The sequence below is a fragment of the Labrus bergylta genome, chromosome 2 (genome assembly GCF_963930695.1).
Source record: "Labrus bergylta chromosome 2, fLabBer1.1, whole genome shotgun sequence".
NCBI lineage: Eukaryota > Metazoa > Chordata > Actinopteri > Labriformes > Labridae > Labrus > Labrus bergylta.
In genome coordinates this window covers 12,507,952-12,622,522 of record NC_089196.1, presented here as the reverse complement: position 1 = coordinate 12,622,522, position 114,571 = coordinate 12,507,952, and the positions used below count along the sequence as shown (strand labels likewise).

At 39.2% G+C, this 114,571-nt stretch overlaps 10 protein-coding genes across 12 annotated transcripts in view; 5 read left to right on the top strand and 5 right to left on the bottom strand.

Annotated features, from left to right (window-relative positions):
• Positions 1 to 2,581: 2,581 nt before the first annotated feature.
• On the bottom strand, positions 2,582 to 27,365 carry cemip2 (cell migration inducing hyaluronidase 2). 2 transcript variants are annotated; one of them, XM_029281952.2, is made up of 25 exons: positions 27,127 to 27,365; positions 26,285 to 26,329; positions 24,426 to 24,777; positions 24,180 to 24,320; positions 23,471 to 24,038; positions 19,715 to 19,884; positions 18,825 to 19,016; positions 17,447 to 17,616; positions 15,891 to 16,103; positions 14,661 to 14,866; positions 13,642 to 13,711; positions 12,867 to 12,995; positions 11,994 to 12,082; positions 10,795 to 10,926; positions 10,499 to 10,534; positions 10,075 to 10,230; positions 7,796 to 7,973; positions 6,442 to 6,657; positions 6,145 to 6,356; positions 5,782 to 5,964; positions 5,445 to 5,664; positions 5,248 to 5,349; positions 4,993 to 5,138; positions 4,741 to 4,847; positions 2,582 to 4,647 (listed from the first exon to the last, which is right to left on the bottom strand). In XM_029281952.2, the coding sequence occupies exons 3-25, from the start codon at positions 24,757 to 24,759 to the stop codon at positions 4,448 to 4,450; spliced, it is 4,170 nt and encodes a 1,389-aa protein (XP_029137785.2). In that variant the 5' UTR covers positions 24,760 to 24,777; positions 26,285 to 26,329; positions 27,127 to 27,365; the 3' UTR covers positions 2,582 to 4,447. The 2 variants fall into 2 exon arrangements, with proteins under 2 accessions (XP_029137785.2, XP_065821164.1); XM_065965092.1 differs by lacking the exon at positions 26,285 to 26,329.
• A 1,664-nt stretch (positions 27,366 to 29,029) lies between these two features.
• On the bottom strand, positions 29,030 to 44,196 carry abhd17b (abhydrolase domain containing 17B, depalmitoylase). Its single transcript, XM_020657917.3, has 4 exons — positions 43,727 to 44,196; positions 41,433 to 41,909; positions 31,850 to 32,029; positions 29,030 to 31,492 (listed from the first exon to the last, which is right to left on the bottom strand). Exons 2-4 carry the CDS (start codon positions 41,897 to 41,899, stop codon positions 31,273 to 31,275), a joined length of 867 nt encoding a protein of 288 aa, XP_020513573.1. The 5' UTR covers positions 41,900 to 41,909; positions 43,727 to 44,196; the 3' UTR covers positions 29,030 to 31,272.
• A 422-nt stretch (positions 44,197 to 44,618) lies between these two features.
• c2h9orf85 (chromosome 2 C9orf85 homolog) lies at positions 44,619 to 48,139 on the top strand. Its single transcript, XM_020657814.3, has 4 exons — positions 44,619 to 44,807; positions 44,945 to 45,051; positions 45,640 to 45,753; positions 46,960 to 48,139. Exons 1-4 carry the CDS (start codon positions 44,706 to 44,708, stop codon positions 47,213 to 47,215), a joined length of 579 nt encoding a protein of 192 aa, XP_020513470.2. The 5' UTR covers positions 44,619 to 44,705; the 3' UTR covers positions 47,216 to 48,139.
• A 2,960-nt stretch (positions 48,140 to 51,099) lies between these two features.
• Positions 51,100 to 60,884, top strand: gda (guanine deaminase). The gene is made up of 14 exons (XM_020657975.2): positions 51,100 to 51,337; positions 51,973 to 52,061; positions 52,153 to 52,324; positions 52,555 to 52,642; positions 56,004 to 56,109; positions 56,473 to 56,500; positions 56,591 to 56,698; positions 57,774 to 57,881; positions 57,971 to 58,068; positions 58,369 to 58,436; positions 58,760 to 58,906; positions 59,215 to 59,333; positions 59,422 to 59,449; positions 59,539 to 60,884. The coding sequence occupies exons 1-14, from the start codon at positions 51,209 to 51,211 to the stop codon at positions 59,610 to 59,612; spliced, it is 1,362 nt and encodes a 453-aa protein (XP_020513631.2). The 5' UTR covers positions 51,100 to 51,208; the 3' UTR covers positions 59,613 to 60,884.
• Positions 60,885 to 62,396: 1,512 nt separating this feature from the next.
• si:ch211-214j8.12 (uncharacterized protein LOC100000539 homolog) lies at positions 62,397 to 66,993 on the top strand. Its single transcript, XM_020657169.3, has 5 exons — positions 62,397 to 62,634; positions 63,181 to 63,449; positions 63,567 to 63,733; positions 64,141 to 65,351; positions 66,001 to 66,993. The coding sequence occupies exons 2-5, from the start codon at positions 63,227 to 63,229 to the stop codon at positions 66,392 to 66,394; spliced, it is 1,995 nt and encodes a 664-aa protein (XP_020512825.2). The 5' UTR covers positions 62,397 to 62,634; positions 63,181 to 63,226; the 3' UTR covers positions 66,395 to 66,993.
• Positions 66,994 to 68,152: 1,159 nt separating this feature from the next.
• On the top strand, positions 68,153 to 75,295 carry entpd4 (ectonucleoside triphosphate diphosphohydrolase 4). 2 transcript variants are annotated; one of them, XM_020657955.3, is made up of 13 exons: positions 68,153 to 68,306; positions 68,684 to 68,803; positions 69,235 to 69,432; positions 69,514 to 69,719; positions 69,900 to 70,050; positions 70,259 to 70,362; positions 70,641 to 70,700; positions 70,859 to 70,989; positions 71,560 to 71,726; positions 71,812 to 72,136; positions 73,014 to 73,099; positions 73,238 to 73,399; positions 74,071 to 75,295. In XM_020657955.3, exons 2-13 carry the CDS (start codon positions 68,796 to 68,798, stop codon positions 74,303 to 74,305), a joined length of 1,833 nt encoding a protein of 610 aa, XP_020513611.1. In that variant the 5' UTR covers positions 68,153 to 68,306; positions 68,684 to 68,795; the 3' UTR covers positions 74,306 to 75,295. The 2 variants fall into 2 exon arrangements, with proteins under 2 accessions (XP_020513611.1, XP_020513606.1); XM_020657950.3 differs by having other exon boundaries at positions 70,859 to 71,013.
• A 2,064-nt stretch (positions 75,296 to 77,359) lies between these two features.
• On the top strand, positions 77,360 to 85,308 carry slc25a37 (solute carrier family 25 member 37). The gene is made up of 4 exons (XM_020656988.3): positions 77,360 to 77,682; positions 81,154 to 81,382; positions 81,716 to 81,772; positions 82,359 to 85,308. The coding sequence occupies exons 1-4, from the start codon at positions 77,482 to 77,484 to the stop codon at positions 82,886 to 82,888; spliced, it is 1,017 nt and encodes a 338-aa protein (XP_020512644.1). The 5' UTR covers positions 77,360 to 77,481; the 3' UTR covers positions 82,889 to 85,308.
• A 4,305-nt stretch (positions 85,309 to 89,613) lies between these two features.
• Positions 89,614 to 92,110, bottom strand: nkx3-1 (NK3 homeobox 1). Its single transcript, XM_020657147.2, has 2 exons — positions 91,875 to 92,110; positions 89,614 to 91,604 (listed from the first exon to the last, which is right to left on the bottom strand). Exons 1-2 carry the CDS (start codon positions 92,050 to 92,052, stop codon positions 91,207 to 91,209), a joined length of 576 nt encoding a protein of 191 aa, XP_020512803.1. The 5' UTR covers positions 92,053 to 92,110; the 3' UTR covers positions 89,614 to 91,206.
• A 6,686-nt stretch (positions 92,111 to 98,796) lies between these two features.
• On the bottom strand, positions 98,797 to 100,968 carry nkx2.7 (NK2 transcription factor related 7). The gene is made up of 2 exons (XM_020657079.2): positions 100,630 to 100,968; positions 98,797 to 99,698 (listed from the first exon to the last, which is right to left on the bottom strand). The coding sequence occupies exons 1-2, from the start codon at positions 100,943 to 100,945 to the stop codon at positions 99,166 to 99,168; spliced, it is 849 nt and encodes a 282-aa protein (XP_020512735.2). The 5' UTR covers positions 100,946 to 100,968; the 3' UTR covers positions 98,797 to 99,165.
• Positions 100,969 to 111,645: 10,677 nt separating this feature from the next.
• Positions 111,646 to 114,571, bottom strand: part of stc1 (stanniocalcin 1) — a 7,741-nt gene continuing 4,815 nt past the window's right edge. Inside the window, exon 4 of the mRNA XM_020658017.3 lies at positions 111,646 to 114,571. This exon is cut by the window's right edge and continues 1,676 nt beyond it. The gene's annotated coding sequence lies outside the window, so the exon portion shown is untranslated.

The window sequence follows — 114,571 nt, the reverse complement described above, 5'->3', positions numbered from 1 at the left end:
TTCTGTTGTTACTGTGGCATTAAGAAGACAGATTTACATTACTCCTCAGGAAAACAGGGACACCAGGAGAGGGGTTGTCATGGAAACGGACCCCTACAAGGCTGTCAGAATTGTTTAATTATTCAGGACCACCATCACTGAGCATCAGCGGGAAATCAACTGGAGCCGCTGAACCGACTGAATGGTGAGATTAAAAAATTATAAGATGTAGCGAGTTGGGGAATCCAGATAAAACTTAGCTTGAATACACTGAACTGTCAGGCTATAAAGCTCCAGGGTGGACTCAGCTAATGAGTGTTTGCTGCTCTGCACTCACTCTTCATTTCCATCCAAACAAGCACATGCTCACAACAGTTATACAGTCATTTAAGGCAGGCAGAAAGCTTTTCTTACTGTGCCAGTGTTCAGGTCCTTTTATATTAGTATAACTAAAATATTGCAACGCAAAGAGATGTTATAGGCTACATGTGGGGAAGATGTGCCCTGACTGAACAGACACAGGCTGTAATAACAAAAAAAAAGTAAGTTAACTGCATCTATTTGATTAAACTTATAGAAATGTACAATTAAAAATACATCACAATTTAACAATCACCACAAACAGCTAGAAACCACATCCAATCTTCAAAGTAAGCAGGCCAAACAATGTAATGAGTTTTTTTTCCCCCAACACAAAATAGCCTACAGTAAATCAAAGACGACATTAACTGTTGGTAGCGTTGTTTCTTGTCCAACATACATAAGGTAGTAACCAGTCATAGCAGATAAAAACAATAGGCAATGCTATGGCTTGGTACAAAGGTATTAAGAGCCATCTCAGCCTTTGTTTCTAAGGGCATTTACTCTTCAGAGCGGGTAAGCTCCAAATGTTATTATCAATAAATCAATAAACAAGTTAAATGGCTATTAGGGAAGATTTCTATGAATACTAATTGCGAGCTAAAGAACACATCGTTTAGTTTTCATTGTGAATGCCCTCCATATGAAGTTCCTCCCAAGGCAGAGTGCAGTTTTAGGTCTGATCATTTCTCTGCTTAGTTTTTCAGACACCAAATATACATCTTACCCATGTGTTACAGAGTTTACTTAACACTGTCAAAGTGAAAACTGAAAACCCGTAATTATCCAGCTTCTCTGTCCTCATGCATGCTCTCTTGCCTCTGAAGGGCAGATTTGTCTCCATTAGCCCCCCTTTTTCTGCAATTTATTTTCTTTCAACTCATTTAACCTTTAGAAGAAGAGTAAGAGCTGGGGGAAAGAAAATCAAGGAATGGTTGCCAGGCAGTGTTAAATACTATAAAAACACAAAAAATGAAAATATAGTCACTGATAATGTCACAGTGTAGCGTGCGTGTTGCTATGGCTATATACCATACCGCCCACACTCCAGCACACACTCAGGAGCCTCTACAGTGTCATATTTTTAGCGGTGGCATTTCTCTAATTGTATTTGCACAGTTCAAAAGCCTGAGTGTCACATCATTAAAACTCATCTGTAAAGAACACTCTGTACAGCGATGCATTATGATATCATTGCGATAACAGAGGCTTCTACAGTAACGGACAATTAGTGACTGAAATGAGTAATCTGTTGTTTTTTTTTTCTTTTGTTATGGCAGATGCCTGGGTGTCACAGAGAGAGAGAGAGATGCTGTCCTCATGTGCATCGTTTTGACTGCAAACTGTGTCACCCCAATCTGTCCTCTCTCATTTATAGTAGTAGAGTACTGTAGAGACTGTGGAGTGTGTGGGAGCACACAGTCTTTGTGGTCAGACCATTTTATGGACCAGTTAATTTACTTTCTGATCCATATGGTTGGATGTGGCCCGTTTGAACTGTATTTCTTTTGGCACCGACAATTTTAATTTTATGTCAAGGATCTTCACACACTAACACAACACAAGTTGGTCCAGCTTGATGAGGTAGGTCCCCTTATGAACCTATAAACCCATATTTACCTGCTGACCTTGTTCATTTGTAGAGTTAGACTTCTGACTTTAGAAAATGTTACTTCTTGTGGATTATGAAATTCTTATTTTCTTACTGTAGCTTGTTCTTCAGTTTTAATTTATAGTGGTGAGAGTAAATTTGAGCTCTGCCATGTCTCAGTACAACTGAGTTCCATGTGTTTGTATCAGGTTTGAATGTCCATCTTAAAAGGCACATCAAAAAACATACAATATTCCTCTGTTCACTTCCCTTAGTGTTCTAAACCAGTGTTGTGAAATAAGAGCTACAGTTTGAAGATGATTAAAAGCTTCCTCAGCTGGAGAGCAGACAGTTATATTACTTCTCCAGAAACTACACTAAGCTAATATTGAGTCTTACACTTTTTTCTCAAGCACTGGGATACATTTTAGTGGCATGGCTTCATCTTAGAATCTAAAGTGTGAAATGCAGGTTTTGTGCTAAGATGCATTTCAAAGTAGCAGGTAGAAATTCATCAAATACTAGGCTGCCCCCAAGTGGTTGACGTGTATAATTTAAGCAAGATACGCTGAGTAAAAAGACGCATTAGCAGATTTCAGACGAGAGGCCACTCTCTTCCAGCTGCAGCAGTGAGTCAATTATAAAATAAGATTTAATCACAAAGCAAACACAGTTTATTCAATTGGCAATTTCATATCAAATGCTGAGTTTCATGTTTATAGAATCAGCCTTTTTTTCAATTGACAAAAACAAACAGTATATAAACACTAACGACAACATTTTTGACATTTCCATTACAGGTACTGTTTGAGTTATTACATAAAAGACTTTATTTACAAAGCTCACTCCAATTTAGAAAAATGACAAACTCTGGTTGTGCATCTTGGAAGCGTCTTTTTTTTTTTTTGCTCTTTTTAACAGTAGAGTGGTTAAAAGGCATCAGGGTTATTGTCCTCCAGAGGATCTTTCTCCTATCTCACACGGTCACTCATATATTCACACTCACACACAGTCGCAAAAAGGTACTTATTACCGCACAGTGGGGGAGCCCTGCTCACAACCAAACACCCTTTAAAAGATAACGTAGTGTAAGTCTCCACATAGAGCCTTACAAACTACAGCTGGTATATAATCCTTGTGAAAAATGCTGCTCACTACTGTGCAGTCAGCGTGTCAGCTCTAAATAGACAGCCTGCACAACAGCTACACACGTTTTGGCAATAATGCACATGAAAAGATCATGAATGAGGCAGATAAAAGGTAAAAACATTCAGTTCTGTTTTTGAAAACAAAAGATATATATACATATATGCATTTTACTGCTGCACATGTGGCTAGCACTTGAGACATCATCACTGGAAAGAGACATAAATATGAGATATAAAAAAAGGTCCAGTAAGCCCAGGGAGGAATCCTTAAAAAGGTGCTTAAAGTCTGTAGTCGAACAGCTGCACAATTAACACAGGAGGTTTTCCAGTCAAAGATTCAGTTATTGCAGAACATCATCTAAATATCTTTCAAATGTATGTGAGCTTTGGTGAAGGTTAATAGTCTATATAATTGTAACTGTTCTATAAAACAGATTTTTTTTTTTCTTTTTTTACAAAAGCAACATTTTAGATTTTACTAGTTACTATTATTTGTGAGTCTAACCATTGAAAAGTCATGATGAATATGGCTTTTTATGACTGTTTAAACACATCTTTGTACCAATGAATCTCACTAGCAAACACTGATAACCCACTGGCTCTGTCTTTACACTATGATGTTCATTTATGGCATTACATTACCGTTTAATTATCAGATACCATGGCCTTTATTTTCCTTATTTCCCTTTGACTTGAGCAGAACTAATCAATTTTATTTCAGGTTCAAACATGGTCTCATGTCAGGGACAATGCCATTCATTCTCTTCATTTCCTCAAGGCCTTTGTGTATCTAATGCATTGTGCTCTGTAATCACACTCAATCCATTTCATTCTGTTTTGATTTGCTACATAATAAATAATAAGACTAGAAGGAAGAAGCTAACGGATGCTTTGGGTTTGTTTTTTTCTGTTGTCAAAGATGAACAACTGAGTTTTTTTGTAAAGCTCCATTAGATCACTTTGGCGGAAAAAGGCAAGTCGTGTCTGTAAAAGAAAAGTGCATTGACTCAACAGCCCCAAGACACACACACACACACACACACACACACACACACACACACACACACACACACACACACACACACACACACACACACACACACACACACACACACACACACACACACACACACACACACACACACACACACACACACACACACACACACACACACACACACACACACACACACACACACACACACACACACACACACAAATATACCTTCTCTCCACGTGAAATTGGTAAACATCTTTGCCATTGTTAATAAATTAAAAGGTTCAGCAGTTCACATTCATCAGCTGGTTGTGTGTTTGTGTATCTGTGTGCAAGAGTGTTTGGGTAGTTCAGTTGTATAGTTCACATTGGTCATTGTAGTCCTGTGGCTTTTTGGAGTAGCTCCAGATCTTTTCGCTTTTGAGCTGCAGGTGGCGTACAGCCGTAAGCCTCCAAACCCAGGGGCATGTACCGCTCCTGCAGCCCAAGGACCTCATCCCCCTGCCCGGCTTGTAGCGAGACCCATGGAGGGACCGAAGAACCACCTTGGAACCCCCAAAGTGCCAGACTCTCTGTGACGAGAGGTTGCAATAAGAGTGTGTGAGATGACAAGACAGACAAGAAATTGAAAAAAAGAAGATATTCAGTGAGTATTATTCACTAACCTTTACTGTGCAGATCAGCAGCTTTGGCCAAACCAAAGGAGACAAGATATGGCGCGACACCAACAAGGCCTTCCAGTTGACCTCGTGTTGCCATCAGCACTATGGACCTTAAAGCAGAAACAACAGGATGATTCTTCTATACAGGGTTGTTGTGTATTCATACTATATTTAGACAACAAAGTTTGATACCACTGTGTCTCCATGTCAGAAATGTACATGCTGTTCAGGATTTCTAATGTTGCCCTGGCTCACCTCTTTGCTATTCCAGTTTTTAGGTACTGTTCCATCTTAGTGTCCATCTTTGAAAATGAGGTTTTCTTGGTGACTTTTCCAGAGCAGGCATCCACTGTGACCAGGAAAAACCCGGGCTGAGAGAAGGACATGGTCACTTCATTCACCTGGCAGGTTCAGGGGGGGAAAAAAAAGTAAAATGATACACATTCAGTAAGATAAGGAGATATATGTTTGGACTTGTTTTTGTACAGTATATGAGACTGGAATGCTCACAGTGATAAAAGAGCTCGTATCTCCCCTTTGCTCCTCTTTGCTGCTGAGAGACTTGATTTGTGTTTGGAGGTAGGAAGTCCATGGCTCACTAGAAAACACAAGCTGTGACAGCAAAACATGGTGAGCAGTGCTGGCATGTGTCTTTAAGTATCCAAACAGGAACCTCAGACTATTATACAAAATGTGGTAACACAAACCTGTTTAGCACCACAGCCTTTGCAGGGCTCTGTGTTTAGGGGCGGCATAGGCACCACTGCTGAGGGAGTCTTGGAGTACTTGGGGTAGGCCTTGGATGTGCAGTTACATGTTTGTTTCGAGGATGTTGTGGCCGTGACCTTCACTCTTTCACAGCCTTTAAATGTACAGTAGCTGTGACCCTCACGACCATGCCGGGCTCGGAGGTAGAGCCACACCAAGCTGGTTGTGATGGGAGAACAAGAGGAACCTTTAATTAATTTTCAGAGGCAAGGACGTCTAGGAAGGAGAGACTTTTAAGTCTGAAATTTTAGACTACATTGAATTTTGTACTCTTACCCAGCAGTCTGATCAAAGAAGTACTTCCTCTCCATCGGCCTCTTCTCCAGCTCTGCAAGGGAGGATACAGTGCCGTAGTCTGTGATGTCATCAAAGGTGTTGCTCTGCCTATCGTAAATGTCGGCCATGATCTGAAAGGTGGTGTCTGATGGGTAACAGAGTCCCACGAGTACCCAATCATCTCTGAGGGAGAGAAGAGAGAAATGTTATCATGCACAGGGAAGCTTTTTTATTCTAGGTTGATATAGTTCTAAAGAGATCACTAAAATTCATAATAACTGAGTCAAATATGTATTTTTCTTATAGGTGAAGTTGCAGCAGGAGTGGTCACAAACTCACCTCCACACACCTCTGGTTACTTACTTGTCAAAGTTGATGAGAGAGAGGACTATCTCTCTGGGAGCAGGTCCACTCCAGTGCAGAGTGTAGCTCTTGCTCATCATCAGGATGGGCTGGTATTGCTGAGAGGGTGCCCCCTGGCTGTTAATACCCCTTAGTACCAAGGGAGCATATGGATATTCATCTCTGTTGATGGATAAGCTGAGGCTGGGGGCTCCCTGGGTCTGGAGGTACACCTGCAGGAGGATGCAACAAAGTGGAATGATCAGGAGGACACATTACATTAAAATAACAAAAGGTTTAGGCCTTGACGAGATGTACCTGAGAGTAACGGCCGCTGCAGATCACTCCGCTCCACTGGGACATGTTCACACAGCCAGGATGTTGGATCAGGTAATTGTCAGCCCTGCCTACGTAAGTGTCTATGTAGCCTGTTACTGAGCCGTCCACATCGTGAAAGATCGAGTTTTTATCTCCGTCCAGATCGTTCTCTTCAAACCACTGCCCAGGACGACCAAAGAAGGCTCGAAGACCCACCTGCAGATATTTTTTTTCAAAGAGAGTTGTTTTTTATTACAATACACATTTCAGCTAAATGTATCAATCTGGGTCATTATAGCTTCTGTTAAGTACCACCTCTAGGCAACATTTGTGTGGGAGTAAATGTGTTTGTGAAAGCACAAGCTTTTTTTCCCCCCAGCAATTAATCATTTAAATCTCGTGTTGTTGTTTGTTTGCCATCCCTAATGACAATGTCTGTCTTTCTGGGGGATTGCAGTATGAAATGTACACTAGTAATTGATCACGTTTTTCACATACAGTATATTTATGAAGCACTTCAGATGAACAAATCCCTGCTGTATGAAAAGGTTTTTCATTAGAGATTTTAATTTGAGAAAACAAATGCCTCCTTAACTTAAGTACCTCTTAAGCAAACCTTTTTTATTTGTTTTCTGGTAAGAAATCTGACTGCAACGACCACACTAGTTTGTAAAAAATAAGTAGTCATAGTAGTAGTTTCTCTTTGAACAATTCAGGGAGCTACAGTTTTAAGGGATTGTATTTATGGGACTTGAAATGTTCATAAATAAGTATAGCAAGGGCATTATGATATCAGAGCTCAGATAAGATGAGCAGAAGATATATACAGCCCTGTCAAGGTAATGCACTGTTCCATATCACCACAAGAGGGCACCAGTGATTAACAATTGTTTCTGAACAGGCTGTGACTCATTTTTTGGTCTTCTATTACTGGTGTTTTAACTGCAAACTCTGTTACTCTTATCTGAGATCTTATCTTATCAACTGTACAGGATGGTATCAGGTGTGAAGAAGATCAAATCGGTACAAAGTGCCAAAGAGAAAACTATCTGACTGTCCCAAGAGAACACTTAAATCATGGTAGAGATAAAATGGTAAACCAAAGATGAATAAAACAATCTTTTAATGTAAGATGTTTATAAAACCTTTACAAGTCACAACGGAGACACAGATGAAATCTATTAGTTTGATATTTTAGTGTTTAAATCAAATAGTAGTGACCCTTTATGAATGATTCCTGTGGCTAGCTCCATATTGAGCCTCTATATCAGCGTTACATCACAAGTCAGTTTGTGTGGGTAACTCTTCGATTGGAAGAGTAACTGTTTCCTGTGTGACCCTTAGTGTTACTCACTGTGGAGTGGAAGTTGAGTTGGGACAGGTTGTTTCGTGGGGTGAGCTGCCAGGTGTTCTTCAGGTTGAATCCCACTGCGCTGGTATAACGCTCAGGTGTGGGGATGTATCTGCGAAATGTACTCTCTGTGAGGCTTACAGGACCATCGTAGATCTGGAAACCTCGGATAGGGAACGTCCTACAGAGGACACAGAGAAGGCATAGCCCACGGGTCAACAAGACAAGTGACGGCAATAAATAGACAAGGATAAATATAAAGTACAACATATATAGAGACCATTGTTCAAATGAACAATCACATTGTGAAAACATGGACAATCCAAAACTCATGGAGATGGAGAGTTTCATTAGAATTATTAGATTATTAACAAAACCAAAGATCTCAGCTAGACAATGAGATCACTGGGAAGCAGGACATTAGCATTAATCTATGATTCCGAGTCACGGCATTATGTCAGTTTTGCTATATTTATGTTAGTATTACAGACGTAATAGTCATTGTAGGATAGTGGTATATGTTGTTTTTACATAATGTGTATCTCTTTCCGAAACAGTTCACTCTCCAATAAAAATACTTGTATGTATGGGAAAATAAATTGGCAATGTTTATGCTTGTTGTGGGAAAGTTCATCTCTATAACAGATTAGACAGAAATGTAGAATCTTGATTGTCAGCATGAGACGTGCTCTGGATTCTGTTTGTAGAACATTTGTAGTCCGAGCTGTATTGACCAATTAAATATCAGCAGGCTTTGTTCTTAAGTCTGTGCTGAAAAAACAAGGAAAGAGCAAAAACCCTGTGGAGCGTTATCTGCACTAATGACATACCAGCTGTCACCAGTGGTAATTTCTATAAACAGATAGTTGACAATCCATTACAGATCAAACACTTCAACTTGAGCCACAAATCCGTTTGAGGCTGTGTCACATAAGCCAATCAGTGTTTAGATTTCCAGACCACCTGAAATGCATCAGAAGTTATCGATCCGACCTTCAATACAAGTATTTTGTATGTTTACTTTTTACTGATCAGCAACATTATGTTCTTGTAAATCATTGCGTTTTTCAATTCCAACCACTGGCTTCCCCAGAATCGCAGTTCCCGGAAGTCCACAGTATCTTGTCAATCAGACGATTGTAGACGAAAGTTGCAGAAGGGTTCCGAGATTGCGACTAAGTGACAAATGCAAGCCTCAGCAGGGGTCAAGCAAAAACATTTTGTCGAACACGTGTGTCAGATATGAATAAGAATCTTAGATTTAACATCAGATTTTGTTTTCTTTCATATTGTGGGTGTTTATAGACTTGTGTTTTTACTAATCTTGTAAACTGAACCTTTGTTACATTTAAAGGTTCAAAATATCCAGTCGTTTAAGTAAAAGTATTTTCTAAAAAGCAAGTGGAAAAAAGGGTGTCAGCAGTTCTGGCAGTGTCCAAGAGGACGACAGACGAGCTGACTGAGTCAGATGTAACTGTGCGGTCAGGAAGCCTGTAAAACATCTGTAAATCTTGGCACAGCAATGACAGTGGTCACAAGGTGATATAAACCCGGGTTCTTAAAACTAATAAAAGCCAACTATTCAACCAGTCTATGTTTATGTTGCTCTCCTCTTGAATAACAAACTGATAAAACTGAGTGAGGAGACCTGAGTGAGGAGATATACATCTTTAAACTCTCCTCTCATTACAATTGTCCCCTTAGTCAGAAATGGCATATACTAGAAAATCTATTTACTGCACTACAATAGTGTCTTTTTTAAGGTAAAGTCAGCAAGGCACACAAAAGCTTTCAGTCTAAGATCTGTTTAATTTACTTATCAGTGGAAGCGGAGTGGAAATATCTGCCTTTTCTCCTCCAAACAATATGGGTAATCAAAAGGAGAGGAACAAAGAGATGACATTGGGAGCTGTGTCATAAAACATTCCCTCCTTCTTTAGTGATCTTATCTCAATGAGAAATCTTTCAGTCAAAAATTGCAAGTATTGCGTCACAGTTCATAAAATGCCAAAAATATCACTGAAGGAAACTCAATCATAACAGAACGTCCTTTCACCCGCAGTATGAATCAGCTGTAGGAGCCTCATCCATCCATCTGTCCAACTACCTGATTGCCTTTCTGGCTCTCTCTTCCTTGTTTGTATTCCCAAGAATATTTCACCTCGGCCAACTACTCCCAACGCCATTCCGTGCAATTCCTATTAAAAACTAAATTTGATTGTAGTTTTCCTTCAGTTACTCCCATATGTCACATATTTCCTCCTTAATTAAATGCTGCTCACCTGTTTCTGGGCAGTGTTCTCATTTTGGCATCAGCACCTCCTGGGCCCCAGTATTTATTCTGTCCTCCATTCGTTCCTCTGTTTTGGCTTTCACCCACAAATAGAGACTGTGTCACTTCCTGACTGGAGCCTTCATCCTTTGGGTAGCTGCCGTCACTGAAGAAGAAGAAAAGGAAAAGGTGTATACAGTGACTACCAAAAAAACGTCATATAAATATGTTAACATGTTTAAAATGTAATTTTAGGGACCAAAGCAGAAAGAAAGCATTGGGCTAAGCAGGAAAGAGTGCTTGTTAGATATTTGCACTGTAGTTATCAATCATGAGGATATCTTGACAAGTTCATCTGGCAAAGAAAGAAGAAAGCCATACATGGCTGAATACAATGAGACTTTATGAGCAGACTGATTTCAATGAGCACACACCTGGCAAATGATAATCCCACTCCATTGTCTGCAAAGCTGTTTGAAGAAAGAAGAGACAAAAAAGTTGTATAGTACCAGTGAGTAAAAAGTGTCATCTGTCACAACCAGTGGATGAAGCCAACAAGAGGAAGCTGTGGTAGGATTACATTAATCATACCAACAGAACAAATGACGACATCCTATTTTTCTTTTTTTTTCTTTGGACACCATCCATTTATTTTCATCAGAAAGATCATGAGTACTCAGTTCTCTTGAAGACAATATATTAGTCACATCAAATCCTGTAGAAGCCTCACCCAGAGTTCTCGATGACGATGTCTCCTCCCCGTATCCACGCTCCTAAGTCGTTGTTCTTGAAGGAGATCAGAGTGTCGATGACGGCTGCAACCCGAGGAAGGCTTGGGTTTGCATTCTGGTGTGGTCGGAATCTGATAAAAAAAATAATAGATCAAACAAGTAAATACGGACGTCACTATTCTGTTTTTGATGTTCCTTGGACAATATTAATTTACTTTAAATCTTTCAACCCTCCTAAAATGTCATTACACACACTTAGCTAGTTGTTTTTTTTTCTGAGGATTAAGAGTGATTTATGGGCCTGATCATCATAACATAATCTTATCATAAATCTGCACTGACATAATATATAACGACTGAGAATCTAAAACCCCACAGTCGAACTCTAGAGGCTGCAGGCGCCAATGCTTATACCTCCCACTTTGCGCATTACGGAGACATCATGATGTCACAGAGTGCAGACAGGACTTATCCCCCTATGGAGTATTAAAGTGTCAATAAAAGTTTTAGACCCATCTGCCCATTAGATTGTTAGAATAAAGAATGTGGCATAAAAAACTAAAAGTCCAAAAAATTACTCAAATCAAAGGTAATTGTTCCCTATATCCTCTTGGTGAGAGTTCCTGACAATCACACAACACTGATGCCCCCCCCCCATTTAAGATGAATGAACATTTTACATTTTAAAATGTAAAATCCTCCCACTGATACCTCTGCTCCAAACATACGCTCCCACACACCCCCACACAGCTTTTCCAGCAGTGGACACGCAAGCTTTTTTCCATCTAGCTGAGGGCTGTATTTGGGTAGGGAGCTGCAGAGAGGAAACTCTATCTGTGAAGCCTTGTTTTCTCTGTCAACACAAACCTGACAGACCTTCCACTAAAATGCAGCAACAGAGTATGAGGCCAGCTATCAATGCGAGTCAATGGCCATATCCTCGTAGATTTAGTCATGAATAATCTGACACACAAATATAATAGTCAAGCACAGATAACTTCATGTTTACATAGTGTAACTGAATGCCAGCCATAGAGCCTCAAATAGTGCTCAATAATAGGGACTAGTCAGCTGTACATAAATATCAATTCACAGACACTAACAACTTGTGACTAATGAATATACTGGATTTTACACAGCGTGAATGATGGACGAAATGCAAAAAATGTGAACCGCTATCTTACATGCAGATACACACCTAGCACTGTTATCCAGACATAGGTACTCCCGGGGGTCAGCAGCACTGGCGTTGGTGGTCTTCACTCCTTTATCAATGAACAGCCCTGCCTAAGAGAGAGTATGATGATATTACATGCAGAATCTTCTCTTAAACTAAGCATACCAATTCCAAGATGGTTTATTTCTGTCTGCCTAAACAAGACTACAGGTATATTTTACAGTGTGGGATCTGAGGCAATTATAAATGCACTACATTTATACCCTGGGCTAACCGAGTTATGGACTCGATGCTGCACAGGGTTACTGCGGAAAGCAGGAAAAAGGTAAACAGAATTCCTGTGAGTATTTTTCCTAATGTATATGAACATGTAATGTATATTTACACACTCCAAAACATATGGATTAGTTCTGTATATTTACAAAAATGTATCATATGATAAAATAAAGAGAAAATGTCATGCCCGTATATTTGTGTATGGCTTATGTTTATGGAAACCTGTGCTCTGAGTTGGTCTTGTGGTATAAGCGAGGTATAGTCTGAAACCTCAGGGCTGCTTCCTCTATAAGAGAGGCTGCTGTGGTCAGGCCGAACAAAGACCTTACAGTTCACCTGCCCCGACGTCTGTCATTACACCACAGAGCACTATTCCAGAGGCCACACTCTTTTTTTTTTTTAGCAAGAACCATGTGAGTAAACGGAGAATTAGATGATATAAGTTATCATCACTGCATTTCTCTTGTCTCTATAAAACATAGATATAGAAGAGACATCTTTGTGAGGCTCGGCGATTTATACTGTACTTTTTATTGAGGAGAGAAAATAAGCTCGCTTGAGCCTGAACCAACCACCAAAAAAAAAAAGGAGCTTGAAGATAAGCAATGCTTATGATACCTTAAAGTTGGAGTGTACACGGTTGTTGTAAAAAATCCCCAGAGGGGTCAGCTCTGCCTTGGTCTCTGGTACCAGCCCATGAGAGTCTCCGGTGGAAGAGCTGTGGAACACAAACCATATGCCGGCATCCTGTCACAGGAAGCAAGAGGAGACAAATTAGGAGATAAACAAGATAAATCATGTTGAGGGTACAGCTGGTTAACAGCAGAAATGTCATTATCTGGGCTCATAAAAACATCATCCTTAGATGGAAGGCTGAGGCAAGCAATGAGCACGACTGGGCAGGATTTCATATAACATGCTGGTCAAGTCCCAAAGAAAGATTAAACAAAGAGTTTATATGAGTTCAATTCCTCATTAAATTTTACAGTTCAATAGATGTAGACAGAAAACTTTAATTAATGACACGCATACCCCCTACCAATAAGTAGCATGTTACAGCTCTCCCAAGTTGATCCCCGCACTGTTTGTGCCAAGGTGAAACGATGAGATGAGGGATTCACTTCTGCATTCTTCTATAAAAGGCCTCACTGTTTGATCAGACACTAAAGCCCGGTAAACCCCATTTTATTGATGGATCATATTGTTATGAGTGTTTCATGTTTGTTCTGTTAAGTTGCAGGAACACCAAAGCCAGCGCAGCCTCAACCTTTGTACTACCGTTCATGTTTCAATCACGGTCTCTTCCAGTTGGTTCTTCATTTTTAATAATCATTTGTTGAAAAGAAAAAGGTTCATTAGAGGCTGTTTTTCTTGATAAATCTGATGTTATTACCTGAGAACCAGCAGCTGCGTTGCTAATGAGATTGTTGTTGGGGTTGGCGATCCAGAAGGTTGAAACTGCCCTGGAAAATTCCCCCAACACACACACACACACACACACACACACACACACACACACACACAAACAAAGACACAGACATATAAAATATTAGACATGCAAGCTCAAAAAGATATTAAAAAGACAGTTCCTCTGCATGACAGGGACTATGACTAAGGAGCAGAAAGAGATCAAAGAGTCTTGTTATCCTTCAAAATTCCCTCAATAATCCAACTCTCCAACATAAATCCCGGACAGGGACAACGCTGCCAACACACACACAGACTGAAACTCGTGGAAACAGGGCTCGCTGCTTCGCTGAAAAGGAGCTCTTTTCTTTTTCTTGCTAAAACATAAAAACATCCTGTGGAGAGCAGAAGGTTGTTATTGCTTGGATAAAACCTCCCTGCCAATATCTCTTACACACACTATTGCTCACTACAGTATCTCTTTCACATGGGCATGGACCTCTCTGTGTTCTCTCACGCACGCGCACATGCACACGACTGAGAGCGAGAGGCTTTTCAGTCAGTGTGAAGTATTGATTGATTTGAATTCAAGTTCTGAAAGTCTGCGCTACCTTTATTACTACAACAAACAAAAAATGGGAACTTGTGACAAAGTAAATAAGAGTCCAAACACTGAGTGTAGTGGTCTGATGTTCATGAGATGAAAGGGTTAAGCCTGCATATGTGAACTTACAGAGAAGTTTTTTTTGTTTCTGTGGTTGAATCGAAACCTGTCAAACTATTAAATTGACTAAGATGGGTGTGAACACACAAGTAAATCATTGATTTTAACACCCACACTTTGCTCACACAAATGAAACTGTTTAAATGTTATACTGCAATCTACTGTAACTACTTACAGACGTGCTTTTGAGGATTGTGTAAAAACCCATGATGTAATTACTTAGATTGTTCTGAACTCATATCTCTAACCAGAGACATACAACGTGGTCATTAATCTCTTACTTGCACTCTGTGCTGGGTGAAGGAGTGTAGCCCTGGTAGACTTTGTCCTTGATGCTGGTGCACAGTGAGTCATTGCGGTCAGTTGGCAGCAGAGTCCCAGGTCTAGTCAGCAGACCAAGGTTGTGGTAGAGAGTGTTACGCTGCTCGATCCCGTCCTCAAGGAAGAAACAGTGACCCAGGGTGTCATAACCTACAGTGTTCTTCACCTGAGGCAAATAAATAACACCATGAAATATTAAAAAACAGAAGAAAGAGATTAGAACTTTTAGAGCTTAAAGAGTTCTACACAGGTGAGAAAAATAAATACAGCACTGTGGTAATATTTCCTTTTACGAGGAGGAGGTAGTTTATAACTGATGGAAATATGCAGAAAACCTTGGTAAACATGAGGGCTCGGACAAAATTTTAGTACATCTTGGAATCATCAACAGCCCACAGGAAAATACAGTTCGTTCCAAATGGGAGATGTGCCTTCCTTTCTAAATACTTAAAATTCCTTAAAGAATGTCCCACTAAGAGTGTTTCTTATTTAATCAATATTAAGGTATGTAGAAAATGATGATCACAAGAGAGCTCTAGACGCAGATACAAAACATGAGAATATTCACATGCTCGTTGTGCCAGAGGCGACACAGGAAAAACAGCAGAGCCAAACACTGCTATCCAAAACTGTGTAAATTCCATTTCCTTGATCCAGACAGGAAGAATGCCTCGAATTGTACAGCCTTGAGGACCAAAGTAAAACCCATCACCGGTTGATGTCAAGAGGGAGCATAACCCTCACACAAACAAAGACATTATGAATTTGCTGTTGAGAGACACACTTGTGTAAACAAGTCTTATGATTTCACTGATCCAGAAAGTAAATAAAGCACATGTTTACATTTGTGCAAAGTTAGAGAATAATCACAAGGGAATCATTGAACCTATTGTACAGTACCTCTTTCCGAAGAGACCTCTAAAGAGATCATTAATTAGAAGAGAAGGAGGAGGTTTTCAAGTTAGAGAAGGAGGGAAAAAAAGGAGAGGGAGGAAAATGGAAGGGAAACAGGCCATAACTGTAATCCAGTCATTGATGCTATAACTGATGAGTTCAACATTGTACATCACATGGTACTTATTAGGGAGAGCTCTCTCACAAATCTCTCAACCATAAATATGTTTCATATGTCCATAGCTGTCTATTCTTTGCTCTCGCATTCATTTTAGGCTTGCTCATGCTTTACTCACCAGCAAACCGTTGGTAGCGTGAATACTGAGACAGCGGGAGAAGGAGTGGTGTATGGAGAGTCCGTCCACATAAGTGGGCTCCCAGTAGCCTCCTTTCTGGTCCACATCCCCGCATATATGGAAATGGAGGGGGTAGTGGCCATTCTCAGCCTGCTGACCCATGTTCTTCAGCTCCACGTGGGACAGATGCACTGATGAGAAGTTACCAAAGATCTGTCCATGTGGGAGGGAGAGAGAGAGAGCAAGAGAGAGAGAGAGAGAGCGAGAGAGAGAGGAAATTAAATGTCATTATGGGGGGTAAGTCACAAAAGAGAAAGCAATTTTATCAAGCAAGAACAATAAGTTATTATGCAAAGCCAAAAGTACCTAACCTCAGTTTTGTGAAGGGTAACACAAGGTTCATATGTTTCACCAAAAGTAGGCTAACCATCTACCCACTCTCGTTCAATTAAAGTTTTGGGTTAGCAGTTTGATTTTCTCTGTTTGACTATGACCCCACAGGGATATGAACTGTAGCTCCATTGGCATCATGTCCTGGTGAGTCAAACTGTGCCAAAACCACTATTGTTTCTTCATATCATAACAAATGTGAGTTGTAAAAGCACACATTTAAAGCTTTAGCTTTATGAGGATGCTCACATGCAAAAACAAATGTACTGGGGAGCAAGTAAGTTAAACGTGAATGTCAACAAATAATCTGATCCTAATGCGATAGACATTGCTGCCTAGTGTTTTTTTCGTGTGGGTATAGCATAATCAAAACAGTCTGGTTCCTGTTATGGAGGTATTGGCCAATCCCTCCAGCCAACTGGAACTCAACCACATACGCACACACATATTGCATATTGATAAGCAGAGCAAGACTGATATGGGATTACTGAGGTTGTTTCTGTCGTTTAGGTCGGTTAGTTTGGGGTTGGGCAGGTCAGTGGTTTTTAATGCAGATTGTGTGATGAGAGAAAGCTTTCGGGTGGGGACGGTTAATGTGGTAAAACAAAAGTGGTTTGTTTAGCTCAAGGGGGATCAGTTACACAAAGCCTTAGGAATGTTGTTGTGTGTTTGCCACCAAAGCGAATAGACTCATACAACCATTAGCCAAATTATAATTAAGTCATTGCCAAAATAAAGGCCCATGTAGGTCGAGGTCAGTGAGGACATGATGCTACAGTTATTTGACACTAACCTGTCTTATGACTGCAGTCTTTGTTTAGATTTATAGAAAACACATTTTCTTTAGAGGAAGTGTCAACATTAAATTAAATATTGTAAAAACTGACTTGAGGAAAAAACTAAGTTTTATAAAAGTGAGGGAAATAGCAGTGTGTCACATATACTTAACTGGAAACTCAACAATCCTCTCATTTGGAACAGTATAACAAATAAATACACAGTGTATGAACACTTCGACCCTGCGGTATGGAAACTGTCTGGCACATTACTGCACACATAATGACATTTAATGAGAATGTGAAGTTCTGCCGAAGCAGGCAGAATCATACAAAACACCAAATGCAGACAAAGGGTACAGGCTGAAAACACACACACACAAAGCACACCTTGATGTGGCCTCCAAAGGTGTCATGGTTGTAGAACTGGCACTTGTTATTTCCGTAGCATGAGTTTTCCATTTCTCCATAGATCAAAATGTTCCTGGAGAGCAATGCCACTTCGGCACGCATATCGACCCCATCTAAGATTTCTCCCACATGATTGTACTGAGGTTTCCCTGGGCAGAACAGACGAGGAGATTCTAGTTCATATTCACAGCCAAAATATGTCATGACAAATGTCTATCACTTCATTCTATCTTAGCTTAAGACAGCAAAAAAGTTAAAAAAAAAAAAAAACACTTCTGGAAATCATCTAATTTAACAGAAATAATAAGAAACACTTTTGGATTTTTATTCATGAAGAACAGTTCTTAGTGGACCCAGTCATAGCAAGATACAAAGCTTTTGTAAAGCTTTACACAAAATCTAGAAACAAACAGGTAGAAGCATTTAAACCAAACTAAGGTGTTTCATTTCTGAAAATTGTGTTTTTTCCAACTGTCATCAAAAGAAGATATGCTAGCAGTCATCCCTCAAACATAAGCAACTATCCATACCCGAAACCAACCAAGCAACCAAACCTAAAACACATACAAGCACATGCAACCAAATTTATATAAAACACTAAATAATCAGCTCTTTGAACATGTGGAAAGTACCCCTGCCCATGGCGTGCAGCTGCCAATGATAACGCACAGCAGTACTCCAGCTGCTCTGTCCTTCGTCAAGGCAGAAATACAAAAACGATAATAACAAACACAAACTATAATACACCCATCTAAGAAAGGGAGTTGCTGTTTAAGAGGAATGAGATCAGGACACATATCTCAGATGGATAAATGGGGAAGTAACAGCAACAGATTAGAGTTGAGGAGCAAAGGAAGGTAAAAGAACCCAAAAAAACTGCTGTGGTTAATAAAGGATAAGGTTACCGTCAGAGTAAAGCTGATAATCTCTTTTTGAGTTTCTGCCAATATTCTTACATCAATGTAACAGCTGAACAGGAAGTAACATCTCTCTGGACCTCATGATAAAAAAGTAACACATCTGCTAATTGTATTTCTTGACCTTATTGACGAATCTGAGGGTGAAGTCTTCTCCTACATGGCGAGTCATGATGAGTAATCTCATAAATGTACTGTTATGTGATATATCTATGCAGCACAACCCAGATTCCTTCCTTCCTCTTTCAGTCAAGTTTTAAAGGAAGTGAACAGTTCTAATAGGATCCTTCATAACAGACCTACAGAACGGTCAGATTATAAGCTTCACATTAAAGGAGAAGGCTTCATTACATAAACACACTATAACAGACAAAGCCATATTGAGTTTAGTAAAGGATGTGCAACTATAGAACCTAAGACAACAGGCTCCACACTCTCACCTTGTATCTTGACCTGCCTGCTGGTGCATTGTTGGCAGGGCAACAAAGTGAACTCTTCAGCCTGATGCATGGAGTAGTCTGTGCTTGCAACAACAATCTGATGCCCCGGTTTCCAGCTGGGCTGCACTTCATCCTGCAGGTTCAACACCACTTGGTCTACAGCATCCACCTGGAAGCCTGATATAGCGACACCTGTGGGAAGATATGGCAATGTTTTTAGAGGGGGAATAAGTTAGTCTCCACTCAACATAAACACAAATCTCCTGGCTTTCATTGCTCAATAGTCATGAAGACAATGTGACGCAAACACTGATTCAATTCCAGAAGTGAAATGTTTGTATCAGCCCAAAAACATGTGTAACTGATCTTAAACTACTATCTTTTTACACTTTATGTTCTACAGTGAAAGTGAGTCACTGGCATTCACAGCAGTAATTAAGGAAGATAAAGGTTGTGCCTCACCCAAACTACATACGCAAACAAACACCCACAACCACACATTTGTCAAAATGGAATGGTCAGAAATACACTTACACGCCACACCGTCACAAGAATGTCTTTCATGCTCAGATGATTGATGTGTTAAACAGGTGGCATGTTGGAAACCTAATAATTCACCCTTAAACCTTTCTTCAAACTGTTTACCCCTACAAAGCTAAGGAAACCTCTCCATTATCCCCTGGACTGCTGCCATGATACTGACGCCTGTTATTGTCCATCACTACAGACCAATGACTTCTAACACAGAGCTGCATATTGGAATAAAGTACAATCCAAGCACTAACATTAATAGCAGGACACTTGATCATTTTTGTTTTGCCTTCGAAACTGAAAAAAAAACATATGCTCAATAGGTTTTGAAAGTGATTCCATAATAAACTGGGACGCACCATTCTTCCACTCGCTGTAGGCGGTGACCGAGAAGCCCACTCCATCCACGGTTGTGAAGTTCCCCCTTGCCAGGGCTCTCCCTCCGGTGTCGTGGTTTTCATGTTCCCTGACGTCCTCTGAGCATGACGCGTTACCACCGCCTACCACTGAGACCAAAGCCCACGCCTTTCTGAGGATACCAGAAGGATTAAGAGTGAGGGGAAGAGACAGAAATGTTGTTGTTTTTTCAGGCATTTACATTTCAGAAACCAGTCTAACACATCTATAGAGAACAACAAAAGATCAAGTTTATACGGGCAGTTTTCTGTTGACTCCCTTTGGATGATAAATATGACCTTGAATAGAGGCTGAAAGTCACTGCAAACTCACAGTGAGCACTCAGTACTGCGCCCTTATAGCTAAACTTGTTATATTATTTGTCATATAATATCCATCATAATATTGATTTCCACCAACCATGACCCATAACAGAATACCTGAATCAACATATAAAGCCACTGAAAATGTATGGTGGCTGCAGCAGTCTCACTATCAGCACTGACATTATAATCAGGTGTATGTGACCTCTTAGAGACGGAACAGCACTATTCGTCTATATATATAAGAGTTCAACTACATAATAACATTTCTGTTTTTAAGTGTGTGTTTCCTGTCATGTAACAGCCTGAAAATGTGTCAGTCACACACATAAAACCTCCTCCCCTGAGCCTAAAGATACTACAGACCCTAACACACAGTGTACATGTGGGTGGGGTATCTGGAAAAAAGTTCAAATAAGGTAAATACATGCACTGCTTGAAGCAGGATGGGAAGAGACAGAAGAGTAGGACATTGCATATCAGAGTGGATGTTATGTAATGATAAGAAGACAATGAGAGGTCAAAATCCACAGAAAGAATGTCAGAAAAGTCGAGGGAATTTTAAAATGAGGACAGAGGTTTTCAGAGAGGGTGTGTTTCATATGTACAAGTCATTCAATTTCAACATTTTTCTTTTGCTAAATCCCTGATTTGTCACTCCTTCGCACAATATTTTCCATAGAGCATAGATGTCAAGAACGTTTTTCAAGTGATTTCATTGATTAACTGCAAAGGACAGCCTAAAAACATTCTCATTCAGGAGCTTTAGGGTGTGGATGGGGAAAGGGATTTGGCGTGCTTCAGAGGGTGTATGACCTTAAACAAACAGTCCAAGTTGCAGCCTTGGATTTTTGTCTTAAATGTCATGCTCTTGGCTTTAACAGAATTACTTTTTTCTTTGTTGTTCTGCATTAACCTGAATGAGTCCAGACGAGCTCAAAGCCTTTTTTTTCTATTCACACGTCCAGTTATAGTTTATGATCATTGTTTTAAACTATGACCTTTACACACTGGCAACACAAACTGACCCTTAGCCTAACTGACATTTAACCATGCAGAGGACTATTTTAGGCCTATGGAATCAGAGCTTGGTAGCCAGTAGAACAAAATACTGGACAGGGAAGCAGAAGTCTTACAATCTTTCATCCTAAATTTCCTATTCAGCTCAACTTGATCACTTGTTACCATGATGGATCCACAGTAAAGGCTGCAACTTACTGCACATAAACGGCAAACAGAAGCAGTAAAATACACAATCCTCTCCTTTGCAAATCATCTTTGAAATAATAAAATCACAAAAAATACACAAGAATAATGAGATAAGAATTCTTGTGTTTACTCATAGAGTCCACCTAATTATTAGTGTCATTTCGGGATGCTTTCAACTTCATGTGCCTCAGCCTGTGTGAAAATTTCCATCAATTTTCATACTAATTGTTCCCAGTGGCATAATCACAACCTAAACAAGTCGTCTTGTAGATGAGAAAGCCCCTCTAACGTTTCACCATGCACCCCACTGATACACAAACTGAAGTCATCTGGGGATCATCTCTGTTCTGTCGCTTCAGCCCCAGAGTGTAGCACATCCTGCTGGGAGAAATCAAGGAGGCCTCCTTTCTGTCCTGAGGCTGCCTATGTGCAGCTTTTGTCAGTGTGCACTTTAAAAATCAAACAAAGAGGAGACATTAAAGAGAGTGGTTGTTTGTTTTACTGTTTCCCTTGACACATACTTCAGCTGATGTTCAATAGCGTTTTAACAACCTTATTGTTTGACCGGAACTGCAGAGGAGTGGAGGCCGGAGCTGAATATACTGCAGGCTGACCTGAACGTTTGTTTATGTGCGCTGGCAGACAAAGATTAAAGACAGAGGGGCTGACAGGCATGAGGTAGGAGCCAATGCATTTATGTTATCTGTGCCAAGAAGCAGAGTTGTTGTCACTGAGATCAACTTAAAGTAAATAAATTATATTCAGGTAATATAACATAAGCTGGAGATAACAAGCAGTTATAGAGGATTATAAAGCATGCCCTTGGAGCTTACAGTACACACACACACACACACACACACACACACACAATCATACACACACACAATCACACTACAATTGGTTCCTGAGTACACTCTAGTTCAATCTCCTGCTGTTCCTACACATCCGGCCGTTACATGTCATAAACAGATCTACACTTCATCATTACTCCCAGTCCTATAGGTCATACGCCTTTACCACCCAACTCTTTCAACCTAAATCACTCAGCCTAACATAGTGTGACTTTAATGAGACACTAAACTGCATGTTCTCTCATAAATGTGTGCTATGTGTTTCCTCCTACCAAAAGCAAATCCACAGAAAGCTTAAACACAAATCCCCACTCCAATAAATAATCAAATGGTTAGAGGAGAATACACACTACCAACCCGCAAACTAACAAGCACCTTTAAACATAGAGAGGGCTCTATCGTCCCATCCATTTAAATAACTGTGCTGTGGATTTTTTTTTGCGGATTTGTTTGAAAATGTGTGCTGCCTTGGCACCCACCCCTTGAGAGTGAAATGTGACACTGGAGAATCTGGCTCAGCACTTGGCTTTTCAGCCAACCAAGGACCAAACTGGGCCAAGCTACAAATAACTCATAGTGAAAATGCTGCGCTAAGACTTTCCTTTGAGAGAAACACATGTGTGCATACATGTGTTCGAGTGACAGTAACGGAAGAGCTAATGTCGAATAAAGCCGAAACAACAAAGTATAACCCCACATGGACAGAACTAAACAAAGCAGTATAACTGTCCTGCTGAAGGAAGCCTGATGGATATATTATCTGTTGAATCACCTTATTTTGCACAAATCCTGGAAACTCTCCTACCATAACCCCGTTTTCCTGTACGTGCTTCCTTTTCTGACAAAGCACGACAAAGCGGAAACACAGGGGATACAGGAAGATCAATTACAATTCAAGGGAACATCCCTGATGACAAGAGAGATCCATGAAAGAGGACAACTTTCCACACAGGATAGGCATGGAACAAAGTGCTGTTATTGTCAGTCCAAGTATTGAGGCTTCTGAGGTGAAGGGTTTTACTTTAGTGCTTAAACAAAAACACATTAACTTCTTTATCAGCCCCAGGAGACCAAGGATAAACAAAACACTCCCAAACATGAACAAAGACAACAAACCATGGGAACCAATACAAACTCTCAAAGTTTGTATTGGTTCTCGGGCACTGTCTGCAACACATCTTAGATGCAAATGCACTCACACAGATTTTTATACCCTAACAACTGATGCACTCTCCAGAGCAACAAGACGCATACCGTAATTCGTTTTCCTATCAAATGCAGAATAATAAACTAATGTGCACAAAACTTTTCTTATACATTTAAAGGCACCATTTACCTGTATTTAAGATCATAGACAAAGCTGCTGCCGAGCCTGTCTTCAATGGCTTTCTTGGTATCATCAAGAAGACTTTTAACAGCCGAGTCTCCGACAGCCAGTGTGACAATGCGGCCATCCGGCAGTGACCTCAGTAGTTGGCTGAGCCGTCGACTGTCATTACGAGAGTCGTAAGTATCGTAGCGTTCACAGAGCAACAAAGCAGCCGTGTCCTGGTCCACCACACGTAAGTTTATGCCTCGGCTGAAGTTCTTCTGGAATGCATAACCTCCAGTGGTCAGACCAGAGGCTGGGATACTTCTGGTCAACAGAGTCCAGGAAACGCTCTCGGTACCATGCAGCTCCAGAGTCCCACCGCTCATGACGCCAATGAACTTGCGGCCCAGGCCAGGCACTTCCGGGACTGTATTGTCATCAGAGCGGCCTATAAGGGCGATGGTGGCTCGAGAACGGTAGCGACATTTGGGAGCACCGATGTGAAGGGCTCCACCAGCTTCTATGAGGATGTGATGTGTTCTCAAGGTGATGTTTTTGGTGCCATCTTTATTGTCTGCGAAAACTACCCGACCTGTGGAGTAGCAGCAACAAACATCAGTTCTGCTGCGATGTATTTCATATTGACACAGCCATAAGCTGAACTGTGTATCCTAAAAACCTCCACACATTTAATGATTAAGATGGTACTAATCTTTCACCTTAATGTGCTTACCTCCTGACTGGATGGTTAGTGAATGGAAGGTAGCAGAAGCATCTAATCTAAACAAATGTCCTCTCCTGACAACAACAGCCTTCTCTGGCTGGTGGCCAGGGTTCCAGCTGCTTAGGGACGGGTTGTGGTCCGGGCAATTCTCTGCAAACATTATTAATCCAGAAGTTATCAATTAGTTAATGTGATGGCATATGATTACATAAAGATAAAAAAAGGAAATTTCAATAAGTCATTGAAAATACTGACCATCTAGCACATCTCCACTTGTGAGACTGAGGACGAGTATGAGGGTAAGGAAGAAAGCCCCAATGGACACTCCACAACAGATAAACGTGTTCTTTCTTTGCTGGAGGCTCTTAGCACGTTCTCTGTGCTGGTTCGCTTCAGTCACGCTAAAAGTTGCTTGTCGCTCCAGCGGGGGTCCGTGAGGTTTTATCGGTGGAGGTGGTGGAGCTTTGGCAGGTGGCGGCGAGCGGACTGGAGCCACCCGCCCGGGGACATAACCTGGAGACCTCTGTGAGTTGCTGTTAGGTGGAGCCACAAAGATTGGTAAGCGGCCAGGGCCATTATTTGTCGGCATGGTCTAAGTGTCTTCTACCTGAAAGGAGATAGATAATGAGGGAAAGAGGTGAGAAATATATTTCCTACGATGCAGACTCAGGGTAGATTTCTCATCGTATTCACAAAAAGTCTGAAACCACTATGAAGATTTGAAGACTTTAAACAGATTTTATTCCTGGTCGTCTGTCTCATCCAATTTTGTATGAACACAATAAGAAAATGTTACTTTTATGGGAGTCTGTCAGGCTAATCCTTCAAGAACTAAAATTCAACTTGTTTGCTTTCAGCAATTACTTCAATTGCCAAGTGTAGGAGTTGTTATGCTCTATAACATTGTAGAAGGAAGTATAGGCTTAGGCTAAAAGACAAAAAGGAGTGAATAAAACAGAGGTCAAACAGAAGAGGTCATGAAGGAGGAAGATGACACTAAAAGAGCACACAAAATGTGAGTAAAAGCAGTAGGAGGCCAAGGAAGATAAAAGGCTGACTCTCGGGAAACAAGCAATGAGCATCTCACTCACAGACCTTGAGGTAACAATCCTGACAGACAGCCTTGAAAATCCATTACTCAAAAACAGCTTTATCCCCTGGCTAGTTTGGCTCACAGAGAGTGACATTGGCGGCTCTTGTCCACACAGTAACGCAGGAGGTTGTGAATAATGGATCGCAACATTCCTGAGACTGTGTTAACACAGCCAAAACAGATGGCACCAATTACAGTAGGGAAGCAGGAGAGAGCTCCAGCTCGAGTCTGAGCTAACTTATTTCACACAAATACGTAAGTTAAGACAAAGAGAACACACGTATGCACATATTAAGGTCATATGGACACGCACCTGCACACACAAACACACAGGAGTGAAGGAAATGACGGTGCAAAAAAAAAAAAAAAAAGAGGCTTCATTGGCACTTTTCCGCAAAACAAACACTATGTACGTATGAAATGACAGCACAGCTTTCTACTATGGTTCTTTAAAAACAAAACATCAGCAAGTTTAGGCCTTCACACATCGGATTCTGGCCACATGACTTAAAGAATGACCGGGTTGTTAAAACTGTCAGAAAACTCCCCAAAGAAAACCCGGGAATATGATGGATTTTAGACTTCACATCATCTGAGTGAGTATCAGTACTCAAAAAACACACAAATACAGACTCATACACACTCCTGTGCCAACCATCTGACAAAGACAACTGACCATTGTCATCATTTTATACCAGAGCACAACAAACCTCTTCAGCTCATCAACAAAGCACTGTAAAGCCAAGGCCACTCAACAAGGGCTCAGTTATTTCTGTAAGCTGGGTCCAACATCCACTTGAATGTGAATCATCCAGTTTCTTTATTTTTCATCCATCCGACCCAGAAGTGGAGAGTCAAGAACACAGGATCGCTGATAACTCTTTTGTTTTGGATGTTCGTCTTCTCAGGTTCAGTGGCCTGTATTAATTGGGCTCAGCATGGAGCCCTGTGATGGGATGATTCCCCAGGCATCAGTCTTTATAACCCCATCTTAGGCAATGTTTTTATTCACATTCCTCGCCATGAAAGGGCCAATCTGCAACTGCTCCCCTGCTATTAACTTGACCTGTTAAAACATAAAGAGTTGTGGACTTTACTCACCCTAAGGCTCTTCTGGAAAAATGCACACACAATAATCACAGGACTGGACTGCTTCATTTGGACCCTCGTGAATTCCCTCCCTCCCTCCCTCCCTCTCATCTTTTCCTGATTTCAGAGCTACTGAATATCAAACAGATGTTTTCGGCACACTGGAGTCAAAGTGGGACACACCATCACACATTCCTCAGCTGTAAAATCACCCTTTACTTTGGAAATCATTATTGGCAATGTAACAAACAGTAAGCCACGTGTTTCCTACTTTAACTGGGAACAGCAAAGAGACACACTGCTGACATTACTACTACTACTAGACTGGCACACTTGCAGTAATGGTGGTGGCCCACACAGAGGACGATATATCGGTTAAAGGATTGTGTTAAAATCTAAACACAAAATGATGATTCACTGACTGGGTTTTACTCCACTCACAGAAAAAAGAATAACACAAACTACTCGCACACTTTAATGTTGTTTAAAATGCACAGGCTCGTCTATTACCGACATATTACCACATGAAGAAGAACCCAGAGGAGAACATACGACAGAAGTTAAAGTTGAGTTATAACGTCAAGGAGCCATATTAGCAACATGCAACTTTTGACACTTGTGTGGACACAGGCGAAGAAAAACATTAGTCAACTTCAAGCAGGTAAAACCTCCTCAGGAGAAGCCTCCTTGCAACAAAAACTACCCTCAACTTAAAGTTCCCCCCAGCTGAATCCTTTGCAGTAACCCCCAAAGGTTGACAGACACAAATGTTACCGTCAGTGAGACTACAGCTCTGCTCCTCTCCGGCTCTGTCCATTCGCTCTCCGCCAAGCTGTAGAAGACGATGACTCTGTCGTGGTGAGACCTATGAACAAGTTCTCACCCTAGCAGGTTAGCTTTCCGTGTCCCTTTTATATGCTTTTTCTTCACATGGTGGGTTTTTTTTTTTTTCTGCTGCTGATGGGTTGTCGTCCGTCGGTCGGCTCCCCCCACCACCACCACCGTCCCATCGAAGAGGGAAGCAGGCGAGGCTAGGCAGAGAGGAAGTGGCGATGCTTTCAAATGCTGTCGGAAAAAAATGAGCAGCTGTAAAAGCTTTATTAGCTTTTTTGTTACATTGCAAACTTAAAACTGGAGTCAAACCTCTTGGATTTGTATATATAGCTGGTCAATAAAGCTAATTTGAAGTAACATTAGTAGTAGTACTAGAGGTAGTAGATAAATGCATTCACACAGATTTGGGGAAATTACAGAATATATAATGTAATATATTTTACCGCTAAGTAATGAGTTCTAGACATTTTTTTTTAAATGCATTATTTATTGACTATTTGTTCATCTAGAATATAATTTTCAATTTTCTTCATGAAGGTCAGAATTACACCCCAAGGCAATTACTGAAAATAAATGTTGTAGTATTTTACTTAATTAAAAAATGATCTTCAATTAGAAAAAAAATAATTTATGTTATTAACCAATCTTACTTATTGAATTTAAATATCACTATTCAAATGGATATGGTATGAGACTTAGACTATTGGGATAGGCTTAATTTTATTTTGCCTTTAATTATAGAGCACATGCTTCAGCAGTCTTTCGTCCTTTAATTTAGCCTTTATATTCAGTATGTCTGTCAGATATGGTTGTGTGCACAGTATGCATGTGTGGGGCGATGTTCTTTTACTGTTCATAATGATTTACCTCTGCTGCATCAGGCTCTTCACAACTATTTGCACTATTATCAGGAATCCTTCACAGGAAAAAACTGTTCTCTTAAAATAAAATGAGAAAACACTGTGACAGAAACATGAGATTCCTCAATTAACACAATATAACACAAACCTACCAAACAGTTTCATATTCATTCTGTTGTCTTTTGTTTGTGTACTTGTTCTTCCATGATGTAAAGCATCCTGGGGTCTCTTGAATGACATTTTATAAATTCAAGCTGTTATTGTTGTAATCATAATTATTATATAAATCTAATGTGAATAAAAAACCTTTACGTTTATTTATTTCCTGGCTTGTGCGTTTCTATTTCCTACCTAAGACATCTGGACATGGAACAGGCTTTTTGGGCGTAATGATAAGAATCTGAAGTTTCCGAGGAGTCATTGAAACTATCATAGGAAGCACTCGAGCAGGGGCTGAAGCTGCTCCATACTGCCGCCTGCTGGAAAATTACTGTAGGCACCAGTACCTTGATACCTTTGTCTTCTTCTAATCCCCTCATCCATAAACTGTTACTGTCCCAAATCAGCAGATCCAGATCTTACCTCTTGACTTCAACCAGTATCAAGTTTATACTTTTATTTTAGTAGAAGCTACTTTGAATCTTTTTATCTCAGTGTGTCTTAGGACCGCATAATCACACTGTGTACACAATTTTAATCATTACTACAATATCTGAACAAGGATGGTATCGTGAACAACATCAAGGAATTTCACAATAGTCACACTATATTATCACCCTCTGAATCATAAAGGATTTTCTTTGTTTTGTTTTTGTTTTTTTTGGGGGGGGGGGGGGGGGGGTAATGTTTGCCTTTATTGGATAGGACAGCTGAGGAGAGACAGGAGATGTTGGGAGGAGAGAGTGGGGATAACATGAGTTTCATGAAATAACACCCTTGATAAGAGTCTTGAAGTGTCTCAAACAGTTCAATCACAAATGGAGTTGATATTCTCAGATAGTTTTATTTTCTCTATCCATGTTAGAATTACTATATTAATATTGTTATTACATTTAGATATCTAAAACAAAATATGCTATACAAAATAAGTCAAATCAGAGATGACATTAGGCATAGTGACTTGTTACAAAGTCCACCTGAAAAGCCTAAATGTCGGCCTAACGTAGTCTGACAGTGGTCTATCAAGAGAAGTAAAAAGATCTACAGTTGACAGATTGTAACAAAATAAAAATGACATGTCCAGTACAAATATTATTTACAAAGTGAAAATGAAAGATATAACCACCGTCTTTGTAAGACATGAGTTGTGAAAAAAAAAAAAAGTGTTTTCATTACATCAGACCACCACCTCACAAACAAGTTACCAATCCTGCTCTGGATTTGAACTTCCATTCAACCTGTAAGTAATCAGACCTGAGGGTTTACAATAGCACCCATAGGCTCATTGGTTCATTACCAACAGTATTTGACCCCTTTTGTTGAAACAGGCTCAAGAGTAATGCAGGTATTAAACATACCCATAAGAAAATGATTCATTGAGATTTATTTTGTATTTCTGGAGCTGTTACACGGGCCATAGATCAATCAGCCTTAAGTGGCATGCAGTAGCACTTTGACATTTACTTCTCAGTGCCTTGAAGGAGTCACAGGCAGGCTTCTTTTTATTTTATTTTATTTCTTTGCCTATCCCATCATTAAAGATCAGACAATGAATCCAGAAATACCATGCAGACAAAAAATAAGGTTAAGACAAAAACAGAAACGTCTGTTCACGATGGATGACTCCTTTAACGCTGAGCCACGTGACAACCCATTGTCACAGCTCAATTCATTTGAGTGTAACCAAGGTTACAGTCAATTCATTTTTCATCTTAAATGCACTGAAATCAATGCTTCTAAATAAGTTACAACATACTTATTTGTTTCTGTCTACCTGAACTGGAAACAATCGACATCAGCTATGTTCATAAAATCAGTCCTGATGGGTATTAGTGGTTTAAGTCTTCATCAGAGCACAGAGCATTGGCTGCTGTCACAGTAGTTTAAATTTGTATCATATAAAAAAAAAAAAAAAAAGATACATCTGATTTAGGTACACATATGGGAGCCATAATAAAAACTACATACATTATTGGACTTAATATCTTCAAAGCCGAAGACAAATAAACTATAGTCAACACTTGGTTTTGGAATAGGTCATATATTGATAAGGTTACTTGTTATTTTTGAAGAAAACCCTGCATTTAATTTTCTTAAAGTTAAATGCAAAACATCAATTTCACTGACTAAACATAATGAAAGGGAATACACACTTAGAGGTAAACTTCAATGCTAGCTGTGGAAATGTGATGAAATACTCACACTTTATTGGTCAATGACGTACAGCTCCAGTCTTTGAAGTGGCTGCACGAGCTGCTGACTGAGCTCCATATTAATCTTGTAGATTTTAACATCTTGTTACATGTCATTACTAACAGATAAGTGGAGACCCCTAACAGAGCTTTGGAGAAGTTTGAAGATGTTTTTTTCCACAAAGTACAAATATCTTCGTGTGTGTTCGTCTCTGCATTATTATACTAAACATTTGGCAACACTGGCACAGCTAGATAACATGTCAGTTTGTCTTCAGTGACAGCTGAAACGTGCAAATATCATGAATAACAAAAAATATAATGAACAGTACTCTGAAAAAAAAAAAAAAAAAAAAAGTAATCATGGTGACTGCAGTGTGTGTTGGATCAAAACGACGCCAAAGTCAGCTGGAGTTCAGTTGAAATCTTGTCCAGTCCAGTTTGTAGAGAGGCAGTTCACCAGAACCATAGAAGCCTCGGAGGAGTCTAAAGAACCGTGGACCATGTTATCTTAAAAGGCAGCAAAAATATGACACACAGGCACTCTCACAAACTGTCTTGTACACGTGGTATGTCGTCTAAGCACATGCCTATTTCTCTTTCATTCACACATTTTTTTAAGATGTGCAATTTTCAACATGATAAAAAGGAAAACTATAAGCAAAAACCATGGGCAGTTGTAGGTTCAAAGCTGCATCGTGTGGAGCAGAGGTGCTCGATAATGAGCGAAGACTGCCACCAAAAACTTGACTGACAAACAACCACCTTAACCTGCTTTACGTCAGAAAGAAAAAAGGTCAAATTTGCACCCCTTTCCCAACATCAAACCACCCCTCAAACATTCTTTCCCTCTCCGCCCTTTTCTGACAGCTTTTCTACAAGTTGACCAGCTCATGTGCAACAAACTGTTTGAGTCTCTCCAGGTACTGTCCGTAGAGTTCCACGTCGTTGTGTCCAGCCCCCTCCACCCAGAGCGGCTCCACAGGGCGTTGACAGCGTTCATAAAGCGCCAGGCCGTGAGAGAAGTCGATGACCTCGTCCTCCGTACCATGGATCACCAGCACTGGAGACGTTACCTTTGAAATCTTGTCGATGCTTTGGTTTAAGAAGGAGAAAAATAATCAAAATGAGAAAACATATATACAAAAAAACATTGGATGTTAAAAATTCACAAAGATAATTAAAGCAGAGCTAATTTAAAAACTGCCCACCAGAGGGAGCTGTTGAGAATTTTTCCTAGATTGTTTTGACACAGCTATATTTATAAATCCATTTAAAGCTTTAAATCTTGTGTGTGTGTGTGTGTTTTTTGCTGGTACAAATTCATTCACACCATCCCTTGATTTGAAATAAACATAATGTTATTTGGATAAATTGTGCAGGGAGTCATTCTGTGTATTCTCCAATAGGCCTGTCTTTCTCATGTACCATCTGTCCATACAGGGGACTCACTTTGGGAAGGCGTCGAAGCAGTAGGTCTTCTTGGTGTCAGGGAAGGCCACCCTCATGCCAGAGGTAAGCGGGGAGTGGAGGATGACGGCAGCGCTCTCATAGCGAGAGGCCAGATCCACTGAAGGCACAGTGCCAATGCTCTGACCATACACGATCACATTTTCTGGCCTTATGCCGTACCTGCAAGATGAACACAAAATATCTGAAAATCACAGGTTCGCTGTCTGATGGTGAACAGGATTTGTACACTACTAGCAGCCAGATGCACTGTGGTGAATTGTTTTTGCTCGGCCAGACACTGGCTGGCGTCCAACTAGGCCTTCTTTTAATTAGAAAAAGCAGCTTGGCTGGCAAAAGAAAAAAAAAGCAAATCTTGCGTATTTTGAATACTCTAATTAGTGTAAAAAGTGTCTTTTAAATGTCTTCAAGTTAAAAGGGTAGCTTGAAGTAATCCTGAATCTTATAGTTATATCTGCTTTTAGTCATCACATAGTAAATTCTCTCACACAGCCAATTAGTCTGCCATCATGCTCTCATTCCCCCCACATGCTGCTTCATAAGCAAACACACACCTGTGAGCTAACAGAGACTTACTCACACTCTATTATCGGCTGAAACGTCATGCCACAGTGACTCAGTGATTACCTGGCCTCCTAAAACAAGCACACAAAGATGGGAAGCAGCGAAGGTTCACTGGTTTTCTGCAGCTTTTCATAGCAGTAAAACACAGAGGACCACCACTGGAGACTCGTGATTCAGAGCTCAAGAGGGAGAATTAGAGCAAGTCAAGCAAAAAGAGAGCAAAAGAGACACTGATACTGGATCAAGGGTGAGGGAGAGACCGGGAATGAAAGCGAAGACATTCCTCAGCTTATTATTTCGAACGTGACCCAGTCTAGCGAGCGAGCAGTCAGCTGACAACCTGAAACCTAGTGGAGAACACAGCATCACTGTCTGTACTGCTGAAAAAAGCCAAGCAGTACTTGTCGGTTATGAAAACTGGGAGCACTAATATCACAGGCTTAACATTTCAGCCTCTGCCACTCCACTCCTTAAATACACAATACACAGACTCTAAAGCCTGACAACACTCTGGGCTGCTGTAATGAATAATTATAATCATAAAGTCCACACGCACATGTCTAGCACAACCTTTACTAAGAGACTGACTGCAGTAATGAGGACTCACTGCTCTAAAAGGCCAAAAGACTTGCGTTAAGTGCAGACAGAACTGGAAATGTACATGCAGTATATTAGCAGAACTATAGGACCTGTTTTCTGCTGGTGTGTCAGCTGGCCTCCTCAGAGTATAAATAGTGGTGAAAATATTGGCAAGCATGTGAAAGAACCACTGCAAATTGTTATGTGATGTTTAACAGTAACGCTCAACCTCAAGGCTGGTGGACCATGAGATTTACAAATCATGGATTATTGGACACAATGTTGCTGTTTAAGGGATGAAAAGAATATCACGAGGAGGACAAAATCAGAAACGGCATACAAAGTGTCTGATAAAGGACTAAAAGCCACGAGATTAACCGTAAAAAGCTTTGTTTTATCATAAATGCCATCTTGCTGTCATGTTCAGTCGATCTAAGCAATTTGTCATCAGAATGAAAAAAAAAATATATATATATATATATATATAAAATTTAGGGACTAAAAATCCACATTGGATTAGACTAGTTTTAGAAAGTCTGTTTCTCTGAACCTCAAATGCCTGAAGGGTTTTGATGGTTAAATCATGAAAAGTCTACAGGGTTTTGAGTGCAACATCCATGTTGTTACAATACTTAAAATAACTAAAGAGAAGTAGACATTTAGTAAAAAGTCAATTTTGAAATCCGATTAAAAAGCTAACAGAGATGACTACCACTGTGGATTAAAGGATATTAACCCCCTCCTAGGAGATGCAGGGAAATCACTAGGTATCAGGAGATTGTTCAGTTGCGTACTTCACATACTCATAATGTGCACAGACAGCATTTATCCAGAAAAAACGTTCTAATGGTTTACTGTTTTGAGTCATTTTATCACATGAACGTAGTTATACTCTTATCATTATATTTTACTTATCTTCTGTTTATGCTTCTCTCCTCAATGTCCTTTGGTATATCAGGCCACAAACTCCGGGCCAATCACAAGACACTGACACTTATGAGGAGTCAAACAAGAAGGTAAATTGAAAACATTTGACAGCTTAGTCATAGGGATAAATGACAGTAAACACAGCAAGGCGTTTCATGGACTTAGCTCGACATGCTCCGCTGACATCTTTACACCAACACTGTGCGAGCTCAGAGTTTTGCTCAAGGACACACATTGAAACACAATGAATAATTCATTTCCTGAACCTGTGACCTTTCACTGGGTACAAGGTCATGCTAGCTGCTAACCCTGCCTGCTGCTTTGGCTCTGTAAAGATGGGATGCTTTTGCTCACACATGCAAAGAAAAGCACAAATGTAGTGCAGATCTGCAGCTGCACTCATGTTTAAACATCAACACGACAATCTAAATACAACCCGGATATGACCCCCCGGACCAGCCAACACTTTACTCCATTTTATTTCAGCTCAGATAGACCTAACCAAGCCCATAGCCAGCCATGCTCCATGGTTACACCCCTACCCCAAACCTTCATCAATTTGGCCTCCTGACACAAATTCAATCTATTATGCATCACATCCTCCCTCGTTCCCTTGTTCTGTCTCCCACTCCCTCTTGTCTGCCAACCTCTTGCTCCCTGAGGAGTAAAACTATTCTCAGCCCATATTACTCACAATGACTAATAGATATTTTAGGACATCCTGAACATATGTGCAGGCATTTTTAACAGATTAGTGCACCATCTGTAGTACAGCAGGGGGATTTCACCAGTGAAGGGCTTCAATGATCTGATATTATATGTAGCAGATTTTTTACTTGATTCCGTTGATTATATACTGGATCATTCAAGTTAACCATAACAATTAAATACAATGTTGACATCTTTATTGGAGGCTCAACACGTTTTAAAAAGTCAGAAAAGACTATTTAAAATATCAAAGAAAAATAAGTAGCACGTAGCCCTATTCCTGTTGCTCTGAGTTAAAGACAGTCAGGTGAGCACACCAAACAAACCTGGTTTAACACAAATCAGCCTTTGTCTCCAGCACTGTCAGCCTAACAGACACTGATTTTTCAACTCAATAGAAATAAACAAGGCAAAGACGTGACGGGGTCGCCTCTGTGTTCACGTTTGTGAGAATTTCTCCCCACCACAAAAACACAACAACTGGACAGACAGATTGCATTTCCATACTGATCAATAAAGCCTATTGACAAGGTAGTGAATTTTCCCTGTTTGTTTTTATTGGCCAATGTGCGCAAAGACCTCGGTCTGAAAGCTCATTGGAAATCAGTTGCTAGGCTACGGCTCAATATTAGACTAGCAGGATTGACTGCTGGCCCGCCTCCATCTCAGAGGGAAAATAAAATGTTACAGTGGCATTTTGTAGTGGAAAACACACATTCGCACAAAGAGAAAGATACACACACACGTGCAAAGAGAGCATTGGGGCAGATGGCAGATGGCTTTGGTCAGCTTGGACACCATCACTGAATTTTTTACCTCAAAATGATTTTATTCTTATTCGGGGGAAAAAAAAAAAAAAAAAAAAAAATAGTTCATCAAACACCTTATGCAATCTTTTCTATAATAATGGAGGCTCTGTGTGTGTGTGTGTGTGTAACCCTGGTGACTCACAATTACTTAATCAGCTGGCTCACTCCCTGCTCAGGTAAAGGGAGTGGCTCATCGACTGTGGATAAACAAGAAAACATAGGAACAGTGTGTGTGCGTCATGTGCCTGCCATTGCAGTTGTGTAGTTGTGGTTAGACTGTTTGCAAAGTGTGTGGCAGGTGGCTACCCTCTGTCATATGACTGTGGAACAAAAGCAGCCCACACAAGTGTGTCAACACTGAAAAGAAAGTTTATTTGTAGACAACTGGATCACAAGCAGCTGACACAGAAAACTAAAACCAGCTGAAAGTGATGGGATGTGCTGTGTTCTAAATGTCAAATAGCCAAAAAACAAAACAAGAACTGACACAAAGAGAAGAGAAAGAGACACCAGAGCCGCTCTCTTCTTCAGGCTTTGCGTCTGATCCAACATGAGAGACATGCACGAGGGATTGTACGGAGCAGACTTAAGGGAGACCATGCAGAGAGGGCACTTTGATGTGATAAACACAATCTACTTGATTCATGTTCAGAAGGGTCAAAAGGCTGGGATGTACCCTCCTTCTGTCACACAGAAAGTCAATTATGAATCCGGCTCTGCCCTCAAACCATCAGATACAGACAGCTGAGCTAAAAAGGAAGCCCAAAATGGAGCCTTTGAGCTTTGAAGACTGTACAACGAATACGTTAGCTTGATTCAAAATTGTACACAAGACTTCCATGCTATTATCTGATAGTCCCACAGTTTCTTTAGCAAGTAATTAATCCTGAATGAATGGGAACAAACCCTTAAATCATCCGTCATTATTTAATTCTCTTTGTGAAAGAAACTTGCAGCACAGGATGTATAGGAAACTAAAGTGCCTGTTGAATTGATATGATGCCAACAGATCGAAGGCCAGAATATAAACCAAGAATAAAGGATGACGCATGGCAAAATAAGTTGCATATATTGAGAATCCTGACATCCTATTTAGGACATAATATTACTGTCTTTTTATCAATGCCGTTGCTGCGAGTCCAATTCCTTTCAAGTGATTTTTTTGTTTGTTTTAACCAAAAAGGATTCATTTCTTCAACTGTACGCTAAAGGGATACTTCACCCGTTGAAACATGAATCTGTATTGACATTGGGTCATATATGTAGTAGAAATGTGAAATACATTTTAAAGTTGGTGCCTTCTTGGCCAAGAAAAGGCAGAAAGTGTCTTTTTGGCTCATGTGGATGAAAGACACCTAATCCCAGAATGCACAGCACCGCAGGCCACTCTCACTACGGTCCGAATCAGAAAAACTTAAAAAGTAGTTTCACCCGGCTAACCGGAACAGCTTCCAGTGACGCAGAAATTGTCATTTTGTGTCACTGGAAGCTCCTTTTCAGACTCAGAAATACAAAGATTTCCCATCTCAGGGGAAAATGAGGGAGAGATGCACAACCATTCAAAAATACTACCAGGTTTCTAATGATACAAAGCTTAATGCAAATGGGTGAAGTATCCCTTTAAGCCTTACCCATCCTTACTCTCTGCGTGTCGAATGATATCTGTGATTGTCTTAACACAAATGAAGAAACATTCCTAAAGAAAGAGACAATATACAGTATATTTTCTTCATATTTACCAAAAACTATTTCTACATTTAATGTCCAGATAGATTTTTTTCACATGGATGAGTTAGCAAAATAAAAAGTGTTAAGTCATGTCCTGCATCACTTCCCCTTGGCCTACCTTATGTTACATTCACACACTTTTCTCAGTCACAAAGTAAAACTCTACAAACCATAAATTGCCTCATTATGTCTCTGCAGCTTTTACTGAAAGGTAACCTATCATGTTTAAATGTGAGGATAATAACTAGAGACATACAATGCAAAAACTGTGTGAATGCTTAATGAGCGATGCAGGGAGAGAGCAACAGTCATCTAACCCTTTTCAATGCACCGATTTTTGACATAAACTGTAAGGGACTGTAAACCATGAGACCACAAAGCACGGGACATACAGAATGGACATAAGACTTCGTAAAATTATCAAATTATGCCACTGTCCCTGAAAGCCTCTCATCTGATCTCACAGGGGTTTCATGGCGGGTTAACCTATAAAGCCATGTGATACAGAGTCCTTGTTATTGCAGGAAGGGTTAAAATCTGCTTTAACAAACAGCTGATTAACAACATGGACAGAAACAGTTAGTCAGCTAAAACTATAACAACCCCGGAGGCATCAGTAACACTAGCAGGCGGATAGCCAATCTCGATGAGTAGTAAAATTTTATTTGGCCTTAGGTAAATGAGGCAGTGACAATGTGGACTCAGACTCGAATGTCTGAGGATAAAACAAGCTTATTCAATTTATCGGACAATATTTTACTAGTCAGAGGGGGTTATTTGCACAAAGTATTCATTGTGGATAAAAATAGGTACAGAAGGAGGGACTCCTTCTACTTATTTGCAATTTAGTGAAGTTACAGTGAGAGTTATTTTGCTCATAAACAAATAGAAACTAGGTGTGTTGTTGAACTGCAATACAAATGACACCATTGAAATGATGATTCAATGTGATGCTCGTGGACAGTGAGGAAAGTGCCGGAGCCACAGTGTTCAAGAAATAGAACAGGAAGTTAAGCCATCAGGTCATGTAATTTTTTAAGACTTTTATTACTAAGCTGCCGTCTTACATAATGAGCAGTAGGGTTTCTTTCAGTTTGTGTGAAGAAATGCTGTTATACGCCGCCTGCCCCAGACACATTTCACCAAGCGTAACTTGATATGATTTGGAGCGCGTGTTCTGCTTCGATCAGATTAAAGGAACTTTCAAAGCTAATTTTCTGCGTCAGCCACGACTGTGTGTGGGAGCAGGAGATTCCTTTGTGTACCGACAAATATGAGCAAGTAGGATAGAAACAAAAAAATGAACATGAAAACAAAAACACACACCAGCTGACAGTCCCTGTGTCTTTCAAGTAGTGTGTCACTGTGTTTAGAAAGACAAAATAAAGTTTGTGTTTTTGTTCATAAGGCATTTCTTGTGCTTATTTTCCTCTCTGTCACATTCAACACTGCAAAAGAAACATTGGTGAATCAGTTTCTATTCATACCGATAAAGTGTGCTGAATTGAAAACACAAGTGGCAGAAAGGTTTAAACTTGTCTGACCACCAGAAAAGCAGGTTCTTATTCACAGCAGCCTATTTCCTTTATGCTTAACCTTTATGATCAGGAGTTTCCCGTTTAACTAGCCAGCTTCCTTCTTTAAGGGTTCTTATATTGACTCATGACAGCTCAGGATGTTCTTGCAGATGTGTGAAATGTAAAGTGAGTACTTTGGAGAGATCAACAGGAAAAGTCAGTAGCTAGGAAATAGAAACATTTAATGCCAGTGGCTCTAACAGCATCATCCATCAGCACTTTTAAATCTCTGCAGTGCCAACAGCTTCATTTACCGCAGAAAGAAGTACATCCACCCACATCAGCATTGATATAGGAGGGGTTCTCCGCACCAGAAGCCTACTTTTTAGTCTTGCTGTGTCTCTATTCAACTGTCTCAGTTTTCCTGAGCCAGAGTCCTCTGTCTCTCCTCTTCGAGTCATTTGTTTGTCTTCCAGCAGGAAGTATCCAAAAACAACCAGGCCTACTGGATTGACTTTTATTTCCTCCCCATTCGGTCATCAACAAAAAATGCACAAATATGATGGACACATTATTTCACTCACACACAAACACTGGCCTCCTGCACATCCTGTTTGTCTGTTAGAGAGCGTGAGTGGTTAAGTACTCTTTGGTTCACACAGACAAAGAAGATTTGCCTAGTACTGCAAATCATTATGCAGTCTGTTTACCCTATACTTGACAAAATGGATTAATTGTCTAAAGAATATTTGTGAAAATTGTTCATAACACAACTTAGCAAAACCTAAAATGACATCTTAATATCCTTGTGATTGAAGGTTAAGATTGACTTGTTTTTCACTTTGTATTCATGTGTTGCTTATTCTTGAGTATTCAGGGTCCATTTGAAAGATTAATTGTGCAATTACTCAGACACGGACATTACGCATTCGCAAAATGTATTATCTACATGGGGGGGTAAGAGAAGTGAAGTGTTGACAGATGTTTTATGGTAGGTAAGTATGCACTTATAGAAGCGCAACAATGATTTAAGAATGGCGGAAAGTTTTGAAGACGAACAAATTAACCAATCAGGAATAATCAGCTTCTGTGCAATTTTACATCGATGCTGTGTATTGGGGGAAAAAAAGCTCTTTGGCACCATTCTTACTTCACCTGCCGTGAACTCAGACGGTAGAAAAGTGTCCCCATGTCAATTGTTTTCATTTTGAGGTTCAAAATAGTCTGTGCTCTCAACACTTGTCGTCTCCAATGAAATGCCATGTAAATATGAGGCAAACATGTTTTCTACAAGACAGCATGATTAACAAAGTACATCTCTGGCCCTAAACTGTTTCAATCTATACATGTTTATGTTGTGTATCTGATGGAAACAGTACAGTGTACAGATGTCACCTCGCTCTTCTATTTCCATAAGAGATTATAGCAAGGGTGTGAAAAAAAAGACGAAAGACGGCAGTGATGAGAGGGATAAAATGGAAGGTAGAAAGTAAGGGACATGGACTTCAGCAAATGGTCTAATTTGGGGGAGGGGACTCATTTAATTCATGTAACAGATGTAAATCTGCTTATAAAAAATAAAACGTGTTATAAAGGACTTTGGTAATTTCAACAGTAAATCCCTGTGGACCATCTGCAGCATAAACATGAGACGGGGGTTCCTTACTTGTTCTATTAACATCACAAAGCTGTGACAAATATTTCTGCAGATTAGCAACTAGAAGCACTAAATAATTAAGTTTGACTCTTAAAACAGTTGAAGTTGAGCATTAGCCAATAAGTATCAGCCTTTTCCACAGCCTGTAGAGCAAAAAGATGCTGCAGCACACCCACTCACACCTACATACAGTATGTTGGCTGACCAGCAGAAAAATACACCTCTTATTATCGCTTACAAGAACATACACATAACATTCCCACCCCAATCTTCCTCATCCCCACCCATGATGTTATCAGACCCAATCTTATCAGGACTACACCCACCCAGCTCCTTCTGGACACATTTTACATCTTCACTTCTAACTTCAAACTCACACTTGCTATTTGTTGGTACCAATCAACATCAGTCCAGTTTCGTCAGATTCAAATGTATATCAGCTCTTATTACAGAAGTCTCCGTTTACAAACCTCCTGTGAGCTGTAAACATTGAGTTCACCGAGAAAGGTTGCCTTTGTTGTAATTCACAACGTCATCTCTCCCTACGATTGCATAGCTGTCAAAAAGAACGATATAAATCTAGAGTTGCTATTAATGTTACCTTTTCCTCTTTGTTAACACAGCTAGTAGCTTTGTTTGTGTCTTGCAACACAGGAAAAATTGCAAGAATCAGTAAGGCTGAAACGGTTTCTACAATCTGTGTTATGTCACAAACTCCTTACGATCTGGGTTGTGAGAGCATTTTCTGCATTCCAAGTTAACCATGCAATAAACACTTCAAGTGTTTATCCACTTTGATCCCCCTCTTAAAAGTTGAGGGGCTTAACTCGTCATTCGCCCAGTGTTTGTCAAGCCTTATCTACGTTGCAGTTTTGGCTTAAATGTACAGCTGGTATTCATGCCGTCAGTATTTAGAATGTCCTAGTAAACCTAGAAAAGGAAAACTCTAAAGTTTAGGGTCTGTCTGCATCACCAGTGTGTTCATCACTTAAAACCTATTACTGAATCAATTCTCTGCAGGCTGCTCCAACAACAGAGTACAGGTTTCTCTCTCATTCATCATCATTCCTACTTACCGTGAGCGTAGCGCCTGCCAGGCAGCGTCCACATCAGCGTACAGATTCTTCTCTGAGGGTTTCCCAGAACTGGCCCCGTAACCCGAGTAGTCATAGGAGAAGACATTGCAGTTTATCCTTGAACCCAGACCGATGTAGAAGCTGCTCATCTGACCCAAGTCCACTGCGTTTCCATGGGAGAATAATAGAGTGTAGCGGGCGCTGGGCGAGCAGCGGACAAACATGCAGGCAATGCGGTTCCCTCTTGAGGTGCGTGTCATGAAGCACTCGATGGCGTCCTTTTCACGCGACGAGTATTGCCAGTCTGCCCGTTCTGAGAGGTGCAGAGTCCACCGGCTGCCACTATCGTCACTCATGAGGCTGTATGTGGGCTCCGGGGGCAGGAAGGCCAGCTTGGAGGCAATCTTGCTGGGGCACGGTGGACAGCAGAACAGGCAACATAGCTCGCTTAAGGATAAGTGATTCATCCTAAAAACCCTGTAACAGGGAAAATGAAGATGGTTAACTTAAAATAATACATTCCATCAAAATAAAATTCCAAGAACTGCATTTTAAAACCTAAGAATAAGAGAGAGAACAGATATTAGAACCTCTGCAAACAAGAGCCCACATTGAGGGCTCACACTGATCACATGAAAAACACACTAAAAGCAAATTCACGCTTAAGAACTCTTGAATGACGTTCTTACCATGAATGTGAGCACTTGTCTCTTTTTTAAGTGGAATGCATTGCAACCAGGGGCTAAAGCCAGGCCGCTGTCCTTTTCTTAAAACACCACCAATTCCCCTCTCACGAGTACATGATTTGCTTCAGCCAGTATTATAAAAAAAAAAAAAAAAGGACACAGCCCTGACCCTGTTTGGCTCCACATCCTCTCAGGTAGTATTGACTTAAAAGGCTTTCTTGTTTCTCTCTGCACCTGGATCTCCACCTAAGGCAACCTTTTCCCAGGCTTTTGAATTGCAGTGGCCTGCACCAAAGATGCGGGGGGATTTGTAACTTGGCTCCAGATAACGACACATGTCCTTTTTTTATTTATTAAATGAAGTAGATATATGTCAGCTCTGACAAGGTTTTTGGTTTGTATTTCTAATTAATTTGTGCAATTGAATCCTGAAGCAAACAAGCAATGTAGCCAGTAAGTTACAACTAACACATGACTACATATTGCTGCCTTGTTCATGCACTTCCCTATGTGAGATATATATTCATTTATTAATGTATAGTTTTAACATAAATCATCAACGGCTGACTCGAGTTTTGGAGTTATAGTCTGGGTCTCACATGCAAAAGAGCTTTGTAATCTCAATGTGACTTCCAGGTTAAACAAAGGTTATATCTAATCGTAGTTCTCTAACAGTCTGTGACAGCTTTTTTCTCCCCTCCAGGATACACCTGCATGTTGCTCATACAGTTCATTGCAGCCTCTGCAAGCTATGTGGGTCTAAGAGCAGAAAAAAGCATCCAACCAGAACAATGCTGGGTTTTTTTTTTTTTTCTTTTTGAAACAGTGCCATTGTCCCTGTAAAAATATGCAATCATGCAGATCTCCTATTTGACCCATAAAGCTTTGAGAATGAAGCTACAGATATGCAGTAAAACCTGGGAGCCCTTAGCAGATATACAGATGTTTTCATTCTTTTACAAGTGTACACATATTGACAAATGAGTCACAAAAATCCCTACTTAGGAATTTCCTTTTTTTCTTCATTATTCTTACTAGTGTTTATCAGCAGTATTGTATTGTTTGCATGATCGCTGACCTTATTGAATTTATACAAGAAAATTGTCTAACAAGCTGCTGAAGCTGGCATAAACACATTAAAGCAGGACATCACTTGTGGCATCTTGGTAACACACAGGTGACTTCAATTCTACTTAATTACCTGTGTGCAGCACACATCAACAAATACCTGGAGAAGAGATGATTTCAGGCGAATAATCCATCAATCAATCAATCAATCAATGCTACTTCTGCAAGATTCTCTGACATCTTGATAAGAAGGAGTATCTACAACATACAAAGTGGTGACTATTTGCTTCCCATATTCCCCAAAATAGTCCATAATCTCCAGCCATGGAGACAGAATGGAGCCTCGCAGCGATTTACTGTAAAATGGTGGTGGAGGCAGCAGATTAAAGCGACTCCTGGCTGGCTTGTGGATATTTAATATCCACTGATTGGACACAATTTACTCCAAATTGTGATGCGTTAATTAGCTGGCAACACTGTATATCCATGTGTTGGTCGGTTCCTTACTAAGACGTAGCAGAAATATCATCGCAACATTACCTGGACGTTGGTTTGTTTTGTTTTTCTGTCTATTTTGAGGCGATAGTATTGGCCAACCTCGCCGGGTTTTCTTCGACAAGCTAACTAATATATCTTCTTCTGAACGCCGGGAGATTGACAAGGTTATCCTTGTCCAGATTATCCTCTGTTTGGCGTCTTGTCACCTAAAGAGTGTCTATCCCTTTGGCACCACAGTTGTGAGTTGTCGTCCTCCCGGGTCCTGTCCAGACAGCCACCGAAACTGTTGTGTCTTTTTCCTGCGCTGGGATTTACCAACATATGGTCCTGAATAATAACGAGGTCGATTAATTCAACACATTCAAGTGCAAACAGCTCTTCAGCGTCATGGGTGAATTCTACAAATGTCTAAAATAAAGTTACTCCGGGTCACTGCTCTGTAGTGGTTCGTCAGACAGTTTACAGCAGTGTCACTTGCCTCCGAAACATCACCACTGTCGTTAAATCACCCTGCTTGTTTCCTCAGTTCGTAAGGAAGCTAAAAAGAAAAAAAAATGTGATTGACAGCTTCATTGACCAATAGGAAAGCTGTTGATAAAAATGAGCCAACCAATCGTAAGGAAAGAGGGAATATTTGGGCCGGGATCTGATGTTTTGATTGACGTGTAGAACAACTAATCGGTGGTTACTATGAACGACGAACTGTCCAATCAGCAGTGATTGCGGTACTTCTAAGGTTAAATTGGGTTACGTCATTGTCAGAAAATGTATTTTATTACGGGGTTTTTGTGCCATTTTTTAAAAAGTCTTCAATATTTTAAATCTATACACATATTCTAAAAAAAAAAAAGAATTCATAATTAATTTGATCAGAACTTGGAAAAATTGAAGGGTATTATTTTGACCTCATTTACGTCACATCGAATGCTCGTTCTTCTTCCGGGTTACAGCTCTCCCCCTGGCGTGGTTTTTGGATTTGACAACGCACATAAGCGTGTGTACATAAAATTGGTTTGATAAAATGAGTTCTCAGAAAGGTAATGTCTCCCGATCGCGCGGCCAGAAGCATCAAAACGCATCTGCTTTCAAAAACGACAAGTACGGAGCCAATATACAAGTGAAGGTTTGTGAACTTTGAAGTGTTAACGTGTTGAATTAGCGAGCCTGTTTTGGATCTCAACTCAACTTTTCATTATGTTGTGTTGATGATATTAACTTTCCTCCATGTATCTGTTTGTGTGATCTTTTATTAAACTGTAGAAGGCAAACTCAAAGATCCACGATGGGCTCTGTCTTCACTGTAAAGGTGTTCTTGAGTGGAAAGTGAAGTACAACAAGTACAAGTCACTGACACAGCCTCGGAAATGGTGAGCTCCTCCTGCAAGCATTGTATCCACTTGAAGCAGTACACTGTCTGCACGACTGCACACATCTAACCTGCTCTTGTCTGCTTATTAATAAGGAGGAAATCAACACAGCGTTATGCTTACTAGTTAATGTTTTTAAAGCAGCAAAAGACATGTAAATTACAGTATTGCTTCTTTTTCCCTGTTATTGCATCTAAAGTTATGAGGAAATTAATAAATGCATTTTTTAATACACAGTTCAATTGTTTTGGCCTCTGCAGGCTACATTAAGGGAGTAAGGGATCTCAAATGCTCCCAGAATCAAAGGCACAAAGACTATTTAAACAAAGTGCACATGATAATCTATGATGCAAAACAAACAGCATTGGAGATTTGTTTTTTTTTTCTTTTGCTGGACTCCTTGTCCATCTTCATCAGTTTATATCTGGAATACAACAGTCCAACTCATATATAGGCTTTTCTTCTCATTTACATGTGCAGTAAAGTGTTGGGTGTGTATTATTATGTGATTTGATGGTGTTGGAACAAAAGACAAAGCGATGCACTTCAACTCATTTATTGGAGCTATTGCGTGTTTTCTTCTTTCAGCGTCAAGTGTTCCCAAAAGACTGTGAAGGATGCGTATCACGTCATTTGTAAGCCCTGCTCCCTTCAGCTGGAGATCTGCTGCAAGTGTGGAAAGAAAGAGGGTATCGTTATCCCGTGAGTAGTCTTTAATTAATAAGGTGTGTCAGTAGTATATGAGTGTGTTTGCTCGTCTGGGCAGAAATACAGCGAGCAGGCCAGGAATCCCTGAATTATCTTGGATTCCGACCTTAGCTTTGACAGTCATATCATCAATATTACCAGAAGAGCATTTTACCATTTAAAGAACATATCTAAAGTCTGATCATTTATATCCTAAACTGGCTCAGAGAAATTAGTCCATGCATTAAAAGCGCATGTATGTATGTACATGTATATGTGAATATATGATAGCATTTGTGGTTATTGATGTTTGCTTTGTGGTGTGTATGACCTTATCGATTTGATTTCTGTATCTTATTCATTCGGGGTGGGAATCAGCAGAGGCCCCACGATACGATATTATCACAATACTTGAGTCATGATTCTTCATTATTGAGATTTTAAACATTTTACGATATGCTGAGAACTGTATTAAAATAATAATAATAAACTAAATCAAGAACTGTTTTGTCAAATAAGAAAAAAAAAACATTATTTTTATTTTTACACAATGGGTGTAAAGACCTCAGACTGGCCAACACTGTGATAAAAGTAAAACTCTGTAAGAGCAAGTAGCAGAGAGACCTCCCATGATTCCCCGCTAGCCTCGACGTCATGTTTAGTAATTGTTTTGATTGAGAGCCCCCTGGCGGCGGATTTTACATGCTGTGCATTTAACTGAACACGGACATGTATGGACGACTGGACAATTTCATTAATTTTTAATAATGCAACTTGTTCAATTGTGCAATCCCTTCAGCAAAAAAAATTAAGAAAGCAATATGCTAAAAATGTTGATACTTGGGGGGCCATGAGACGATTTAATATCGCCACGCAAAATATCACAATTCTATGCTCTATCGAATATCCCATAAAGTTGTGTTCTTCATGAAGCACATGCAGGCCATTTAAGTGCAAGTCTGCCATCTTGTGGACAATAAGAGTCATTACAACTCATTCTTTGACATCAACTCATTTTTGCCTCATTTTTCAAATCTACATTTAATGCTCTTCGCATATATTGAACATTATGAGATGTATTTCTTCACATTGATCATATAATCCATTCCTTTGGTGACATCATGATATTCAAAACAAGTTTTTCTCAAAGGTTTTTCTTATGCTTAAAGAAGTAAACATCACACTGTAGCAGCTGATATATTCTTTTCTCTTACTGTGTAGAATAAACTCACAAGAGGAGGGGAATGAAGATGAAGAAGAAGAAGATGGAGAACAGACAAAGAAAGGACGTGGACGAGGAAAGAAGAACATGGATGACTTGGACACTGATGATGACTTTGATGATGATGATGATGATTTAAGTGACTTTGGAGACAAGGATGAACGAGAGGATTCGGATTGCAACCCCGAGGCAAAGAAGACGCAGAAAAAGTCTGATGTGATCCCAGATGTATCTCGAGTCAAGATTAAAGACTAAAGACATTGAGCAGGTTTTCATTGTACTTTATTGTATTTTATTCAACATTTACTTTTTGATTTAAAACATTACGAGGTATGGGATGTGTTTGAACTTGGTGCTTGCTTCACATACAAACATGAAGCAGCAACAACAGTCATTCTTTTTTCAGATTACATTTTTTTTAAACTGAAGTGTAAGAATTGTAGTTTTGATCATATAGAAGGAGCTGTTTCATCTCGTCTGAATGTGGTCATGGAGAAGTTCAGATAATGACTAAAACGAGACTGTGCGAGTTGAGAAAGTTTTAAGTGCCCAACCTTTCTTGATCTGTGACGTGGATCTGCGCCGTCAGTCCAATATCTGTCATTTAAATTATGTCAATATCAGACATGATAGAGATATTAGATCTGATCTGTTATAACAATAATACTTTAGTTATGTAAACTCATTTATCTTGTTGGATAAGTACATAAGAAATTGAACCAATTCTAAAACTATAAAGAAATAAAACTACAAGTGAATTCAGAATATACTTTTTTTTTTTTTGCAGAGTTTTGTCTTTATTAGATGGGTCAGGAAGTGTTGGGAGTAGAGCATTGGGGATGATATGCAGGGCCGAGGTCAAATTCAAACCCACAGCCGCTGCGATGAGCACTATAGCCTCTTTTTTTATGGGGCATGTTTCATAACAGCTAGGCTATTCGGTGCCTCGGGAATATTTCAATTGGATGCTGTTAGTTTGTAATTTCAAAATCACAAGTATTCTACATTAACAAGGGCTTTATCATTTACTGTACATTCAAAAACCCTTTACAAACAATGCACATTTTTAAAATGATTTTTCCCAATACATGCCTTACAGTGTCATTGATGTTTTCTGGACACTAAGTTGTCAGCTGATCAAGAACATCGAGTTAAAATAAAACATCACACAAAAAGTAAGGACATTTGTGTTTGGTAGATTTTTATTTTTTTTTGTTGCAATGCTTCTTGGCAATTCATGTTATACCGTTGGAAAGCCTGTTTTTTTCCCCTTTTAAATGGTGCCAAATTTGTAAGGAACATGCATTTGTGTGATAAGCAGCAAAGCAGTTTACTTAAGAATAAGAATCTAAACATAGAGCCTACGTCACCATATTTAATTTAGGATATACATTTGTATCAGATTCACGTTGATGTAAGTCACATCATATATTAGTTATACATTTCTATCAGATTCACATTGATCATCATCATCAGTTAATTCCAGCCTGTATGTGAACAACCAAATTATAACAGTTGAAATTCTTAATAAGACACATTACTAAAGTTTTCTATTGTCTATCCTGTTGTATTAAACAGGTACTCTGTTTGCCTGGATGCAGATTAGATATGTTTTAGAAGGTTTATGATCCCTTCTATTTAAAAGCCGTCTGAAAGAGAGGGGCTTTTCCAATCGTCCATCAGTCCCTTTGTTCTATAAAGTAAACAAGATGCTAATCATCAGTCCGTGGGTCCTGCAGGAAAGTTTATAAAAGAAGTGGGTCTGCAAATATCAAACAAAATAATTACAAAATAATTTACCAAACACAAATTTCCTTACTTTTTGTGATGTGTTTAGTTGATCTCAAAGAGCCCTGCAATTAAAGCTTAGCTGCATGAAGTTAGTGATGTTGTTTTGTGTATGGACTGTTCAGCAGAAGTGTTGATTAAGCCTTACTGACTGGGGATGGCCCCGATACAAGACACAATTATCAGTTAAACAAACAATAGAAAGTATTTTATCTTTCTTTTGCAGCTAAAAATATCAGAGATTTTACTCTAACGGTTTTAGGATGTTGAAATATTGCACGTAATACTCCAAATATTCAAATATGTTCAAGTAGATATTTAAAAATTTAAATATTCATGAAAAGATTCCACCTTTTAAACTGAAAGCTCATACTGATTACAGCTTTTGACTCAGTTTTGTTCCAATTTCCCTGAAAATGGAAACTCTTATCAGACATGTATCCCATTATAACCTACAAATTAGTTCTTTCTACTTCTTCAGAGATTTTTATATTCGGAGCATGTTCTTCTTTTTCCTGATGTTTGCAGCAGCTCTTCACACTTCCTGTAACTGAATAACCTGCAGTTACATTGAAAGAGAGTGTTGTCATTCATCATGTGGGGTTGACCATTTTAAAACTACTTCGAACCTCACTTCCTTGCTTCCTCATTTAGTATATGTGACATCTAACATGGATTAGTCACTGAGCTCATGGGATGACCATCTATTCGGGGTCTGACATTTCTCTCACATGTGCTTTGTTCTGCTTAAACACTTGTGACATAAGATTAGCGAAATTGAAACATTTTGTTTTACTTCCAAAGGGAAGTGTATGTCTGTGCATCCCTTTGTATGTTTTTATAAAAGGTATTTTTTTAAAGGTTTGTACATATTGAACATGAAGACCTGTTTGCTGTCACTTGAAAGATGTCCCCCTTTGTGGTCTATCTTAAGTGTGAAACTATTTATTTGCATCTTACGTCTCAAAATGTATTTAGAAGATTTCCTAGAACCCATGTTGAGGTCAGCATTGTGTTGAGTTGAGTTTATAGCAATTAACCAAATTTACTTCAAAAAGTAAGCCCACTCCATTTCAAGTGCAATCAGACCTAAGCTACTGTAAACTTGTGCCTTGATAATAATGTGACTGCATACCTTGAGGAGGATGTTATTTAATAGTTAAACCCTTGCCGTTAATACTCTTCATATACTAAGTAAGTAAGTACTGTATAGTGTGTATGCATATATATATGCAGAGGTTTTCCTTTCTTTTTTTCTTTTTTTTATTCTTCTTATTATATATATTTTTTTTTCTCTTCAGATTTTTTCTGATTGTGTAATACTGGCTGGTTGGTGGGTGGCTTGGGGGAGCATTAAGTGTGAGTGAATGTGAGTGTGTGTGTGTGTTTGTGGTGTGGGTGTCTCTGTGTTAAAATGTTTGGTTTTATGTTTTGGATTTACCTTTTATTTTGATTTTGTATTATGATGATTAATTTATGTTTCGTAAGGACACCCTTGAAAATGAGATGATGCATCTCAAGGGGCTATCCTTGAAATAAATTACAAAATTACAAATATAGGCTATTCAGGATGTGGGTAAGCAAGAGCACGGGGAAAACGTCTCCTTTTTCAATATCCATTTCGTGGCATAGCACAAAATACACTGACTGAACAACGACTTCTCTGATACATCACTTAAATTGCCTCCAAGCAATATCTATGGAACCATATTTATTTCAAATCTCGAGAGAGCAATCAATACCCAAGAGCAAATAGTAATGCAGTTATTAATTGCCACGCACACAAAACTATGTGTTCACATATATTCAACAACCTCGCAGCTGCTAGGGTGAAAAATAAAAAATGAATAGGTGAGGGCAAAGAAATGTCACTGTCTGCTTTGTGAGCGCAGGACTACAGCTTCTCTCACCCTGGAGTCAGAGGAGGGGTTGACTACCAAGTGTCCATTTTTACCAATATTCACCCTAAATATTTAAGTAACCGTTAAATCAAATAATGTGAATGATCACAACCTGAGAAAAAACAAGTTATACGAAATAATACAATATCACAAAAAAAGATCTCTATCTTTCAGTATTGATAGATGGATAGAAAGAGAGCATGTTGACATTCTCTCGCGTTCCAGTATGATTATAATCATCGTAAAATTTCCTTTTTCTCATCTGTTTAAACGAAAACCATGGGAACGAAACAGAAAGAAACTATACAACACACACACACACACACACACACACACACACACACACACGCACTCACGCACGCACGCACGCGCGCACACACACACACACACACACGCACACACCCTTTCCTCTCATTGGCTGCAGGTCGTCTTTGCAGTCAGGTGGAGCCGTGCGTACTGCAGGATCTCGGTGACCAGGGTTCTCAGAGGATAAAAACCCCGGTGCGCTGTGTCTGCTGCAGGTATCTCACTACTCGACTGTAAACGGTCAATTGAAAGGATGTCAAACAGTAGCAGAACCCACACCGACGTTTCGCACGTTTACAGGGGGACATTTGTCCACTCGACCCCGCAAACAGCGCTGCAGGTCCTGGAAGATGCGCTCCTCGGAGTGGATACTGATGGAAAGGTTCGTAACATGCTAAAACAGATTTTTTCGGATTACAAATGATTAAAATAGATACTTTTACTCTTACTTTTTATGGCTTTAAAAACGTGTGTTTTGAGTATTGAATTATAGGCATATAGCCTACTCAAATAGATACGCACTCACTCCAGCTGCTCCTACTAAACTTTGCGCAAACGGTTTTAAAGAAGATTATAAAAAAAAGATGATTGAAAGATAAAACACTTGTTACATAATAGCCTACCAGCTTTCAGGCACAAAATCTCGACAGTCTGAGGAAGCCTCTTCAAATACCAGTGGGGTTAATATTCTTAAATCATGCTTCAACCGTCTGGAGACTATAGTCTTCCTTTACCAGTTTACTTTTGCTATTGGTAAAAAAAAACATTATATGTGTTGGCATTATGGGAATAAACCAGGCTGGCTATAAAAGACCTTGATCTGTGAATGGAAGCAAAAACTGCATTAGCACAAAGACACAAAATGTTTAAAGAATCTCAAAAAGAATATTTTCTTGTTACGATTAAAAAGAGAAAAATAACTCCAAGTGTCCCCCCCTGACCACATTAACCATCTTAAATGTGATTTGTTTCTGCACTATCCAATAGCACTTTGATGATTCCCATTTCTGCTTTCAGATTGCTTTCATCGGTAAAGGCTCAGAAGTAGACACACTGTCTCAGACGTTTGGTTTCAGTGCGACTAACATCACCCAGCTGGCACCCCAGTAAGCAGATCACATCAATAAAATACCGAATACAAAGAATTGTCTAATAGCAGTAGTGTTCTGACCATTTCAATGTGTTCCTACGTTGCAGTGAGTTCTTCATGCCAGGACTTGTGGACACTCACATCCATGCATCACAGTACAGCTATGCTGGCACAGCCCTGGACATGCCCTTACTGCAGTGGCTCAATACCTACACATTCCCTGTGGAGTCACGCTTCAAGGACCTTGAGTTTGCCAACAAAGTCTACACCCAAGTTGTGGTGAGTTTTCTAGCATCATGAAATAATTTACCATCAAACTGTGAACATCATGGCGCATCAGTCACATGTCGTTGTGAGTGAATGACATTTGAACTTGCACTATTGAAACATTTAGTGAGGCCCACTCTATTGTCACACTGCCTATAATTAAAGGATTTCAATTATTCATTCTAGCTAGACCACATATTTTTCAATGTTAATCCTGTAACATGAACCCATGTGCTTTACAGAGACGGACTCTGAGAAATGGAACAACCACTGCATGTTACCACGCTACCATACATACAGAAGCTTCTCTACTGTTAGGACAGATCGCAAGTAAGATGTCCTACACTCCAGGCACACACACAAAAACACACATTTCATGTTTTATTTTCTGTTTAGAAACACTGGTCCTTTTTTTTTGAGTAAAAAGATGTCTCTCCTGTGGCAAGGCATTATGGCATTCAATTCTGGCAACGTAGCATGTAACTAGAAAAGCCTTTAAAGACCATAATACTGTCAAATATTTGTCCCAGAATCAAAATCACATGAGAGTAGTTGGAAGAGTCAAGTGGTTGTTTCGGAGGTTTTAAAATAACACATACATATCTATGCAAAGTTATAGTGAAATCAATGAAGGAAAATCTGTTAATGAACAAGCCAAATTATATTATGAGTGTAGGAAAAGAAGTCAGCTGTAACCAGCAGGGCAGTGACTCTACTGTATAATGATAATGGATCTATGCTTTGCTCCTTGACCGTCTCATTAAGCCTGTATAGTTGAAATGCATAACCTTGAAAGCAGTGAAACAGAAAGTACTTCAGTCAGCATGCTTTTCATGAAAGCAACTAGTTCAGAAACACATTTTTGTACTTCACCTGTAGGCTATACCTTATCTTGATGTTGTGTTACACAACCCTGAACACATAAACACACACAGAGAAACACTCACATGAATCTGTAACGATTCTATCCCAACCAAACTTACTCAGTCTTTTTTTGTGTAATCAGGGTTGTTGAACTGTCACCTTTGTCCTGTTCTGAGCAGCAGATCCATTACTATTGATGTTGATGTTCAGCCTTTGTTTGTAGGCGCGCTTGAGAATTTCCAACAATTCCCAAACATTTCAATGTAATTGATATAATCTTTACGAATGTGGTAAAAATACTACAAAAACTATATTTGCATACAAAATCCAATCCAATGTGGTATATTTTCTCTTGGTCTAAAGTTCAAGGTCCCAGGGAAAACTGATACTGACACACATGTTCTGCCTGATTTGAGTGGAGATGTTTGGTCACTGTGGCAGAAAGCTCTCTCACACTCTATGAGTGACACATCATGTGCACTATTTTGTAACACTACACTTATTACAATGTGGCTTGGGTGTGACCCTGTAGGCTACTTTCCCATCTCACATATGTTCTGTGTTTGAAGTTAATAAACCATTTGAAAATCCACAAATCACATTCATAATGTTAGTTAAAAAGTTCACATGTCAAAAGCAGTATTTAACATGCCTCTCTTTGAACAGAACTCAGTGATGCACACTACTGTGTTTGAACAAAAATCATTAATTTTTAACTGTTAACAGACAATAACAGGCGATTTTGTAGCTCATATACCTAGATACACACAGGAGATATAGAAGGTTACACCTAGGGCCTGTTTCAAGGTTTTCTGCAAACACTGAGTCAGTTAACCCTGAAATGAGGGAAACTCTGGGTTTTCCGTTTCAGACAGAGAGGTCACTCAAACCCAAGAAAGAGGGGTAACTCAAGCCCGGTCCAGATAGGGGGGTAACTTTACCTTCTACTATGGTAACTGAGTTTGTGAAACTAACCTGGTGGGGAGCAGGTTTTCTTCAGTGAACCCCGAGTTTCTCATTGAAAGGAGTGTTTTCTTGGTCTGGAGATTGTCTTTAAAAAAGGTGAACTGTTCCACGGTGGATCAACTTAGAATTAAAGAACTTAACCATCAATTATTATTTTACAAACATGAAAACGTGAAAAGAATCCCCCTATTGTGCGGAAATCTCAGATTATGAAAGGTTATTGGACTGTTTAAGGATTTTATTAATTAGGTCAACAACAATGGAATTAATTAAGAAGCCTGTCTAAGCACAAGCAGTAATGAAACAATAGTCCTCTAAATGTAGTTATTTGTTTTATTAGTGGGGTAATTCATAATTACCAGGCCCTCTCTCTCCCTCCCTCCCTCTCTGTCATTTGATTTAACCATGTCTTACATTAAACCGCTCTAGGATAAAATAATCATGGAAATAATTCTTTCAAGAATGTGAACTTCTTGCTCAAAGCTGATTATTAATTCAGTAATTCCTTAACTTGTTCTTTACTGATTAACTGAACATTTTGTGCAACCTAAATGCTCAAAAAATCCAACCCCTCATCCCATAAATCCTCTACAACATGACTGAATTACCAGCTGGGCAAAGATACAATGTGAAAATAAATTGCTCTTAATGCAATTCAATGCAAATTTGAGTTACCTCATTAGTCTAATAGGTGTAATATCAGACTGTATTATGCTCCTGTCTCTGTACAGGCATTTACATTTGCTCTGTCTGTTCATAGCTTGTAGACTTCAGGGCCTTGTACTTGATCAATATCTCACACTTTGTTGGTTTTTGAGTAAAAATCATGCAGGACAACTTGCAATTCTGTAAATCGGATTGGATCTCCCTTCAGTCAGAGCTAAGCTGTAACCAGAATAACTGAAAACATTTGTTCATGCATAAACAACTGTGCGTTTAAAACAAATGAACACAAACAACTTGTCAGTTCACAAATGTAGCTGCAAGTAAAACACTGTGCAGTATTTGTCAGTTTGTGCACTGATGGATATGACAAAAATATGTCAGTGTATTTCTTAATCAGACCATTTCTTAGACTATTTCTTTGTCTGTCGTACTCTCATTAAGTCTTGTTTAATGATGCTTAAATGTATCATATTTACAGTCTATGTTAAAAAGATCTATGTTAGCTTAGCGTCCATAGCCAGTCTTGCACACTTGTACAAGACAGGGTTAATGATGACTGAAGACTGCAGTACTGCTGACAGACAGGGCTGGAAACAATAATAGATGAACTTTGTATTTGAACTTCCCTGTTCTTCATACTCTGTGCATGGATGTGTGGTAACATTGTCCGAGTTGTCTAAAATGTAAGAAGACAGGGATTAGGGCATGTGAGTGATGGCAGTATTTCATTTTGATATGTGAAGGACTTGAAATGTTGCAACACAGATGAAGAACCAAAAAAGAACATGTGACATTAGGAAGACTGTTGATGAGGTGAAAGTTCAAAAACACACACAGGTACTGAGTGTATACAGTGTGGCGTATTATCTGCTCAGAACGATCCTTTTAGAGAAATCTGTGTTCAGTCTTCATTTACATCCAGATGTACCTTGTTCACATTGCGTCATCATGCTATCATGGTCAAGATGGAAAGTGTAAGGTCTTAAAATGTCATGCTCAAAATGTTAAACAGAAAAGCTGCCCAATAGTAGCAAATCTGGTGTGAGCTCAAAACCCAACTCAGCTTATGAGCTCACACCAATGGTTATAGTTTGATGACAAAATGTGTCTTTTAAAAGAAGCATGGCTCTCTGGAAAACAGCATCAAAAGATTAGTGCATATCTTTGTGACTCACACATCATTGTTTTTCCTCAGATGACTTTGGACAGCGTGCCTTGGTGGGTAAGGTGTGCATGGACAGAAACAATTCTGTGAAACATTACAAGGAAACCAGTCAGGAGTCTCAAGAAGAAACCTGCAGGTGGGTACAGACGTTTTAATACTAGCAGATGTGTGAGGCTCTTTTGCATGTTTAGTCGGGTCTAGCTCCACTGTACAGAGCTGAAAGAGGGGAAAAATATTGAAAGAACCTGCATTTTAACAGGATGTATGAGTGTGACTATCCTGGTCTGAACTTCTTTTTATAGTCTATGGTCTGAACTAATATGCGTCTTAAACTTAGGTTTCTTGATTAAAGTAAGAACATATCTGTTTGATATATGTAACCACAATCTGCTGCAGCTGAGTTAACATTTTAGATGTACATGTTTTGAGTATTTTGTAATCTGTTAATGTATGACTGACCTGCAAGAGTTACAATTTCTATTGTATCCCCCCCTTCAAGGTTCATTGCAGAGCTCTTAAACAAAAAGGTAAGATTTTTTTTCGAGGGGGGGGGGAACAATTCAGGTTAGTCTGATTTTTTTTAAGACTCTGTTACTCTGTTTTATTTTTTCCTGTAGTACCCACGGGTAAAGCCGGTAGTGACTCCACGCTTCGCTCCATCCTGCACAGGAGCCTTACTAGGACAGCTGGGAGCGATCGCTAAGAATAACAACCTGCACATTCAGGTGAGCTCATTGTGACAACCAAACCAGGCTATGTCCACAGGGGACTGTTGGATGCTGTTTCCAAAGAGACCACAAAGAGTTGTACCTGTGGGGGTTTTAGAAGAACATAGTAAGTACATGCAAACACTATTTTCAGCAGTCAAACGCTGCCTGGCAGGAATAAAAAAAATACATATTCCATCATGACAATTCAATGTTGTCCAGTCTTGTCTGAGGGAACAAAAGTTGTTCCTAAACTATGAAAAAGCTTGTTCATGTTGTTTAAACATTTAAGTACCAACAAATGTCCCATTGACTTTAACTTCCCAAGGAAATCAAATCGAGCGTGTCAAAAGCTACAAGTACTTGGGTTTTCTTATTGATTGTGAGCTGTCTTTTAAAGCACATCTCTCTAAATTGGCCTCTAAACTGAAGGTGAAGTTGGGATTTTATTATAGAAATAAATCCTGCTTTTCCCTCAGAGTGAGGAAACTTCTTGTTTCATCAACCTTTCTTCCTTTGTTGGATTATGGAGCTGTGCTGTATATGGGCGCCTCAGCCAAATGTTTACAGCCATTGGACACCGTGTATCACTGTTCGTTGAGCTTTGTTACTGGTTGTAGACGCATTACTCATCACTGTGACTTGTACACTAAATCTGATTGGCCATCTTTGAAGGTGTGCAGCTATATATACTGGCTGAGTCTTATTTATAAAGCTCTTATTGGTTTAGTTCCTTCTTATTTATGTTCATACCTTCAAAGAACCAGACGCCACTATGCCTTGTGTTCCTGTGATGTTTTAAAACTGTCTGTTCCTCGTTCCTGTTACTTAATCATGTCATATTTATTATGACATATGCTGCTGCTGCCCTCTTGGCCAGGTCACCTTGTGAAAGAGATCTTGATCTCAGTGGGTTAATTACCTGCCATAAAGATTAAATAAAAATAATAATAAAAAGACATGAAACTTAAGTTATCTTTTATTACACAACTCCTGCTCTGTCTCAATGCTATTGTCTATATCATTCCAAGATTCCCCTAAGGCACCAATTTAACCTCTGTTATACAGTTAATGTTTTTTTTTTTTTTTACAGAGTCATATCAGCGAAAACGTTGAGGAGGTGAAGCTTGTAAAGGATATGTTTCCTGAATCAGAGTCTTACACACACATCTACCACAAATACAACCTGCTCACTGACAAGGTGGGGAAGTCACACTAACATCCTATTAATAAAAATGCTGTTATAAGAATGCCTTAAAAAGGTGTTACTTGTGGTGTTATGATTTACAGACAGTGATGGCCCATGGCTGCTACCTCTCCGATGAAGAGTTGAATCTGTTCAGAGAGACAGGAGCCTCTTTGTCTCATTGTCCCAACTCCAACATTTCGTAAGTTTCACATAGCTTCTGGATTACAGCTTCAATGTTATGGAGAAAAAAGATCCCCTAAAGATTATGCAAAACACTTACTTTTACAATCCAAAAACACTAAGCGGTATAACACTGTATAACATTGTAAATCGTTAGAAATGCAACAGATGAGGTTTTAATGATTCATATGATGAAATTGGGTTGTCATGGCAATATATTCTTCTGTCTCAAATATATGACTTTGTAGAAACATAATATACAATTCTTCTGATCATTGTTACACTGTATGAGAAACCTCTTTTTTTCCCATCTGCCCAGGTTGTGCAGTGGTATTTTGAACGTCCGCAATGTCCTGAAACATAAAGTGAAGCTGGGGCTCGGAACAGGTAGGAGCATATTTTTACACTTGGAAACTCGAGTTCAATATTCTGCAGCATTGAAGTAATTAAGGACATTGTTCTGTACTTGTTTGGTTTTGCAGCAGTCACTCATTTTATAGTTTTAGTGGATGTAATCTGTAGAGGTTTGGCACGCAGGGCAGCTGACCATCACCTGATCACTTTTTTTGGGAGCTTTGCTGGTTTATAAATCCAACTGGATTTACCAGGCCTCGATCTGACGTTCTCCTTTTATATACCCACCATACATGTTTGTGAAATATAATATAATACATATTTGTATTCATTTGGTGTATCCGCCCTGTGCTCAGATGTTGCAGGGGGTTACTCTGCCTCCATGCTGGACGCTGTGAGGAGAGCTCTCGACTCGTCCAAAGTGTTGACCATCCAGGACCCGGAACACGAAACACTCACCTTTGAAGAGGTGTTCAGACTGGCAACACTGGGAGGCAGCCAAGGTATAACATTAACAACCCAGTATATTAACAACCCAGCTGTCACTCAGAAACAGAGGCATTGTGTAGAATTAACAACAACAAAAAACTTGTGTCTCCGTGTTTGCCCCTATCCCTATCACAAGTCAGTTGTTTAAGCTGGAGTGTCATTGCCAACTTTAAGATAGTCTGTATGAGAAGCGTGCAGCAGAAATGCCTGATTCACTACACCAGAGGCTGCAGGAAGATATTTTCAGTGGTGACTGATTGTGATTTTACGGGGGTGAAGGGAATACAACAGCATCTTTTATGACATGTTTTTTTTTTTCTAGCCTTGTCCATGGACGACCAAACAGGGAACTTTGAAGTGGGCAAAGACTTTGACGCTCTGAGGGTGAATGTAGCTGCTCCTGGTGGACCCATGGACCTGATCCAGTCTGACGCACCAAAGGTTTGTAATTGGGGACTATCTTAATACTGTACAATGGAGCACATAAACCAGATTCCAGTTAAACACTTGTTTATTTTTATAATTTCAGATCCTTTTGGAGAAGTTCTTGAATTTGGGTGAGTGTCATTTTAGTTGTCCTAAAGTTTCCAGACTCAAGTGTGGCAGGACTAACTTGCTTTATGTTTGGTTACTTCCTATTTCGCAGGTGATGATCGAAACATAGTGGAGGTGTTTGTCGCAGGCAGGAAGGTGGTTCCTTTCACAGACAAAAATGAGTAAACACTTGGATCATCTGCTCACCTTCACGCGTCTCACTGCCTAAAACCCACCAGGAAACTTAGCTTGAAGAGGACTGAACAACTAAAACACATCAGTGATAATATTTGAGCAGCTGCAAACGACCCCATGCTTCATACATTTTGCTGCTACACACTTCCCTTTAGACATTGTCACATTAAACATTATACTGTTAAATCCTGAAGATTTTTTAAATTAGGTTCAGTGAGGGTCATGAAAGACTTTGGTCAGCTGTGTTCAAATTCTGTATTCTCCAAGTCTTAATGGCTGATTACAGGATTTACCACAGGAAATAAGGGACTTATCAAGAGCTGTGAACCTTTCCCGTTATCTGTTAGTCATTGCAGCTAGTTGGCTTGTTGCTAATTCTATATTTTAACTGAACTATCTGAAAAAAAAATCTGATCTTTTGCTTATTTGTTGTAGGCTTTGTAGTTTTATTTACGTAAATCTTTCACTTAAACTAGCACATTTAAAAGAACAAGTGGACTCCAGAGTGTGTGACTTATTTTCTATTTGATGTGGAGATGACATTGTTGCCTTAAGAAATCAAAACACGGTCCTAGAAGTTCAATCGGAATGTCAGACTTTGTCCTGGTGTTGTAAAGGTGCGCCGTGTAGCTGCGGTGCCTCGCCTTAGTTAGTCATCTTTAGGACATTGCTTTTGTTGCTGAGATTGTTTTGAGATTGTTTTGAACAGAACAGAAGACCTCAGTTCTACTCACTCATCCAGTTTTAATAGTGCACTCCTATCTTGTGTTTGAAAAGACAAAGGCACATGATCATATTCTAATCTCTAATGCACAAATGGGGGATCTATCTTTATCTTTATCTTTATCTTTGGTTTCACTTTAACTCACTCAGTTTCTCATGAAATTAAAATCATGTTGCAGCAGTATGTCTCCAGCTATTGTCTTAAGAAGTTACTATTAAAAACAAATTTAAACTTACTTTGGATTTTACATTTTTACTTCAAATCCCATTCTGATTTGATTAAGTGGAAAGTCAAATTTTACTTAACTTGGTGCCTTAAGATCAAAATCATTTAACTTTCTTACGACTGCTTTATGGCTGACATTGTTTTTCTTTTTAGCTCAATGTAGATTTTCCTCAATGCCACAATATATTTTTAATGATGTAAATGTAAATCAATACAATGTGTCTTATGAATATTTGCTAGATGAAGGGGAATTAAATGCACTGATTGCTGAATATGTGTTTGTCTTTTGTAAATTAAAATGTATTCAGACATAATCACTCTTTGACTCTGGATTTTAAATGTAAAAATCAGAATGCTAAGAAATCTATTCTTTTGGTTTATTTCATGCTATTCTCTCTAATGTGCAGTTATTCAAGGGGCAGCTTCTCGTCGCAAACCATATTTCAAGATGTACAAATGTGTGAATTCACAAAATGTGTAACTGACACTTCCAGCACGCTCACAGTTTCTTTAATCGACTATCTTCACCATCTGGTCCAGACAGCAGAGAGGGTTATATAGCAGTAGCATATAAGTGAGACATGACGATGGTGTCTGACCCTACTGACATGCCCTACTGACAGTAAGGACTGTAAGTGATAGCTGCCACAGCCATTAGAGGGCGACACTGTGCTTGGAACCGCCAGTTATCACATATCTGCACTCATTAAAGTCCTCACAACAGACACAAAAATCGAATACATAATATTTACAAAACTTGTCAAATGCTGATAGTTAAGATTGTGTCTCATCATGTGGTAGTTTATTGATTCAGTTCATGTTTGAAAAAGGAAGCCCATGTACAACTTTTTAGAATAAGCAAAGCAAATGAAGTCACACATGAGAGACACTGATTTTAGATTCAATAAAAAAAAAGAAGGATTTAGAGTTAAAAATCTAAGATCCCCCCAAAATGATATTAATGTGAGTAAATACAGTAGTTACCAAATCCCCAAAATGTAAGTACAGTTTGTTTCTCCCTCCGACCTGTTTTTATTTTTATTTTCATGTAAAATAATGTGTTAGGTGTTTTTCACCTGTATAAAAAATGCATACTTTTTACTTTGTTGTATTTCTCTGTGTATATCTGTTGAGCCAATTGTTGCAGAATATGGTAAACAATACAAAGGCCTATATGGAGCTTTTTAGAGCTTTTAGAGCTGATGGTGGTAGTAATCTATGTCAACAAGACTACTATTTCATTTAGTTTCATTTTAAGTGTTACAACTTAGAGATATTTAAATTTAAGATCATCTTAAATTGAAATAAGATTAGGATAATCTTTTTCATAAAGGTAATCACTGTGTCCTCATCATGTATGGAACAATTAATTTCCCCTGGTAATCGATCCTGCTTTTTGTTTGTTTCTGCTTGAATCAAATAAATGAATCAGAACCTTTGGACATTGTGAACAGTGTTATTAAATACTTATAGGCTACTTTTTGTCTACCAATGCACACTTAATCTTTGTGGAGCACGGAACATGTTGACAGAAGCGAACATGTTTCTTATTTCTCATAGTTTCCAATATGATATGGTATGAAACTAAACATTTGGTCCTCAAATTGCTCACAAATTATTAAAGAACTTGTAAATGCTGTATGAAAAACGCTTTCGAAGCCCTTTACTATCCCTATATTAACCCCGACACAGTCTTGTGGGTATTATGCCCTAATTATTGTCTTTAAGGACTACACCACATGGGTGGCTTCTGCAAAAAAAAAAAAAGAAAAAAAAAAAAGGTCAATTTGTATAAACTGGTAATGCACAGATGGTTTGGTATATAGATCAATATTGGCGTTCACGGTTTGTTTCTTGATTAGATGGGCATAGTCCGTCAAGCCTTAGAGGAAATGATGCCTGAAAGACGAAATTCAGGTCTTCAAATTCTCCACATTCAGTCAGGAAGTGCAATGAGCAAAGGTTGGCTGTCACCTCTGTAACCATGGTCGTTACTCATTTCTTTTTCTTTACATCCGTGTCTTCTTGTTCAGTGGACATAAAGTGTCATTATTGATTTGACGGGTAGGTCTTACTGAAATAATAAGTTATTGCATTTGTAATATTACGCCGAATAAATTCATTTATATCCTCCCATCTCTCGGACTTTCCTCTTCAATGTTCTCGGCTGAATTGACTTGCTGTGTAGGAGTAGCTTGATAATCATTAAAAGTGAATCTACTTCTTTCATGTGAGATTAAAAAGTATAAACCTAAAGCCTGTCAAAGTGTCTTCTTTTACAAAAGAAACAACGAACAGACAGTAGAAATCCCTTCTTGTTTATGTCTGAAATTGAGCTCTAAAAGTCCTGGAGATAGAGCTTATACAACTTCTACAGTTTGGCCTATTGTCATTTATTACTTTATTTATAATTTACTTATTATTACGTTTTTTATGAATCAGCATCCAAATAATTATAACAATCATTATGAAAATCTAAACCGCAGTCTTTCCCAAACTCTGGGCCTTTAAAACCTCATTATCGTTCACTTATTTCATATTTATTGACCTGATAGTAATTTGCCATGACATTTTCTTTCTTTCTTGTCTATCTGGTTCATCTTGATACAGAGTCAGCATCCACCTCCGCTCTGAAACCAGCTGCTGCAGCCCAGCGATGCCTCTGTTTCGGGCTTCGGGGGAAAGTGGCGGGGTGAAGCCTCGGCAGAGGAGGATGAGGAATAGGAAGACAGATGAAGACAGCTCTGTACTTTCACTTACACGCCTCTGTCTGCTGAGCCTTGCTGACAACATGAACGACGTGTGGGCCAAAGACTATGCTGATAACTACCTGGATCACTATTTCTTCAGACACATCATGGGGCCTTTCAACTTACTGTGTGAGCTACTGAGGGCTTCAGTGACAACCAGCGGCTTACCTAAAGATCAAGAGCTGTACGGTGTGCTTGATTTCCCCTAAAGCTTCTTCTGTTCTATATTTTTCTTTGTCCCCGTAGCAGGTGAGCTAGTGGAGGAGCTGACACATCTGCTGTGCAACAGGAAGCAGTTGTCCCGAGCGGCCCTCCACCTCTTGCTGGTCCCTCAACTCCGTGCTCTGTCTCTGGAAAAGTGTCCCGGCCTGGTCACCTCTGCTCTCTGTGGCCACATTTCTGCACGTTGCCAGGTCAGACAGAAACCCCTTATTTGCTGTCTCACACTGGAGACTGAAAAGTTACACGTTTTAATTATTTAACAAGGTAAAAGTCTCTTTTTCAAGAGGGCCCTGGCCAAGAGAGCAGAACAAACATTGTTATAGCGAAACACAAATTAAACAGACAAATGTGTCTCATACTACAGCTCATGTTTGATCACTCAAACACCTCCTTGAAATCAGAGCTATCAAAATAAATAAACAGTGAACTTCTCTTTACAAAGTTTAGATCCTTTGACGATTGGCCAAACTTGATGTAAAAATAAGTACAGGATATAATTTTCAATACTTTGATCAGCATAGTTGGAGGTTTTTTGTTGGGTTTTTTTTGCTATTTTGTCTGGCCCTTCACTCCTTTATCACTTTATATTTCCCCTCAGGGTCTGTGGAGTCTGGACCTCTCCGGAGCCCAGCAGCTGCCCTCGAAGGCTGTTTCAGAAACCCTAATCTGTTTACCTGCCCTGCGCTCGCTCTCCCTGTCTGGTACACTTTGTGACGGATGTGTAATCCGGACAGTTGCCCGCCACTGCAGATTTCTTCGCCACCTAGATGTCTCTCGCTGTCATTTCCTCTCTCCTGCTGCACTACTTCCTCTTGGGGGCGGGGCTTTGATTGTATCCTATGGGTGTCCTTCTAGTGTCTCCAGCTCTTCATCCAAATCCCCTACATATCCTTCTCTCCCTGCACATTTTTCTCCTCCTCCCCTTTGCAGTCTGCTCGCTCTGGATATTGGGTTTGGGAAAGAAGAGGGAGATCCTGTGGCAGCTGCAGCTTTCCTCCTTCTCTCCCTGCCCTTCCTGGAGAGAGTGGCCATGGAGGGTCTTGCACAGGCCTGCTGTCTGATCCAGAACAGACACTTCAGCAAGACAAATGAGTTCACTGACAGAGAAGGAGTACCGAGGCTAGGGGAGGTGTGGAGGCACAGACAGGTCATGGACAAATGGAGTAAAAAGAGAGAAGTTGAAGAAGATGAGAAGGAAAAGAAGGAGGAGGAGGAGGAGGAGGAGGAGGGGAAGATATTGTGGGAGGGGTATAGCAGTGACAGCAGAGATGAAGGGCCTAATTTGTCTCAGAGCCAAACAGAGAAAAAGAGGAGAGGAAGTGTTTTGTCACAGTCAGATGATGATCACCTGATCCTGAGCCTGAAGGACGTGAAGGCTGTATCGTGTGACTCTCTGGACGGTTTAAGTCAGTTGTGTCCAAACATCCATTCCATATCTGTAAACATTGATGATGATGATGATGAAGTTATGGGAGGAAGAAGTCAAGGGTCTCTGTTAGCTGCAAGTCTTAATACATGGTCAGGCCAGCTACGGAACCTCTCGCTGCACTACCTGGGCCCGCTGCTGGATCTCCTTCCGGCCTTGCAAATATCAGGGTCCTCATTGGTCTCTTTAACCCTGGAAGGAGTAAAAACTAGCCCTCACACTCCTCTACTGGAGATCATTAAGGCATGTCCCAGACTCAGAGACCTGCTCATATTCGCTGAGCCTCCGACTACACTGCAGGAACATGAAGACGACGAAATGGGGGAACAGCAGGACGATCAGGATCTTCCACAGCTGTCTAACCTCTGCTCTCTAACACTCAAGTAAGGCTACTGTTATGGCTAAAATAAACTTAAAACAATGGCAACTACTGACCTTTGCTGCATAGAAAATGCACAACAAGTGGGTTCACTTTTTGTTCTGACACATGTAGTCATGTGTTTGAAGAAGCTATCATGTGAAATATGGTATCACTAAATCTGCTTATATTGATTCATTTCTTATCCCTTTAAATGTCACTACTCTTATTTTATTTTTTGTGGGGTCACATCTTCCGAGCTTTCCTAAAAGCAAGAGGAGTACCTTGTGTTGCCAAGGGCAGGCTGAGTTAATACCATTGTGATTATATTTTTCAAATCAAATATTTGACACATCAAATTTGAACATCAAATTCCTAAGCACAGCAAAGAAGGTGGGAACATTATTTGGCGCAAACATGCGGATTGCGCACGGTCATTTTTGTACATCTTCGTTGCTTAAGCAAGATTCTGAATGCAACATTAAATGTGATCTGAAGTTTTTTTTTTTAAAGCTTGAGCTTTCACTTGCTTCCTGCTGTGTAAAACCACATCCAATTTGAACTATAACACTGTAACACCAGCCTTGGTTTTTGATCTAAGGCTGATTGGTGAAACCGGCTACAAAATTAGCTTTTTGATATTTGTCTTCGTTGTGTTTCTAATTTGTCTGCAGATTCTCCTACGATCACAGCCGGATGAAGCCCATCATGTCCTGGATGTCTTTAAAGAAGGTGCTCAAGTCTCTCTTTTTGGGTTCTCCTTCACTGGAGAAGCTCTCGTTGGTCTCCCTGCCGTGCCCTCTGAACTGTGTTTTACAGGATGTGCTGCATAGAGCGGACTTGGCCCTGGATCTTTATGTGGACTCTACAGGTGTACCTCCAATGCCACTTGGGCGACTTCAACACATAGACCTGCAGCGAACAGATGTGGAGATGACAACAGTTAAAAGTTTAATGCAACGGACCAAAAGAGTGAAGTGCATAGATGTGAGCTACTGCTGGAAAATCAGTCAGGCTGAGTACTTCAACTGTGTCACAACCAGTAAAGTCCAACTTGTCTGGTTGTAATCAAGAGCTGTGCAGCTGCCATCACATGAGCTACACTGCTTATTCAAATAAAAATACAATGCAAATGTACAGTGTGCACAACAGCTTGTATAAATACAACTCTAAAGATTGTATCATTTTTTTTTAATAATGGATACAGATACAGGATAATCTTACTGACTTTATATGCGCTCACTAATTAAAGTGTGTCCTTAGTGACACATCTCATGTTCCTAAAGTGCTTAGTAATGAAAGAAAAACAATCAAGGTATTTTGTTTTCACAAGTATTTTAACTATCATGTTTTCTAAGTCAACTGAATTCATTATTAAGGTTTTTGCATAATCAGTATGAGTTTAACTCCACAAATTCACACAAATGAAAATAATATTTGATTAATTTGCAATAAGAAGACGGCATAAAGAAGGAAGAAGATCTGCACACCAGGGAGCTCCCAATTCAAGCCAACATGCGCATGTTGGCTAAATAAATCCTTTAAGGGGAGTTCTGTGGTGTGTCTTATTGCTTCTTTATGGCTGTTTGTTTTGGATCTAGCACCCACTAAGGGATGTGCATGTCTTTTTTTGTGATTTTCAATTAAACATGATGGCAAACATTTCATTTTCTGGACTGTAATTGTTTCTTTTGCATGTATTCTGTATATGATTTGAGAAAGACAATCATTACAAATTCATTATTTGAACTGTAGATACGGAGGATATACGACTCTGTTTGAATAGATAATTGCCCCACCCTTTTAATGGTGAATTTCAGCTCCTCCTGTCTGGACGTATAGGTATAAAGTACCAGCCTGTAAAACTAATACAAGAATAGCTTTGTCCCAGCTGCCATCAGTGAGTGTTCTATTCATTGATCATTTATTGATCTTTGCGCATTTGATCTTGTTTTCTGTTATCTTGTTTTAACTGATAGCTAATTTCTATCTTGTTTTACTGATTTGCAGTATATTATCATCTTTCTCCTACTCATTTGATTGATGATATAGTCTTATTTTGATCTTGTTTTTACGTACCATGTTTTACTAATCCATGTTCTTATTTTTATCTGGTTTTTGGGATATTCTCTTCGTATTGATCAGGCAACTGTTGTCACTTTGAACAAGTTACTGTGTAATTTTACATTTACATTATTGTATTTTTTTACATTATTGTATTTTTTTTACATTATTGTATTTTTTTATTCAAATGATGTAAATATGTTTGATCTGTTTTTAACTTCTATTTTTATTTTTTATAAGTATAATCCCGTCCCCTGTTTTCTGGAGCTGCTGTAATGCACAAATTTCCCCCACAGGGGATCAATAAAGTTTATCTTTATCTTTATCATGTTTTGGAGGTCTACTCACTCACTATAAACCAAATCTACCTACGGATACAAATGAAGTTACCTTACCTCCCCTTTATATAATTGGTATGCTAAATAAATATGATACCTTGAGATATACATAATTTGATTTAATGGTAAATGCAGTAGTCATAACTAAAGAACAAGAACAATTAAATTAACCAAATAAAAAATATTTGGACAGAGTCAAACATACCTCATGGAAACAGACACGTATAGCTGTAAGAATGTAAACAAGGTGTGTTTTTCCACAGTCTATGGTTTTTCCCCTGGTATTTGTCAGCAGATAGGTGGCGGTATTGCACTGTAACTCTGTTTGCAACAGATTATTAAAAGGCAAAAGGAAGAAGAGGGATGTTGGGCGGTTTTGGGTTTGTCCATATTGTTGGTTGTAAGGTTGAAGCGGGCAGCGCAGAGACTGAAAACGAGCACACCGCGCACCGGACAACATGACGTCACTATCCGGAGACCTGCCACATACCCGCTAAGCATTAGCCAGCGGTTAGCATCTGGCATCGTATACATGTCTTTATTGTCAGGAAAATAGGGGACTTTCACTTTTTTTGTTAGTAAGTACGAACTCACCGAGAAGCCTGAGGTGTTGTACTTTGCCGTGTTGTTAGTGACGGGTGGTGAAAATATGTCAGATTTGTGTATTTTGAGGTAATACAGTTAAACACGTAATGTTAGGATAGTCACTGTTCATAGACTTCTGCTAACATAGTTATTGACCTTTTACTAAACTGTTTCATCTGTGGCAGGCTTCTTTTATACTGAAATACGGTAAAATTGCCCATAAGAGTGTCGAAGAGGGAACATGTTTCTTATCAAGAGCACTTAAAACTACTTTGGGTCTTTACTTGTTCGAGAGGCCAGAAGTGGAATTCAAAATATTATTATTAATAATGATTTCTTGATTGATGATGATGATGATTTCTTCCCAAAGGTCATGTTGAGTAGGAAGGAAAACGGGATGGAGCCATTGAACGAACAACACCTCCCTCTTTCAGCAGACTGAGCCTGAGAAGAAATCCAACAAGCTGAAGACAATCTCCATCATGGGCAGGTTGGTCTGCTGTCCTCTGAGGGGAAACTCTGATTGATTTGTTCAACTTTCTCTTATCTACAATTCTACAATTCACTTAGCAGACGATTTTATCCAGAGCGACGTACATCAGAGAGTAAGTACAACACAAGCAAGGATCTAGAAAAAAGGGAACAATGTCAGAAAGAGCAAACTATCAGCTTTGAGTCTGATTGGACACACAGGTGCTGACAGGAAGTGACCAGAGGCAAAGCACAACATTGACGGCAGTTCTTGAGAGCTCTAATCAGTATAGAAACCATCTTATAAGGCGTCGTTATCAAACAAAAACAATCATCACAACCATCATAATCATCAATGATATCGAAACCATCATCATTAAGTTAGTAGGTATTCATTATCTGTTGGATTTTGAAGCACACCTTTTCCCTTTTTCTTTTACATTTTGACAGGATCAGCTTTTCATGCCTTTTCCCAGCCTCATGGCATTTCAGCCTGCCATCCCAGGTCCTTCCTCGGCTCCTGATCCCCTCGCTCAGACAGCTGCTCTTCATCGGCCTGGTGCTCTGCCTCATAGGACTCCTCTACCTGCTGCTAGTCAGTGGAAAGGGTTTTTCAAGCTGGACCAGAAAGGAAAACAACTTCCACCGGTACACTACAAACGTCCCCTTTAAAACGTATCTTACAGAAAAGCTCAAACATTATTTCAATATGTGTTTGTTGTCCAAAAGGCACTTGGCACGGGTAACTGATGTGGATGCAACAGATACAAGCAACCCCAACCTGAACTACGGCCTGGTGGTTGACTGTGGCAGCAGTGGCTCAAGGGTATTTGTGTACTGCTGGCCCAGGCACAATGGTAATCCCCATGAACTGCTGGACATTCAGCAAATGAGAGATCAACACCGCAAGCCAGTGGTCATGAAGATTAAGCCCGGTAAAAAAACAGAGTCCTTTTCTACTTGTTAATCAAAACTGTGTTCAACAAAGAGTATATGAGCACTTTTTTGTTTCAGGCCTGTAAATGTATTAAATATTATGCAAGACAAACCATAATAAGGTAACTTGAAATAGAGTGAAAAACAGTACTTTTTGGTGTCATTTTTTCTTCTTCTAGGTATCTCCGAATTGGCCAAAACACCAGGGAAAGCCAGTGATTATATCTATCCACTGTTGAGCTTTGCAGCCCAACACATCCCCAAGAATAAGCACCAAGAGACACCATTGTACATCCTGTGCACAGCTGGAATGAGAATCCTTCCTGAGAGGTGAAGTTGAGCTACATGAGCATCTCGTATTTATGTCACACTACTTCCAGAAGTGCCAGATACAAATATAGCTGCAACAAATGTTCACACTGCAGGTTAAAAACAACAGCACAAGCTTTTACGTTCACATTTTTACTTGCACTGTAAAGAAAACCATTGACGTTAACATGCCATAGATTTAACGAGGATGTTTGTTCTTTGATTTTAGTCAACAAGAAGCACTTCTTGAGGATCTGCGAACAGACATCCCTGTCCACTTCAACTTCCTCTTCTCTGATTCCCATGTGGAAGTCATTTCTGGGAAACAGGAAGGTAAATAGCCAAAATAAAAAAAACTAAATATATTTCAGTTATAGCTTTATTGAATATGAATCATTTTGTCAAATATAGTTGTGATTATTCACTTCCTTACTGCTGAGATTTTCCTGACAAACTAGTATGGGACACAATTCAGTGTTTTCCTAAATTAGGGGGTTGACGTTTCGACAACATGTTGTAGATCTTATTTATTAGAGCCGTACAAGATTGACAACCGTGTTTGGGAAAAAAACCTATACATGAAGTCTACAACCTGTCATCTTTGAATTCAGGTGTCTATGCTTGGATTGGAATAAACTTTGTCCTGGGAAGGTTTAACCATGTGCACAATGGTAAGTACTCAAGCAGGGTCTACTGTATGTTGGTGTGTGCAATGTAGATCAAAAATGAAAAAACTAATATACAGTATGTAGTTTCAGTTTCTCACATGACTTATGATATCTGGTACTTAACTGACACTGTCACCTCTCTCTGATTAAAATCTTACAAGAAGGGGAAGCTGTCGTGGAGGTTCATGTCCCTGGCAGCGATCAGCAGGAGGCGCTGGTGAGAAAAAGGACTGCCGGTGTCCTGGACATGGGCGGGGTCTCCACACAGATTGCATACGAAGTGCCCAAAACTGTAAGCTTTGCTTCTCCACAACAGGTTATTATCCACAACCAATTCTGTTTTTGTGTTGTCTTTGTTTTGGTCACTCACACTTTGTTCTTCTCCCTCCTTCCACCCTCTGTCATTCCCTGGTTAAACCTCTATGCACCATTTTTGTGCCATGGAGATGATCTGCTCTCCATTCATCACTATTGAAGGCATACTGTAAGCCTGCTGCATGACTCAATAGCAGGGCTTTTAGACTGAGGACATTTAGAGTTTTAAACAGAGAGTACTAGAAACTGTTACATGCTATGGAAGTTGTAGTGACAGGCTTCACATACACTGCTTGTCCTTTTTGCCGTCTTCATTATTTCTCCACCCTTCCATGAAATGAAAGAGCATAAACTTATAGCTATGTAAATGTATTACGCTACTTAACAAAATGTACTTTAAAAGGCATCACACAGAGGTGCTGTAATGATTGATTTAAATGTCTTGCATGTGAGCACTCCTGTCACCTGTAAACAGTAAATACGACTATGCATGTACATATAACAAAGGTGTCGTTATTCCCTGGCTGATTTTTTGTTTGCTCCCTAGGAGGAAGTTGCGAAGAATTTACTGGCTGAGTTCAACCTTGGGTGTGACGCACATCGAACAGAGCATGTTTACCGTGTTTATGTGTCCACCTTCCTGGGATTTGGCGGAAATGCAGCACGCCAGAGATATGAGGAGAGCCTCATGAAAAATACTGCCACCAGAAACAAGTGAGAGCCTTTTTTAAATGAAAAATGTCCTACAAATTAGCTTGATTGTATTGCATGGGTTTAATCATGTTACATATTCCTCCAGGCTTTTAGATCAGCACAATGGTGAGACAGTAGAGTCCCCTCTTCTGGACCCCTGTCTCCCCACAGACCTGCAGGATGAGATCGGTCCGTCTACACAGAAGCTCCATCTGCGAGGCACAGGAGACTTCGACCTGTGTCGACAGATTCTCCAGCCGTTCCTCAACCGCACCAACGAGACCCAAACCTCCCTCAGTGGGATCTACCAGCCGGATATAGACTACAACAACAGTCAGTTCTACGGCTTCTCTGAGTTCTACTACTGCACTGAGGACGTGCTGCGCATGGGCGGGGATTATAACGCTTCCAAATATGCTCGTGCAGCCAAGGTAAATACTGTATGAAAAGAAACACGTACACAACAAGTAGCTCATCATTCCCTACTTTTATCTGGAAGCTTTATATTACTTACAATTAAAAGTCCAATTCTTCTTGTGTAGGTTTAATTTGTCAAATGGCTAACAGTGTTTCATTTCGCAAACTTTTTGACGCACATTTCAGATTAGGGTTTCAAGAACACCATGTTCATTTTATTGTTTTACAAAATATGTTTTCACAAACTTAAGTAAAGTGATAGGATTAGGTGCGGTATTATCAGAGCTCGACCGATTAATCACCCAGCCTATGATATTAACGTATCAAGTGAGTATCGGTATCGGCTACTTTTATCTCAGATATGCACCGATATTATTACATTTATTCAGCAGTCAAATAGCATTTCATTTGAGTATCGTTGTATTAGAAAGTAGTTGTCTTTCCAGCTGTCATCAGCAGAGTGTGCTATATGGATTACAACAAGCATTATCAATCTCCAGTGTGCCAAGCGGCATGCATTTACAGACACACTTACATTCCATTTGTGTGGCCATCTTGTCTACATAATACTTCATATCTTTTCCACAAGTATTTGATAACTGCTTTTGAGGGTTCCATGGGGGTGTGTATATCTGAATCTGTCTATCTCTACAGATCGACTACAGATAGATATCGATATCTGCCCACAAAAATTCCATATCGTTCGGGCCCTAGTTACTATTGTACAAAGACTTATTTTTACATCCAGTTGATCCCTAGATGCCCTTTGAATTTTGTATACTGCTGCTGTAGTTTCAATAATGTTTTCATTCCAGAGCACAGCTGAAAGTATAATCATTTATGTCTTATCAATGACACCTCTTCATATGGTTTCTGGCTTCACATTTTCAGAGTTACTGTGCCACCCAGTGGAGGACTCTGAGGGAACGCTTTGCCTCCGGCCTGTACGCCTCACATGCTGATCTTCACAGACTGAAGTAAGTCACACAGGGTTATCAACAGCTTCTTAAGCTTAACCAACCAGTTGGCCACACCCAAGAAAAAAATGCCTTCTAGTATGGACAGGAATCTTTATGATTTTTTTTTTATGAAGCTTTATGATTTTTCGTCTGCAGGTACCAGTGTTTTAAATCAGCATGGATGTATGAAGTTTTGCACTCAGGCTTCTCTTTCCCAGCCAATTACAAAAACCTGAAGACTGCCCTGTTGGTCTATGATAAGGAGGTCCAGTGGACTCTGGGAGCTATTCTTTACCGAACACGGTTTCTGCCTTTGAGGTAAGAGAGATTTTTTTTTCCTCCACTAAGCCATGTTCTGCCAATGAGGCCTTCAGTTATTCTCATTTAAAACATATTTTCTATTCTCTTACCAATGGTTGATTATGTTTGGTCCCCAGAGCTACCTTTTGGTAACGTCACATTCCTATTTTGAACTCTGCTATTGAGCATAGCGCTGAGGTTTACAGAGAGCAGCTTTCTATTGCATTAAGCAGCAGGAGGTAATTAAATGTGGAGGAATTTCTGTGGTCTTGAACATGTTTGGACTGTGAATCTAAACTCTGTAAAGGGCTTTAATAAACCAGGAAAAAGAATTAGACTGAACCTTTTAAATTATTGAAGTAATTATTCAGCAAAACTAGTATCTTTCAATCTCATGCCCCTGCAGGTTTAATCTTGGAAAAAAATCTATTCATATCAGATTATAAACTCACATGTAGTGTTAATCTTAAAAAAAGAAAAAAAGAATTGCTCCTGATCAGCTTACACTCTGCTTAAGCTTGCAGTTTGGTGGATTTGATTCAGGACTCCTGTTAGATCATCAGGCCGATCAAACCACCTTAGATCTTAACACATAATGAACAGGGCTTGAACAGAATTACTTTACATCTCTGTGTCTAAAGCAAGTCTTCAAATACTGTTGTGGTTTTTTTTGTTCCCGCTCCTTCCAGGGACATCCAGCAGGAAGGTCTGAAAGGATTGCACTCTCACTTGCGACACAGCTTCTCCTTTGTCAACAACCACTACTTGTTCCTGGCTTGTTTCTTCATTGTGTTGTTGTCTATTATGCTGTACTTACTGCGACTCCGGCGCATCCATCGGCGCGCGGCTCAGCGCTGCAGTCCCTCTGCTGTCACGTGGTTGGAAGAGGGCATTGGCTCACCCACACTCCCTATCAACCTCTAAAGTTTGTAGAGCGTAACGTCTGTGACTCTGCGGAGCCAGTGGTCTCCTTGTTTCCCCCTGAGGTCACTGCCCTGAAAACAACTTCTTCTTGGAACAGAGGACTGACAAATGGACAACTGAGGAAGTTTTGTTTTTGTGAATCACCAGGCTTACCTGAGCCATGAATATATGTTCTTGCTTAAGTTATTTTGTTTATTTCAAAATGTCTTCTAGAAATCATGTTCTTGCCACATACTCCATTCTCAAAATCAAATGGCAAATGCCTCCAGGTGTCTTCTATTTTATTTCTTAAAGAGACAAACAGATCGGTAATTAGTCTGCTAGCTGAAATTCTAGCAAAAATAAGTTTGTAGTCTACACTTGGCAACAACGGGATAATTTTTGAGACATTTGCCTTTATTTATGCCTTTTCTTTAAGTGTATGATCACATCTTTTCTTTGTTTTTGTTTGTTTGTTTTTTTGTCAAACGGTACAAGCACTTGCTATTTCTGCAGAATACTCGAATGCAATACGATTAAGAATTATTGGAAGGAGCACTTTTTATATGCAGTTTGGAAGCTTTTCCCAGCCTGAATGGTCTTCTTCTTTTTGTGTGTGTGTGTGTGTGTGTTTGACCCAAATTGTTTTGCCTCAACAAGACAAGTAGCCTTCAATGGCTCTACCAGTGCAATACATGTCTTGTCACTGTTGGGAAACTCTCCAAAACACAAATGTGCTCTCTTGTTGGGAGCATCAATCGTTCGATAAACCCTGCTGAAATGTTTGTGTTAGGTTGTCTGACTTTGAGGTTGGATACTATTGCATATATTTATGTTGAGCTTCATTTTCAGAAGCCGTCATATCACTGCTGTGAGGGCATTCTAAACCCATAATTTATATGGAAATGTCTACTAGTGTAATGTTTGCACAGATGAACTCTAAATGAATGCTATCACATCAAAGTTCTCTATATAATAAAGGTTTTATGGTACACCTTTCAAATGACAAAATGGTGTGTGTATTTCTTGAATGAAGCTTAAACCAGTGGTCCGTCGAAAATGGCATTTTATCACAACCCTTATTATAGAAAGTGTGAGCGCTGATCTCAGTGGACTCTCTAAGTGAATCTCCTTTCTGTAGATGGGATTTCATTTTAAGTGCCGCTTTAGAGCATCAATCGATTGTTATAACCCCATGAAGTCACTAATGTCCAAATAATCACAAGGGGGTAATGAATACAGTTCAATGTTTTGTTATAGCTGTGCAGAGGCATCCTTAGATAAGTCTTTATAGAGCACATCCTGTCTGTAGTTGTATCTATTAAAAGGCTGCTGGTAAATCAAATGGAGTATTGAGACTAAGAAACACTTTAAAGTTCACAAAATAAATAAATCAGCTGTGGTAGAAACTGCAAGGTAAATCTCCTGCTTGAGTATTTATGACAAACATGTAATAAAGAGAAATACAGATCATTCAAGAGTCCATTCATAAATTAGGCTATTTAAGTTTCTCTGTGTAAGATGAGAATGTGTTAATGCTGATGGATAAACCACCTTGTGTATCAACTATTGCAACCATCACAGTAACACAACCTTATTAATGTTATATCATGACACTTTAATGGGAATATATTTCATTGTAAACACGTTTTCCCTAACAACGGTCATATTAAAGCTCTGTAGTTAGGGAACAAAAAGATATAACACACCAGTCTTTAAACATTTATAATAACCACTGTACGTTAAACAAGTGGAAAGAGTCAGTGTGAAATACGTTATTTCCCTTCAAACATGGTTAAACTGTAGGAGCACTGCTTCAACAGGTGGCTCCGTAAGATCAGGCTACCAAACTGCTGAGTCACACTTCTTGGCTGACACGCCTGCAGAGACACTACTGTGTGCTTTGTGTCCACAGCTTGTGTTTCAGCTAATGGTTGTTCACACAGGTGAACAACATGTGATAAACCAACAGATTTCTTTTATTTTTTATTAAAAGATATTCACAACATTGGAAGAAACTACACTTTTTTTTTTATGTTTCTTTATGAAGTGAGAAAAGGTGGGTGCATTAATGGTGAATCTCTGAATCTTTAGCATGTTTAGTTTAATCAGATAATATCCTGAACACAAGCAGGCGTCCAGGATATCATTGTGAAATGTAAACTTCTGGCCTGCAACAAGAGACCAGATGACACAGCCAAAAAAAAAAACAACTGATGAATTATTAAGATAAAGGAAGTAATGAGTTCAAACAAGGATCTTAAAGCAATTCAATTAAACTGAATTCAAATAGTTTGGTAGTGTTATCTTATTCAAGTCTAAAAGTGGTATTGTAATTGAATTCTTCTTATTCTCACTTCAGTTCTGTATCAGTGGTTCTATGTTGCATAGAACAAAGATTACAAGCAAAATAAAAAGACAAATAACACACAGACAAAAACAAAAGAGGGGAATTTCACATATGTATCCTATGGCCCAACCTATGGCGATAAATATGAATATCAAACATACATAATATGTGTATAGCTTGTATTTTATACAAGTATACTCCGGCTTCGTACAAAAGACATAGTTATTGGTACAGAATGATAAGTAGTCTAGTTCAATGGGTTCCGGATTGGCAGCCTGAGGGGGTCAAGAAGACTTTTATCTTGTCTCTTGCACAACAACGATGGCCGGATGAGTCTGTTGCAGATTTGCTCTTGGGATGGTCGAACATGTTGTGAAGACACTGCGGGGACCTTTTCCATGAATGTCAATCATTTCGCCAGAATTCTGACTTCAACTAATTGAACTCGTTATGAAACAGGACAGTTGAGACCAAACTCACGTATCTAACCACGCAGAAGTTCGTGATAAGAGTTCTGTCAAACCCATTCAAGAAAAACACTCACAGACAAACAGGCACGGATGGGACTGCAGCGGCTGCCTGCCTCACTCGGGAATCAGTGTCAGAGGAATCCGCATGGACACTTTTCATTGGACAGCCACAAACCAGAAGCCCGCCCATTTGAAAACTCTTTCAAAATGATTGGTCCGTGTTCTCCTAAGTCACGCCCCCCTCCCCGTCGACGTCACACGGGCTCTGGAACTCCACTAAAAAGTCGTGTGATGGTGTTGTGGTTGTCCATGCCGCCGACACCTCTCGCTGTGAATGTTACCTTGCACAGGAGACCACCAGGGAGAGCTCACCACGTATGGAGTTGAGCTCGGAGCCTGTTGCTGTTGTTGTAGCACTGGAGATGTCGCAAATTGAAAGCAAAGACGATGAGCCCTTTGACGGTGTCGGTGACTACGAGAGCCTGCCACCTCATGTCTCTGTGACGACCCACATGACAGCAGGAGCGGTGGCTGGCATACTGGAGCACACGGTGATGTACCCCGTGGACTCTGTCAAGGTAACGCACACAGAGTCAGCCTAGCAGCGACTCGCACTTGTTTTGCCATTATTGCTCATTCACTTAGGAGCCTTAAAAAATCCCCCCCGCTTACTGCACACACAGCCTGCTATCGCACTGCTAACCCACGTTAGCTGTGAAATGTTGAGGCTGCCCATCCTTAGTTAGCCTCAGTGTTAGCTCATTTCTGCCCGAGAGCCTCCTTCCTTCAAGTAGACTAAACAAGTTAAGTCTACAAGCAGATTAACATGCATAAATCTAAATGAAATACACACTGTGTTAACGCAACAGACCAGTTTTACTCCTCCTCGCTTCTTACTAAATAACTATTAACTTCTGCTAACATAGCACGCCTAGTGAACACCCAGTGTAACCTTATTTAACCTAAGTGACATTTTAGCAAGGTTAAGGTGGGGGGGGGAGTTGTCCTCATTTTTACAATGAGCTCGTTATCCCATATATATATCCTAGTCCCCCCCCCCCCCCCCCCCCCCGTCAGTCACAGCGTCTTTCCCCTTCATTACAAGGAGACAAAATGAGTTATTTAGACTGACGTAGGGTAAGTGAAGGTCAAGTAAAGTGTAAATTATGTCATAGTGCTTTTCCATCCATTTCAATACATAGTATCACAACATTACAACACTCTGAAAGGAACACAATAATGTTGTTCAACATTCCTGACACCTCTCGTTTTTTCATTAAATTCATTAAATTCATAATAGTTAATTTATCTTGGTCAGGTAATTTCTATTTATAAGTATGACTTTAACCAGCCACGGTTACAAGACACTTTAGGGCACAAGTATCTGTGTGTGTTTGTTTCAAATTTGTCTCTTTTATTAGCTCATATGAAGACTTGTTGTATTAATTAGATTTATTTAAACTGTGTAATTGTCGCTCAAAGTAGGTAACAGCCAACAGTAAAAAAATAAAATAAAATAAAAAATTGACATCACAGTTCAATTTGTTAATGAGGAACACCTTCTTTCTCTTATATTACCTGGTTCCTTAATGTCCTGAAGGTGGTACAATAGTAAACAAAAAGTAATCGCCCTAAAGCTTGTTAAATTCACAAATCCCGAGAAAAATGTTTGAACTTGGACGCGTGGAAAAAAAATATCAGTTCTGATGTGGCGACTAAAACTTCCCCTTTTAAAAGAGATCGGCACATCGAGTTGCAAAAATAGACCCATGCTCACATAGATTTGTAAGCGTTCTGCATAACGTCATGTGGTTTAATGTCATTCAAACAGTCATATTAAGTCTCAATTGGTGGACCAGTCTTTGTAATACAAACACTGAGTGGGGATCACATGAGTTCAAACACAGAGAAGCCTCACCTGACTGCAGCATGTCGTATGACTGCTGTCTGGCAAATAACTAAATTGAATTATTGGCACGTCTTCAAGCTTCTTCTAGTTATACTTTAGATGCAGAGTAAATTACAAACTGTTGGTGTGGTTGTGAACTTTGCCCCTTCAATCCTCCTCTTCTGCTCTGCTATTGTTTCCTCACAATGTCATGCTGTTTGGTGAATTTGGCTTACCCCTCCAAATTTACAATAAGCTTAATGTGGCACTGACAACTCTATTTCACACTGCAAAGAAAAAAAAACAAAGATCTTATGTGCCTTTATTACACAAAGCACTGTTGCCATTTCCTCCTCATCCGTTCGTGTCTGGACATGACAAAGAACTAGTTTTGAAATGTCGGGCGTTTGAACTGTTGACTGACAGATCATTTTTAAGAGTTTCAGTGTACACAAAGTCAAACAAGCAACAGAATCCAGAGCATTTTTTCCAGTTATTGTAAATTTTAAAGAGATTTGTTGCCACAGCTGTGTGTTTTGGGACTGTATTGAAAAGATGAAACGCAAATATTTATATTTTTGCGTTACCCTTTTTTTTTCTTGAGCCTTTTTTTTTTTACGTGTCTTACCAAGAAAAAGAAGAAGTTTTACAATCTGTTGGTTAACTGCATTTTTCGACTAACAAAACGACACACAGTTATAAGTCAGGGAGGAGCCCGACGTTAGGTGGGGAATCTTATCGCTGTTGCACACGTTTGGAATCAGCCTCGCACAGTTACGGGTGTGTTTCTGCAGTTGTTCTTTCGCTGTGTTGATTAGTGAACTGACACAGCTGCTGAACTGAGATGCTTCACATGATTACAAAAGACATGACACTTTGTAATGGAGTAGATATCGTTGCTTTACTGGATTTGTTGCCACCGGTGGAACCTCGATGTTACAAAAAAACTCTCATGTTAGATTCTGTGTTTGTGGATCTTAAACTAACACAGCACGTTCTGTTAGGAAACAAAAGATGATTAGACATGATGGCCTGTTGTACTTTGTCCTTAAACATCTTGTCATAGTTTGGCACTATGTTTCTTCTTCCCTCCTAAGAGCTCTATCTTCTTTCAGGATAGTTCACAACAACATTTCAAGTGCTTTCCGACATAATATTGTCAGCTTCGCATTTACAGTTTTTCAACGTTTTAATGTCATATTTTTTTTTTTTTTCAATTTAGTTCTATAACTGGACATACGCAAATATCAGTTGCATATCACACGTCACAGCAGTTTACATGTGGGATCCCCCTTTATTTTACAATTTTACTTGACCAACATAAAATAATTATTAGGACAAAAGCAATGTCAGTGTTAAGAGATATAAATGACACAAATTAAAAAGGTATCTGACGTCTTTTAAAACAAACGTTTGATTGTTTTCTGAAGTTCAGAATCAATGCAGGAAACACCTCGTCAGTTTTGTAGAGAGGCCAAAAATAAAGCTTCATGTACTGATAAGTGTCAAACATTCACTCTGGCCTTTTAAGCCCGTTATTGAACCAATAGCAGTGTGTGCTGTTTAAAATCAGTAACCACAATATGTCCTTTAACTTTAGTTTTAGATGTTTACCATTAACTACAACTTAACCATCTGGTATTTTCCAGAAACGTACTTTGAACAATGTGACTTGCAGTGAATAAATTCAGCCACAAAAACTTAAATTCTGTGTGCCCCAAGCTCCCAAATTTGTACCAAACGGAAATGTAACCGATATTTTATTGTTAAGCCAAAGGAAGGAAACACATGGGAACATGCTGAGGAAGATAGACTGGGCCTATCTCCTGAAGCAGCCCCAGATCTCTTCACAAATAAAAACATGCTTTGTGGTGTGTGGATAACTTGGCATGGTGGAGTTAAACAAAGAGCTGCCACAGGCTCGCACACCAGCTACGAGAGAGACATGCATTACTCAGTCAGGACCTCGCAGCTGCCAATAACACTTACTGTCAGAACAATGTGACGGAGAACAATACATTCAGAAAAACTGATGATACCAGGTGCCCACTTTAGAGCCGCTGAGAGTCACGTGTCAGGGTTCTCCAACTGTTATCACATCCAACCATACTGGAACAAATAACAAACAAATCTTAATACACATATTTGTTTTGTTTTTCAGACAAGGATGCAGAGCCTGCAGCCGGACCCAAATGCACAGTACAGGGGCGTGTATGAGGCTCTGAAAAGGATCATCCACACAGAGGGGGTCTTCAGGCCACTCAGGGGACTCAACATCACCATGATGGGAGCAGGACCGGCTCACGCTCTTTACTTTGCGTGCTATGAACGGGTCAAACGCTCACTGAGTGACATCATTCAGAACGGAGGCAACAGTCATTTAGCCAATGGTAAAAGGTTCCCGTGTCTCAGCACACATCACTTTGTCGTCACAGTAGCTGCTTTTAAACTTAGCCAAGAACCATGACCCCGAGGAGTGTAGTTTGGATAAGTATTTTGAATGTCATATCCTGTTTACAATGGCAAACAACGCCATTTTCCAAACATCTATCTGGGATGTGAAGATACAAACACAAGGGTTTTATGGCATTTAATTACCAGGAAAGAAACTGCTAATTCAACCTGACCTTATCTAAAGTATGGCAGATTAATATGATATTTGAATTCCTTTTAACACAGTGAATTATATTTAGACCTGACCAGTTCTTTGCATGTTTTAACAGGTGTGGCAGGTAGTGTGGCAACTGTTCTCCATGATGCCATCATGAACCCAGCTGAAGGTAAAACAAAAGAAAACACGGACAGGTTTTCCTTGCACTAAACAGAATGAAGTTGATGTTATTCTCTAAATGATCTTTTAAAGATTTATGTTGGGGTTTTTATGCCTTTATGTGGATAGAGAGTTAAGGGGTACCACTTTGTTCAAAGGTGGACATCAACATAGACACAAACTAGAAGTTCCACATAGGAGCTTTACAAATGAGACTGCTGTTTTAAATCAGAGATTCCACTTTACACTGTCATTTCAGACCATAGGTGCCTATTTTGACATATAACATGCTTGTCCAGCTGTATTATTGCTTTCTTGACATAAATAATTTCAATCTATCCCTTTGCCATCACTGTTATAGCCATATTCACAATAATAGGCTGTAGATCAGCTGGTACCTTCTTTGTCTTTGAATTAGTTTTTAATTGCTGGTGGGTTGCAAACCTACAATGTCATCAAAATGTCACACTTGGGTCCTGTTTTTCCAGCTCCCCAATTCACACACACTTGGATCTGTGACTAGATTTAACAGCTGAACAGTGCATGTCGAATGTACGCGATAAGCATAAATACACAAATCTTTTTTCCACCCTCAGTGATAAAGCAGAGGATGCAGATGTACAACTCTCCATATCGAGGACTTATGGACTGCATTCGAACTGTAACCCGCACTGAAGGTGTTGGAGCTTTCTATCGCAGCTACAGCACGCAGCTGACCATGAACATCCCTTTCCAGGCTGTTCACTTCATCACCTATGAGCTGATGCAGGAACAGCTTAACCCACACAGACAGTACCATCCTGGCAGCCACATTGTGTCAGGAGCCGCCGCGGGCGCCATTTCGGCAGCAGTAACCACTCCCCTTGACGTTTGTAAAACTCTGCTCAACACACAGGAAAATGTAGCGCTCAGCTCCGTGAACATCAGCGGACACTTATCAGGAATGGTCAACGCCTTCAGGACTGTGTACCGCCTTGGCGGTCTTTCTGCCTTCTTTAAAGGGGTTCAAGCTCGGATTATTTACCAGATGCCATCCACTGCCATCGCCTGGTCTGTGTACGAGTTCTTCAAGTACTTCATGACAAAACAGCAACTGGAATCAGAAGCAGGACCTAGACGGATGTAATGGAACGTGTGCTGGAGAAAACCACACCTAGAGTAGACCTGAAGAGGAAGTGACCATGTCTAACAAGGAAGTTGTCATGGTGGAGATCAGCAGACAATGGCACTCCTTATTGTTCTCTTTTACTTAAGACTGTGTGTTAAGATGAATTTGCACACAGGGAATGCAACAGATACTACTATTCCTTAAATGACAGTTACACGTAGAAGGATTAAATGGTCATATTTTTCCTCCTTCTTCACTCCACAAACACATCAACTCTCTGTCTTCTGTTTTTCAGCCCAATTAAGTGGTCTTGAATGATGTGTATAGTTCTTAATATTGGAACTTTTTTATTTATTTTCTTAGCTTTTGCGAGGCTTGCATTTTATGGATGCGGAAGACCCACAGTGCTGTTTGTTTGTTTTATTTCTTGAGTATTTATAAGAAAAATCATCACAACACATTCCGTTCATTCACTCCACGGCTACTGGAACAGTTGCTTTTTCCAAGTGCCTCATAAATATTAAACACTGCTTTTTATACTTCTTTTTTTGTTGCTTTAAGTAGAAAGTATTATGTTTTTTTCCTCTTACGATGTCACGTCTAGTATCAAGACGTGTTGGCGCTAGAGGCATAATTATTTACCTTGTGAAACACAGCACTACCATGCTTCTGAATCACGCACAACAATATTCTTATTTAAAGAATCATACCTGTCACAGAAGGTGGGCAGCTTGTTCATGTATTGAAAAAGAAGAATATCTATTTTATAAGACTTCATGATGCAGGTCCAAATGTGGACTGTTTACTGTTACTTGAGATAACGGCCATGTCTTAGCTTTAGACTGGCCTGTCATATTGTGACCTGAAAGTCAAAGATTGTATAGAAGATATTTTCAGAGTATAATTGTATGAGTACAGACTTTCTGTGATCAAATATGTGGAATCATGCATGTCTTTTTTTCCACAAGATTAAATCATCTTGTAAGCAGGCTTTGCTTTTTCTTTTTTTTTTTTTGTTCCATATTTCCTGTGTGATCTGCTCTCTGCAGCCTCTTTCCTATTTTCCATTCAGTAATCAAGACATTCCTCCAGATATTGATGTAATCTAACAAGCAGCCACATTTATTTGCTTTTAATTTTGGAGGTTTTTTTTTTTTTTTTTTTTTTTAATTTCCTTTGGTAAAGTTAAGAGTTCATCAGATTCCATCCCTCTCTCAAACCGTTTAGAAACAGAGTCAGTAAGCCTACACTGAAGAGTAGTTGTTAATATACCAAAGACATGCATCATTACTACCATCACTACCATTTAACCTGCTTGTATGATGCTTGTTGCTTGCTAACCGCTTTAAGCTGTCATTCCACATTTTACCCCGATGTGTGCGCTTTTTAAATTCACTTATCTGTTCTGCATCTTGAATATGGTTCTGGATGGTGTCTGCAAAGTCTCTGCTCCCTCACTGTTCTCCCAAAACGAACTTTATTACTACATGAGGTTTTGACAGCACATCCTGACTTTAGTATGACAGAGTATCCCTCCTGTTCATGTGTGATTACAAGAAAATATCAATAGCACTGTTGGAAAAACACTGACTTCTGGTATGTTGATAGTTTCGACTAACATCACACATTCTGCCAGCGCTGCATTGTTTTCATTTGTTATTGATCATTTACCTGAAAACGGGGGATTCCTTTGAAGCTAATTGGTTATGGTATTGGATCTTCTGGATACTGCATCTGTGGCAATATTGGAAGCCGATATGACTAGAAATAACACTAGGTGCATTTAATTTCAATATGATGTAGCCAGATTAAAATGTACTGATCAATGTGTTCAGACTATTTAAATTAATTGAATCCCAAGAATAGTTGAGGTGTTTTAAAAGTGTGTTTATGGAAAAACGGCCTGATTCCCATAGACAATTGTTTTTAATATCTATCTGAATCTAATCAAAGTCAGGTTAGTCTGTTGCCTTCATTGTGTTTGGATCATTAGCAAAAATCCACCTCTAAGATTCTGAAACCACAAAGAAAAGGTCAGAGTTTTTTTTTTTAGAATCATAGCGTTATGCTTTCAATCACTCTGCTGTCCCATCTCCATTACTCTGACGAGGTGTTCATCTAGCATAGTGAATTGAAATTCCCAAACTGTGTCTGTATCCAAGTGCTTCACCGTGTCATAGTTGTGTTTCTAATAGATTCTGACATTTTGAAGGAGACAGAAGAGCTTCTATTATTCTATATGTGGGGTTATCCATGATGTAAATATTTGAATGCTATGTACGCACAAGTGATTGAGGTGGAAGTTGGTATGATTGTTGGCAGAGTGCCATCTCCACAACAGGAATGCTTGGAAGTTTGACCATGCAAATATGAAATGATTGTAATAATGCTGCTACAGTTTGTAACACTGGAGCCGAAATAAACATGCAAGTGAGGTACTCTTTGTTTTATGTGTGCTTTTATTCTGATCTAAATCAATATATGCTTGTGTACACCTATTTCCTGTCCTTATCTTTATGATGTAAATTTATTTTTTATACTTGTAGCATTAAATACATTCACCAAGAGTTTCAGTCAATGAAGCTTTAATCTGAAAATGTCTACAGTAAATGTTTCCCTGCCAAATGAGAAATTAGTCCAAATATTTAACAGACTGAGTTACATTGAATTATTCCAGTAGTGTATTAGTGTAATAACAATTAAATGACAGTTGGGATCAATGTAAAAATATTAAAATGACGAAAATTGTTTGCATTGAATTTATTTTTATGTCTTAAAGTTCTGTGAGTACCAAAAACATAAATCGTGAGGTAGACTTTAGAAAGATCAATGTCTCTAAACTAAAACTATCTTCATATCTTAAACAAGTTGAAGGAAGAGAGCAAATAAAGCCTTTAAAACTTTCATCCTGCAGGTGTTCTTTAGTTCCAGTAGAGGGCAGTATAGTATAATTTGAAGGACATGGGTTGACACTGTTTACCCCTCAGCTCTTATTTTAGCTAATGCACAGTATGAGGAGTTACCAACCACCTTGAACTTTCATTTTAAATCCCTTTGCCAACAACTTTCTTAAAGAAAAATTGGAAAAAATAATCTATCTCATGGTTCTGAGTAGCAGGTCTTCTGCTTATCTCTTATAAAATCCATCTCATGTTTTTCACATGTGCAGTATCTCTGCACATAACACAATATTAACTACACCACCACTTTATCTTAAGGGCCCTGAAATACATGTTCTTTATAAGGTCCTTATAAGTCTTCATTAAAGGCTTATTATATGTTAATAACATATATAATAAATATTGTTAATGTGAATAGATGACCGTTAATAACAGCATCATAAAGGTTTTTATTAAGATTACACAACCTAAAGAGGCACTTTTAAGAAACTTGAATTGTTTGTAGACTGCTTAAGATATAAATGCTGTACAAGTTACCGAAGATTGTTTAAATAGCATTAAACCAATCAGTATGTTTCCACGCACAGTCAAGTCGAGCTCAGGTTATAGCTCGAATAAGCCATTTAATTGGGCTACTATCCTTGTCCCAGTACACATTTATGCTGATAGTCTTCCGGGTCAGAGGCTGGTGTGGGAACAGCAAGGTCTGTTTGGGTCCTATTGAGGTGTATAATGCAAGCATAAACTGATCCCCAATTGCATTATCAAGGATCCTTTGATCATGCCTATAAACCCCTCTATTTCAGCCCTGCTCAGAACAGGCTGTTTCTGTGTCTGTAGCTTTAAATGCAAAGAGCGTATTTGACCACGCCCCTCTCTGGAAGGGCTTAAGGGCTTTCTTTCACCACGCCCAATTGCTTACGGTGAAAAGGCGGGCTTAGACTCAGAGGGCAGAACAAACACCTAGCTGTAGAGTGTCACCCACCTGGGGGAGGGGTTATTGCCCTTTGTGATGTCATAAAGGGAAAATCTGGCCTGTTTGAGCATACATTTTCTGAAAAGTGGAGCAGGCAAAAGATGGAGAAGATGGACTTTTTTCATTATTCTGGAGCTTTGTAGACAGGCTTGAGACACATATTAGTGTTTGAAAACCATAGTAAAGTGTATTTTGCATTATATGTGACCTTTAAGAACATTGACTTTATAAATATAGATCCTTTATAATTCACCTCTCTACATTTCATCAATTATTCATTTCATTTTATTGAGTTTGTTTTCACAACACAATTTTTGTGCAATGACAGAAAAAACCTAAAAAGTGATTAAAAAGCTTCATCTCTGTCTCTAAGCATTTCATTGCAAAGACCATTCTTCTCATCCTCTTTGTCTCCAAACACACACAAATCTCATATCTCATATGACAAAGTTTTTTCCAGATGTTCCTACTAAGGTAAAGATGAGAGTGTGAACACACCTAGCCTGTGATCATCTAAAAATGGGATAAATACAAAAAAAAACTAACTGTGAATGGTCACACAACATGTGAACCTGACGTAGACTTTGCATTTTAGGGTTAGATGTAAACACAATCCACTATTTGTATGCCCTCATATTGTTTACAGTTCTCCATCCAGCATCCATCACGTTTTTTTCCTGCCTCCTATCTCTTCTGTTGTTTATATGAAGGTCAATTCTGCATGTCAAATGAGTATCCTGCACACAATACAGCATGTAATGACAGAACCGCAAGATATTGTGATACAGCCTTTATTGCAAACCAACATGCTTCAGGACACGTACACTTGTGCAGTAACGTTGTTGTCCCTCATGTGTTTGGTTGTCCATGAGCAGGTTGTTTATCTGAAGCGCACAATGAACCCCTGTCCTCTATCTGTCCCTGTCTTATCATTTCAATCTGCAGTAAACTGTCCCACTACTTTATATCTTTATCACATAAGAAAAACTACACTTCTTCCCCCCCCCCCCCCCCCCCCTCTCTCTCTCTATCTCTATCTCTCTCTCTCTCACATACACCGTTGCAGCCACACAATGACTGTTATCCAGATGGATGGGCGCATCAGTGTGTCTGAGAGAAAAAAAAAAGCCATCTTTTGGTACATGAGGGATCCAGTTACACTATCCAAGCAAGTTTATGACTGTTCCCATGTGAAAAAAGGACATCAAGGTTGTTTTAAACCTCCTTATCAACTCCCAACAAGTCTGTCAGACAGTCACGGCATATTGGAGTACCGACAAAGACTCCCTTTGTGGTCAGGGTTTGATTTTCTCCTCATCTGTTTGGAAGATCTGCTTGTTTTTCAAAGCATCATTGGCCACCTTGAAGAGCATGACAAACCACAATGTTCACTGCATCGCACAATCAGATCCCTAAATATATAGACAAGGCAGATCCACTCTGGCAGCTTAACCTGGTTTATCTTGGCATTTATGTATCAGAATAGCTTTATGTAGCCATGTTCTGGTAAAATCTATGATCCAAGTAAAGAGGAACAGATGTAATAAACTCCTTCTCTCTGCTTTTTATCTTCTACTCTCCAAATCCAGTTAATCCAGGTGCTGCAGAGACAGATTAGAGGCACTCCCAGAGCCAAACAGAAGGAACAGAAAAGAAGGATGTTGTCTTTAAGCCTTCTGTGTTTGTGAATCAATGTACCGTGTCTCGACGCACAGGTCTTACAAAGGCAAGTGCAAAAAATAGTAGCTCTTCTAACCTTCATGCTTCACCTTTAAACAAGCTCCTTTATCTGATGACAGAGCTAGTATACGGCCTGAGACTCTGAGAGACACTGTAAGATACTGTCAAATTCTCCTGCCGTCAAAACAGATGCTATCTGCCCTCTTCATGTCTAATTACCTGTTTACTGAATGGCTCAGAGTGAATGGGGATGCTGATAAGAACTCACTTTAGTTTGAGGAAATCACCAAGATTCAAGTTTCCGATTTCATGTCCTTTTTTTTTAAATTTTTTTTTTTACTGTAGGCCCTATGTGTAACTTTCTCTTTGTCTTTAAAAAAGTTATATTTCCAAACTGATCCTTTGTACAGGATGGTTTGTTTTCCACTCATTTGAATATCCAGAAACATGAAAACTTTTTTACATTAATATTTCTGGGAAATTAATAAATAAAGCTCAGAAATAGACGAGAATACGATTTCAATAGTTTTGACACAGTTTGCCATATAGGTAAAAGAAAAATTCCTGTTCTACATCACAAAGTCAGACAGATTAGTGTCGCAAGAGCTCTTAAGTCTCTGTCTATCACCTCAATCAGTCCTCTGCTCACACTTTGGTAATGTTACTACAAACTTCTTAAATATGTTAAACCCTTAATCCCGCATGGAATCTTATCAGCACTGTACTAGGTAAGCCCGGCATGACAACCTGCATGAAGCTATTAATATAAATAGTTAAATGTTGCTCCAAGCGAGTATCTGATTCCTGGAAAATCAGGCTATTTAAGTGGCCTAACCTTATTTTTTTCCTGGGCAGCTTATTAATGACAAACGATAAGTATTCTCCTTTTTTGTAATTTTTGGAAATATTAAAATCATAGGCATATATTTTACCCGCTTATCCAAAGAGGCACACTTGTGAAATTGTGTTCCTCTCCTCTTTCTCTTTTCAATTCTGAAATTCTGAAATGGCAAAACTTTGACCTTGCTATACCTGTTTTTTCTTACATGCTGATGCTCATTGTGCAGAAAACAAAGGCTTTTACCTGCACCTTAGCAGCAGCATACAAATAAATGTGCTGGATTTCATCTTTTAATTACTTTCTACTGTATTATTACCAAGACAAATGGGATTTTTGTTGTGACAAATTTTATTCATGTCAGCAAGACATCGAGCTTTCAATTTGAATAAGAATACAGCACAGACAGAATCAACCAGAAGGTTCAGCCTGCTGACGTGGAGGCATGGAGGTTAACATACTTACTGTACAGGTTGCACATACCAAAAGAACATAACATCCTACATTAAGCATGGATAATATCTGTACACTCAAAGAGAACAAAGAGCATTCCATTAATATCTACATTTGCAAAGGACATAACCTGCCCCATACTGACAGACACCTGCACGTTGTTGAAGGATACCTTTTGAGCTAAAGGTTAAATGCCAACACCATGCAGATAAAAGCGATAAACAAAAATCTGTGTAGCAAAGATCACTACTTTGTTATCTCTTCTCTTCTTCACCTACCTCAGTTCCTTTAGTTCACTTCCTGGTTTCTCCTCTCCTCTCGTCTGATTGGTTGTTGGTTGCACTCTTTCACTCTAGTAAAACCTTAACAGAAGTTTCCTGGCTGGACTCATGCATCCTGACATGATGCCCATAGTGGTAGTCACCCAATAAATTGGACCCTTCCTGAGAATATGTATTCATACTGTTTCTTCTGAGATTCATTTTATGAGTAGTTGTGGCCTCAGTCAGAGTTTTCTTACAATGGGGTGGTTTCTTCTTTCATTATCTTTTACTACTTCTTCCCATTCTTCTTGGCCTAAAACATGTCAACTATCCTTCCCTTCAGCGTCTGTTTATCTTATTTGTTACATTACCACAATGAGTCAATGTAAGAGTAAATCTCCTTAAATGTCTTCAGTGCGCAGCTGTCCTCGTGATGTCAACGCCTGAAAGCTGAAGAGCCGTTTATCTTTTTGTAATCAGGTCAAAGACTCTTTAAAGAAATCAGATCTCATTCTTTGGCCCTCATTGCAAATATCACCCACATCTCTGTCTCCTCTTATGTTTTCATGTAGCTTTGCTGTATTATCAGAGTTTAGCTCCACTCAGATAGCATCAATGTCGACAAAAAATATTGAAGCAGTTTAAGAGTGTTTGTTTAAATTATTTTGTGTTTTACATACCCAAGTCCCCCTTGGTAACTACTTGTTACTTAGATAGAGTGCTCTTAATCCGGTAAAACGGTACTTAAATTTGAATTAGATATTTTTTCCTACTTCATTTTTTTATTTATTTTTTCGGTCTCCAGTCTTCACAACAAAAAAAATATGATCTGATATGTGACAAATAGACTAAAGTTGAACTTAAAGTTATGTCAAACTTTATATTTTCCAACGCAGATTTGTAAAAAGATATAAACACTGTTTTGATTGTGAATTAATGCAAAATACTTCAACTGACTTCAGTGAGCAAATATTTATGTGTGCAAACCCACACATGTCCTTTACCACAATGTTTGTTTTGTACAACATTTTGTTTCTTAAGGCATTCAAAGTTATAGGATGTGTTCATAAACAGAATCATGATACAGATAGCAGACAGGTCAGGGTAACACATGGTTTCATAATCATGTCAAATAGCAAAGTATCAACATTGAAAATCAACATAGAACCCATATCAGGGATAAAAAAAACAACACAGTTTTATGATTATAAACCTTGATTACAGTTTCACCATAATGTTGGCCCCCAGGGGCCACCATAGTCCCACAGGTAAGGTCTGTATTGATAAGCTTTGCAGAATGAGGTGATCAGTGATGATCGGATCAAATCCTCCCTCAGGTTCAGTCCCTCTGCTTTGTAAATGTCCTTACAGAACTCAGAGTTTTGCTGCTTTCGTTTTGTCTTGTACCTGCGGTTCTGAAACCAGATTTTCACCTGAGTCTCTGTCAGTCTTAAGGTGCTGGCCAGGTGAGCCCTCTCTGGGGCAGACAGGTATTTCTGATGGTTAAACTTCTTCTCCAGTTCCAGCACTTGGATGTGTGTGAACGCAGCTCTGGAGCGCTTCTGTTTCCCAGAGGAGTAGATACTGGAGTCTGAGGAGCTGGGACAGGAGGTGTCCAGAGACTCTGTGAAGTATAGAAGTGAGCCGGTCAAGACCATTGTACAACATTCAGTACAATATTTCAGGTGAGGTCGTATCACAACCGGTGAGACAGTGGTGGTTAAAAAAAAAAGGCCACAATATGAACTTTCTCATTGATCCTTTACTTTTCTAATACATATGGTACAAACAGAATGATAATGTGTGCCACAAAGTTTAACCTGTTTCTAAAGCATTATTCTGCAAATTAAGGTCAGAGTTTATTTGGTTATTTTATTTGAGTTTATGAGCTCACCTGTCTGCCTTGCACACGCTTCCTCCTGCATGCAGATCTGCTCTGACAACATTTCTGGTTCTTCTTTCCATCTTTCCGCCTTCTGTGAGCAGCTTTCCCTGTTGAATCTGGTGCTGTCCTTAGTGGAGAGGATGTCCTCTATGAAGAAGGAAGTCAAAGGTTTGACTGTGTCTGACATTTTCCATCCAGTAATCCACAAATCAGAGAGGTCTCTCAGTGACAGAGACTGAAGCAGTGTGTCACCTTTCACACTCTCGCTGTCTGAATTTATAGAAGAGCAGGGGCGGGTTCACCAAGACTGTGCCGACATGTTGGAGGAGGCGGGGCCTGTTCTGACAACTTTTACTTTCAGTCACTTCAAAACTGGTTTAGTCTTCAGCTCAATTTAGCTTTCTATTTTAAAACAACAAAAATGCATGATAAAAAAGTCATTTGTCCCAGGTTTAATATTTATTTTTAAATCATGAACATGAAAAAAAGCGTTATCTGTGTATGTATATATAATGTATATCTTCATACATGAATACTGCACCTTTTTATATGAAAATAACCCTTCATGATGCTCATGATGTTCAGTTTTTGTTAAGACTACTTAAGAGAGGCATTCATTCATGTTATTTGTGGCAAGGGAGCTGTAGTTTCTGCCAATATTGAATGTTATATCAACAAAGACTATAGTATAAGTACACAAATTGTATTGCAATACAATGACAGATTTCCTTTACATAAATAAGATAATATTGGAAAATACTTATTAATAATACTTAACTACTTATTTGGTAATGAAAGATTATAAGAATTCAATCAATAATAAGTATATTATCCAATATCTTGAATGTTGTTAGATTTACTTTTACAACTTAAAGACTTAATTAACTTAAATAATGCAAAAGGTAAGAACATAGATTTAGTATTCATAAAGATGTTTTTGTACTTTTGTCTTATTAATTGTTATATGTTGCAAAGTCAAGAGAAAATGCAAACAGATACAACACTTCTCAAATCAAGCTCCAGGCTCATTTGAAGTCCAGGCACATTTCATATTGGAGTGTACATGTATGATTGCTAATCAACAGAACTTCATCTGATAGCATTTCAATGATTGTTCTCCTTGTGCTTTATATGCCCCTCTTCAACTCAGTGTAGGCATGCTGTAGTTTGCATCTCAGGAGACAATCCTGTCTGTGGGAGTGGGGGGGTCAGAGTGGGTGGTCATACCCGCTCATGGCACTAATGAGTTGGACACATTTAGGCCGGCTCCAGAGCAGACACAGTCATTGCTCAGTGGCTGTTGGTTTGTTGTTCTCCTTGTTTCAGACAGACTTTTACTCCAGAGGAGGAGGCTTGATAGTGTTCCTGTGGGAATTCGTGCTCCATTTGTAAATCCATGAAATGTAGGTATGATAAACATGAGCCTTCCTGTGCCCCCTGAACATGCTGTCTCCCTGTCACCAACCACACACCAAGCGGTCGTCAAAACCACTGTGTCCCGTTGATGACTGCCTGCATTATCACTGCTTTAATGTGACTAGTGTCACACAAGTGTTACAATGGAACTCTCTGCCTCCTTATTTGTGTAATACTTCATGCTTAATGTGCAACATGAATAAAAAATTGAAGTCACAACAACTGATGGGACATTTTGTCTGTTTTGTAATCTTCTGTTTTCCCCTTTTTAACATTAGCTGCTGTCATGTCAACACAGCATTAAGATCAACAGTATGATATGTTTCACCTTGAGCTTTTTGTCTGAGACCATCTGTCTGCTAAAGAATGTAAAACTGTACACACAGACAGCTTATATCCTGTCTACACAAAGTGTTTCTGTCTGTTTTTAAAACCCATTCTTTGATTCACGCCACACTGGATATAGAATAAAACGTAAAAATTATGTAATTTTCTGATTCCACAAAAAATTCTGCGGTATATTTGAAGTGTGCATTAAACCAGACAAATATCTTCATAATCATTACTCATAAAGGAAACAAATGAGAGGGTTAAAACAATTTTCTGATTACACAAAAATTCTGCAGTATGTTGGATCATTCCAGTATCAAATCAAAGCTAAATCAGACGTATGTCATCATAAGCATTACTCATAGAGAACACGTGTGCACTCAGTCTATGTACAGGCATACAAACAAAGCCACCAGAGAGAGTGACTGACTATGAGTGCTTTTTAAAGGCTCTACACATGCTGTCATACTCCGCTCTTGTCCTAACACAATCCTCATGATTGCTCTGAGTTGAAAACACAAAGGTTTGTTTCCTATCTATTGTGTCCCGAGCATTCATCACACAGTTTTGTGTCTGCATAGCTCTGTTTCTGATGTGACACAGTACAACCTCTGACCTTTTACCCTGCAAGGGTTATTTGTCTTCCACATTACACGCTCTGCAGTGATGATGTTTTCTTTGAGCCACCGGATGATGTTCTGCCATCAATCTTCTGTTGTTTTGCTGCTGTTTTCTTTGTCTGAGATGACGAGTGGGGAGACCTTTGTTGTAAACGTGGAGTTTTATCTGCTGAGCATCAGTGTTGCGTTATACTGTAACCTACACCTGGGATGTTGCATAAGTTCTTTTCTTCCGTGTGTGACTATGTGTTGTGTGACCTAAAAAGATATGTCATTTGATTGGAAAGATCAATTTCAGGCTCATAGACAAAATGAAAAAAAAAGGTAAATTTAAGCCTTGTTCTGTATTGTATTCTTGTATTTTCATATAGAGGAAAATGAAAAAATTTAAAAGAGTGTCAGCAAACAATCTTTTTCCAAACAAAAAGTTTTCTCACTCAATGTCCATTTATTTTAAAATTCATTTGAATATGATTATACTGTGACATTTGGACCAAATACATCTGGTTACCATAACTTATTTTGGATTATTTTTAGTGGATATGAGCATTGAATGGATTTTTGTACTTTAGAGCACATGATATGTCTGTTTTAAACAATTAAGCCATTTAATTTGGATTTATTTTACTTGGAGTATTATATAATAAAAGATACAAGCTCTTTGTTTGATACAAATAGACTGCAGTGATCAAATATTTCTGTCAGTCCCGAGATCAAGGACTAAGCGTTTTGGGAACAGGGCCTTCTCTATTGCTGCCCATAAACGCAGAATCTTCTTTTCCCAACATTCAACATTTCCACGCTAGTCATCTTTAATCCAGATTTATTTCTCAGCCTTACACTGAGCCTAATCTAGCCAGTCAATAAATGTCCCCTTGAATTCAATTATATTTGTTGAGCACATTTCAAACAGAGGCAAACTTTTTGTGTTTCACATAATTACATAGAAATAACACATCAGTGTCAAAACACATCAAAAGGGCACATGCTAAATTAAAAAATGTATAGAATTTGAATATTTGATTTTGAAATACTTAATGAATCCCTGAGGGAAATTCTGGTTTTCCACTCTGTTATTTTAAAGGCATACTTCTCACACACATGAGGCCTGAATCACACACGCACAAACAGGATCAGTGGACAGCGGAGAGATGCCAGAGTGGGGCTGTTAGACACAGCTATGCAGTGAGTGCACCAGAGCGGTTGGGGGTTCGATGCCTTACTCAATGGCACCTCAGCAGTACTCGGGAAGTACCCACACACCTCTCCGCGTACCAGAACAACTTCTGCATTGGGGTCTGCAACGGGACTTGAACCAGTGATCCTTTGGTCCCCAACCCAAGTCCCTACAGACTGAGCTACTGCAAAACATTAATATTATTTTTTATAATAACACCAAGGTTTCTGACATGCTCAATGTAGCCCTACTAGATCATAGGCTAAATAAAATAGATGCAATATCTTACCAATTGTAGACCCACAATTAAATATCAGTTCTTCAGTCTTCTATTTAAACCTTCCCAAAAAGTGGTAAACCCAGGTGTAGTCCTAGAAAAGATGTTGGTGTAATTTATTTTTTAAATGCTAAAATATAGGCCTACAAAAGTGAAGAAAACGGTAGGCTATGAAAGAGGAAAAATATAGCCTATAAAATGTGCATGCTATAGTCAAAAAGAGAGCATTTCCTCAGTATGGCACAAAGACAATTACCAACAATGTCATTAACAAGACTGACAAACTCCTTTATTTTATGTAACCAACATCGACACTGACATCTGACTCCCAATGCAGACCTGATTTGATGTTAATCTGTAGCCCCTCCCTATTGGTGTAATTAATTACACACCTAACTATTTAAAAAGACATGTTCTTATCATATTGAAGCATTTCGAGCCTTGGAAGTCGCATACCTATCACAGATAGATGGTATTGCCTGTATTTAGTACTAACCTGCTCGTATAGCATATTTACGCCATTACGTAACGTAAATTCTATTTAGTTTCTGGCAATGTTGCGCTCTGCTCCCCACCCAAACACCCAGGCGGGACATGACAATACCCTTATAGTAAGGTAAACTTTGTAAACTAAAGTTGTGCATGCGTGTATTTTAAAATAGATCTCCCTAATGGGTACCATTGGTTGCGTTAAGGAAACAGAGAGGAGCAGAAGAATGACAGTACTGTTTTCTAGGTGATTAACGCAGGTGAGCCGAATAAATTAGTGTTTGAAGGTGTCCATGTGTGTCCATGTGTGCACTGCTCCCCTCTCCGTCTCAAATGTGACCAAAACATCTGACTAGCTCAGTTACCCTAAAGAGGTTTGTAAAGCTGTAGTTCTACATCATTAGCATATTTGTGCCCCTTCTAGCAGGAAACAATAGCGAAATGGTGGCTGACAATAAGGAGCTTATTCAGAATGAAAACGTGTGCAACAGGAGCCGATCTCCACGTAGAATTTGGACTTTTTCAGATTCAATTGTGTTTTAAGCATGTGAAGAATTGTGTTTTCTTTAAGCATGTTCAAAATGTGTGTTTGTGTTTGTCTTGTGTTTGTTGTTCTTCTCAAGTGTTTGTAACCTGTTTAGGGCCTTGTCTAGGCCTGTAGCTGTAGAAAGTTGAGGTCAACGCCTATATATTGTTTTGTCTTTTTCGTGATGTGGGTGTGATGCGCCAGTCGTCCACGAGAGGGAGCTTTGGAGCCAGACAAGTCCTCAGGTGATCACCAAACAGCTGTTGGATCTTCTCCAGCCTTTAAACCACATGATAAGCCGCACAGTGAGCTCTTTTACCAGCGGATTAGTATGAAGAGGGTCTGATTATACAGTTTCAATCATTTTCTTTTATATAGGCCTATAGTTTAATTGTATCATTTCTCTCACAACTGCTCCATTGATGGTCGTACAGAGAGTTGGCCTATCTGATCCTGAGCTTGTGAATCATCTCAGCACCGATCATAAACAACACATTTTCAGACTCGTTGCATTACAAACTGATTACACATAGACCTACATTTTGCCTCAAGGTGAGGTCACTAGTGATTCAAAACCTCCTTGAGTAAACTAAAATGGCTTTTTCACTGATGAGCAGGCTGACGTCACCCCCCCCCCCCCCCCCTTTAAACTGACCCTCATCAGAGCTGTTATCAAGGACCTTCTGTCTTCATATGGGGATTTTTCTCTCATTCATACCTCTGTCACATCTCTCTCCTTCTCGCCCCCCCCCACACACACACACAAGGGGCGATACATCCCTTTCTCTGACTATATTTAGCCCCATCAGAATCTCAAATTATTTTATTATTCAAAGTAGGCCTATTGTGTTTTAATAATCTTAGTAATTCTTTAATACACATTTCCAGGCTATTTTCTAGTTTTCTTTCATCCTTGAAAATTAAGACTACATTTGTCAATGGTTATGTTAGATTCGTTCATACATTGGAGATATCAGGATGGAATTTACCAGATTTGAATAACCATGAATTTGTATAAGACTCAACTGCATGCGACACACCCACGCGCGCACACACACACACACACGCACACGCACACGCACACGCACAGGCACTCGCATGTATAATCTGATCTCTTGAAGTGTCTCTGGTCTCCTCTCTGTCTGCAGCTTCTTCCTTATCAGAGATGCTCCTTCAGCTCCTGTCGCCCAGAGGTGTTTCTCCTTCTCCTCGGGCCCTTTGGTTCGTGCACATGCCCATTAAAGGTGACACTGTCAATATGCGCGCAGAATAATTATTTATTACGTAAACAATGGACTATAGCGTATATTACATGTTCAAGCGATGTTTCTGTAATCATTTAAACATCCCTGCTTGACGGAAGATTAAAATATCGTGCATATTGTATTCGTCTGTTTTTTTTTTTATGTAGCCTATCATTTACAGTAGTCTACCTACAGCCTTTAACATTTCATTTTTAGTACCGTACAACGTGCCAATCTATAGGCTGAAAGAAACAAAGTAGAAATGTAACTCTTTGGCACTTAAGTGAAGTCAGTAGTCCTATCTGTGTGAGATTGTTGATTGACAGGTCTGAGTGGAAGTTTTTCCAGTTTGATCGAGAGTCTGAAAGAGTTAAAGAGCCACTGTGTCTGCGGGTTTGTTTACCAAGCAAAGCTCCGCACAGGACTCAAGCTCTTCTGCCTTATCAGCGGATTTGTGAATGGGACAATAATGAGATCAGTTTGATAGGGCAGGCTGTCCGGTCACATGTCAACTTCATCCATTAACTTTCTGATGGATCCCTTTGATAATAAACTCACGACAGCGCCGCTCTAACTCGGCCTAAATAGCCTAAAAAGGGTTAATAATCAATTATGTTGCTTTTAACTGGATCCTCAAAAGACACACCTAAACAACGTAGAAAGACATGTTTTGCGGAGTTGATATAGGCCTAGTATGACTAGTTAGAGTTTAGACATTAATAGGTTAACATAGTAACCTATGCAGCCTATTTGAAACATCGATCTTTGATAAAGTTGGACACTTAAAATAAAATGGTAAACCTCTCTTTTCTTTTAACACTTCGCTTGCACCTTAAGCAAATAATATAATTTTGCAGATTTTTTTAAAACCTTATCTTTAACAGGCGTATTTCAGTTGTAAAAGATCTATATTAGGCTACAATATTGCAACCTTTTGCGCCTCCTTTTGCTATTAGCAGTTTACTTTAAAGAGTCCCCTCCCCTGGTAAATGATGTTGACAAATAAAAATAGGAAACCAATGAATATTTTAGTTTAGATTCGCAGAGTTTAAAGGGTCGAATAGGCTTTCGAATAATCGCACATAAAATAAAGAAAGTGTGATTTTCTACTCTGCAGTGTGTTTAACAACTGACTTTGAAAACTTGCAACAAATAGGCTTACCATACAAAATATACAATACAAACTTGTAACTGAAATATTTGATTGCTGATATAAAATGATTACCAGCCTCTGACACATGAAGCCTGGAAGTGTCCGTGATTAAAAGGCCCCTCGCTCTTACATGTAAAATCAACCAGCTGGTTATTGTTGCTTATCTGTGTGGCAGGAGACACGCTGTGATAGCTGTACACGCCACTGTTTCCATATCCAAAAACGGGATTATAATGTCCCAGAGTCACGTTATACGGAGCGGAACCTGCTCCGCACAGCTGCCCGTCCCGCACCAGCACTGGCACCGCCACCCTCCTCGGTGCGGGAGGAAACCCCGCCAGCTCCAGGGACTGATCCTGCCTCTGGCGCTTACATTTATACCTTCTGTTCTGGAACCAGATTTTGACCTGTGTGGAGGTGAGATTGAGGATGTTGGCCAGGTGCTCTCTCTCCGGGGCGGACAGGTAGCGCTGCTGTCTGAAGCGACGCTCCAGCTCTGACACCTGCGACTGGGAGAAGAGGACCCGGGGCTTCCTGCGCAGCCGGGACCTGGTCTTTGAGTTACTGTTACGGTCAGGGGAACTGCCAACCCCGCTGATCTCTGTGCATCAGAAGAATCGAAGAAAACAGAAAAAAAAAAAAAAACGTGAAACAACATTATTACTACAGATGTCCAAATGTGAAAGACGATTTGGCCTAACAAAACCTTAAATGTATAAACAACAAATACACTTTCAAAATAGGCTTAACAGTTTACTTCAGACAATATTAGCCTATGACTTATTTATTTTCACAAAATGACGCTTAAAATTCTACTAATCGAGTTTGAGGTCAATCTTCTCAATTATACTTTATTTATTTCCAGAGACCACATGATTCTTTAACTTGGAAATATTCATTTGGTGTGTTGTGGCTTAATACATTTTTGTTTCAACGTTTCCTTCAAACGACCATGGCCTACAATACATTCATTTGACTTGTTTGGTGAAAAACAAATACAAACGAAAAAAAAAAGATTCATTGAATACATTTCTGAGCTGGAAGAAGTAGGCTAAATGTAAGACCAAGATGAAGACTTTTTTGACATTTAAAAGAGAATAAGGGCTTATTTAGAACAAAAGTTGAAACGGATTATAGTTTAAAGATCGTTTGCCACATCGTCACAATGTTCAAAAATAGAGTTTAGTTTAAAAAACGACCTATGGAAAAGAAATAGCAGACATGCTCATTTAATGTGCACTATTACCCAAAGGTTTTTATGAATCAAGCAAAATGACCAAATAAGAAAACTTGATAGTAAAACGTCACTGCCTTTATGAAAGAACATAGGGAATGTGTGTGGTGGAACAAGGTTTGATCGAACATGAAACTTTGAAAATAGTTTTTGGTTTGTTTTGAAGTAAAATGTGGCAGAACTTGGTGTGCCATATTATTGCTGCCCCACGCACGAGGCCCCTACCATAAGTTGGACGGTATACCTAACGAGTGAATTTACCCACAACATGCTATTTTTTTAACGTGTATCATCTCACCATGTTCATTCATCTCGTCCTCTGCTGCTGAGCTGTGAGTCTCGAGCTTCTCCTGCACTTCAGAGACGCACGGATCAGCCTGCAGGTCATACATGTCTCTGCTTCTGACAAAATGCACGTGCTGATACTGCATCGGAACAACTTGATCAGACGTCAAGAATTCATTCTCAAAATCATGCTGATGCTCCAGCTTCAAAATGTCCTTCACCGAAAAAGGCGTCGTGGTGGTTGAGCTTGGATGCATCCCAACACTTATAATTGGATCCGTTTTTACGCGCTGTGCTCGTGCTCCAGATGACGCTGCAGGCCGGGACATTCTGCTGCTCTGAATGTGTGAGGCCTGAGAAGATTTAACCATTCAGCAGTCCAGCTAAAGAGCAAGGTGGAGATATATCTGTCACCCCTCTGCAGGACACTGGCAAACAGCCAGCCTCCTTTTCTTCTCATCTTACACAGAAACACCTCACTTAACACACAGCCTGATCTCTGAGTGAGCGGGTCTTATTAAGAAGGTTATTAGGAAATTAGACTAATGTAAGAATTTAAAAGAAATATTCAGTTCTTTAGTTTTTTGTTATTGTTAAGCTTTTGGAGTTAGAAACTTGAAAAAAAAACAGCATTCTTTTATTGGTTATATGACAGGAAAGGTGTTGGTTCGTTACTTTAGCTGACACAATGTTTTTAACATTCGAACTTCATTTCTTTAAATCAGACAGCAAGAAAAAAAAACTTTCCATTGATTACCTGCCATACTGCCAGTAAGAATTTTAAAAAGATGGGATCATAAAAAAAGAATGTCAAACCATACTTATGGTTACTCTTATTTCGGTATAGGCTACATTTGATTACAAGTAGGCTAATTGAGGCTATGCATGAACCTGCAGCTCAATGAAAAAGCAGCTCATGTATTCATTGTATACCCAAACAGCGCTTCTGGTCAGCCCAGTAAAGCCACTTAATCAGCCTGCAGGTCCTCGGGGGTTGAGTGATCTTAGGTGATGTTGAACAGCTTTACCATCAACATTGTTTTCCTGGCGCGTTATTAGTGTTCTCTGGCCACAACAAACAGAAACTTTATCCCTCATGTTGTGGAAGTGGAGAGGCGGCGGCGCCAGCCTGAGATGCTTGACTGAGGCCGAGGCGCGCGTGCACACAGACAGGAACAAGGACAGACACGGCCTGCTGTCCCACTGCAGGGAGATGTATGGGTGGCACTTAGGACTCTATAGGCAGGAGTGTTTCAAAGCAGTGCTTGGAGATGTTGATAGGTCTTTTCTGGATGAACTGATAGTGTATAAGGACATGAGCGTGTAACAGATAACCCTATGATTGAATGCACAATTGCAGTGTCATGATCACTTTTAATTATTTATCAGAACTTACCATGATTCACCTCATATAATTTGTCTGTGATTTTCGCCATTGTGAATCAAAAACAAGGAAATACCCCCACTTTGTGCTGGTTAGTGCCAATACTTACTTACTTTTTAATAATGAAAAAAAGTTGTCCGAAAGTTGGAGTTATTTTTTTGATAAATTTGGGAGGAATAACAATGCGAATTCCCAAAGTAAAGAGAAAAAAAGGTATAGATGGAAATTGTTATTATTACGCTATTGAAACGGAAATAAATACTCTATAAGCCAATCTTTAGCTGAACTGTAGGGGGCATTTGCTCCATCATTATCTGGAAATTCAAATCCAGGCTTAAAAATGGGTGTTGTGAAAAAAAATCCATCCCATTGCTTTTCCCTCAAAAACCTATTGAACTTTATCTGTATGTTAAATCTTTTCCAATCCCACTTTTTGTACTGCAGAAATCCCATTTAAGCCAGCAGAGGGCACTGTTTCTCAGGCTTCAATTTAACTGGACTACTGACACTGCAAGCGGCATAGTTGCCTGTTCTGTCATACTTAACATCACCTCACATATCTCTTTATAGTCAATAGTAAAACTGAATGCGGAGCTGAATCCCAGATCAAAGCACGGTTAAGGCCTCTGAATATTTGTTTGGTGTTTGAATGTCTAGTGAAATATTTGTAACTTTGTGTCTTGTCTTAATTTTTATGTTTGCAAATTGGGCCGCTGTGATGCAAGACACATTTCAAACCATGTCTGACAATTAAGTTCTGTTAAATCAACTATCAAAGTCTAATATTCTTTAATCAGTGCATGTTTTATTATTTTCTGATATTGGCTGGTTGACCAAAAAAACATGTTCTTCAAAGTTCCAAGTTTTCTGTCAGTTGTTAAAGCAGAGCAGATAAAGGGAAGTCAACCGAAGAGCAAGTAACTGGTTCCTCACAGCAAGTCAATCAATCAATCAATTTTTATTTGTATAGCGTCAACTCATAACAAGTGTTATCTCGAGACACTTTACAAAAAGCAGGTAAACAAGTGAAACACTCAGTCAGAGCTTACAGCTAGAGCTTCAAACACTGAACATTAAATGAGCCTAATGAAACCATACAATATTCTGCAGCTTTTTACCCAGAAACTTTTTTGGGTCCTTGCAGCACCTTTTGGTTTCACCATAAATCATTTAAAGCGGGCTCTACCTTGAACCCATGGGGTAACATGTTCAAGAAAAACCCAGCTCAGAGGTTCCTGATGAAGGGGATCTTCTGGAAACCTGTTTCATAATCCAAGGGTATCATCTAATATCTTAGATTCCTCCGTTAGAACTTAAATGATAGAACCCTGTTTTTGAATGTTCTCTGTTGGAATGCTGAAGTAGTTCCTTTACCAGAATGTAGAATGAAGAAAAAGCACAAATTCTACATTTGGTATTCTAACAGAGGATTCTGTGTTCTAAATAAGAATTGTGCCTTCTACTGAATTCTATACTTCAGCAGAAAATTATATATTCCGTTTTTAACAGAGGCCTATAGCACTTTCTAGAAATCAACATGAGTGAAATATAAATTCTGCAAGAGGATCACATAGTCCCAAAAATAAATTCCACAAGACAGCAAATACATTTGGATTATGCTGGCTTAATGTAACTGAAGATTCTTTCTAAAATTCTACTATGAACTCGTTACCTTGCATCCTCAGTTTACCAAGCTTTGCCATAGCATTTAGTTACAATATCTGCATTGTATGAAGCCTTAAATAAAGGTTTGAAATGAAATTAAGATTGTCTACAGCCACATGGCAAAATGTGTCACCTTTTTCATTAGTAAGAAGATTTAGCACAGATGAGACACATTCCCTGTTTTAGGCATATTGAATGTTTTAGGAATACTGAAGGAGCTTATCTGGACCACGACCTACATGGCTCAACACTTCTGAGTTCTCAAACACTGACAAGTTCTCACCTTAATAGTAAGGAGTCTTTAGAAATGCAGTCTGTCTGAACATGTGCAATTTTACATGTATTGTGTTTTAATTCTGTGATTTTCTACATAACAGAAAGTTAGAACTGTGTTTTCTGACCATAAATAATGCTCATGCTCATGCTAATTTCAGATGATGCTGTGTACCCTTGTCTTGGTTTGATGCTGGGGCTCATGTTTACAGCAACAGGATCTGAATGTATCTAAACTGGTATATTACACCTTTAAAGTCCCATTATAATCATGATACTTAAAACCAACCTATATGTTTTCAGTATTTTCAGTTGAAATGTATGTATGTGTGGGGGAAAAAAACCGATTCATGCCTTGTGATCTTAAAAATCCAGTACAGTTGCATTTTTTAACATACTGAAATAATCATACACATTTGCATTGCATTTTTATCCCATGCATGTGCTGCTTAGCTGCATCCTTGAACTTGCTGTCAGTAAGATGAATTTAACAAAACCTAAAAACTTAAATTGCCCAGGCACTCAACAGTGAATTTAAGTGAAACAGGAACATCTCATACTGACAAACAAAGCAAGCTGAACTTCAAAGCAGAAAGAGAGGGAGAAAAAAACTCTAGTAAACTGTAAAATGTTTGACACCTCGGGGATATCAGGGTGTCCAGTTTGATGGGTAAATTACCTAATCACACCAGCAGTGTTCTCTGAAGGCTTGAAGCAATTTTCCCTCTTAGTTTCTGTGACTCCAATTCCTTAAAAGCCTTTTCTATTGATTCCACTGTGTGCCCCCTCACTGTAACACAAGAAGCTAGCTAAGTACTGTTAACCACAAAATACCCCTAATTCATCATATAGCTAAATAGAAGGCTGAAAGCAGCTGAAAGAAGAGATAATGTCGTGATGCACAGCATGAAACTGAATCCAGCCTTTCTATGGCCAATATGCAACTAAAGACACTCCACAAAATGTTATGTGACAATGACATCTTTAGTCACACACAGAGGGAGATGTTTCAGTTAGACTTATTTATTCAAGTGATGTTTGAGAGTTCTTTTATATTGTCAAAGTTATGCATTGTGGTTAACACAGAGACTATGAAGCTTAAAGATGCAAGCTATTGCATCAGTGTGTGGATTTGCTGTGAGGGGACTTACAGGTCATCCCACCCAATGACAAGCTGTGTCCACACAGGTTTTATGTTGAGGAAATCATAAACTACAGCTCGGCGTCTTTCATTGACCTCTGATTCCCCAGAAACTAAAAAGAAAGATTTTCCTCACACATAAATTAGGATAAGCTGACACAGAGAAAGAGTTTATGTAGGGTGACTATATGATCAATTCTGATCTAATTCTAATTTTAAACACATTTTTGAGTTTTTGTTTGTATTTTCCCTTCCACATGGAGATCAAGTTTAATCAACGTTATTAAGGCATGTAAACCTGTGATTAAATATTTTAATGAATATTTTAAGTTGTGTTTCTGACTCATGGCTGTACATGATTATTCAAATGGTTTCAGTGGTGTTTGTTTTTTATTTACTTGTTGTGTATGGTGATGTACTGTCAGTATTGTTTGTTGTGTGTATGAATTGACCAGGTGACAAATGAGTTTCCCCACTGGGGATCAATAAAGTTTTCTAATCTAATCTGATCTACTTTGGGCTTCCTGGTAGTAATACGACTGGAAATGTGTAAAGAGTGTCAATAGGAATTCAAAATTGTGTTTCATCATGTTTAACCCCTGTGCCGTCTATTAAAAATAATAGTATAAAGGATAATGTGTTACGACCAGTGAATTTAGGACCCAGATGCAGGACACATAAACAGAAGGGTTGATTGGTAATGAGGTTTATTGTGGCAAATGGAGATGAAGATGGGTTGAAGATTCTGGAGGTTAGCAGAGTGAAGGGGAACGAAGGCTGACCAGACCAGAGTAGGGGTGTGAGTGTGGCTGAGCAGTTTTGAGTCCAGAGAGCAGGTTGAGGCAGATGGCTGAGCAGGAAGGCAGGTGGGTGAATGGTGATACTGAAGCAAAGGAAAAAACAGGGTGAGACTCAAACACCAAAACAAGCACAAAAGATTAATATCAAAGGTTTTTCAAAATCTTAATTTAGCCTGAGCCGTAGTTTACCGCGGTAGATGATACAACGATCTGGCGATGAGTGGATGGAGAGCTGGGGTATATATACTGCTGAGTTGATGAGGAGATGGAAAGCTGGTGTGCAGGTGAAAGGAATGAACCTCAATCAGGAGGGAGCCAGAGTGAGAGAGCCATGACATAATGGTTCTATAGAGATGTGTAACTGCCTGTTACCTTTAGATTCTTATTTAAAAGTAACAATAACGTATTCTTCACTTGTCTTACAGACTGATGCTTCATAATAAACACTTTGGCTAAACAGTTGAGCTCTTTTAGATTTTTCTTATAACATGGAATATGTGTTTCTGGTTTGATTTAAGAAATTGGTGTAACCTGTTTTAAGCCACTAGATGTCTCTGTCACACTGTGTTCATTCCAATGGCTATTGTTAAAGGATAGGTTTGTGAACACTTGACGATCAATAAGTGTAAGGAAATCCCTTCTTAGAGTCACACAATGTCCTGCAGATTATTGAATTGTATACTTTATGTTAGGGTCAAAGTTATTTTTTTTCCTCTAAAAGATCAGAAGCTTCTTTTCAAACTTACTCAAAATCAGATTGAATACAAGCAAGGAACAAAGTATAAAAAAAAAGCTAAGATACTTCTCATTCTGTGCATTGAGAAAAATAAATAAATCATCTCTGTTCCAAACTTAAACAACATTGGGTGTAACTTGACATGGTGAAAAGCTGCCTATCTTTTCCTATGTTGAATGATGATGTGGAGAGCTGTTAAAACAGCCAGGTGCTGAAGAGAAAGCAACATTTGAGAGCGTTCAAGAGCATTTCAACTGCACTGGTGAAGTGACCAGATATGATGCTCAATTGGCTCCATCAACTGTATCGGCTAAATCTGACATCAGGTGCACAAAGAAAATATTGTTGTGCAAATTAAAAATATGGTGACCAAAACAATGAACATATTACTTTAGTCGTCTATATACCTATATTTTATGTGCATCTGTGCAGCAGAGTAAATGTGTACAGCTTACCCAAACCACAAACTGCATTGCTTTTGATTCCAAGACAAATCTGGAGATGCTTTGGCAGAAATGGAAAATGCTCTGTTTCATCTCTTTCCCCTGCCACTTCAGCGCTTTGTTCAGTAAAATTTGATCTAATTTTCTTTCCCGTCCTTTGGTATTTCCCCACAGAAATGAAGGGATAGTGATTGCTGGGTAAGATTGGAGTGGATCTAATCTTCCACTGCTCTCAGTCTTACTCCATTTCACTGCACATCTAATTTGTCACACTGCTGATGAATATGCCACAAGTTTCATGGGAAAGAGAAGGACATAATGAATATAAAACACACTAGGAGAAGGGAGGGCGATTGCCGTACCACACTAACCACAGTGCATTGTTCATATGTCCCATCAAATTGCTGACACCATGCATGCACTATGGATACATTGCTCCCTTCCCTCACAATTTAATCAAGAAGTTGAAACAATGACAAACAATGACCCTTTTTGTGGGTCATTGTGTGTTTTACTGCATCTTGTAGGCAGAAGCTTCATGGTCATTTATGATCTTTGACTGCAGGGTTGTTCTGTTAGTCCAAGGAGAACAACATCACCAACCCAATTCCTACTTCTGAGGAATTGGCATACATTAATTGCTCATATATCATATTGCAGACAGATGTGATTTAAAGAAATGCAGGTGCAGAAGGTACATTCATTTAAAGTAGAATGTACCATAAGGGTTGTATCTTGTAGCTCAAATGAAGCACTGTTTCATTACCAGCTTTATAAAGCCTGAACATTGTACAAAAAACAGAAGCAGATGGTATGAATTAAATCTCCATAATTGTATTCTAATTTCATCATTATTCATTATTTCTCTGGTTGTGATTGTCAGGGTGGTTATACACTTGGCAGCAGTCCAAGCAACAGGCAACAACGTGAAGAGACAGGGTCAAAAATCTGTTCAAATGTTTCCTGGCAACAAGATGTTTCTCTGTGTTGAAAGCAGTAATTCCATCCAAATTGCTTTGCAAAAGTTGCCCACTACAAAGCTGCTGCTATGGAACTGTGCAAACAGACTCAGTGAGAGACAGACTGACCATATGGAAAAATTCAAAAGTGTTCCTTCTTGTCCATCATGCTTGTGCTAATTTAATCGATGAGTTAGGAGTGAATATCTCTTTAAAGAAGGCAATGATAGAATCTGTGTGCAGAGCTGCTGCATCACCTATCCATGAGACTGGAGAGCGGCTGATGAGAAATCCCTTCAGGACTCTTCTCTAAATAGGCATGAAATTATATCTGCCTCTGACTGAGATTAGCGTCCATGGAGCCTCTCGCATTCTGCACCCTCTTTTCCTCAGGCTCTTCCAACCAAACAGGCACTCTGCAGCTTCAGCTCGTTTGTGCTGAAGTTTAGGAAAGTTCATTTTCATCAGGAGGTGCTCGCTATGTCCTTCATCTTCCAATTATTCCTCCATGGGGCCTGCATGATTTGTCACACATACTGAAGTCATGTGGTTAAAGATAGCAGTGTTATGTGTAAGTGATTTGTGTTTAGTAGAGGTGCCACTTCACAATTCAGTGGAAAGACTTTGATATTTGGGAGTATATTATAAAAAAACAATGCATTTATGAATCGTTTAATTTAGTTATAAAACTACCAAACAAAGCTGAAAGAAACAAGTCAATGTTTTAATGTAATACTGACTTATATGCTCTCAACGGGCCCTAACTGTGCTCAAGGGGAAAAGTCCTCAATCTAAGTGTATTTTACCAGTATTGAACTGCTGACAGACAAAGTAAGTGACTAGCAGATCAATATAAAATAGTGGAGCATTTAGAAGCTAAATAAATCCATTTTTTTTATCTGGAGTTGGTGGAGACCAAAAACTAAAATAGAACTAAAATAAGAGTAAAGTATAGTCCACAATCATCAGAAAGTAATGCAATATGATCTGTATTAGTTTGAGTAGTACCCTGTATATCTAAATCACAACAAGATAAAACAGATATATGAGCTTAAATAAAGAATTTGACAACATTTTAAAATTAACAATTCAACACAAAAACATGTGTTTTTGCAACGACAATGACACATTGACATTTTAGATATAGAAAATGTAGGTCCATTACTATAGTGTTCATTGTAGTATTGGACAGTTAAGAATGTATTTCAAGGACCCTATTTTTTTGTCATCAGTGCCACGTGGTGTTTGGAGACTGTTAATATGGATTTGTAAAAGGCATCTCTATGCTAGAAAGCCCCACCTGGACTGCAGAATACATGTGTAGGCTTTGAGATCACATACTCTCATGTGGAAGTCATTTTTGTCTCTCCCCAATCCCTGCTTTACTAAAAATTGTGCTTCCATTTAAGGAGCTTACAGGCCAGAGTCAGGACTCAAAATATTACTGCAAACAATTCAATATATAGATTTCAAACTTCTACATTTTATCCATCAACATATTTGTTGCTTACCTTGGGCCTGTTGGCGATGGCAGCAGGCTAAGCAAGTGAGCCCAGACCTCCTTCTCCACATCAATTTTTTGAAGTTCCTACAGCAGAATCATATGATGTTTCCAGGCCAGCTGTGATACATTCCCTTCAACGATCTCTGGGTCTAATCTGGTTACTCTTCTTAGTTGAACATGCCTGAAAAACCAAGAGCAAGGTGCCCCAAAGGCATCTCTAACAGATGTATGAACCACCTCAGCTGCCTTCTGTTGAAGAGAAGGAATAGAGGATTGTATTTGTGTCACTACCCAAAGCTCATAATTATAGATGTTAATTGGAACTCTCCATTTTTCGGCTGAGAATGATCTCATCAGACTTTCAGGTGCTTCCTCACACTTAGCTGCAAACCATTTAAGTGTTGAAGTTCAGTTACAGTTTTTGGAAGCGAATGGAACCACATCATCTGCAAAAAGCAGAGTTGAATTTCTGAGGGTCCCACACTGGCTGGGTCTTAACTTCCTGTCTATGATAATCACAAAAAGAATAAATGTCAAGGTACAACCCTGGACTTTGTTTCCATATCTAATGTGTATCTTTCCAGCACCCTGGGGAAGAAGAACTGGAAGCCTGAATAGTGTGATGCTTTGATAGTTGGAACACACCCTTCAGTCCCCCTTTTTAAAAATGGGAATTAACTTGTTGGTCTGCCTTTCTAAACACACTGCCCTTGACATCAATGCGGCACTGAAGAGGCATATCATCAACTCATCTACAACTGGCACCTCAACTTTGAAGAGATTCTTAACTACTTCAGCGACCTCGGCCAAGGATGTAGGCAGTGTTTCCCCTTTATCTTCAAACTCTTCTTCCTAATTAAAGTTCTTGCTGTTTGGGTTCAGGAGTTCCTCAATGTGCTATTTCCACTGCTACAAAATATCCCTAGTCAGGGTTAACACTTCTCCTACCTTAGGGAAGACAGCCCGAGCCAAGCCCTGGCAACAGTTTGCCAGAACTTCCTTGACACCAACCAAAAGTCCTTCTCCAGAGCCTCCCTGAATTCATTGACCACCTGTGTTTTGCTCCCACAGCCATGGAATCCACAGCTCTCTCAACCACCCAGGCCCTGCCTGATGCTTACGAAGACCCCTGGGCTAACTAAACTCAAAGTCCTCAGCGTGACGGCTTCCTTTACCACCAGTGTCCACCAATGGGTTTGGAGGTTTCTGTCACAAGTTTCTGTCAAGTTCCAGCCATGACTCCTTGAAGCCACTTCAACAAATCAAGGCTTTGAACTCTGACATCAGCAAGATGTTCCCAGTTCACTCCCCTTACACGTTTAGGATTACCAGGTCTGTCCAGGTGGAACATTTCCCAGGACATCAACCAGAAACTAAGAGGCCACATACTCTTAACAGCTGTTTGGTGCATATGCACAAACGTTAAGCGCTTTCCTCTCCACAACTTAGAGTTGCATTGAGAATTCAAACACAACAATATTCAGCAGGGGACTTGAGTGTCCTCACACCCACTTGACGCCTCTCAACCCAGGTAACTCCAGAAAAGGGGTTTCTGTTTAGCCCCTTTCTAGGAGTTATGTCCTAGAACCAGTGCTGTGCATTACATTTCAATCTATTAGTATAGAGTATCTTGACTTTTTTAAAAAGCTTTTTCTTGAGTTTATATCCGAGTTTTAGAGATGTAGTTTTAAAACACCTTGATGCAGGCTTTTGAGAAACGATTCCTGGTCTTTGTGAAGATGACTAACCTGTGCATGATTTTATTTTTCATGTCTTTGATATGATATGCCTTGGATATAATCATTGACAGCAGTTTGTCCTCAAATCTTGATGTGGTTCGTGGTTCTTGGGGAGAATTATGACATGTTTCCATGTTGCCAAATATCTTAAGGGACAGTTATATTTTTAATGCAATACTGAAAAACCATAGTATCATATAAGCATGTCTAAACTTGAATAACCAATAAGGATCATGCCACTTTACTCAGTTTCCCCCCTTTTTCCATCAAGTAAACCATAGATGTTGGGATGTTGGGATAGAGGAATCTTTCGGAAGGTTTTAAAGGCAACAACTTGTAAAATTGATGTTGATACAACTATGGAGGTGATGATTTATTCAAATGAGTGAAACAAGAGCAAAGCAAAATATTTCATACCATATGCCAGATATGATACATATTTTATTTCTTATCAGCAAAAGACACACAATTGATGCATTTGTATCTTTCATGACTTTTCAGTACAGAGGAAAAACCCAAACATATACACAGTATGGGTATATATGTAAATGGGTATATTTTAAAGTGCAAGTGATTCACAAGGGTCAATCATGCGTTACATAGCATCAAGAACTTTATTGTTATCTTCTTAAATCCTTTTTGAATCTGATAGTAAAATAACTGTCACTTATATATTTATATATATATATATATATATGAATACAAAATAAACTTAAAGTCACTGAAGCTTTTTGATTTTGTTTAAGCACAACATTTATCAATATATATATATATATATTTCAAGTCTTGAGAGGAAAGAGTACCATGAAGTGCCAGAAGTGAGGGTGTTGACAGGAGAAATTGTTTCACAAAAGTCACCAAAGGTCGATTTAATAATGCTCCAGTACCACCTTAAGCACCCCTAAACTAAACAGAAAGTAACTCAATTCATTCACTTTTTTTTTTCTCCTAACAGCCTTCATGTGTGGACTGACTTGGGCATGTTCTCGTCGAAACAGACATTCAGTATACAGGTACATTCTCTGAAATTACCATTACACTTGACTTGATGAGGAAACAGTCAATTTGCCCTTGCCAAATATATTTGACACAAAGAATGTTCATAGAAAATAAATATGAAGACATGGAGAGACATAAAAAAAAGTAGATGTGGACTGATGCTGAGCTCACTGTGTGCTGACTGATCAGAGTACCTCCAGGCATCTGGACCAGCATCACACAGGGAAGTAACAGTTTAGCAGCAGCTGTTGGGTTTTGGATTTACCCATGGACAACAAAGATACAGACATTATGTATCAATAGTACATGAAGAAGCCCTGACCCTTCAGGTTGCAAAATATTTCAGACAAATTTCTATTCACTTGGTAAATAAAACATGTCTGGATTGCACATGTGCTGAATGTTTCAATGCCCTTTTAGTGGTTAAGATGCAAAGTGCATATTGAACATAAAATAGTAAGCTAGGATATTTTACAGTGTGACTATAGCTCTTAAACTCTCATGTGATTCCTTCAGAACTGCTGCCCTTTCGCATTAAAAGACACTAAATAAATGATCATATTCACAGAACAAAAAGAAACACCGGTTTACAAAAAAAAAAAAAAAACAGAAATCAAAAGAGATGAGCTTGGCCTTCACACTGTGAGTGCAGTGTGAAAGCAAACATGCTGCTTTATTAACACAGCATTAGCTGGCACTGAATGAAATAAAGATCAATTTCTGTGTTGCAGTGAATCCTCCATATATGAGATTATTGCATAGTTTGGAATTCTTAACATAGCTATTGGATAGACACTGACATCTCTTTTTTTCTGGTCTCTGCTCTCTTATCCGTCCAGGACAACTTATATTTCATCAAACAGGACTGGGTTCAATTCATTTCAAGGAGTCAGAGTAAAAACTGCAACAATAACCCAAACTAGGCAAGCAGAACCTCTTACAATTGTTCAATAACATATTTCTTAAGGTAGCTGAATAGGTTCCAATATTTAAAAAAACATGTTTTCTGAGTCAAACTTATTGATAGTGAGTTGAACCCAGCCCTGTCCACTTAATCTCTAAATTGCATTTTCGATGTGTGCAAATATTTCCACATTACTCCAAAACTCACTTAGCCCACTGATTCTTTAATTGAACACCAGCATCTAACAGGTATATATAAATCAAACACCAGCATGAAGACCCTTCTCAGTGACCACTGCTCTCCATCGATCTACTAATTGAGTGATTGTCTTGATCATCATACACCATATAACATACAGTCTTGTAAGTAAATATGATCAAATTTCATGTGTTGTACTTTGGAGAGCTCACTGCCTAATGGAAGAGGTCTACTTGGACTTCTTGGTGATGTTGATGTGTGGTTACAAATATTTAGGGATGCACCTACATGATACTAAAATTGAGTATCTGTCCACCACAGACTCAAACCGCTTGATCATGCATTGTGACAATTAAGATGATCTAATCAATTCATTTTTATGTTAACGTCTTAGCTTGATTCTGTTTTGCTCCACCAATAAGTTTTACAGCTACCTGCTTTATCTTCCAAGATACAGTTTCAATGGTTGGCAGTAGCACTAACAAATATATAACGCAACAAACTGCAATTTAAACACTAACATTGGCTCAGCACTTTGTTTTTGCCAAAACCTAAAGTTGGGGGTGGGGGGTGGGAGTTGTTTTGGTGCATGCAATGTTATAGTGTAGCTAAATATATTAAGGTGGGCTTTTACCTGCTGAGATATCCTGAGTGTCATTGTCAATATATTCACCTAATCCATCAATGAAGCTCAAACTAAATGAAATCCCTGATAGTGCATCAAGAGTCTGGTCAGTGACAGCTGTCTGTAAATAACTTCACACATATTGTGAGCTTTTTCATTCCGGCTTGTGCTGCTTGTCTGTAGCTAAATAACAGTGCAAACATGTGGACCTGAGATATACTGGGTTCTATAGAGTAAATATAATGTTGAAAATTCCACACATTTTCCTTTGTTAGTTTTTCTTCCTCTGGCTGTCTTTAGGTGGGAACACTAATGTTGTCGTTGTGTTTTTTGCATTGATTCTATCTCTTTATGTAATCTGGGCAATCAGAATTTACACATCAAAAGCATTAAGGGATAGCAGCAAATAAGTAAAAGATAAAGAAAACTGTCTAGGGGGTGCTTGATTCTGGTGTTTGTTTAACTGTGATCATACCTGGTAAATCCTCAGTTACTAGCACAAAACCTCCAGTACTTAACAGGCTCATCTAGCAGCTGCATAAAAAACATTTTTTTCCCCCAACCAGAAAATGTGTCAAAATGAAG

What these genes read in the sequence shown, in the direction of transcription:
- nkx3-1 (XM_020657147.2), bottom strand. Translation starts at nt 92,052, where the DNA reads ATGTCAGACACAGTCAAACCTTTGACTTCCTTCTTCATAGAGGACATC. An exon ending in AGCGTGTGCAAGGCAGACAG is followed by an intron (nt 91,605 to 91,874) that starts GTGAGCTCATAA and finishes TATACTTCACAG; the next exon opens with AGTCTCTGGACACCTCCTGT.
- slc25a37 (XM_020656988.3), top strand. Translation starts at nt 77,482, where the DNA reads ATGGAGTTGAGCTCGGAGCCTGTTGCTGTTGTTGTAGCACTGGAGATG. An exon ending in ACCCCGTGGACTCTGTCAAG is followed by an intron (nt 77,683 to 81,153) that starts GTAACGCACACA and finishes TTTGTTTTTCAG; the next exon opens with ACAAGGATGCAGAGCCTGCA. An exon ending in CAACAGTCATTTAGCCAATG is followed by an intron (nt 81,383 to 81,715) that starts GTAAAAGGTTCC and finishes ATGTTTTAACAG; the next exon opens with GTGTGGCAGGTAGTGTGGCA.
- gda (XM_020657975.2), top strand. Translation starts at nt 51,209, where the DNA reads ATGTCAAACAGTAGCAGAACCCACACCGACGTTTCGCACGTTTACAGG. An exon ending in CAGAGCTCTTAAACAAAAAG is followed by an intron (nt 56,501 to 56,590) that starts GTAAGATTTTTT and finishes TTTTTCCTGTAG; the next exon opens with TACCCACGGGTAAAGCCGGT. An exon ending in GAAGCTGGGGCTCGGAACAG is followed by an intron (nt 58,437 to 58,759) that starts GTAGGAGCATAT and finishes CCCTGTGCTCAG; the next exon opens with ATGTTGCAGGGGGTTACTCT.
- abhd17b (XM_020657917.3), bottom strand. Translation starts at nt 41,899, where the DNA reads ATGAATCACTTATCCTTAAGCGAGCTATGTTGCCTGTTCTGCTGTCCA. An exon ending in TGGCAGGCGCTACGCTCACG is followed by an intron (nt 32,030 to 41,432) that starts GTAAGTAGGAAT and finishes TTCATCTTGCAG; the next exon opens with GTACGGCATAAGGCCAGAAA. An exon ending in TGCTTCGACGCCTTCCCAAA is followed by an intron (nt 31,493 to 31,849) that starts GTGAGTCCCCTG and finishes CTTAAACCAAAG; the next exon opens with CATCGACAAGATTTCAAAGG.
- entpd4 (XM_020657950.3), top strand. An exon ending in ATGAGAATCCTTCCTGAGAG is followed by an intron (nt 70,051 to 70,258) that starts GTGAAGTTGAGC and finishes CTTTGATTTTAG; the next exon opens with TCAACAAGAAGCACTTCTTG. An exon ending in ACACGGTTTCTGCCTTTGAG is followed by an intron (nt 73,400 to 74,070) that starts GTAAGAGAGATT and finishes CGCTCCTTCCAG; the next exon opens with GGACATCCAGCAGGAAGGTC.
- si:ch211-214j8.12 (XM_020657169.3), top strand. Translation starts at nt 63,227, where the DNA reads ATGCCTCTGTTTCGGGCTTCGGGGGAAAGTGGCGGGGTGAAGCCTCGG. An exon ending in GGGGCCTTTCAACTTACTGT is followed by an intron (nt 63,450 to 63,566) that starts GTGAGCTACTGA and finishes TTGTCCCCGTAG; the next exon opens with CAGGTGAGCTAGTGGAGGAG. An exon ending in ACATTTCTGCACGTTGCCAG is followed by an intron (nt 63,734 to 64,140) that starts GTCAGACAGAAA and finishes ATTTCCCCTCAG; the next exon opens with GGTCTGTGGAGTCTGGACCT.
- cemip2 (XM_029281952.2), bottom strand. Translation starts at nt 24,759, where the DNA reads ATGCCGACAAATAATGGCCCTGGCCGCTTACCAATCTTTGTGGCTCCA. An exon ending in CAGGCAGGTCAAGATACAAG is followed by an intron (nt 17,617 to 18,824) that starts GTGAGAGTGTGG and finishes TGTTCTGCCCAG; the next exon opens with GGAAACCTCAGTACAATCAT. An exon ending in GCAGCGGCCGTTACTCTCAG is followed by an intron (nt 6,357 to 6,441) that starts GTACATCTCGTC and finishes ATCCTCCTGCAG; the next exon opens with GTGTACCTCCAGACCCAGGG.
- c2h9orf85 (XM_020657814.3), top strand. Translation starts at nt 44,706, where the DNA reads ATGAGTTCTCAGAAAGGTAATGTCTCCCGATCGCGCGGCCAGAAGCAT. An exon ending in CTGACACAGCCTCGGAAATG is followed by an intron (nt 45,052 to 45,639) that starts GTGAGCTCCTCC and finishes TTCTTCTTTCAG; the next exon opens with CGTCAAGTGTTCCCAAAAGA. An exon ending in AAAGAGGGTATCGTTATCCC is followed by an intron (nt 45,754 to 46,959) that starts GTGAGTAGTCTT and finishes CTTACTGTGTAG; the next exon opens with AATAAACTCACAAGAGGAGG.
- nkx2.7 (XM_020657079.2), bottom strand. Translation starts at nt 100,945, where the DNA reads ATGTCCCGGCCTGCAGCGTCATCTGGAGCACGAGCACAGCGCGTAAAA. An exon ending in GGACGAGATGAATGAACATG is followed by an intron (nt 99,699 to 100,629) that starts GTGAGATGATAC and finishes TCTGATGCACAG; the next exon opens with AGATCAGCGGGGTTGGCAGT.